We start from the raw sequence: 141,195 nt of genomic DNA, 5'->3' as shown, positions 1-141,195 counted from the left end.
GGTTTACGGGTCCGGTTCGATTGTAAACGGGTTTGATTGTACGTCGTCGTTTTCGGCTTTGCCGTTGCAGCCGGTTCCAAGAGGGGATAGCTCCGGGTTTTTCCTCTCCGGTCCGATCGAGCGTGGGGCGTTATCTGGGCCGCTTGATTCCGGGCCGGATACTGGGCGGGTCCCCTTCTCGGCCCCTCTTGGTGGGGCCTACAAGAAGAAGAAGAGGAAGAAGAGTTTGAAGAAGTTGTATAGAAGCTTCTCGGAGAAGAAGCGGCAATGGGTTGTGCCGGTAGTAGGGAGGAAGGAGAGTAGCGAAGAGGAGGTTGGAAGGAGGAGAGAGAAAGAGGTTGAAGATGATGTTGAGGGTAGTAATGTAAATGTACAGTGGGCGTTAGGGAAGGCGGGGGAGGATCGGGTACATGTGGTTGTATCGGAAGAACATGGGTGGTTGTTTGTTGGGATTTATGATGGGTTTAATGGCCCGGATGCTCCGGAGTTTCTAATGGGTCATTTGTATCGGGCCGTGTTTGGTGAGCTTAAAGGCTTGTTTTGGGATAGTGAGGAAGATGATGATGGTGTTGTTTTGGAGCAGAAAGTGGAGAATCATTCGGAAATTGAGGGGGAGATTGTGAATGTGGATAGTGGGGAGGGGGAAAATCGTGCCGGGGAGGAGCGTGGTGGTGGCGGGGCGGTCAAGAGGGTTACGTTTGAGGCGGGGTTGGATAAGAAGGAGATAATTAGGAGGAAATTATGGGAGTTTCTTGCGGAGGATGATGCTGAAGATGGGCTTGATCTTTCGGGGTCGGATAGGTTTGCATTTTCGGTTGATGATGCTGTTAGTGTTAGCAATGCAGGGTCTGCCGTGGGGAGGAGGTCGTTGCTATTGTCGAAATTGAAGCAAGGGTTAACTAGGAGTAAGGAAGGGCATAGTAGAGGGTTGTTTCAATGGAGGTTTGGGGTAGAAGAGAAGGATAAAGTAGATGATGTTGAGAATAGAGTTGAGGAGAGATCGTGTAGGAGTGGTCGTAGGAGAAAGACGGGTCCTGTGGATCATGACTTGGTTTTGAGGGCATTGTCCCGGGCATTGGAAAAGACAGAGCAAGCTTATTTGGATTTGACGGATAAAGTGCTTGATCGGTATCCAGAGCTTGCGTTAATGGGTTCGTGTTTGTTAGTTGTTTTGATGAGAGATGAGGATGTTTATGTGATGAATTTGGGGGATAGCCGTGCTATTGTTGCACAATTGGAACCTCAAGAGAGTTGTTCTAATGTGGGATTGAAGGAGAAGGCAGAATGTGGGTCTAGTACAGAAGGAATTGTTGAGGAATGCACAGCTAGTGGTGAAAAGTTGAGCAATGTGGATGATGAGTTTCCTTTGGAGGCCATGAAGCTGACTGCATTGCAGCTTACGATTGACCACAGCACCAGTGTTGAAGAAGTAAGACTCAAATCTTGTTGTTGATTAGCTAATTGAAATGCCTGTTTGAGATGCTGGTTGTTGATGTTTGATTTCTTTCAAGCTTATGCTGTTGTCTTTCCTGATCATGTTGCTTATCTCACCCTTTTCCTGCTTCCCGTCAAAGGCGTCTATATTGCAAGGTAGGGCGATATTGGCGGAACTTGATTGTTTGTTTAAATAGCTGTGCATAATTGTGGCTCTACCCAATAAAATTTATAATCTTTTTGCCTCTTCGGTGCCTTTATCAATACTATTGTTTCCGCCGCAGCTGCAATTTTCTTTCACATTGTTAAACTATGACTAATTATGTGAACTAAGTCTGACAATTGTCTGGAATTCTCGAGGCAGCTATATAGGAGTATAGGACCCAAGTACCCAACTAGCAAATCAATATATTAAGCCCATTAGTTTCTGCTTCACTTTGTTGGAGATTTAGCTGTAGATATGTCCAACCTATGCTTGTGGTAATTTGGGCATAGTTTTCTTCATGGCTTCCCATCCTCAACCCCCCCCCCTCCTCATAGATTGATGCATGCATATGCTGGTGCTCTTCTCTCAAAGCTAAAAATTCTATTCCCCAATAGACTGTGGTACTTATTTGTATGGCATTAACTATGGTCCAACTACACTTTCTGCATCCCCACCTCTACTTGCTAGTTGCTTGTAATTGTTTTATTAGTGTAATTTAAATCCTTGAAAGCCACATGTATCTACCTGAGTGTGTTTTAGTATATTAAATAGGAATATTTATTAAAAAAAATCTTTATTTGCCTTGTTTTGGAAGCAGTGTTTGCAAAATAGTGTTTTATCTGTCACCACTCTCATATTTCCCTTAATTTCTCAAGCATGTCTGATCATATATGATTTCTGTGATGTATCTCATTTACTTGTACAACAGTTGCTAGTTCTCTTTGCCCTTGTTCATTTTGGTGGTAGACTATACATGAATTAAGGTAAAAGCATGAAAGTATTATTTAAAGTTTGTTTATTTTTTTTCCTCTCTTGCCTTTAGAAAAATGGAGATTTCATTTCTATTTATGGCTATATTATTGATATGGGTTCAGTGTCATGTATACTATCTATGGCACTCATATTAGCTTCTCCTTTATTATAAGTTTCTATGTTTTTGGTCAAAAATGAAGTCTTCATTGTCCATGCCCATATTGATTTGTCAAGAATATGTCACAATACTTGTGGTAAAATGAATTATCTAGGTAACATTACATTAACAAATAATAAGATATTTAAACCTTGCACACCTTCTGGTAAAAACCTCTAATAATCTGTAGCAGTGTAGCTATTTAAGGGTGATGGTGCATGCCTATGGACCACCTCAGACTATATTGTAGTGGGATGAATACTCTGCTATGCTGTTGTACATTGAAAATATAGATAACTAAAGTCTCCTTTGCACTGTGCTTTGACTTTATGTGCTAGTGAACACATAATTGTGATCTTTATGGAAGGTTTGCTCCTACCAGTTTTCAATATGTTATATGGTGGTTCACTTGATCTAAAAAGGCTTGTGGTGTCAATCCTTTCTTGTTCCCGGGGGAGATTTTATGAGTTTTGTGCTTCTCTAGATGTTCAATGGACAGTGAAATTGCTTTCTGTTGAGAAATTGGACCAAAATTTAGAACAGGAGATACAAAGGTGCGGACTTTTCTAGATTTATTTTTATCTTTTTCCTGGATAATGTATTGCCAAATGATGAAGCTAATACTGTTTGCTCCAGGAGAGTTCCTTAGGATCCTATTATAGTACTCTTCCTGTGTAGAAGTATATGTGCTGGAGTGTTGTTTAAGATTATGAAGAAATTTTATGGTTTTCTGGGAATCAGGTTTTGTGGAATGACTTGTGCTGAAGCCCATTGTGGTCCTGCTTGTAGTATTAAGTGCCTATATCAGTAAAAGCCAAGCCTTGGTCCCATAATTAAAACAAGATTCTCTCTAAATATAGTAAATTTCTTTCCAAATTAAAATCATCCCTTTTGATATGAGATCTTGCCAGCTGCCAAGAATATGTCCATATTTCCTCTCATACCACTATTGTCTTCATTACGTCCATATTTTCCCTCGTACCACTATTGTCTTCATTACTTCTTATATTTTCTCCAGTTACAAATGTTCTTGCAAAATTGTGGTTATTGAAAAGGGAAACAGTAGTTTTGTAGCACGATATCTCTCATCTGTGTTTGCTGCTGTTTTCTGGAGAAGAATTATTAATGTTGAGAAAATTGACCGTCTCAAGGATCAATAAGTTCGTTATCTATAGTTAGAGGAAGAATTCAAATTGGAGAATGGAAGATAGATGACTGTGTGATGCCTAATGGCAGTAAGATGGCAATAATGTCATTGATTCATTGAAGTTGAAATTGGAGATTGCTGGTATGTTAAGTGGATTATATGAGCTGCAATTATATCAAAATATTCCTGTAGTGTATATATCTCTTGTGTCTGAACATTTTTGAGAGGGCCTTGATTACTGTGGGGGGGGGGGGGGGACCTAACCCACTCAAGTAGGAAGCAATTTTTGAGATTGGTTATGGGAAAGGAATTCCTATCTAGTTTTGTATTATTAGCCCAAAAATGTACCTCTAGCACATACCTATTTGCTTTTTCCAGGTCACAGTTTGCAGGGGCCCCACGGGGATTAGTGTATAATGCTGCTCCAACTGTATTGAGGCAAAATCAGCTGTCTTCAGTCTATATTGGAGATCAACATATGTTGATTTTGCCGCACATTACTTGATTTACTATTTGTGAACCTGTCCAAAGGAACATTGGATGGGTATTGGATGGTTTGTTATACAAGTATAATATTGTGATTCACTTGATATCTTCTTTCCAGTTTCTGTTTTTGTCAACCATATTCTGAGACAGTCCAGTACTTGAGATTTTTGGAGTTCTAATATGTTAATAATATTTTTGTTTTTGTGGGTTCTGTTGGGGCATGGGTCACTCATTTTATCAGTATTTATGAACATGCTATTAACTATGGAGTGATAAACATTATTGCTTGATAGTAAAAGTAACTGAAACAACTATGCATATTTGTTTTAGCTGTAGGAATTTATAGTTTTACTATGTTAGTATTGGTGCTATACCATTCCTTCTTAGAAGGTTTATCAGTTTTTCAAGGATATTGACCATAGAGATGATTGATTGGATATTATGTATATTGATGTTGAGGTGGAGATTATAAATATGTGATTTTATTGCCATAATTTTCTCTCTAAAGTAAGGCTTGGAAGCTCTGATGTTTGACTTTACAGATATGTACTGAATAATTTGGTTTTTGTGATAGTCCTAAGAAGTGTAAGAACAAAAATTCTGAAACGCTATGTGATGCTGCAAATTAAGATGGATGCAGTCCGCAATTTTCTGTCTGTGAGCTTGACATATCTGCTTCCTTCAGCTTAGTGCTTCTAATTTCTTATGTTTTGTCAATTCTGCAGGAAGTTCTAAGAATTAAGAGGGAACATCCAGATGATAAGCACTGCATTGTCAATGATAGAGTAAAAGGCCGTCTCAAGGTTACTCGAGCGTTTGGAGCTGGATTCCTCAAACAGGTTTGTCACCTGTACCATATTACTGTCGACTCTTACCCTTGGAATCTAGATGGAAACAATGTATAAGCTTTATTGTTCAAAATGGGTCTATTACAATCTTACCTATAAAAAATCTGTTGAGAGTTGGAGGCAATTATCCTCGCTGACATTTCAGTGGAATGCTACTTCCTTGTATCTGGTATTGCTATTGTAAAGAAACATACAATCATTGGCTTGCAGCTACAAACTGTGTTTTTATTTAGTAATTAATTTAGGGCCTAGTCACATATGCAGTTCTTTTTGAAAGAATTCTGGTTTACTTGTCAGCCTCTTTGGTTTCTTAATAGATGATGAGTTTAACTGAGCTTTAAATACTTCCACGTTTTCAATAAGCTTTTCATTTGGGCTTGATTCTATTTGGCAAAGTACTTTTTACATAGTCTTATGCTATTAGACATTTAGACAATCTTATCATTCTGGTAAGAGTGGATTTATTTATTTTTGCTCTCTTGTTTAGTGTGCTGCGGGTGAAGATGCTATAAACAAATGAATTTTATGAAAATTATGATGATTCCTAGCTATCTGGGGTGGGGTTTGTGGGCTGAGACAGCTTACACAGTCTTAAAACCTGAGTTAAGGGGTTGATGGCACAGGAAAAATAAATAAGTGTTCATTTTTTTTCTCACTTCTTTTCATCTTTGTGACAAGACTATTGAGCAACTATAGTGTGTCTGAAGTATATTTCTATTTGGGCTTGATTCTATTTGGCAAAGTACTTTTTACATAGTCTTATGCTATTAGACATTTAGACAATCTTATCATTCTGGTAAGAGTGGTTTTATTTATTTTTGCTCTCTTGTTTAGTGTGCTGCGGGTGAAGATGCTATAAACAAATGAATTTTATGAAAATTATGATGATTCCTAGCTATTTGGGGTGGGGTTTGTGGGCTGAGACAGCTTACAGTCTTAAAACCTGAGTTAAGGGGTTGATGGCACAGGAAAAATAAATAAGTGTTCATTTTTTTCTCACTTCTTTTCATCTTTGTGACAAGACTTTTGAGCAACTATAGTGTGTCTGAAGTATATTTCTATGCCTCTGGAAGCATAATTCCTGGGTAACAGATACATGCCTTCCCTAGTTTTACAGAGACAGAAATATATAGAGTATTTTTTAAGCCTTCACATGCATTCTGGATACCAAACACAGGAGAAATAAAATTTAAAAATTGAACCTGATGCAGCACTTTGCAAATAATTGAGGATTTTATTCTGATTGACCTGTGGTCCTGTTGCAGGCCAAGTTTAATGACTCGTTATTGGAGATGTTCAGAAATGAGTTCATTGGTAGTGCCCCTTATGTATCATGTATTCCTTCTCTTCGCCACCACAAACTTGGACGAAGAGACCAATTTTTGGTGCTCTCATCTGATGGGCTATACCAGTATTTCAGCAATCAGGATGTGGTTTCTTTTGTTGAGAATTTCTTGGAGAAATTTCCTGATGGAGATCCAGCACAACATCTAATAGAGGAGCTTCTAAACCGAGCTGCTAAAAAAGCAGGTAATTTCTACCTGTCTTTGTCATCATCTAGTTTTTTTCTCTAGGCAAACTTCATTTGCAATAGTCAAGTGCCTTGATTCTGGAGCTTCAAATACTTTATAGAGCACAGACTTGGATCTTTTGGCCACTGCATAAGAACAAGAAAATATAGTATCTGTCCATACATTTGTAGGCTAGAGGCGAGCAATTAGCTCTGTTTTGGAACTTTGTCCAAAGCAACATGTCTTTGATCTTGCTGCTATGTTTTGTCTTTGTGCTTGAATAATACCTCCACTAGGTTTTTTTTTTCCCTTCCTCTACATAAAACTCTTCGTTACTCTTTTCTATCGGAATGGAGATTGTTCTGTTAAATGTCCGGGTGGTGCATAAATTATGCTTCGTGCAAAGCTAATTTTAAATTGATGGATCATTTTTGCTTATAAAATGTTGCATCTACTAGTTAGTGGTTACTTTTGCATCATAATATTCAGAGTTTGATTAATCTGTTTATTTGATGCATACAGGTATGGATTTTCATGACTTGTTGGATATTCCCCAAGGTGATCGCCGAAAGTACCATGATGATGTCACTGTTATGGTGGTATCTCTTGAAGGGAGAATTTGGAAGTCTTCAGGAAAATACCCCTAAAAACATGTTCATATGAAAACTTAAAAAAATTATGGCTCTATCTGGAATTGCCAAAGCTGATATGGTTTCAATCAGAACCACCGCATAGACATTGATCTTAACAGCTGGGCAGGCGTCTTGATATGGTAACAGACCCAGTTCTCCTGGGTCCCAAAATTAGTTCTAGAAGTTGATAGGCATACTGTTTTAAGGGAGGAAACAATTGGAGAGGCTGTAAGAAAAGTTCCCCAGTTAAGAAGGTGCTGCCATAGTCGAGGATGGAGAAAGCTTGGGAACATATGGGTTGGGATTGTTGGGATTTTTTAGAGGAAAGGGTGTTTTACTCTTCTATTTTTCTTTTCTCCATTGGGGATTTTGCGTAGGTAGATTAGGTAGAGGCTCTTCAATTCATTTTTGTTTGTTTTTTTTTTTTTTTCTTTTCTTTTTTTTTTTAGAGCCGAAAAAGGGGGTATAAGGGTGAAAAAAAAGGAAAAGAAGTAGCGAAATTTGGTTGGGGGTAAAAAGGTTACAGAATCTGTAATTTCAGATTCCATCAATGCAGTTGACAGCCGAAATTTATACATGGATCTCGGTTTAGGGCGTACTTTTGTTCATGATTAGTTGCCTAATGCATTTTTGACCAGTTATCTTTCAGGTTAAAAGATGATACGCTTGAGAATAAATCCTTCCAAATGATGTGACAACAATTTAACAAAAATATTAATTCTGTTCTCGCTTAGATTATTGTCACATTACTTGGCTGGATGCGCTTGATGACACGGCACACGGGTAATTTGTTAAACTAACGACTAATTGAGTATAGTGAATGACAAATTCTTCAAAAATTTAACCATGAAAATTGAAAACACAATGTCAAATCTCCTATACAAAATAATAGTGGCATAGGATACCAATTAAACAAAACACATAATTCTGTTTATACCTCATCACAGTCGTGGACGATTCTCAAGTAAGATTGCCTTCAGCTGCATCAAAGTAGTGAATCTGCTTTCGCAGGCAATCTGCGAAAGAAGTTCACAGGTACTGATGGCTGCTTGCTCCTCAATTTCAAAGGCCTTAAAATGTAAACTATAAATAAGATAAATAACAATCGTACTGGAACGAAAATAAGAACAATCCCAGAAACCATACAGAAGCCCACAAACAAGGCAGTAGCTCTAGGATCCCTCCAGCTGAAAAGAGATAGTACTCTCTCCAGTTGAGTTGCTACGTCTCCAAGTAGTACCTGCACTTGCCCTGCAACTAATCTTAGTCTGTTATACCGATACTTTAGTGAATCATTGTTCTTGCAAGTCGTTGGAATTCTATCAAATTCCTCGTCCAAGTCCTCTTTACTAAGTCCGTGAACACTGGACAATTGAGGATCCATGTGTGGAGGATTTCTAGGACGGGACTGATACTTCATCATCCCAATCACACCAAAGTTGAAGCATATGGCAGGAAATATAAGTAGTGGGTAGAATACCAGGAAGATTAAAAGCAAATGCACCAAAACTGATAGGAAAGGCCTTTTCCAGCTGCTTACACTTTCCACATACTCGAATACATATCCTAGACTAAAAAGTGCAGCTTTAATCCTTTGACAGTTAGCTGCTGTTCTTCGCTGGCTCCAGTTACGTGAATCATAATCAAGCATATCCTCGACGATTTCTTTCCTTAATGGTGGCTCTGAACGGCCCAACCTCAATGAAACCAGCTTAGTAGCTTGGTGTCTCAGACATTCTTGCTGATATAAGGATAAAGGGTGACTGTAATGCATTTTGGGAAGGAAAGGCTGAGCATAACCTTGTAATAAGTTTATGTAGGATGAGCAATTAAACCTAATGGCTAACTGAAGCTCCCCCATTTTCTTCAATCCTTGAGGTTCCAAGACCAAAAGTGGATATGAGTAAGTATAGATCCTATCAACTTCAAGAGTAGATAATCGGATCCTAATCTTACCTATTCTTGAATCCCGAGATCCTTTAGCATTATCAGGACCTTGAAACTGACAGTTATCAAAAACTCCTATTGTGATTACAGTACAAGGATCATAAACCAACCAAGTGTACTGCTCGTTTCACTGGGGCGAAGAGCTATCTATGATTGTCCTTGTCCGAACCCATTTCTGCCCATATTTTGCCACACAATAAGCATCTGTTCTTCCCTGATGTCCGCTTCTCATCTTCATTTGTGGCAAGCCAGTTGCATTCAGAATTCCTAATTCCAACACCCCGATTTCCTGTTTCCATAGCTGTCTCACAGTTGGCCTCGTATCACTACTATGGCGAGCAGTCTCATCAAGCACATGATATCCACCATCCAGAGAAGCCCTCAACTGTATCTTGCAGTTTTCGCCTGGTCTCTCAAGACTGTACCACCTAGCATCAACCGGTTTACTACCTAGCCTCCTCTCCAACTTCCCTAAATGAATCACACACTTCCCAACAACTTCCTCATTATTCCCAACCTTGGTCACCACTGTCAAAACTAATAGATGCTCAAAAGGTTCAGCAGCAACAAACATCAGATCTTCATTCCACATTGGACTCAAAACATTCTTGCTGGTAGAAAATTTTGTCCTTGCCATTGCATCTCCAAATACAGCCTTAACAAAAACCTCTGCCTTCTTATTCTTATTCGCGATCTCTAAATTCTGAGCTTGAATCACATTCACCCGAAGATACCAAAGTTTAGGAGACATATACACCTTTGCCTTGGTATTCACAACATCCTCATAACTTACCCCTGCAGCATCCAAATTCCATGCTTCAGTAAATGCCTCATCAGCTTGAGTCCCCATCCAAACCGCCACCATCAACTCTTCCTTCACACACACCCCTCCCAAGTCCTCCAATATATACCATTGAGGGGCTAACGGGCTATCTGGTGGCACTCGCTTTGGGGCCTCATTCACATCAAAGATCAATCTACCCTTCACCCCTTCTCCCTCTTTATCTTTCTTCTTCATCAAAATTTCTATGAAAAAGGTGTGAATTCGTTCCTTAGAGAATGCAAACACCTGGTTCCACTCAGGGTTAGCAGTCTTCTCCACAGGTTTGGTGATTGCCCTGTAGTTTCCTATTCTCACTTCAACATATGTTTTAAATGTGTCGGTATCATTTTCAAGCTCACAAGGGTCCTTACCTTTCACTATTCTTATGTACAAGAACTCCATTGGCTCGACCAAGCTGAATGCACTTGCCATAGACTTCTTAGTCGACGGTATGTTTGGAGAAGTCTTCTTTGGAGATAATTCCTCCATTGGAGGTGGTGGATTTACTTGCTGATTGTGTTTATTGCTCATTGTTATAAGTTTAACTGCATGACAATTTCATAAAACTCATTCATCACTAACTTATGATTAACTTGGAAAATCAGCAGCTAAACTTGTACAAATTTCAATGAAATTATTTCATACATGAAAATTAATTAAGGGTCTCATCTAATTTTCAATTAGTTCATGACTTCGTTCATGTTTCTAATCAAGTCCTATATTAGTTAAACCCCTTCTCAAAAAAATTAATCAACATGCTTACTACAAGTTCCTTTTAATATGTTAGCTTAGGCCACCATCACGAGGGGAATGACTAATGCATCGAATTGAATAAGAGGGCTAAATTCAACATGGGAAATTCATTGATGCAGGACAAGTATATTATACTCCGTACTATATATACAATAAACAGGGGACCCCCCAATGATGAAACATACCCAGAATTAATCATCGTTAATAGAGGGCTAAATCATTGTATTAAGCTTCTAATCATTGAAAAACAAAGCCTAATCAAAATTCAAAAACCCTTTAATAATAATCATGATAAACAACATAATTGATCATCAATAATCCACTAAACTTGATTAGAAATAAAACTGATCGTCAATTTAACTATGTTAATTACAAGTATTTATAAAACACTAAAATAAATAGTAATGCATGAATTTGAACAGCAACATCTACAGAATTTGGCAATGTAATCAAATAAATTGAATACTAATAATTGAAAAAAAAAAAACCCCAGATGAAGAGTTAGAGGACAAACCTGTTAATCTTTAATGGAGTTGTGCAATTGTGGTTAGATAGGGCAGTGAAAATAGTTGAGGAAGAAGTAGAAGATGCTTTTTGCAACGGCCAACGAAGTTAAATTAGGAAATATGCATAATATATGCATGTAACAATGGCGACATTAAAAACATATTATAATTGGAAATATTAATATGAATAGGGTTTATTAGGAAACTAGAAATGTTTAAGTGATTTTCTAAATAAGTCACGTATTATTTCCTAATGTTAATATTAGGAAATAGAGTTATAGAGACACATATGATCATATGGATTCAGCGTATGAGTAATGGAAAATGTGATACATTATTAGAATCGTATGACATGTATATATATTATTTTTGGTGCAACATATGTGACAATGACCCCAATGTGACATTATGTATTTTTAAATAAGATGAAATATACACGAAGTATTATTCGGGTAAGTCGAAATTTTAATAAAATCTTAAGAGAGTTTTTCTCAATAAATTTTACAGATCAAAATAATAAAGGTGCTCAATTATAAAAATTGTTGAATGAAAAGCATCTATTATGAAAAATTTATTTATTTAATTTTTTTTTTTTGAAAGGCATTATGAAAAATTTATTATAAATGAATTAAAATAAAGATGTCCCAGAAATGATTGTTTCTAAAGAGAATTTGTGTCATTATAATGTTAAATGAAAACATTTTTCCCCATTTATATAGGTATTACTATATCTTATGGTTTACACTAGCTACGAGTGTTAATGACTTGAGCCAAGGCCGAGCTTGAACGGCTTTTGACGCTTAGATCCGAACTTTACTTAAGTCTCAACTTTTTCAAACTAAATTTTTTTAGTTCAACTTAACCTTAAAATTCAATTTGAATTCGAATATTTTACATTACTTTATTTTATATAACCATGTTTATGTTATGATTTTGATGTTGTCGACTAATTTGAAATTTTACCATTAAAATTAGGTCAATTTTACAATACGTAAACTAATCTAGTTATAAAGTACATAATACTCCCTCTCTGTCTCTCTCTCTCTCTCTCTTTTTTTTTTTTTTTTTTTTTTTTTTTAATTAAAATGTTCTACTCGTGTATTTCACTTATTTTTAAAAAAACACAAGTTTAGACAATTTTTTTTACTTCAAAGCTGTGTTCAGGATTAATCCGTTCATATAAGTTTAGATCGTGGCCAATAAGGGTCATTAAATTTGATTCATTGTTACAAGCGGTTATGAAATTAAAAATTCAAATAAATCAAAATAAGAAAAATTCGAGTGAAAACAATGTATTCTTGGATAGGTCAAGACAAATTTTAACAGATCCAAATATGCATATTACATAATCCATCTATATTCTTTCTATAATTTTAGAGTTTGTCAATTTTTAACTACAATTCTCCAAATTCTAAATCATCAATTTCTACGCAACTTATTTTTTATTTTTTTAAAAATAAAATCAACAATAACTGTCTTTATTTTTTTTTAGGAAATCAATAACTATCTATTTGGCTATATGCCACTAATTTTATTTTTTAAGAATCAAAATGTTTAAGATTGTTTTTTGTCGCAAGAATATATCTAGTGCGGATATGCTTACTTTGACTTTACTTTTTACAAATATATATAAAAATTATGTTGTCATGTAAAATATGTTTACATTAGTCTTTAGGTAAATTTTCGTTATATTAATCTTTTATATTTCTTAATAATATGTAATTGCAAATTTTAATGGTCAAAATCGTATATTGACATGTGTACCAGTAAAAATGTTACGATTATTCTCATCAACGAAAAATAAAAAATTTACCAATAATATAAAGCAAGGGAGTAGTACAATAAATTCCCGAGTTATAACACCGTATTGCATGTGCCAAAATATAACCTACTCGTAAAAAACAAATCATACAATCAACTCCGAAGTATATCAAGTATCCCAAAGGATATAGTGATAATTCTACAAATACCCCTTGATATTCACCAAGTTTAGCAATTGACAAAACCAAAATTGGTAATTTGAAAATGCGCAAATAAATGCTTGCTTCTTTTGAGGAGGAAAGAAAAAACAAGGGTTTATATTTTACAGTAGACCATTTTTCTGGATGAGCAATTTACCAAAAGACTGAATTTTTATCGGGCTTTGTAATAACGCTACAAAACCATTGTTAGATAGATAGTTTAGAGAGAGAGAAAAAAAACAAGGGTTTATATTTTACAGTAGACCATTTTTCTGGATGAGCAATTTACCAAAAGACTGAATTTTTATCGGGCTTTGTAATAACGCTACAAAACCATTGTTAGATAGATAGTTTAGAGAGAGAGAAAAAAAACAAGGGTTTATATTTTACAGTAGACCATTTTTCTGGATGAGCAATTTACCAAAAGACTGAATTTTTATCGGGCTTTGTAATAACGCTACAAAACCATTGTTAGATAGATAGTTTAGAGAGAGAGAGAAATCCCCCCTTTTTTCTGTATCTTCCCTCTATTTCAACAGGTACGCCACTCTTCTTCTTAACCCCCCTTTTATTTTTGTATATAAAAATCAAGATTATATTTTATTTGTTTGTTGGTCTATATATTTTAATTTCTTGTTGTTGGGCTTAATTTTATGATTATGGGGTTTTCTTGCTTTTTTAATTTATTGGGTATTTTTGATGATTTTGGGAATTGGTTTTTTTTGTTGTTGTTGTTTTATGATTATTATGGTAGGTTCCTATGCAGCTGTGATTTGTTGAGGGTAACATTTTAGTCTTAAAGTTTCCTAAAATGGAAAGTGATGGAAAGATGGTAAAAACAAGTAAAACCCTAGTTCAGTTTGATCAGTCAACAACAATTATAAGCTCTTCCTCAGTTGTTGAAAAGGAATCTTGTGGTTTGGATTTGACTAGTTCTGCTTTAATGGGTGCCCGGGTAACAAAAAGTCAAGCCAATGGTTCTGGGGTTATTGGGGAAGAAAGTGTCCATGATAATAATTCGATAGATGGAGGTGCCGCTGTTGGCGGTGCCGGTGACGGTGTTGGGGATAATTTGAGTGTTGCCAATGAATCGTTGACGACGGATGGTACTAGGGTTGGAATGATTGTGGATGGGGAGAATGGTGCTGATGGTTGTGTGATAGATAAGGGGATTGCAGAATGCAAAATTGATGAAAAGCTGGATGGTAGTGTGACAGGGAATGTTGCGTCTGGTGTTTCGAAGGAAGTGCGTGGGAAGGGTTTTGGTGCGAAATTTCAGGATGGGAGAAACAGTTCTGAGAGGAAGCCTTTTGATGATGTATCGAGTAGCATTGCGCAGAGGACGAGGAACAGGGCTGTGACTGGTAAAAAAGAGGACATTGGTGATGTGGATGATGGGCAAAAGGGGAGCGAGGTTGGTGATGTGGATGATGAAGAAAATGTTTTTCTTGTGGGGGATTTTGTTTGGGGAAAGGTTAAGAGTCATCCTTGGTGGCCTGGGAGGATTCATGATCCTTCAAATGCATCTGAGTTTGCGTTAAAATACAAGCACGAGGGGCGGATTCTGGTTGCATATTTTGGGGATAGGACTTTTGCTTGGTGTGATACTTCTCAGTTGAAATCTTTTGAGGAGAATTTTGAAGAAATGTCAAAGCAAAGCAGCTTGAAGACCTTTGTTACTGCTGTAGAGGAAGCTCAGAATGAATTTGGTAGACTTGTGAAGCTACAGATGACTTGTTCCTGTGCAAGAGAAAGCCAGAGTTCTCTGCCGTTTGTAGTGAATGCAGGTGTCAAAGAAGGGGTTCATGTTCCTGAGAATGGAATTGCCAAGTTTTCAGTTGCTCAGCTTGATATGTCAGCAATGCTTGCTGATATCAGACGTATGGCCATATTTGATTTGCTAGCTAATACACTTGAGCTACCAGTGTTAAAGAGCCGATTATTGGCTAAGTTCGGCTACTCGCTACCGATATATTGTGAGCCCATGGGCATTGAAGACCCTGTGAATGAGCAGGGTGTACCTAGGGAAACTTCATTTCGAGGTCCAGACGATGGGGACTGGTTTATAGGCTCTGAAGATCAGACGCTGGGACAAAATGACATGCAGACGCCACCACATGATATGTCACATAGAAGAAGGAAGACGAAGAGCATTGCTGACCTGTTGGGAATGGACACAAAAGATAAGTTGGAGAGTGACATGGATGGAATAGAAGAAAATTCACAGTTAGGAAAGTCGGTAGTGAAATCTGGGAAGAGGAAGAGGAAGGTTGCTGATGAGGATCAGTCATCTATGCCTGTGGCAAATGGCGATGATGGTTTTTCTAAAGATGAGGAGCTTTTAGGAAAGCAGTTTTCAATATCTAGTAGGAAAAGAAGGAAGACTGTTGATGAAACACAACGTGTAACAGATGATTCGATGATTACTCGATCAAGCTCAAGGAAAAAGAAAGAGGACTCTGTAAAATCCCGATCAAGCTCAAGGAAAGCGAAAGAGGACTCTGTAAAATCCCGATCAAGCTCAAGGAAAGCGAAAGAGGACTCTGTAAAATCCCGATCAAGCTCAAGGAAAACAAAAGAGGACTCTGTAAAATCTCGATCAAGCTCAAGGAAAACGAAAGAGGACTCTGTTAAATCCCGATCAAGTTCAAGGAAAACGAAAGAGGATTCTGTAAAATCCCGATCAAGCTCAAGGAATACGAAAGAGGACTCCGTAAAATCAACTACCTCTGACAAGAAAGCTTCAGGTGATGGTGGTGGTGAGGTAAAAAACAAGCAGAAAATGAACATTGTGCCTCAGGTGAGCACTAATGGTGGACCTACGGCTGAGGAGGGTTATGAGAGGATCTCTCCAAGAGAAAGGAAATTGAGCAAGTACTTGTCTCCTCCCTACACAAATTTGCTGCAGAGGCAAAGAAGTTCATGTTCACAAACAAGTTCAGAAGCAAGAGGTCTTGAGTTCTCTGATGTTGCAAATACCGGCGAAAGGATAGCCAAGACAGCTGGCAAGTTAGTGGGCTCTACTCCGTTAGTGAAATGCAGTGCTGAAACACTTCAGAAGCCTTCTAAGGTATCGGGTTCCAAGCATGAGAAAATTGATCATCCAGATCAGAACAGAAGCAAGCCAGATCTGATTTCTGAAGAAAATGGTCCCGAGAAAAGTATTGATTCTTTGAACGGTGTCCTTCGTGAAATTCACTCAGCTGCTCTTGATCCACTATGTACAAGGAGGGACCAGAACTTTGATTCAATCAAGGGATTTGTATCTTCATATAGGAGCTCAAACTACAGAAATGGACCAAATTATAAAATCTATAAGAAAGGATTGGCTGATGATCAACGGAGAAAGAGAAAGAGAAATTCGTCTGGTACCATGCATGGGTCAGACTCAGAGCATAAGGTTCTGAATGATGTTGATCAGCAGACCCTCAAGCGGAAACCTTCTAAAAGGAGTGCAACAAAGAGAGAGCAGAAGTCGGAGTCAAAGCCTGATAATGAAGTATCTTGTGAGCCTTCTTCATCATCAGCTACCCTTGTGATTACATTTCCGGCAGGTTTCTCCTTGCCAACAAAGGAAAATATCATAGGAATGTGCTGTAAGTTTGGTGACTTGGATGAGTCAAAAACTGAGGTGATCTCGGAGTTATTTACAGCAAAGATAGTTTTTGTACACAGGTCGTATGCTGAAGCTGCTGTGGACAGTATGCAGAAGAGTCTTCCTTTTGGAACTGCGGAAGTTAGCTATAAAATTCAATATCTAGCGTCTGTGTCTTCTAAGGGTAAGCAAGTGAATGTGCAGAACAAGAAGAAAATGAAATCTACTGAGTCAACAGTAGCCAAATCACCTGACAAACAGCCTTTTGTGTCTCCCAACTCACCTTCACCCGAAGGTGAACCTTTGGCGGTTATCTTTATAAAGCAGAAGCTCAAGGCAATGACGTCAATGTTGGGAGAGACTGATGGTAAGATGTCAGAGGAGATAAAATCTAATCTGGAAAATGAGGTGAAGGAGCTTTTAAAGAAGGTGAAGAAGATGACTGCTACTTCGTCCTAGTTTAATACAAGTAATACTTAGTAGTCTTTTATGATATATTTATGATATAGAGAGCTTTAGACTGTTTGTAAAGATTGCTATCTGTTTACTTTCTTCTCTGCATATAGTAGACCTTTTTCTTCTTCTTTTTGGAGTAGCACACTCAAATGCTGTGGCCAAATGGGTGTTCTTGTCAATGTTGCGGGACTTGAGATGTGAGAAATTACCTCTACTATCCTGTATTCATTTTCACATGCTTCATTTATATGGTTTTCAATTTTCGTGCATCTTACTTTTAAGCAGCAAATTTCATTAGCATGAATGTCTGCTGTGGGATTTATAATTTTAATTCAGTAATAGGTAACTTTCTGATTAGCTCTTGCTCATCAATCTTCGATTTGCAGTAATTATCTGCATCAAGTATCGTTTTTTATACGCAAAAGTAAAAATACTTCCATTAAAACAAGATCAAGGACTTCAGCAACAAAGGCAATAGTTAGCTGTAGCAAGCTTACAGTACAGACTAACAGTCAAGTATCTACAAGCAGACTAGCAGGTTGAAATTGCAAAACTTTATAAATTTACATAAAAATTTGTTGTATCACAGTTGGATTGGTATAATTCCTTGGTTCTAGAATGATATCAGATTTTTCATACTTCATTAATGAGCTGAGATGAGAGTATGAGACCCACATATTAAAAAATGCAGCAGCTAATAGTCAGTTGCTCATACTCCTTATTCAGTTGAACAAGAGCAGTAAGGCGCTTTTATTTATTTATTTATTTATTTATTTATTTATTTATTTTTTATTATTATTTTTTTTTTTCCTTTTTCGAATCAATGTCTATCTATGCCAACGTTCATTCACTTGTGGTTTGCTATACAATGTATAATCTGAGATGCATTTAAGATGATGGAAGCAATAGAGACAAGGGGTAAACCGAACCCGAAGAGGAGAGTATTTATAAGTTCATGAAGTCCATTGTGTGATGTGTGAATTGTATTTTGGAGATTGACAACAATGAAAAGTGAGATACATAATGCTCTTCCTAAGGCTTTCAAAGACGATAAAATTTCTGGCAGCCTACAGAAGGGCCAGTATATTACAAAACGTAAGGTAATATTAACAGCTTCTAGCTCTTAATTTAGGCTGTTAAAGCAGGAGAGGGGACCCTAGATTGTGCCCATGATACTATATCATCTCGAGTAGCAACAAAACAACCCACTCTATCATCACTAAGCCTAAATGGTGCGGCCAATTCTTCTATATGGGAAGCAAATGAGCTAGCTAGACCTTGAGAAAATTTGTGAGTTCCTGCACCAGTATAGGCAGAAAACAACTCTGGCAGTGCCTCTTCACGCTCTACAATATTCAATAGACTTATCATCCACTCTTCTAGAGCAGTGTGAGCTGCACCCACAGATAGTGACCGCACATTCAAACTCCACTCACCTGCGGTTTTCTTGTGTAAACCTGGGTACAATCCAAAAATAGTTCCTAAATACAAAAGCTCGTGAGCTCTCTCTTGCAAATTTCTTTTCCTGCAGATATCAATCAAGCAATTACAGAAGGGTCTTCTAGATTCAAGTTGTGCATCAGTAAGTATAGCTTTGAACTCTTCCTTCAACGTCTCGAATTTAGTTCCCTCTTCCATTAGCAAACTGATGAAGGCAACCAATTTCGGGTTAGCTCGTCCCAAACAACCAAGAACCAAGTCAGCATCTTCAGTGTTGTCACAGAATGACATAACGGAAAGTAGGCAACCACATAGTCTATCATCTGGCCTGATACCTCTTTTAATTGAGACCTCAAACACTCTAACCAAGTCATCAATTCTCTGACTCTTTCCTAAGCATTGGATCAGACAAGTACATCCCATGACATTAAGATCGACCCCCCTTTTCGACATTTCCTCAAACAACTCCATTGCCCTATCGACCTTCCTACCACTACCATACACATTAAGCATTGCAGTGTAGCTAAAGCTATCTGGTCTACAATGCTGGGACTGTTTCATATCTTCGAAGAGCCTCTCAGCCTCCTCTTCCAATCCAAGGTCTGCACACATACTCAGCAATGTGTTATACAGAATGAAGTCCATAGGCCATCCATTGGACCTCATTCGATCCCACAACTCCAAAGCATCCTTACTCCACCTTGCCTTACCATAGACTTTGACAAGTGCTGTTAGGGTTTTCTCATTTGGGGTAACACCCGATTCAACCATTTCCTCAAATAAACTCCGAGCCAAGCCAGGCTTTCCAGCCTTACCCATTGCCTCTAACAAAGTATTGTAAACTATCAGATTAGGCTGTACCTCCAGAGACTTCATCTCCTGCAATACAAACCTGATACCATCATAGTCCCCTGCCTCACCAAACATCTTACAAAGAACAGAAAAAGCTATATGATCGGGTTTCCACCCGCTCGCCCTCCCTCTTTCATACAAACTCATGACCTCCTCAACCTTCCCTATCTTGGCATACACATCTAGAACAGCTGAATAAGTAACCTCATCAGGCATCACACCAGTTTTATACATCCTCTCAAACCACTCCACAGCTTTATCAAACAGATTACACCTCTTAGCACAAGTAATAATCGTAGAATATGTAATGTTATCGAGCTCAATACCATTCTCAATCATCTCATTAGCAAGACCTTCAATAAGGCCAAACTGCCTACCAAACCTCAAAGACTTCATAGTAACATTGTAATAAATAGTTTCCATAGGAAACAAATTCTGGGTTTTCACCCAATTGAAGAAAAGCAAAGCTTTTTCCCACGGTTTCAGAGAATTAAGCATCAAAAGAGCGTTTTCTTTAGTAACTGGATGTGGGATTTCTTCCAGAATTGAAAAGAAAGCTTCATCAGAAGTATAATCAGAATCATTAAGCTTCTTGGCAAAAAGCTTAAGGTCCCTAATTTGGGGATTAAATGAATAAGGAGAGCGTTTTTGGCGTTGCAGAGAAAGAACAGAAGGCTTAGGTTTAGTGGGATTGACCCAAGTAGATTTGGGCGGTTTAATGAGAAGTTGAGCTTGTTCTTTAGCGTTTTCTGATAGAATTGTTTTAGAAAGAGGCTTAAGTTGGTCAGAAAGTGAAGAATTTTTCTGGGGTTCTTCCAAATTTGGAGGGGATTTAGAGGAATTGCAGAAAATCGTGGATTTTCGAATTGGGTATCTGGAAATTTTGGGGAAGAAATTGGGGTGTTTGGGTTCAGAAATATTTGAAATATTCATATTATAATGAAGATCCATAGACATGGTGAGAGGAGCAGCCATTAAAATTAACAAAGAGAAAAAGAGAGAGAAAAGGGTGTGTAAATGTAATACCTTATCTATTGAAGCAAGATTGATAAACCCTTCATTTTTGAGCCTTAAACCTTTGTATTCTGAGTGCAGATAAGGAGTGAGAATGTAAGAGAGAGACAGTAAGCAGTATTGGCTGTATAGCTGTATTGCCTGGGCTTAAATATGCAATTCATCCGTTTCTAAAAACTTGCTTCCTTTTTTTTTTTTTATGCGCGGAGTTTTTAAGAGAAATTAGAGAAATATAGAGGGAGTGGAGTTGGTGGAAGAATAAAAAATTATCAAAAACAAAAGTAGTGAAAATTGAAAGAGAGAGAATATGAAATTAATAAAATTTGATTTATGTTGAATCCTCTAGTTGAGAGAAATGAATTAAATATTATAAAAGCTTTTCAAATAAGGAAATGAAGCAAGTATTTAAAAATGGAGGGAGTAATAAGTTGGATAATTAGAGTATTAGACTAGTTTAAGGCTCGTGCACCGGTGCACACACTAAGTAGTTAAGGCCTTGTTTAGTTCAACTTATTTTACTTATTTCAGAAAAATAAGTTCAAATCAAATCATTGTTTTATGTACGGTTTTTTATCACTTAATATCTTTAATTACGTAATGAAAAAAATTATAAAAATTACATATTAATAAAATACACATTAATACAATTGTAACAAGACCCCACTCGATATATTTCTTCTTTATAAATTATCGTACACATAAGGTCAAAGTTGGTCAAATCAAACAATCAAATCAGATTAAATCATACCAAATCATATCCGAGCAGACTAGATTAGCAAAACTAAGGTGAACTAAACAAGCCCTAATTCACAAATTACGTACAAGTGATTATAGATAAGTCGTTAGAATTGTCTGGATATGTAGTTGTGGAATATGAAGAATCAACTTTATAAACTTTGTAAATACACAAATAGAGATCAATATTTTAAAAATTTACATAGTACGTTGTAAGCATAAAAAGGTAAAGTGTAAAAGACATAAAAGAAAAGGGTTTGAGGTGGTTTCCATGGACTCCATGAGATCTCAGGAGGTCACCTAGGTGGTTGGAACAATCCACTTTTTCTCTTAACTGTCAATTTAACCGATTATGAGCATGTCTTCCATCATTAACCCATTGCCACCACAAACCTTAATGTGTTCAAATAGTGGGCGTACATGATTCCAAACAACCTTTTTATGACTTTGAGTTGCATTCTTAGCCATCACTTTAGTTTTTAACATTGGGTCCTAAAATATGCAAAAATAATCTAAATCTATACTATATATCAAAAGGCGTTACTAATCAAGGATACACGCCACGTGTCACCCCTTTCTTCCATCAAGAAGATGTCACGTCACCAAGGAGAATTGGTACATCTATACTAATATATTAAAAGGCGTTTATAAAAACATCCATGTGCCACGTAGATCCTTTTAAATTACGCCACGTCACTTCACAAATACTTCTTGACGCCACATCACCTACCCAACATCTCTTTATACATCATCACTGAATTAACCTTAATCGTTATGCCACATCACCTAAGCAACCCACATTACTTCATATAAAAATATAAGGTTAAGGGGATTCAAACACCCAACCATTTATATTAAAGTTGGCTATTTAACCATCTTAGCTCATTATCAAGCATGTTATAAATATGAAAAAAATATGTACATAAGTGTAAACCACATGATTTAATAATTAAAAAAAATAAACACATTCAACAATGTTGATTTCAGATTTCAAAATCCTTAAAAAATACTCCAATTGCACGATTATAAAAGTAGCAACCCGAGGCAATGCCCGGGCTACTCACTAATGTCAATTAAAAAATGTTTATATCAAGAATTGAACTCGGGTCTATTAGAAAATAAATAAATAGTCGTACCATCTTTGCTATCTAATACTTTGTTTATTTATTCTTCTTAAATATAGTTAATGTATGGCATGAGGTTTTTTTTTTTTTTTTTTTTTGGTACAAATTATTTTCTTCAACTAAATCTATAATAAATATATTTAAGATTATTATAATACATGAAAACTATAAAACGGAGTAAAAAAATAGTTAACGTATAGACTCGAGGCATCGCCCGGGCTAAACACTAGTTTATGTATTATAGCCTTGATTTTTTAGAGAATATTCACTTTTCTTGGACCCTAAAAAGAAAAAGGCCGAAGTGCTTCCCACGGATCCTAAAAAGTGCCCAGGAAGTTAGAAGGTTGAAACCATCCATTCCCCCCCCCCCCTTCTCCTAATTGTCAATTTAGCCAATTATTGACACACTTCTCGTTGTTGACTTAAGGTCACCATGAGCATTTATATAGTTGTTTAGTGAACCTATATGGTTATGTATAATCTATTATAACCCTAGAATGATGCATTCCTCACCATCATTTGAGTTTTCCAGTCTTGAAAACTACAAAAATGGTTCAATTTTATGTATTATAGCCTTCAACTCTAACCTTCGAACAACATTTGTACTCCGACTAGCTATTTCATTGAGGTACTTCTCATGATTCTCAAAAGATTGTGGGAGGTTATATCTTCGTGCTCATGTCTTGGGTTCATGCATTTATAAGTTAAAACTTTTCAATGAGTTTCGGTTTCCCAATTGTTAATATATGCTTTGTTTGAGTGATCGAAAAATTGCTTTACAGGTTGTATTTGTTTAACTTTTCTTTCCAAAATTCTGAATTGTTGATTAATTTTTTTGAAAATTTACGTTGCAAACCAAATGAACTTCAAGGCATAATTAAAAAGGCAACTTATAATTAGGGATTTAGGGTCATAGGACTTCAAAAAAAAGTCCAAAAAAATTGGGTTATAAGATCCACCGAAGTGGGTAGCCTTAACCGGATGTGTATGTTTACAGGAAAGCCCGAAGGCCACTCCCGTCCCTGTCAGGGGAGATGCCAACCATCTCTCCTTTCTACGAACACAATCTATTTTAATCCTACCTATTCAATATAAACTCATATTCTATCTTGTAATCTTTCGATGTGGTACAAAACATCTGTTTTCTTAAATAAAAAAAAAAACCATCACTCTCCTTTCAACAAAATCTTAGCCCACCAAGTGTTCGACGAAATTCCCCAACCCACCAAATTAACCAGAGAAAAACCCTTCAAAAATCAGAGATGGGTAAACGAGGTAAAGGGAGAGAAAATGGCGCATCTTCTTCATCTGGGTTTCACACATCTCTCACTCTTCGAGAAGAAGCTAGTGGAAAGAAACAATCCCACAATTCTAAAGCAATCCTCAAACACAAACATTTACAGAGTTTGGCTCAATGGGCTGCTGGGTTAGGGCAAGGGAATGGTAAAGATGAACCTTCAGTTGGTTGTTTGGGTGCATTTTTTGGTCGTCGATTTGCTGAGTTTGGGGAGTCCTTGGGAATTGCCCCTGACCCTTCTTTCTTTTCTTGTCAAAGGTGATTCCTTTTATTCTGATTTTGTTTATTTGCTTTTTAAATTTAAAATTTTATGATTGTTGTGAATTGTGTTAGTGTTTTGTATAGCAATTTATGATATTGTTACGGCTGGTTTGGTAGTCGGTAATAGATGATGGTAATTGTAAATTTGTAATTGTATTGGACTTTTTGTGTGGTTTTGCTTGTTTCTTGCTTCAAGGAATCAATACTGGTTAACATTTTGGGTTACAAGAGTATGCTTATGAAGTTATAGTGTGTTGTTCTAGTGTGGGAAGAACAATAAACATGTTCTGGAATCTTTAGACTCCCATGAATATCATTAGGATTTGATTATTGGAACTGCTTTTTATACATGTGTATTCAGATTGTGTCTACAATATAACATAAACTTTCTAGCTAGGATGTTGAGTTTCTAGAATAGGTCATAGAACTGGTAGATTATGAGTTGCAAAAGGCCTTTCGCGCTTGGAAGCAGTGGCTATCTGTTGGCCAGGGAGCTTCTGTAAGCTATTAAGATTGTGTTAAAGTAGCCAACTAGCTATTTTCGAGGGAATAGAAGGTAGGCTTTTGTAGCAAAGGTGAGGGGAGGGAAAACTAATTTCCCATTTGGATAACACAAAACACGAGGGTAAGGAAATGCTAGTAAGGGAAGGGAATGAAGTGCTTGATGTGCTCGGATATGATTAAATTCTCGAAGCACGGGGAACTCAGGTTAAGGAAAGGATTGTGCAGCCAATGTCTTCCGTCTTAAATGCCTGATAAGAATAACTATTTCATTGTCTTGTTCATAAATCATATTAATGGAAAAGAGATGGTGATGGAGCTGTTGTGGCTTAATAGCCAACTTTGGAAGAACATGGGAGTCTAAATCCTTTCCCCAAGCCTCCCTGATAATCATCCTAATAAATCCCTCACTCTTCCTTTGTTCTAAATCCTCTCATACATACATAGTGTATGGTTTGCTTTGTTTAGTTTTTAACTTGTTACAGAGTTGGCTCACAGGAAAGCTGTAGGCTCAATTTAAGTTGAGGGAAACCCAAGTAGAATGGATTATTTACATTATTTAGCGGTTTGATTAGCTTGTCTTGGAGCATGTTTGACAAATAGGAATTAGAACCGAGATCTGGAAGGCTAGAAGTTTTGTTGTGTTAGGCTATCTCTTATGATCGTTGCTCCTATTTCCCGATGACCTATAATATGATGCATCAGGTATAGATGAATGGAATTTTAGGTGATGCTAATAAGCTAGTTATTATTAGGTCGGGGAGGAAGACAGCTAGGGAGTTTCTACATGAATGAGATCAGTTTGAGCCAAGGCATAAGAGAATTTTGATGAGTTTTATCACTTTTGTTGCAGTTTTTGTAAGAGTATATATAATACATCCCCATTGAAGTCTGGGATTGTTATCATTGTATGCCCAATTTGATGATTTGATTGCATCGTATTACAATCTACAATCATTTCTCCCCCAAATTCTCTTCTTCTCCCCTCATTTCTAATTATTTAATCTTGTACAAATTTGTCTGGCAGACTATAAACTATGTTTTAATCTTCATTTTTGAATCAGTAGCTAACAGACATGTTTTAGAAGAGCACGGTAGGTAAAAGCATGAAAGAGTCTAAGTTCATGACTGTTACAAACTTACAATGCTAATAACTAATACAGATAGGGGTCCATAGACATATAGCATCAATCTTCTTCTTTGTAGACAGTAGAAACACTGATCATCTTAAGGGGTTTGTTTCTGCTTCAATCCCAACATGGTAGTAACTGCAAAGCCATTAACATGTGCGAGGGAAATTTCTATTGCCTAATCGTAGGGTAATAAGGTTTCTTTGCAAAGGAAAAAGGGCCTGGAGTTAGTAGTTGGTACCATTGTACTGACAGGCTTATTGGCCTTTTAGCTTGCTTCTGTTTACAACTTGGCATTGTTTACTAGCGTAATTGGGTATACTTTTCCTCTGTTGTGAGAAGGTAGTTTTTTATTCTGTTTAATGAATTTTATTGCTATTTTTGCAGATGTGAGACGATTCTCCAACCTGGCTCCAATTGCACGATTCGAATTGAAAAAAATCGAGCCAAGAGTCAGAGGAGAAGCAAAACTAAGACACCCACACAGAATAACGTTGTTTACACATGCCACTTCTGCTTGCACCGGAATCTAAAGCGAGGAACCCCAAAAGGACATATGAAAGATCTAACCCCTTCAAAGCCCAGATCTTCAAAGCCTAAATCTGTAATCTCTGCAAAGAAAAGTAAAACTAATATTAGCAATGTCAAAATTGGCAAGGCAGAGATTAGCAAGGTCATAACTGCCAAGGTAAACGAGGAGAATTTAAACAAGGTCATAACTGACAAGGGGGACAAGGAGAATTTTAGCAAGGTCATAACTGACCAGGCAACTGAAGCACCTGCACCCGCAATAAGCAATGTTTGTTCTTTTCTTACAGATGCTCCAACAAGTTCATTGGCCGAGAGTGGTGCAAAATTATTGGATAGTAAGAGGAGGAAAAGGAAAAAACCAGGGCTGAAGAGATCAACAGAGGAGACTATGGTTGGTTCAGCCCCAGCAGAGATAGAAAAGGGTAGCGGCGCCTTGAAGAAAAGGAAGAAGTCCTGGACTACTCTGAAAGATATTGCAGAGAGTGAGAAGCATGACAGGAATCAGAGGTTTACTAATTTTTCAATTCCCTTCAACTTGTAATCGTGATTATGAATCACTGGATTTAACAATGAGCTCCTATAAGTTTCAAGAGAAGGGAAATATAATTTTGATGCTGCTTTGAGCGATAAGATTAGCTGATAAACTCAATTATGAAATCTTCAGCACAAATTATCTTGTCCGCTTGAATAGCTTAATGATACCAACGTGCCTTATACCAATTAGAAGTAATACTGTTGTAGATTCGTCTTGATTTGTAGTTTCAAAACACTCATTAATTTTCATAGTTCGATTATATGCATTGTAAATTAATGCTTATAAATGTAAGTAGAAAACCGTAACAGGCCAAATGGGATAAACATTATAAAATGGAATGACTCGAGGGTAAGTTACGAAAGTACCTTAAACAAGATATGTCTTACTTTTTAATTAGCAAAATTATTACAGACTTACAGAGTACCTATAATATCTTGCATGAAAAGAGATTTGTTGGTACAATGTAAAACTTGTGTATGTATCTCTGGCTCTCTTGTATGCACAGGTTATCCAAAATATTCATAAAATAATTGTTAAATTGTTTCCATTTTTCATTGATTGTAAGTTGTATACGACTATACGGAGTATGAAAGATAATTGCAAACATTTATTCCTTTTTTGGGTGAATTTTGTTAGAAGTTTGGTAATCTAAATGATTTTAGTGAAATTTGACATAGGTTGAGGCCCTTGAGGGATTATGGTTTTAGAGACCTTTTTATACTACTGTAGTCTGTAAGTAAGATAACCTTTTAATATATATATATATATATATATATATATTATTTTATGTATTTTGAAGGCATATACACTAATTAATTTTTTTCGTGCTCCTCTAATGCTTAATCTATATATTTAAGTTAATATACCACATTTAAATTTTAACTAGTACTTGTATTTAGCCCGCGCGATGCATGGGTTAATTTGTTGGCTAAATATATGTTTTTAATTAAAGAATTAACTATTGTGAATTTGGATTGTTCTTAATTTTTTTTTTAAATCAAAACATGTGTAAATATTAAATTGCATTTTATTAGTAAAATGAAATACTATGTAAGTAATGCAATATCCCTCTCATAAAAAAAAAAAAAAAAAAAAAAAGAACATTAAAAAAACACAAATACTTCTATTGAGATTACTGATCACATAAAATTAATCATTTGTATAAAACTAATCACATAAAACTCTTCTTAAATTATTACTATTGTAACCGGAAACAAAAGACGAAGCTAATAACGAAATTAAACAATTTTAAAACTTAATTAAAAAAATATGTTAATAAGTCGAGAAAATTTACCTTTGAATGCTCCCTTAAATTCAATAAATTATTTGAGCTTTAGAGTGTAGGAATCAAATGTTGATGATGATTGTGATTAGAATTGTTCACCTTTTATTCACCTTTGCATTATCATAAAAAAAAAAGTCTTAATAGAAGTATTAGTGTTTTTTTTTTTAATTTTTTTTTTTTAATGAGAGGGATATATTGCATTACTTTACCTAGTATTTCATTTTACTAATAAAACTATATGAAGCCTGTGCGATGCACGGTTTGTTTGTATTTTTCAAATAAAATATTTTACTATATATATATATATATTTATCTGGTAATTTGTGATTTTATACGCTTGTTTACTATTTGAATTTTTTATTATAAAATAAATTATTAATTTTGTTTCTCATACTTAAATAAAATTCCTAATATAAAAAATAATATTTTATTTCACAAAGTTTGCTGGCCACATCGTATGGTCGGGATTACTTGGTCAGAGGTTACTCGGTTGGTCAAGTGTTACTCGATCGATCAGGGGTTACTGGGACGGTCAGGGGTTACCCTATCAAAGTATTGGTGTGTCTCAGTCGTCCACACGATATGGCCAGCCACACAAAAAACCCGCTGATTTTATTTTTATAATTAATATATAATTTTAAATCTAAAATAAATTGCAATTCTTTTTTTATTGGCTAAAATATAATATTTTCCTATGTCACGCTCTGAAATATCTTGAAAAAACTCTCCTTTATGTAATTTTTGTAAAAATTTATCATAATGTTGGTTCCATTAATCAACCCAAATTAATCATTCAATGTTATTCATGATAATTTTTTAAAAATAATAATCTTATGTGTCGCTCTGATAATTTTTTATTTTTTATTATAATCCTATGTAGCACTTTGAAAAAACTTATCTTACATGGCATAGTTCTATCGTAGCGTTTTAAAAATATTAATCTTACGTGGGGCTCTAATAATTTTTTTAAAAATTAAAATCCTACGTGGCGCTCTAAAATCTCGGGAAAAAACTCCCCTTTATATATATACTAGTTTTGTGCCCGTTCGATGCCCGGGTTGTTTCAATATTTTAATTAAGATAAAACTTTTTATCTAAAATATATATGTCATTTGAATTTCTACACATAGATTAATAATCACTTGACAATTATACTTGTAAAATAAAATATATAGTACTACGAGCTCATAAAGATATGGATGGTTTTAGGAAAGAATTTGGGTTATCTGGTAGTTCTTGAAAGTGACGCAAGTAGCATGGTCATCATAATAATTTGAAAAAATTAATTTGGAGTTACACCTTTTTCATATTATTGGATGAAATTTCTAGAATAAGTTGGGATTTAACTATTACGTACTTTGAATTATACCAAAGTTTTTTGGATAAAAAGAAAAATGAAAAAAAAAAAGAAAAAGAGCAAATACATAGAAAGTTGAGTTTGACAGAAGTATAATGTTTGGGCTAGGAGTAATAATGTACAACTAAAAACAACGGTTTGTCTAAAGCTGTGACCCGCTCTTTTCATTTTCTCTGAACATCTACAGAAAAACTGGTTGCATTAACACTTAAGAGACCGGTTATATCGGTTTTTTTGGGGGGAGGGGAGAATGGGTACAATTGTACCTCTATATACCCTTTGGACCCGCCACTTATACATTCGGTTATATATAATAACAGGTCTATTTGATTATTTTTTTCTTTTTTGGGGCCGAGGGAGGAGAATGGGTACAATTGTATCTTTACATACATACCCCTTTGAATCCGCTACTTGCACATATAAAATATTAGTATTTTTATTGAAAATAAAATTCTAAATTAAAAGTTTTATCTTAAAAATAAATCTATATAAATCTAATATATATAAAAATAAAGTAGGCATTTTTGGAGAGCATTCGAAGTGCCACGTAAGAAATATACTTATTTCGACCAATAAGAAGAAAGATTTGTATTTTATTTTTGAATTAAAAAATTAAGTCGCCACCTAGATAAAAGTAACGAATTAGATGTGATATATCTAAAATTTTAATGCCACGTAGATTATAATCCACAAATTAAATTATTTTAAGAAAAAAAATAAAGTAAAAATATAGGAAAAGATAAATTTATTAATTCAATACTACGAGTATAAGAAATCCAAAAAAAATTACTAAACACAAATAAAATTTCGTATAAATTTTAATGCCACGTACATTATAATCCACGAATTAAATTATTTTAATGAAAAAAATAAAGTAAAAATATAGGAAAAGATAAATTTATTAATTCAATATACGAGTATAAGAAATCCAAATAAAATATAATAAACACAAATAAAATTACGTATCTATACAAAACCCCATGAAGCGAATTTTGTGTTAGTAATTTTGTATTATTTTTAGGTTATCAATGTCCGGGTAATTTTTAAAATTTTATGTTTAAATTTATATTTGTAATTATTAGTTATATTGTATTTATTTAGGATACTTAACGATTAATTGTTTATGTAATGGCATACGATTAGATGTTGTATAATTAATATATGAATGGCTTTGGTTATTTTTGGAGATGATGAAAAAATTCCAATGCATAGATTTGATTTTATATCGCAACAATTGTTCATTTATTGGTAAATATACTGATTTAGTTTATATAAATGTAAAGATTTAATTTATATCAATTTTAGTTTGGCTAACATTTCACAGTTCAATTTATCCATTGATGTAGTAGGTTGGTCGTGGACAAGGTTGGTGATTCTATCGAAATAAAAGATATGGTAAAACAATGAATAATGATTTAGGATTTAAATTATTAAAAATTTATTATTTCACATTAAAGATTTTATATAACGGAAAAAATATCATATTTACAATTTATTTATATTTAATAAATTCGTTATAAATTATAGTAAAAAAATAAAAATAAATATTAAACTTTTGTAATTTTGTCTGAAATTATTAAATACAATAAATCAAATAATTAAAAATCTTAAATGAAAAAACCGGGCATCGCACGAGCTTCCATTTAGTTTTATTGAAAATAAAACTCTTAAATAAATTTTTTATCCTACAAAATCTATCTAAATCTATCCAACTTTTTTTATCCTATTCTACAAAAAAAAAAAAATAAAAAATAAAAAATAAATAAATAAATCAAAAAAAATCATACATGTCATACTAATATTTAATTGTTCGCCGCCTATGTGGCGCGTCACTTGGCGAAAAGTTGGAACGTCAAGTGTCGCTGTCTTGTAGCCTAACTTAAAGTTTAGCTTTATATGATATTAGATTATAGATTTAGGGTGAAAAAGAGGAATGATAGAGAAAGAAGATAGAAAAAGAGTAAAAGTGAGAGAAGGAAGATAAACAATTAATTTTTTTTCTTGTGTAATTGAAGAATAATAAAATAAATTTAGAGGAACCAAGAGACAAATGAAAACTGAACATTTTAAAGGGATTGAAAGCATTTGGTATAAAGAAATTTTTTTATTTATTTTAATTTTTTTTTACACTTCATTTGAAAGCAAAACTAAAATAATATAATTAAAAATTCAGAAAAATAGGAAGAGGACAAGTGTCCTTTAAATTTCCTGTTTTAAAATAGAAGTATAGATTACACTTGCCGAAAAACCAATGATTTAAAAACTTTCATCAACAACCTTATTTTACAATATAAACTAGCATTATATGCACGCAATGCATGCAATAACTAATAAAAATTTTATATATTTTAATGATCTAATAAAAGTTTATCACATAAATTTGGAAATTTTTTTGTTAAAAATTACGAGAAAAGTATAAGATGAAAATAATGTATGAATTTGCAGATACGAAAAAAGTGAAGATGGGTACTTCCTCCGTTTTTTTAAAAATGTTACGCTTTCCTTTCGTGGCCTTTTTTTTAGTGTTTACAATTTTTTTTTCACAAACTACACCATTTAAATGTTATTTCTCTCTACTCTCATGGTCTCAACTTAATTAAATACACTACTACTTTTTTTTAACTACTCTATAGTATTATTTCTCTCTCTCTCATATACTTTATTTTTCAATAAAATATCAACTCTACTATCTTTTCTAATAATTTTTTAATACTCCATCTACCCCACTCACATCTTCTTATGTTAAAATCAATTAATTAACCAAAACTATGTGCAGGTCAAAAGTTAACACTTAAAAAAAAGGAGGTAGTAATTAAGCTTTATTAACCTCAACTAATTATGGTAGCAAGTGATTATGGTTTTCAATGTCTTTTTTATTTAGTGATTGAATTTCAAACAAAGGTAGTAGAATCGAATTTTGCGCCGATGTATGAATATCAATTCTTTTGTAAGCAGTATTAATTAGTTAAACATAATTTAATTGAGAATTTACAGGAAAATGACATCTTTATTTGTTTCTTTTATCAACTATTGCATTCAATTGGAGATGAGTTTTATGTATAAATTAATTGATTGATTGAAAATTATAATTTGTGCGTTAATTAAATAACTGAACTAATTGACATGAATAAAATAACATAGATTGTTTATTTTTAGACATAATTTCAAGTAATTAGTCTTTTTTTTTTTTTTTGTTAATTAATTATCTTCGTTTTTTTTTTATGTTTGCTAATTGATTGAATTTTTCAATTATCTTAGATTTATATTTAAAGGGATAAGGGTATTTTAGTCTTCATAGGGGGACACCACAACCCCTACCTTGGCTTATGTAATAGAGATACATATTACGAGATACAAGCACATTCATCAATGTCATATACAAAGTATTTCACACTATACAGTCACAAATGCAACGGATCATGACCATGCCTTAATTATCTTTCAACAACGATGAATTATTAATTTGAGTTAGACCAATAACTTTAAAGAAGACAAAATCATTAGATAATTATTTAAAAATTTAATGGATCTAACACAAAAATTTAAAATTAATCTTACATAAATTGCCGTTTTCGGATATTTTACAATGACTTAAGGGATTGTTGTTAAGTGAACTCATATTAGGAGCTATGAAACCAAACTCGTGCTTTACTTACTAATGCATGCATTCATCAAGAGAAAGACGATTTTACCCGTACATATATCTCAATTCCCATTGCTGGCTCTAGTTATGTCGTCGCTCATGGTCACTTAACGTCGCCACCAACCCTAGATCGCTGCCAAATGCCAACAACCCCGGGAATTTTGTTTTGTTTGTTTGTTTGTTTTTTTTTTTTTTTTTTTTTTTTTTACACTATTTATCAAGCGTCCCTAATGTTCTTAGGGCCACTAGTGATTATCGCTCGGTTTTCTCATTGCTTCCATGTGGCTAGGGTTATTAACCATTCCAAGACTGGGCTAGACCGACCAACTGGGTCAAAGATCTGAAATTTGAATTTCAAGAACAAAAAATCAAAACGATTAAGCTAGGACAAAACTTAGATTTGATTGGAAAAATTGATCCAAAACCCAAATTGGACCCACTTTAGAATAATTTTAGAGGAAAATACAAAAAAAATATAATAAAATTCTGAAAAACTCAGAAGAAATAAAGGGAAAACAAATTTTAATGTCTTTTCTTATAGGTCCATTACATAAAAAATAAAAAAAAATAAAAAAAAAAGCTCATAGATTGAAGTTTTTCTAACTTAAAGAATATCTTAATCGTCTTTAAAGAATTTATGCATAATTTTAAGGAAAATCGGTTTGGTCTGCCCAAGACTGATTATTAAAGGGTTTCTGACTAGACTAGGGGGGATCAAAGATTAAGAAAAAAAAAAAAAAAAAAAAAAAAAAGAGAAGTTATTTTCTTAACCCAAATATTAGACTACTAGTTGATTTGGTTCGGTCCATTATTCTAGTCCGGATCAGATTTTGAGCACTTCTACTTGTGACGCCCAAGAACATCAGGCATATGCATTTCCATTACAAATAATCAAGGGGTTGGCATTGTTTAGCACGCCCCTTGATTTATTGTAATTACGTTATGACGAACTTTCCTTAATCAATAAGATTTCAACATTAACACATACATGGCCAAATTAACGGTCTTAAGTAAAGTTTTAATATAAAAATCATTTAGAACAATCCTCATTCGGATAGTATTTATCCTTTTTATTTTTTATGTGAGAACGCAATCTTATAATATCTTTCATTTAAGGAAAGCATTGACCATATAATTTAGGAGTACTGAAATAATATCCTTTATATATATAATACATTTTTTCTTATTCCCTTAAACCTAAACATAAGCATTGTGTCGCCGCTACTCTCCAAATCAATCGCGTCGCTCTCAATACAATTGGTTTTAGGTTGCAAACCTTTTCAGCATACCATGCAATGAGGGGGTGGTTTTTGGGCATTGCGGAAATGAGGGGGTGGTTTTTATGCGGTGGGGGAATGTGAGGGGTGGTTTTTGGGCATTGCGGAAATGAGGGGGTGGTTTTTAGACGGTGGGGGAATGTGAGGGGTGGTTTACGAAGGTGGGGAAAGGAGGGGCTTGTTTTTGGTGGTTGGGTCCAGTGGTTTTCGGGGGTGGTCGCGGTGGAAGGAGAGGTGGTCGACTATGAAAGGAGGATGGTCATCGTGTTTAAGTGGAGGGGAAGGTGGTCAACTATGGGCCGAAGGGGTTGTGTTTTTGTTAAAAAAAATAGTAATAATAAAAAAACTAGTCAATTTGGCATTGATACAAGTTTCGTAACCCGCTAGGCCTAAAGAAAGCATACCCTTTAAAGTTCGGAATATTGAAAAATTATCGATAATTGTGATCATTAAAGCGAATGACCTAAAGTTAAGATTATAGACTTGATCAAATCAAGCATGGACCGATTTTCCCAAAGAAAACCCAGTAATCCGTTTTTAATTAAATTTTTGGTCCTACTCGATTTTGGCCCGAAAAACCGCTATATGTTATTGGCTTGAAATAGCGGGTTTGGGCATGACTTTTTTGGCCGCATGCTTGGCCCAAAATGGGCTGTTTTTTGGGCAAAGCCTGACCTGGATTTTGATCACCTCTATTCACATACCTTTTTTTTTTTGTTTTTTTTTTTGGAATAACTATTCACATACTTCGGATAAGTATAATAATAAATAACATGTAATCATTATTAATCAAATAAAATTATAACCTTTGAAAGTGTAAATTTTATTCTTATATAAGTATAAGAAAAACTAACATACCAATATATAATAATTAGTATGAGTAATTGATATCTATCTGATATGTGTTGCTCTCCCTCATTTATGAAATCAATCGTAAATAATATTGAATATAATTTATCCATTATGTATAGGATCATCAAAATAAATATTTTAAGATTTGTTTCGACATTAATTTGAAAATGTTAAAATTTGTGATCAAATACATAATTAAAGATATATGTATGTTATATATTTTAAATACAAACTTTTATTGATTACTGATCAATAGTATACATCTCTAATGCAATCTTGATATGTTTAGGGATATTGCAATTTGTGGCTTCTGCTTTAATATATGTATATGTACAGTATTTACTTCTAACATGTGCAACTTTTGTTATAAAAAATTCTAGCCATCAAAACAACAAAACACTTCTTTCTTACAACTTCCTATTAATCCACTCTTTTCTTATCAAAACTGAATCACAGCAGCAAATCCAGACAGGAAGAGAAGGCATAGTGATGGACCTAAGGGAAGAGATTTCATGGAATCCAAGAAGCTTGCCGAAGAAATCGCAGGGCCAAAAGAGGAAGAAAACACAGAAAGATGTGGTGACTGGTAGTAAGGAGGCAAGGTCCAAGAAAACTCAGCACAAAAACAAGGAACACATGTCGGTCAGGCCCATTGTGCTGGGACTTGAAGCTAAAAAGGAAGAGGAACAACAGCAGGGCCAAAAAGTGAAGGTTAACAAAGGCAATAGCTCCAGAAAAGGTCGGGTTCAAGCAAGTGCAGGAAAAAGCACCAGAAAAGGTCAAGTGCAGGAAAAATCCCCCGAAAAGGTCAAGAACAAGCTGGTGAAGGCAGAAGCTCTGGAAAAGGTGAGATTCAAGCTAGTGAAGGCAGAAGCTCCGGAAATGGTCAGAAACAAGCTAGTGAAGGCATTAAGATTTTTGGTGCGCTTGTATTGCCAAAATGGTAAGGGGGCATCCTTTTCAAAGCCCTCCAGTTGGCCATGAATTAGGATTCATCTTGGAATGGTAGGGGACTTAGGAACTTTAATAATGCAGACAATCCTATAGTTTCATTTCTAAAATGTTTGTCCGTTTAATCTCTAAAACAGTTTTTGTTTATGTTTAAGACCATTCAGTCTCTGGAGTACTTAGATTGCCTTCTACACAGTTCTTTTTTTTTTTAATTTTTTTTCCTTGATGGCACAGATGGGGTGGTTTGGAGTAGGCACCTAGCAATATCGCAAAGTACAATGTTAGAATATGTATTATATGTGTTGTCTTTGTTTATGGAGCTCAGGACGTTAAGTCCAGAACCCAAGTTTCAAAATGGGTAGACAGGTAATGACAAGCAGGGAGGTTCTACTACTATCTAAGGGTGGGATGACTTCATATCCCGGAAGATGTCCAGTTAGCTTGTTGATGTCCTATAAGGGGGTGTCAATTCACACGATGGAATGGGAGGGAATAAGGCACCATTCGTATTCAAATCCTATTAACTTCCCTACCATGCTATCTGACCATGCTCCTATTACATTCTAGATTGGTGCATGGAACATAATCTATTTAAGGAGATTCTTTCTTAGGTTTGGAATGGGAGGTACAGTGGAACAATAATGTCTATGCAGATGGATAGGTGAAGCCAAATCAGGAATGTTCATATGGTGCACGAATTCTGCCCTTCAGAGGCAGTAATGCTGGTAGCCCGGTATAGATAAGGTATGGGCATAGTTTAAAAAATAAAGGGTAAGGGTATTATCAGACCCTGGACATTGCATTCCCTAGGTAACAGATATTAGAGGGGACTGTCATGCCCCCAGTAGAAATTATTGAGCACCTAGGTTTCAGGCCGGAAAGTTTATGGTCTGTTAGTTACCAAGGTTCATACTCTCTAGTAATTAATGCTAGAGGGTACAGGTAGGTGTACCCTTATTCTGTTTTTTACTTCTATTATCATCTCCGTTCTGTGACTGCCAAATAAAACATATAGAGAACCACATATATTTTTAAAAACAGGCACTATAATACAACAGCATATTTTGCTCATATGTGAAACTTACAAAAGTGTACACCATATGGAGAAACTATACTTTCATCATATGAAGCAGTTGATTTACCTATCCTTTTACAAAAATAAGGAGGGAATTGAATTCAGGAATATAAACACTGTCAAAATTAGAATGATGCGGAAAACTTTTTTTGCGTCTGTTTATGGCTTCATCAAGCAATAGATTTTACTGTGGGAACAAGTAACTCGGCGATATGACTCTTCGCCTTTTCCCTCACATAAGCAAAAGGAATGCGATCAATTACCTCAGCCCCAAAAGAGTAAATAAGCGCCTTTCTAGCAGTCTCCAAGTCAATACCCCGAGCCTGGAAATAAAAGAGCTGATCCTCTTCTAGGTCACTTATAGCAGCTCCATGAGAGCACTTGACATCATCTGCAATTATCTGGAGATTGGGTTTCACATTTACTGTTGCCTGAGGAACAAGGAGTAAACTCCTTGTCAGTTGGCCAGCATCTGTTTGCTGAGCATATCTGCAGGGAGAAAAAGAGTTGTAAGCAAAAGAACCAAGTATAATCTGTATAGACTACTACTCAGAGATAAACTAAGATATATTATTGCAAGTAATTGATGATAGAGTAGCATGACTAGCATCTCAAGGGCTTGAAAAGCAACGAGTGATTACTCTGAAGTTGTCAGAAATCATCTATAATTTGGGCATTAGTTGGTGGATATATACACTGATGCATGGAACGATGATAATTGATAATAATGAAAAAGAAAATAGGAAAAATGATAGAGCAAGGGAAAACGGGTTGGCTTAGCTCTTTAAAAGTCTCTTTTAAAGGATTAAAATAATGGTAAGAAAGGTAGATCATTTGATTTCCCACAGTTTGAACTATTCTGAATAATGCGTTAGCTCGTAATCCACAAATTCATCACACATCAATCTAAGCATATACGAAACACTAGAAGTTTGATAAGTTGAATATCATTCATCCACACTCAGCACAAGAAATGCAATTCTCAGCAAGAATGGACTATCAAAGTTAAATCTCCGAGAATATACATAATTCTACTTGAACAGCCATGGTCAATATCAACTATCTTCATTAGACTCACAAATCTTATTCGTTGATGATCTAACATTTGACGGGTGGGGTGGGATGGGGGGGGGGAGGTACTGTTCCAGCAGCTCCTTTTAGACTTTCAGGGCAGAGGGTGGACCCTCTAAATCCCATGATGACAGATTCCAAGTTTCTAAGGTCATGCTTTTCAGAATAAAAACAGCAATGGAATCAAAGAAGGAATCCAATGACTTAGAACTAATAGAAAGCACATACTCTCAAGTAGAAACCAATAGCGAGAACAGATTGGCAAGACTTCTTCGTACAAAATACCTCAAAAAAAGAGATTTGACATACAAGTCACATTAAATTCAAGGAAAAAAAGGAGATATTAAATAGCTTTTTCCTTAGTGCAAAAAAGTATAGAAAGATATTCCTACAACAATTCTTTTAGAGACTTATACAAAGTCAAAGTATATGACAGTTTTTCTTCTTTTTTGACAGGAGAGATTACAGTAAACAATTAACAATTACAACAATAAACTTTTCTCAGGAATTGTTGCAAAAGGGTAAAGGTTGATTATTTATGATCCGTGGGAGCTCGACAATTAGCTTAGCTTCACATTTTAATTCAAAATTATTTTACCAATGATAGTATACCAACATTACTTCTTTTTTTTTTTTTTTCTCATCTTGTTCAGTAGCACAGGAACATTATCTGAGAGAAGATATTCTGAAAAGGTGAAAAGCTAACTCAACGCGTTGCTGGTCAATATGTTCGCAATATTTACTTTGATATTTCTTAAATAAAGGAAAAGGTTTTGTATTCAGGTAAAGTATGATATACATGCTACACATATTAAAGATTATCATCATACGAGAAGTGTAAATCATGGATGACCAGCATCAAGGATGTGAAACTCAGTATGCCAAGAAACATGGATAATATCTAACCCATTATCTGATAATTTCGGTTTCTATGACAAGCATGAAGGAGAGAGATTGATGAAAGAAAAAGAAACAAGATATGACAGCTAGAATTCCTACGTAAGCCAGAAAAGAATAGCAAGTAAACTTACCTATTAACTCTTACGTTCCCATCAAATACAGCTTGTCCCCGTGGATGACCCACAATGCACTTGTGAAGTTGGTTAGTGTAACCGCGTGGATGGTCCAAAATCAGACTGCTGTGCAAATCCTGCGTCTGATCATTGATAGATAGATGCAGTGTTGACAATTCTGTAACTGTATCTGGGCCAACTTGCTGAACATGGAGATTGTGTCGGCTCAGTTTCCCACCAGAGCTAAATTCTACAAGCTTATAGGTGCTAGCTGATTCCTGTGGAGGCAAGTACCAAATTTAACTTAAAGAACCCAACATTCAATTCCTCTTCCAAAAAAAATATTTTTAAAATATAATGAGTAGGGAAAAACTATACTCATAACAGTTGGAGCAGAGTATTCACACATTTAATATACTGAGATTTATAAGTTGTTAAATTGGGTCTTGAGACATAGTCAATTAGCAATAAATTGTGATGGAAATGCAAATTCCTAGGATACTCTTTCTAACCTACGAAACACAGACACACCACCCAATCACCATACCTACACCAGACAGACGGACATGGTGTCTAGCACCGACGAACGCGAGACAAACCTATAGCGTCAGACGCATGAAAAAATCATGTCCTTTTTTTTGGGGAGACTTGGGACACAAATTATGTCATATACCTTGACACGATTTGTATTACTATTAAATATGTCACATCAACATTTCAGGGGATTTTTTTCCTATTTATATCTTCCGTTCTTTTTTACTTGACGTGTATTCCTTTCTGGAAAGTTTCTTTTTACTTGACCAGTTTCTTTTTTTTTGGCAAATCTTACACTACACTTTTCCTTTTTTACCCTCACTTTTTTAACATATACATAAAAAAAAAAAAAAAAAATAAATAAATAAATAACCCGTTTTTACCCATTTCTCACCCCCTCTCACCTCAGTTCTCAATTACAATTCACAACCCACTTCTTTCTCCCTCCTCGCATTTCACCATGGAAGCCACCATAACCAATTAACCATGACACACCACCATCAACAACACCTTATTTTCTCCTCTCCACTACTCTTTCCTCCTCCCCTCAAGACCCATCTTACAATCCTCATAAGCAGATTTTAGCCATCTTATGCAGTTGACTCTTCTAATCAACATTCAGCCCCTATTTCACAAAAAATTCTGTAAGCTTATAGGTGTCCTGTGGAGATAGGAAACAAATTAACATTAAAACACAAGATTATATCCCTCTTCCAAAACAAAATGTAATTATACATAATTAGTAGGGTAAATTATAGGCTTATATAAGTTAATGGTGCAGAGCAACTTTTAACATATCGAGACCTGGAAGTTGTTTGATTGGATCTTAGGGAAAGTCAATTTACAATGAATTGAGTTGAGCATGCAGAATCTCGTGTTTCTAAAGGTTGCTTTCCTAACTACCTAATGCTCATAGGATCTGCCCAAAGACAGACACACAGGCTTTAGCCCAAGCAAATTCCTCAGAATCAACGGGTAGCCCCTTTAACTACTTGAAGCTCATAGGATCTTTCCAAAGAGAGAGACACAGAGGCTTTAGCCAAGGAGAAAAAATAAAGATAATGAATCTCCACAAAACATCTCAATCTTCATGGAGCAGCCAATGAATCTTTCATTCTTTCTTGCTTGCTCACCTTCCAATCCTTATTGGGAGATTTCAGCCATCTTAAGCAAATGAATCTCCTTATAAACAGTCTAACTCTAAGTATTCAAAACAAAAATTGCTCTTTGGTGACAAACTTATACTAGTTCTTAACTCCATTACTATTACACCACTATAATGAGACCTCTTTACGGCAAAAACTTTCATCCCAGAATGAGATAATTTATGATGTATTAATCCTGCATGTGATGAAGAGATAGTTTGAACCAAGAAATTATACAGGATTCTACATGACCTGCCAGTGTAAATATCAACTGTTTTTCTTTGATTCACAAGTTTTAATTATAAATGCTTTAAACTCTGAAATAAGCTGGACACAAAAATTACCACAGCATCTTTAGACATTTACTGCGTATAAAGCTTGCTTCCTACTTCATAGGGATGTATTATCATAATCGGGCTTCAAGCTACTTTCAGCCATCTATGAGCAAATCTCCCTGAATATAGAAAAAATATATTCTTCTAAATGTTTGATTCATCACTACCCAACGCTTGCTTCTTTATACAAGAATACTACCAAAGAGGATTCTTTCTGCAGCACATTTTATTCTAGAATTAATCCTTTACTATCAAAACACTTAGTCATAATAAAGAAAGCAGCCTTTATAAACAAATTCAATCTTTATAGGAGCGCAAATGAATCTTTCTTGCCTTCTAACATAAAGTTTTCACAAAAAAGTTTCAACTCACCTGGTTCACAATTTCCTAGACAAGCAGCCTCCTCCTACATCTCCCTTACAAATGTCCCTATTCATTTGACAACTTCCTTACTATTGCAACATCATACAGAAATAACACAGAAACATTATCAATGACTAATGAGGAATCTTTGCCACAATATTTTCATTCTAGGATCAGACTCTCGATCCTCACAACACTTCCAAGTTGAACAATGCAGTATTGTTGTATCTTAGACAGTGCCCAACAACATATTTCAAAAGAACATACAAATTCAATCCAGAATTCAGTCAAAACTGATGCAACTATTCATGTACTTAATCAGTTCTCAGGATGTGCTATGCTCTATATCCTTATCCGCCAGTTCAGGTAGAGTTTCCTATAACTCCATAATATTTCATAAATCAGTAGAACCTATTCTTCTCAGTATTCAATTGTTCTTAGTTTTGGTTTTACCTAACAGTGACAATAAAGGTGCAATATCCATTTCAGAACCAGTTAAATTAAGGCTATCATACCACCAATACGGCAAAAAGCATCACACTGAGCGCACTTAATTCCTAAATGCTAGTGCACTAACAAGAATATAAGTAAAGACAATTACATAATAATGCACTTAATTCCAAAATGCTAATGCACTAACAAGAACAGAAGCAAAGGCAATTACATAGTAATGCACTTAATTCTGAAATGCTATTGCACTTACAAGATTATAAGTAAAGGAAACCACATAATATAAGTGTTGCACATATTAACACTTAGATCAACAAAAACGTAATATAAGCAGAACCAAATATACCTGCCTAATGGAAGTCCACTTAATATGGGCAGCTCCCAAAGATTGTGTTTGTACATAAGAATGGCTAAATGTTGCTCCTTCACCAATGATCACTTCAAGAACAGAATTAGTCCAATAACACTTATTACCATCTCCACCTACAAACTCCTCAACTATACCCACCTCTCCTCCCTTCTCTACCAACATCAATACTCTCGGGTTCGAAACCGGCAACGTATTCGATCCGACATCACTCCCTTTCACGGAGCAATACCTTAAATTCAAAGGGGCATTAACTCGGCACCCTTCAGGCACATAAACAACAATCAAATCAGGAGCTCCAACCCCATTTAAAGACCAAAACAAATCCCCTTCAACATTTGACACAAATTCAGATAACCTTTTCAGAATTCCCTCAGAAGATAGCTTTGACAAGCTACCCACATACACACCTTCGGGTAAACCCGACAACCCGGATAGAGTTTCCACCAAATACCCATCAATTATTGTGATATTGGGCAAATGGGTATCCTCAGAAACGCTGGAAAAGTCAGATTCTTGAGGTGGGTTAGTAATAGGTTGAATTTCAGAGGATTTAATGTAGGAAGTATCAGTAAATCGATAGGGTTCATCTTTTCGAGTAGGCCATGAGAGAGAAAGGAGGGTTTCAGAAGAAGAATCCCTTAGTTTTTGCAAAGGTAAGGGTGCTGAAGAAGAAGAAGAAGAAGAGGAGAGAGAATCTTCAAAGGTTTCTGCAATTTGGAGCACAAAAGGGTCAGAAAGAGCTGCATATGGGGTTAGAATTGAAGGTGATTTTGATGAAATTGGGTGTTTTGATTTGCGATTGAATAGAATTCGAGAAGTTGAGGGTGTTTGATGATGAGAAAGAGAGTGAAATTGAGTGGAGATGGTTTGAAGAAGATTGGGAGTCAAGGTAGAAGAAGACATTGGTTATGGTGGTGTAGCTCGTCCAGAAACCAGCATCAGATTGAGGCCACGCACAGCAGCAAAGAGGGAAATATTTCTTGTTCTTTGGCTTCACTGTTTGTGGAGGCCAAATAAGTCATTTCCATTAGGAAATTTGTTAAATTCATTTGAAAGTAAATTTTCAAAGGATCTTGCTAATGACCGTCTTCGAGCGTTAGATTTCAAAGGATCTATGCGTAAATAAATGTCAAAATTACGCATAAATCAGTGTATTTAATGTTTAATCTAATATTAAAACTTATGAAAAAAAGTGCACAAAACATAGCTAATATTTGTATGTTAAAGCAGTTAAAATTGTTACATGACACATTTTTATTGACACTTAATTAGGCCTATATTGCCCAATTTATCTTGGCTTAAGTAATGCAGAGTAGTTATTTTAACAAAATACTTCCTCTGTCCCAAAATAATTGATACAATCAATTTTGCACCATGCTGATGCACTAGTTTGACTTTACTTTATATAATTAAATATTAATGGAAATTATTTTAAGAATTATATTATGAAACTTTATATAAATACATATCTAACAACATATTTTATGATAAAATATATTTTTTATTATGTTAGTAAAATTTATGGTCAAAACTAGGATTTGTTAAACATCGCCCACAAATCTCTACATAAAGCCCACAATTATTTTTACTTCGACTCTTTTGCCCTTTTTCTAATTTTTGCCGAAATCGTAATTCACTTTCACGAAGAATGTAGAGCTGGAGTGGATCACCGAGGGACACCGAAGAGCCGTCATCGTCGCCGGAAAGCGAGATAATCCGGGAAAAAATTACGAAAAGTAGGGGTGGCGTCTGGCCGGAACGCCACTACCGTGGCGGTGGCGTCTAGCCGGGACGCCGCAACCGTGGTAGTGGCGCCTGGCCAAGACGCCGCCACCATGGCTGTGGCGTCCTGGCCAGACGCCACTCCTACTTTTTGTAATTTTTTTTTAATTTTGTTTTTTTTTTTTGTAATTTTATTTTAACTTTTTGTAATTTTTTTTTTCTGTTTTTTTGGTAATTTTATTTAAACTTTTTTAAAAGTTTTTTTTTTGATGGTTTTTTAATTTTGATAAATTTGAAATTAAATATGCGTTAATAAGTTCAAAAAAAATAATTGTTTTAATCTGAAATTATGTTTTAAATATTTTGAATTTTATATGAAGAGGCGGTTGGCGTCTAAAATTTCAAAAACAAAATATATTACACATAAAAACTTGACACATAAAAAAATTAACACAACAAAGTAACACATAAAACAAAAAATTTAAACATTAACACAAAAAAATTATGTTATTCAACAAATAAATATATTACACATAATGTAAAAAATTTAAACACTATTTATTAACACAAAAAATTACCACATACAAAAAAAATTAACACAAAAAATTTCTGATTTTCAAAAAAAAAATATATATTAGAAATAAAAACATTAACACATAAAATTAATTAACACATTAAACAAATTAACACATAAAACAAAAATATTAAACATTAACAAAAGAATTTTGATTTTCCAAAAAAATAAATATATTAGACAAAAAAAAGAAAAAAAAAATTCGGAAGTGGTGGGGCGCCTGGCCAGGACGCCCATCCCCTGGTGGTGGCGTCTGCTCCGGCCACCGGAACCAGGGGGCTGGCGTCTGGCCTGGACGCCCAGCCATGGCGGTGGCGCCTCTGGAAAACGCCACAACCGTGGCTAGGCGTCCAGGTCAGACGCCAGCCCCCTGGTTCCGGCGGCCGGAGCAGACGCCACCACCAGGGGCTGGGCGTCCTGGCCAGGCGCCCCACCACTTCTGTTTTTTTTTTAATTTTTTTTTAAAACAAAACCTTGCCACCGTGAGCCGTCCTTCCCTCCGCTGCTGTGGGCGTTAAGTCTTTGCCTTGCCGCCTCGACATTGTCGTATTTTTGGGTGATTAGAGTGTGGGTATGGGTTAGATTTTTTTTTTAGGTCTAGGGCAATAAAGTAAATTCAATATAGATTTGTGGGCTTTATGTGGAGATTTGCGGGCGATGTTTAGCAATCCACCAAAACTGATACATGGATGTGAAAAAAGTCTAACGTCCGAGTTGTTGTGGGACGAAGGGAGTAACAAATAAGTTTGGATTTTTCTTTTATCCCAAATTACTTGTTCAATAGCCTTTTGCATGCATGAGATTTTATCTTCCACAAATGGAAGTTGCGTTGTTGTTTGGACTCTATGGATCGATAATCAGTTAGCTCCTTCTCCTTCATATGCTAATCCGCGGACCATTCGGGTTTCCTGGTCTCCTCCTCATCTTGGTGTTGTTAAGATAAATTTTGATGATTATGTGCGTGGTGGCTTAGATGCTGCAAATGTGGTTATTAAAGACCACTTAGGAAATCATATTTGCAGTCGTTCTTATATTGGTACAAGTACGCCTCTTATTTCCGAGGCTATCACCCTTCGTAATGGCCTTCTTCTTGCTCGGTCCCATAGTTTTTCTCGTATTTTTATTGAAGGGGATAACTTACTTATAATTAATATTTTGCAGGGTAAAGCTCAGTGCTCATAGAGGATTCGATTACTACATACTAGAAGATATCAGGGAGCTCCTTCGTCTTTTCTCCTCCGTTGAGTCCAGGCATATCTATAGAGAGCTGAGGGCAATAGAGTAGTAGATTATGTTGCTTCTTTAGGTCATTGTATGCAAACACACCAAGATTTTGATCCTTTTTTAGATAGTAAATTTTCCTTTTTTTTTTTATTAATTCAGACTAGTTGGGTTGTAATGCACGAGGTTTTATGCAAGTAAAAAGATTGAGAAAACAATTAGGTAGTTGAATGTGAAACTCACCGATCCGAAGAGGAAAAAAAGTAGATAATTCTTTTTTTAAAAAAATGATGCAAGTAAAACGAAACATCCCAAATAGAAAAATTGGACAAGTAATTTAAAATAAATGAGTAATGGCAAAGTAAGATCTCTCGCCTCTCCTCTCCTCTTTCTACCTCCTCTCTTCTAGGGTTTCTCCAAAATCTTGGACGTTTAGGCCGGAAGCAGTCTAATTTCTTCAGAAATTAGACTATTTCTAACCCTTTTTCTTTAATTTTCTTTAGTTTTGCAATTTAGGTTTCAATAAATCTACACGAGTAGTGTAGATGTTTGTCCGTCTCCCTATGGTGGAGTGTCTCCATATGGTGGAGTCGTTCGTTTTTGTTAGTTTAGTTGTTTGTTTATGTTTAGGGTTTGTTTGTGTGTTAGGGTTTATTAAAAAAGTAATCATCTTTTCCCTATTGTCAGTTCGTTGGTAAAGATTTGTTCGGGACCGCAACGGTTGTTAAGTTTTCAAATTTGTTCAAGCGAATCAGATGAAAATCATCCTTACGGCTACAACAAATCGTTAGACCGTCTCTCCGGAAAGGCTGTATATGCCAGCGATGTGTGCGAGAGATGTACCACGGTGCAAGATCTTTTCAACAATTGTAGCTTTGATGAAGGAAACCCTAATTTGATTCAATTTTATGTATTTCTTACTTAGATTTCATTTGTAGATGACGGATGACTTTTTATTAATGAATTGATTTGTTTCAAGAAAATTTTTTTTTTGAGAAATGGCAAAGTAAGTTTGGTAGAATAGAACATGTTGCATTATTGCTTGTATAATCTCTATCTCACTAAGGATTGTACGTACTCTCTTCTGAGGTTTATTAAACAACATAAAATTTCAAATACTTCGTAATTTATATAATTTCATTTGAAGAAATGGTGACACTTACTTTTTTTTTTTTTTTTTTTTTTTTTTTTTGTTTTTTTGATGAATTTTCACAAACTTATTTCTTATTTGACATTAATAAATTTATTCATATTACATTGACCTAAAAAATATGTGACTATACGGAGTACAATGTTCTCTCCTCTCTCCTCTATTCTCTCTTAAAAAAAACCCTAGCCTTCATTCTTGATTTTTGAAAGGGATTTTATCGGTTTTAACCGATGGAAAGCCCCAACCTTTGTTTCTTTACACTTTTTTGCTTGTCTTTTTGGTTTATAATAATGATTTCTCCCTCGAAAGAAAGGATTTTCGATCTCCTTCGAAAGACAAGATATTTTCGATCTCCTCCAAAAGACAAGGTTTTCGATCTCCTTCGAAAGACAAGCAGATTTTTCGATCTCCTTCGAAAGACAAGGTTTTTCTCCTCTTTTCGAGGGGGAATTTTTTTAGCTTAAAATCTGGGATAATAGATCTGATGGATTGCCGTGAAATTATTTCGTTGGTGAAAAATTATGTGGGGTCGCAAAGGTTTTCAATTTTTCGAATACGGTCAGATGAATTCGATGGAAATCATCCTCACTATTACAAGGGATCGTTAGATTGTCTCTCCAATAAGGCCGCGCTGTATTTTCCAGCGATAAAAGCGGGAGATGTTCCACATTGCAAGATCTGCTTGACGATCGTAGTTTTTATGAAGGAAATTTTTATTTGATACAAATTATGTATATGTTAAATTCGATTATCGTTGTAGATGTCGTGTGACTTTTTATTAATGGATTAATTTTACTATTTAAAAAAAAAAAAAAAAAAGATGTGCCTTATTTTTTTATGAATATGTTTGGATTATAGGTCCATGGCAAATTAGTTAATTTTATGCTCCCGGCATACCTAGGATGATGCTCCCTTTTATTGAGGCTCTTCAGATTTTCAATGAATCTACATATCGAGTTTAATAAATAATAATAAACTTTAAATTGATTATAAACAATTGATAATTGACACTATATTGATTTAGATTAGTAAATTGTAAGGGCGTAAGGCTACTTTAATATAATGTTTTGGGATTTGGTAAGTAATTCAGGATTACATTATATTTTAACCAAAATTAATGTTCCAAATAAAGATATGATAAGTTATATTATATTTTGGGATTTGGTAAGTAATTCAGGATTACATTTTATATATATATATATATATATATATATATATATATATATATATATATATATATATATATATATATATATTTACAAAGATTCACTCAAAAGAAAGCAACAAACTAGAAAAAGCAATAATGTTGTCATTTAGGGATCCATAACTTACACGTTCACGACAAGGATGCAATATAGAGTCCTAAAAATAAACCTATAATAATGTATCAGATTACATGAAAATATATAATCATCAACTTATACTACTATACTACTACTTCATATTATATCATATAGCATGTCCTACTTATTAATATGCGGCGAAAGGTAGTTTCACATATAAATATAGTCCAAATACCATGCATGCTAGTTTGATAATGGTGGCCAAAAGTTTTCCAAAAATTATCCATTAACAACACACAAAATTTGACCGAAATTTTGTGTTTTGTGTTTGGATTAATCTATACAGTACGGAGTATATCAATAACATATTAACATACTTCTAATTAATTAATATGATCGAATATGGCTTCACATTATTTATTTGTCCACATGCGACTACAATTTGACACTGTGGAGTGTGGACCTATAAATAAGCAAATGTGCATGATATTCATGCACATTAACTAGTCTATAACTTATTAATTTATTATTAATCAGGTTAAATTATTTTCCATTATAAAGCAAATCCAAATCCAAAAAATTCTACGTTAATTCCTTCATATATTATAGGAATTAAATTGGTAGATTAGTGACATGATTCAATAGTCAACATTTTTTTTTTTCAATTGAAAGACTGTGCTTTTATTTTAGTTTAACGTGAGATATTAAATGAACTTGTGATAATACATAGAATTAGAACACTCGTACTTGGAAATTCATAAGATTTCTTTGTGCTATGTTGTATTTCGATTTGATGATCATTAATAGATCAGACTAAGCAGAATCCACAGTATTTAATTACCCGATTTGAAAATTAAACTCTACTCAAACTTTCAATTTACCTTTTTTTCAATTACTTCCCCTATTCTTTTTTACTTGACCTGCTTCTTTTATCACGCTTGTCAATGCAAAACTTTAACGATCAATAACTTTAATTCTCCATTAGTAAAAATTATAAAAGTTATATATTATGATAGTACTTATTGAGACGAATTCAAAAAGATCTTAATGAATATGTTTTTTATTACATAAAATTCACAAAAGACGGTCAAAGGAGGGGTCATGAATAATATAAAAGTCAAAGCGGGTCAAATAAAAAAGAACGAAGGAAGTATTAAATTAAGCATATTCAAACCCATCCCAAAATGATCAACTCGAACAAATCTTACTCGAAGATGACCCAATCCAAAACATGATTCAAACTACCCTATTACTACCTCTAAATAATTCATCATTAATAATAAGGTCGGTGTGTCTGATATTACTAAATTAAAAATTATCAGAAAAGTACTTGTATACGTATATGAATGAAGCATTGCTTTAATTGAGAATGTCTTCTTAATTACTTGTAGTTTGTAAAAAAAGCTTAGAATTGACCCTATATTTGAAGTTGAATCTACGCTACTTTAATTGGATTTATCTAGCACACCCAAGGGGGGAAAAACAAGCATTGCTTTGTGGTCTTTTAGGGCATCTTTCTCAACAGAAACATTGTGTCCAATTAGATCAGATACTGCCAAAAATAATGTAATCAACATGAAATTAAAGTGGTTTAATCTCTTTCTTTTTGTCTTTCCACATCATGCTAGTAACTATTTAAGAACAGTTTCAACCCTAAAAAATTGTTCATGTTCAGTGTAAAAGTTTGCGCTCTTCCAAGATACTTCCTTAGCATGTTTCTTTTTGGACATTAATGGAGAGCCAAATGATAGCTTCATTCTCATATGTTTTCTTCATCTCTTAAATAATTGGTAACTTTCAAACCAATATGTATGAAATTATTAAAAGTGGCAAACACAATGACCATAGTTCGTTGTTATTTATCTTACTTGTAGTACGGCTCTTTCCGTCTCATTTTAGTTGATTGTTACTTTGTTACATTTATTTTGATTTTCCTAATATGTCTTCAAGATATATTTTTGATCATTTAATGATTAATTCATTAGATTATATAATATTCCGTAATAGAATTACTAAAACTCGATAATTATTTTGAATGTATATACTAGCTTATAGAATGCCTGTAGTTTTGATTGTACATATCTATTTACCCCATACATTTGTTTCTTTAAGTTGATTTTTATAATTTTTTATAATATGTATCTAAATTATTAATGTTCAAATATAATGTATGTACTAAAGGGAATATTAATTACGACCATATAATTAATAAGGTTGTTTGCGAAGTTAGACATATAGATTAAATTAAAGTGGGGGGAGAGTATGAAGACGATTTTGGCATAATAATAATGTTGCTAGCTTAAGCCTACAACATAAAACTTGATACAAGTTTTTAGTATTTATATGAAATTCATATTGCAAAATATAAGCATAATCAACTAAGGATCTATTAGATTAATTGATATGAGTATTATTTTTCAAACTTAACTTCATTTTTAATTTGCTTCAAAAGGGTACATATATATTCATCGTTTATACTGGTGTTGCAAATCTAAAACTTGTATATTAAAAATAATAGGATGAATTGAAGAGTTAATTGTTCCAGGTTCAATAATCTTGTTCGAAATCATCACACGTAAACAAGGTTTATTTATTTTTATAAAAAAAAGTATGTACATCATACATTATAAAACCAACTATTGTCTTTTATACAAGTACAAATTTTATAAAAAGGAGAAAAAAAAAATGCGCTAAACCGCCAATTAATCTTTCATGATCCGTTTAAAGCATCATTAACCCCTTTTGCAAGCACATAAAACTAGAAATACATTAAAGTCCTTAAAGAGAACAACAATGATCCCCTTCAAACCAAATAAACTACCACCTTCAACAACCAACTTAAGACTAACGAATCAACAAAATAATATTATAATCACACTTTATTTATACACAAAGACAAAGTGGTAACTTATAATTATAACGCATAAAAGTTAATTAAGTTTATGTTTAGCATAAATAGTGGAAGTAAGAATGTTGATTTATAGGCTAAGTTGAGCTAATTAGACTTCCATGTCATCAAAGGAACAAAAGGGGCCGAAAGCATATTAATGAATAGGGACATGATAAGTATGGTGGTCCTTCAACTTTGTAGTTTTTCACTTATAACTATAAAGCCAACCTTTAAATTCTTAATTTTTTTAATTTCATTTTATTTGCATAAATTTCATCATTTTCACACCTTGTCTTTTGAGCTATACCTTATACTTAAATTTAGGACGTCCATTATAATTGCTTCATACAATACACACAATTTTATGATAGTTGATAAACCCTCTTTTACATTCTTTTCCTCTTATGTTGTCCATTGTTCAAACACTCTTGGCATATTTGTCCCTTAAGCCATGAACCAAGATGGAAAAGGCAAAAAAAAAAAAAAAAAAAAAGGAATTTTGAATGCTTTCCTGTTTTGCTATACATGTTGATCTATTCTAGCTTTGTACTGTGTTTTTGACGATGATTAAAAAATAAAAATATACAAGTAATTGTTAAGGAAAAAAAAAATAATAACATGAAACACATTTTGCTGGTAGAGTGGTAAATATTTAAAGTAAAATGCTAAAGGTTTAAGGTTTAGACGATAAAAAGTGTATCAACTTAAAGTAAAATGTTAAAGGTTTAAGGTATGAGAAATTTTTTGCTTTCTTCCATGCATGTTGATATTGTAATTACATTGTTTCTTTAAAGGGTATCTTATTTACCACGGTTATATATAAACTAACTAAGGATTAAAAAACAAAAAGGTTTACAATGACATAATAAACTATGGAGTATTAAGGTAAATTGAAAATATGGGAGGTATCTAGGTACCTTCACCTATTGGTTTTTTCAATTCAAGCCCCATAAACTTAGCAGTAGCAGTAATTAATTAATGTAAAATATCCCTTAATAAATTAGATTACTCTAAACTCATAGTTTTATAAAAAGAAAAAATTCTCTGACTCCCAAGTACCTTTTTTTGCAATGTAAAGGAGACAAAACCAACACATAACCCACTTTTGCCATGTAATTGGATCATCAGCAAACTTTGTAGTAATGATGATTTTGCCTAAAACAGCATTTTAAAGAGATTCAATTCAATCAATTATTCACAAGTTCACATACAAACATGATTATAACAAACCTTACACTTGAAAAGATTATTTCTAGTATCTTCAAATCAGTGCAAATGCATGCAACCCTTTACTTTTGCACATTCTCCAAATCTAAATTACAATTGGCCGCATAAAATGTATTGTAAGGTTCTACACTACTTCTATTGTCATTTTTTTATTTAGTAAACTACTCGTTTATATGTTAAAGTAGTAACCTCTAATAATAATAATAATAATAATGTAACTTGATTAGTAAAACCTAAAAAATTATTTCTGTTCAGCAAGGTCATGATCTCTCCACCTCAGTAAAGTACGGAGTAATCTTTAGCGAAAATCAATTTTGATAAGCAGTCATATTTAGTTTTAGCCAATATATATAACCAGTAACTTGAATTTCACATTACATAAAATACTACTCCGTAGTAAGCTAGTATAAAACTAGTTTAGATAGCAAAAATAAGTTGCAATTACGTAAATATCAAATTTAATCTATAAAATATACCTAGTTTAATTAGTAACAATAATTTCAATTTACTAAAATTTAGGTGAAACGAACAAAGCTTTGACTCTTTTGTATTCCTTTCTCAACCTCTAACAATCAACTAAATAATGTATTTAATATCAAGGATAATCATTTTTGCAACACGAATAGACGAGTAATACTTAATAATTGAGGTAGTAATAGCTTTCGATGAACCCTATACCCAAATTAAAGTAGATAAGTAGATAAAGCATTAAGTCACTTGTAAAGTAATGTTATATTAGCAAACTTTTCCTACTTTGTTAATCTTAATAGGAAGAAGATATTAATGTGCTTTTCGCTATTATGTTACCCTAACTTTAATCCGTGTAATTAGCAGTATTTTTAAGGAAACTTTCTAATTAAACAAGTTTTAATTAGTTTATACGAAAATTAAGAATTAGCAAAAACGAGTAAGAAGCAAATCTTTTTGTGTTTCTCATGTGAACTTAAAAAAAGTGTAGTTATTTGGCGTGCTTTTATAAGTCTTGAAAAGGTCATTTTTTAAAAATGGTGTTTACACACTTTGAGTTTTATGGCCATTATTATTTTGGGCCTGGGCCCAATGACGCTAGCACTTTAAAACCAAAGGCAAAGAAAGTGGTTTTGTCCTACTCATGATGACGTGGAAGGTACTTGGACTTCCATGACTTGACCAAGAAAACCACTTATTCCCTCCATTAGTGCATCCAAAGCTTCAAACTTGTATTCTACTAACGAGTTCTACCTTTTTACAGCAATTGTACTTCGTAGATGATTTAGTTGGTATGTCAATTTGTAGAAAGATTTGAGTATACCAAAGCTTTTATTAGTCCTATGTGTTAAAAAGTAATCAGGTTGATCCGCTAATACGAGTGACATTTTATTACGTGAATGATTTCAATCAACAAAAATATATTATTCAAGTAAAATTAGCTCTAATGAAAAATTATGTGAAAGACAATGCATATTTCATATTAGTAAGACATGAGTTGTCATCCTAAGTCATACTTCCTCTGTTCCACAAATATTGCAACAAGGATGAAATTACGCATCCCAAAACACATTTTATATGTTAAATATCTATAATTATATAAGAGTAAATATTATAAAGAGTTGATATTATGAAAGTATTTTACGAAACGAATCTAACAAGACCCCACATGACTATATTTTATTTTACGTATAAATCATAATTTGTGGTCAAACAATCATGATGAATAATGCAAAAATCCAGTTGTTGCAATATTACTAGAATGGAGGAAGTATAATACAAACGCAATGGCGGATGACAAGGAATAATTACATACTCCATTCGCATTAGATTCAATAAGATGAACTACACCTACAAATTTTATGACATGCATAATTACTTAATTAGTTTCATAAATTACTATGGACATGTTTATTGGAGAAATAAGGGGGATAAGAAAACAAATTCTTAATATCTTGAATAGTAACACCATGTCTAAAGGAGTTGATTCCACGACCAAATTGATAAGGTGGTACCTATCAATTATTACATTCACTCTCCAGTGAAATGAATGGAAACAATTTACTTATAGAGCATTTTAGTTACCATAACCAATTTGTTTATTATTTGTAGGTATTCACTTAAGTCTTTCCTATGTTATTTTCATCAAAAGAAAATATAAGACATTTTTTATAAGGGGGTAATAAAATTTACCAATTTCACTCAACCTAAGTTTTTACCTTGTGTTTTTATGGTCTTATTGGTCAAAATAGTGCGGTTTATAGCTATTTCAGCCTTTGACCCATTTTCTAGCGACAACTCACTCCTAGCCCAAACCGAGTTACAATTATGACTTATAACTCGATTGGCTCATGATCAACTCTATAGCTCTACCACACATAAACATTTTTATTACTTGTACCTTTATTGAAAAAAAAAACAATAATGTGAACAGGGTAAGTGATGCTTATGAGAGCAAGGGTCCCACAAGGTTGGAATTTTAGAGGAGCACTCCAGACAAGCAAACTCTTCATTCTTTCGGTGTTGCAAAATTGGACTGCCTGTCCCCCTTCTCCATCACCTATATATACCTTCTTCCTCCCTCTCTTTCTTCTCCTCTTACACTCATCTTTTTCCCTCTTCTTTCCCGCCTTTCTTCATCTTCGTTTTTCTTACCCTGTAACCGCAATTCTGCACTTTCAGCCGCCAAATTTGGTAAAAAAAACACTAACTTGAACATTTTTAGCTTCTGGGTACTTCAAAAGTTTGCAACTTTGGTAAATTTAGCTAAGTTTTCATAGTTTATAGCTGAATTAAACTTGTGGGTTTCGCTTAAACTTTAGATTTTTTTAGTAATTTGAAGAGGTTTTTTGTTTTTAATTGGTTATAATTGGGGAATTTAGTGGGGGGATTATTTCTTGACCCACTAAGATTAAATTGAAGGACTTTGCCAGAAAATGATATTGTTGTATAAAGGATGCATTTTATGGGAATTATTTACAGTTTTTGAGGCCAAATATTGTATTGGGAAGAGTTTCTATTTTTGGATTTTTAAGATTGTAAACAGGTGTAACATGGGCACTTAGCTATAGATTTAGACACCCACCAACTGTTTGTGGAATTGCTTCTTTGAGTGAGTGTACTGTTGTGTTTTCTTTCCCCTTTGATAGAGGTTGACTTGATAGTAGTTAGAGCGTTTTTTAGAAGGAGTGACATAATGGAAGGTGCGACATTACCACCCGGTTTTCGTTTTCATCCTACTGATGAGGAGTTGGTTGATTACTACTTGAAAAGGAAGGTTGAAGGGCTAGAAATCGAGCTCGAAGTGATTCCTGTGATCGATTTTTATAAGTTTGATCCTTGGGAATTACCAGGTAATATAGCACAGTACCATTCATTTTTCAAAAAGTTGATGCTGAGAGTTGAATATTTTATGTCATCTTGCCAGAAAGATTTTGTCAATTGCATATCTATTATGTTTCAGATTTCAAATGAAGCCTGCTTAACTACTAAAAAGCATGTTTTCTCCCTGAATTTATATGATATATTTTTTTCCTTATTAACTTTAGATTACTCATTACATACTAGATTATTTTTAGGTGGGGTATCAAACTTTCTACTCCTAAAGCCAATTGAATCGGCTTTGTTTTATTCTTCACTTGCTTTGCATATGATTATGAAATATTTTTTAATCATAAAAAGAGAAGGTTCTTTGATCCCTTTTCACATTTTGATATGCATGATCTGTAGACAAATCATTTCTTCCCAAACGCGATATGGAGTGGTTCTTTTTCTACCCAAGAGATAAGAAGTATCCAAATGGCTCACGTTCAAATAGAGCCACCAGGGCTGGCTACTGGAAAGCCACTGGAAAAGACCGGAAAGTGGTATGTGAATCCTCTGTGACTGGCTACCGGAAGACCCTTGTTTTCTATCAAGGGCGTGCTCCTTTAGGAAGTAGAACTGATTGGGTGATGCATGAGTATCGCCTGTGTGATGAAATGACACCATATACTAAAGTAAGAAACTCAGAACAGTTGGTATCTCCTAATTCTAACAGAGTTGATCAGCTGATGAACCATATATTAATATCAATCCTTTGTGTGAAATTCCTTCTCCCAGGGAGCTTTTGCCTTGTGTCGTGTGGTTAAAAAGAGCGGTTTTAATGAAGAGGTGAAATCTAAAAGGGCTGGAAGCAGTTCAAGCAATAGAGAGTACATGCCTACTGAAGTTTCAAATGAGCTCTTGAGTGGCTCCAGTGACAATCAGTACAACAGCAGCAACTATTCCACCCCTATTTCTTCTCCTTACATCACACCAAGGGCAGATTTTGAAACAACTGCATCATTGAGCTCGCAGTCTCCAAGCATGTGGGTCTCACCTGATTTGATTCTTGATTCCTCCAAGGTAAAATATTTGGTTTCTTTCGTAAGAGTGCTTCCTGCATGTACTTTTTTTCTTGGTTGATAGGATATTGAAACTTGTTCCTTTGGTGTTGTATGGCTTAATACAGGACTTCTCTCAAGGACAAAATATGGCAACTGATTACATCCCACAATGTGACTTTCAGAATCCAATGTCTACATGGCAGCCTCACCAAGGTATTTCTCCAAGTTCATCATATGCAACTTTCACCGAGATTGAACATGTTGATGATCTTAATCAAATTGGCTGCATGTCACCCTACTCTGCTAACATGGATTGCATGGGATATGATGGAAATATGGGTATGCTTTATGATGGATATGACACAATCAATGCCCTAACCTATCAAAATCCCTTCTGAAACCAATAGGAACCATCACAACTTGTGTTTTCTGTCTTCCAAATGAGAGAGGTTTGGAATATTGCTGGATCATTACTCGGTCTGTGTGGTTCAAGAGCATGACCTAAACAAGGATGCCTGACTCAGTTTTATCTTTTACTGCTATGTAATATGAAAATCATCCAAGACAACGCCTTTTTTGTGTGTTCTTGGTTTGTCATAATCGGAGCTTGAACCTACAGTATGCATGTAACTATGTAAGGTTACATCAGTTTAAGTACTTTATTATGTGTTCAAATCACTTGGAAATTTGTCTTGTGACAATCACTTTTACAAATCGCCTTTAGAGATAATTAGTGGTCCTTGTATGTCTTGACTTAACTTTCCTTTGGCTACTATTTATAAGCTTCATTAACAGAAGCAGCTTATGTACATTTTTCAGTTTTCTGAATTATTGTGTATCAAATTTTCTAGTTATTCTAAAGTGTTATTGTTACTCATTATTTTCTAGGGCAACAACCCTGATTTGTCAACAAGCATGTCTGGCTGTCTGCTTTAACTTAACCTTTTGCATTCTAATAAGACAAATTATTCCTTCAGTCAGAAACCTATTTTACGATATTTTCAATTTTACAATGAATAGTCAGGCAGTACTATTGCAGATCCTCAAAAGTTATCTTCAATATGCATACACTAGTACACCACGCAACCTAGGTGTAACTCGAATTAGGTACACCCACAAGCAAGATTTAGATCTTCAGCGGGTGTATGTAAGAAATTGTAATGCCATCATAGGTTGATGGTGAACTAGACTGTATGGGTGAACAAAGTCTTATATGAGTTGGTCTCACAATAGCATAGTGATACTAGAGTGACTTCATCTATTTCAAGGGATGACTAACTTTTTTAAGGATAACCTTTAGCGTCTCACAATAAGTTAGTGTGGATGTGAGACTGTCCCACCCAAGAGTTGCTTGTCTGAGTGAACTAGTTTCCCTAAAATTTTCTCTTCTGTAGATTTTTGCTGATAAACATTAGTTATTTTTAACTTTGATTGTTGAAAAAGAACTGACCTTTCTATAGCTGTAACTTATTATAGCACTGACATATATTTTCCTGACTACTTATAATTTTGGAGAATTTATATAGACCATAACCAATCATCAGCAAGCGAATTGACAAATGTTGTTTCTCATGGGTGGATGGCTTTAGCCCTTCAAAACTTTTCTCCGTAATAATGCCCTCATATCATGGAATATGGAAGCCTATGCCTATGTTTGCACACCCTGTCTCAATCATTGAATGATAATTATGCAGCACTTTACTCAAAAAAGCAACATTTTGGTTGAGGCTGCTGCACTTAACTTTTTTCTTTGTTACTCGGACTTGAAGTTGAGGTCGGATACTATGTATGAATGCAGCTTGAAAGAAAAGAACTCTGTAAATGAACTGTCCTTCAGCTTTTCATGTTCTTTTACTTTCCTCACAGTTTTTAACATATTATGACAAGATTTAGCATTAATATGCTTTATCTCTTCCTTTCTTTTTTGTCCATATCCTTTTACAGTTTAGTTTACATGTTTTTCATAGTAAAAATCAAACATGTAAGCCCCATCTCCCCAATCCCCTTTATTTTTTCCGGGTTTCTTTTCTTCTTTCTTCTTGTCTTGTCTCCTTTTATCTTTTCAATGTTGGAGATATAGCAAGATTACACTTTTTACCCTTCATAACGACTATTTTAGTTGTGTTAATAATTCATTATGGCATGAAATTGAGATGAAGCTTTTCACAGAACTTTGGTGTGTTACTGTAATACTGTTAGTCTGTTACTGCAGTCTGCAGACATTGTTTCAGTAAGGGCCAGCTGAGAAATCTCTATATATCTTCTGTATAATTAATTACTACATTAACATTTTAGGCATAATTCCTACACTTTCATCTTAAGTATTGATACTTATGTATCTTGTGTTAATTGAACTCTGGCACTATTGTCAGGCACATGTATATTTGTCAAGTGCCCATACCCATGGACTGAAGTGCCAAGGATCGGACATGAGTGCTTGAGGTGATATGAATAGTCCGAGTAACATAAGAATCAACACCCTAAAACCAGGGGTCCTCTAGTCATAATCAGGCAACATCATCACCATGATGCTGCTTCTATTGTAACAAATTATATTGCATCAACAAACACTGATTTGCTTGTGAAGTACTGATAAAAATGAATAGAAACGAGCCAACGTATGCATGCATAATAAAATTTTGGCCCTGCCTTTTCTAGGTGATTGCCATCCTCAGAGTCACTGCAGGGGGCAAATATAATACTGAACCATCAGTCCAGCTGCAGTAGTAGTGCATCAAATTAAAAGGTGACATTTTTGTTAAAGCTACTGCTTTCACCTTTTGCATTGTGACTTAACACTAAGTAGCACCACTTAGCGATCAATGTATGAATGCAGGCTTCAGGAAAGCACCGAGGCTGTCATTTTCAAGTACTCCAGTCCCTTTCTTACTTCCTTTTTCTTTTTTTATCTTTATTTTGCCCCACAAAACCTCATAAGGAAAAATTAATTTTGTTTTAGTAAGATTTATTATTGCTTTATCAATGTTAATATTTGTGCTTAGTTAATTTAAGTAACCATGACTTGCTAGTCAGAAAAAAAACAGGAAATGCAGCATAATATGATTTTTAAAAAATGGTTTAAGTTAAACTTGTTTTGCTGTTGAAATATTTTTCAAATTTCTACATATTTAAAGGTGTGAACACAATGTTTTCTATTTAGGATTTCAAACTTGATGTCAAAGACCCATTTTTTAGTGGAAGAGAAAAAGGCGATGCAGCAACTCGTTTGTGTCATGAAAAAGCTCTGCTGGCCCTTGGATCACTCAGGCAAGTTATGTCATATTCTCTATAAATTGAAGTTTCCTCATTATTCCACTTCCCCCTTCTTTTGAACTCTCCTTTTAGCAAGAATCTGATTAAAGAATTTGCAAGTAATGGACTTTAATTAAAAGCACTGCAAAAGGGCTACATCACTTAACTCTCTTCTTCTAAACCCTCTTAAGATTCTTCAAAATTGGATTCGCCGGCCTCTAAGAACTCTTTCCACAAGACCTATTCATCCTACTGCTAAAAGTCATGGAATAAGTTTGGAAACCTCTTTTGCCACATCCTTCATACCAATTTTGTTGTTTGATGGAGGCGGGGTGATGTCCTTTTCGTGGAATTTGTTTAATCTTCTGATATAATATAAAGTGAAATCTGGTATCAGACTAATTATCCTATCTTTTTGGACAATGTTAGAACTCTGAATTAATTTAAGTAATGCTGTTGATGCTTCTGCTATTATTAGTTAATCCACGAAAGTAAAGTGAAGTCTAGGGAAGTTGGCCACCCATCTAGAAAGCTATTGAAAACTGTTAGTGCAAAGAAATAAAAAGCTCTAAAATGTCTTCATCCATTGATTATTTATCTTGCTGTACAAGGAAGATAATAAACAATACATACGTATAATCTTGCAATGTCTGGACTGCAGAAGACTTGGACCTCTTCAAGGTTTCGTTGAATTCATCCCCGAAGATAGACTCCTTTCCATCAGGTCTCTTAGCATAGGATAACCCCAGCCTAGACTTTGCTTGCCTGAGATCACCTGCACCTGAACTCGGATCAGGTCCTGTAAACACACCCATGACAGGAGTTAGGGGTGGGCCGATGAGCAGTCCATCGGAGCCAAATTGTGGCCCCCCACGGGCATAATCGAAAAGGGCAGCTCCACTGCCCCCAACTTTGGGTAGTATTATTGGATCAGGATTCCCATCCTCTTGCCAGTAAAAGAGGAATGCCTCAAATGTGTCATAGTAATCATCTGTGCTTCTGTAACCTTCTGGATTGAAAGCTCCAAACTTTAAGGGCTTGTTGTTTGTGTAACCTATTATAACACAAGGGCCCTTAAAGTCACAGAATTTGTGGAAGTCGATTGCATTAAATCCATCAATGCTTGCTCTGTAACAGCATTTCAGTTCTCTTCCTGCCAGTCAATATTATTCCCAACAAAATATATTATTAACAGGAATAAGACCAAATTATGTATCTGAATTGCTAGTTTAATACTTCCAACAAAACGATACCGAGATATGACACTAGTGTGGCTCCAGATTTACAGATGTCTAGAAGTATTCAATGTTATCCTTAATCAGTCTATACAGATTATGATAATACGAAGTATGCATAATACATACGGGTTCAAATTTAATCATATGGAATGGGAAATTTAAAAGTTTACTTCTTGAAATATAATATTAAATTGTAGTATATTTTTTGAAATAAATATCATGCATTTTGATGATATAAAGATAGAGAAAAAAGAGGAAACAGTACCATTTAGAAATGTTTTGGAGACCAGAGAAGGTGAGAAAGGAAGATCAATGTCATGGTACTTATGCTGTGGTTTCTCATCAACTTTTGATTTTCCCGTGTTCCATCCAAATAAGTTCCTTGGACTTCCTCTCCACCTGTAAAATACAGTATTTGAGACACAAGCCATTAGTTTTTCCAGATAGATAACTGACCACCCATTTTTATACTAAATAGGATGTATAACAAAAATATCTTATCTTCATGTGTTTGTTGTTTATTTTGTCATTGTTCTTCTCTCTTGTATGATTTGATGTTGTAAATATGTAACAAAACGTTGGTCTTTTGGTCCTTACTATTTTTGAACTTGGACTCTTGGTTGATTGTCCTGTGTTTGGATTGACTGTTTACAGTTTTCAAAATATATTTTGGTAATTTATTTTTTTAGATGTTTATGTTTTAAATAAATACATAAATATCATGTTCTATGCTTATACAGTAGTTATACATCTTAATATCTTGTTGCTGTTCTATGTTGGAATAGGTAGCCAATAGCCATGTAGATTGAGTTATGTCCACACGACCGTGCCATGACGCCATTAAGTTCAGATCAGACTTGGAGCCTAGGAGGTAGAGCTGTCAATTCGGATAAACGGGTTGGGTTTGGGTCGGGTTAGTGTGGGTCGGGTCAGCTCGGGTTGGGTCGTATCGGGTTAACGCGTAACCTATGCAGGTCGGGTTCGGGTTGGGTCATGCTTGAGTCGGGTCACGTTGAGTCGTACATCTTGTCAGGTTTGGGTCGGGTCAATAAAAGGTCGGGTTACATTCGGGTCGGGTCAATAAAAGGTCGGGTTACATTCGGGTCGGGTGAATAATAGGTCGAGTTTAATTCGGGTTTTCACGGGTTAAAACGAGTTAGGGTCATTCTCGAGTTCGAGACAGGTTCGGTTCAAGTCAATAATTTGCGGGTTATAATCAGGTCAGGTCATTCTCGAGTTCGAGTCGGGTTCAGTACAAGTCAATAATTTGTGGGTTATAATCAAGTTGGGTTATTCTCGGGTGCGAGTCGGGTTCGATTCAAATCAATAATTTGCGGGTTATAATCAGGTCGGGTCATTTTCAAGTTGGGTCATTCTCGGGTTCAAGTCAGGTTCGGTTCAAGTCAATAATTTGCGGGTTATAGTTAGGTCGGGTCATTCTCGGGTTCGGGTCATTTTCGGGTTCAAGTCGGCAAGTCAATAATTTGCGGGTTATAATCAGGTCGAGTCACTTCCAAGTCGGGTCATGTTCGGGTTCGGGTATCAAATATTGGGTTAATCTGGGTTTAAGGTTGATTTTAGGTCCGGTCATATCGGGTTCGGGTATATTTTTTGAGTCGGTTAGTTAATAGTTTATGTAATGACGTTCACATTTAATCATTATCAATTTCTTCATTTATTGTAAGAGAAATAATTTCGGAGAAGTTTAAATTCGAGCTAATAAGTTCATGTACGTTTAGATAAGATATATATACATTATAAGTTCATATTATTTCCAGTAAGATAGGTTTATTTTAGATTTTTAAAAGATAAGTTCAACCCCTATTCTGATCTATTAACATTTTTTCCACTCATTTTAGGGATAACAATTTCAAATAAGTTCATGTTCGATATGACATGTTCAAATAAGTTTGGATAAAACACAATAATTATAAGTTCATATAAATTCGGATAAAATAGGTTTAGTTTGGATAAGTTAAAATAGATTCGGTCTGTATTCACAATGCTTCTACTCATTTTAGGGAAAACAATTTAAATAAGTTCATAATTGAGTTTATAAGTTCAAACGGATTTAGATAAGACAAAACAAATTCCAACTTAAATAAGATATCCGAGGTACTTTATTTGAAATTATCTAAACTTTTTTTTTCTTTCTAAACTTATTTATTTGAAATCATCTAAATTTTTTATTTTTTATAAGTTCATATCCGAGTTAACGTTTTTTTTAATGGCATTATTTTTTTTTTTTTTGAAACATTTGAATGGCATGATTTAAAATGTTTAAATAAGATTAAATAGGCAAGTGAATTATAAAATTAGAAAAAAAAAGGAACCAATAAAAGGAGCTTAAATAGTTATATGGTAGTTTCTTAAAAAAAAAAAATAGTTATATGGAAGTTGAAGATAAATTTAGGAAAACAAAAAAAAAACAATATGAGTTGAATTTGGGTCGAGTCAATAACAAGTCGTGTTGATTTCAGGTCGGGTTAGTAACAAATCGGGTTGAATTTTGGGTCGGGTTAGTAATAGGTCGGGTAAAATTCGGGTCAGGTTAGTAATAGGTCGAGTTAAATTCGGGTCGATTTAGTAATAGGTCGGGTTAAATTCGGGTCGAGTTAGTAACTGGTCGGGTTAAATTCGGGTCGGGTTAAATTCGTGTTTTGACGGGTTAAAACGGGTTTAGGTCAATCTCGGGCCAGGTCGGGTTCGGTTTAGGTCAATTATTTACGGGTTGGTTCATGTTCGGGTTCGAGTCTCAAATACTCGGGTTAACTCGGGTCTAAGGTTGGTTTCAGGTTGGGTCATATCTGGTTTGGGTCACCATTTTTCTGGGTTCAAACGGATCGGTTAGTAATCGAGTTCGAATCGATAATTTAGATTAGGTCAGCTTTTGACAGCTCTACTAGGAGGTAGAAACTTACTAGTTACTACTCTCCTTTTTGCTTTATTATTCCTCTCTTTTCTTATATATATAGCCCTACACATAATTTATCATAAGACATGATAGGTTTGATTTAGTAAGGAGTCCACCACCTTACCTTCTTGAAAAAAAAAAATAAAATACTCCGTGTTATTTCATTTCATAATAAATTAATACTGTATAATATTAATATGAAAGTTTGATATACGGTCTATTGTAAAATAAATTAAAGTTAAATTACATATGCAAGATGTTAGTTTGAAAGTTTCTACTAATATATGGTAAATCGAATAGTCATGTTAAATAAATATTTTTCTTTGAACTATACAACAATGGGTCCATAGCTCAGTGGTAGAGCAATTGACTGCAGATCAATAGGTCACCGGTTCGAACCCGGTTGGGCCCTTCTGGCAGATTTTTTCTTTTTTTTGGGCAGAATTTTATCCTTTGACAGTTTTAACATATTAAGTACAATCAATTAGATATCATTCTGAAATCCATTAATTAAAAGTTCAAAACCAAGGGAATGCAGATGATTATGGTAACCATTACTAAAATACTAATTGGTTTATCATCACACTTAAGAATAATGTCATCCCCTGCCTTAAACTCCTTAAACTAAGCTCTCCTACCAAGCTCTTCTACCTCCTCAATGATCCAATCCAACCTAGCAACCGTCTCCATTGTTGGCAGAATTGAAGCTGCTTAGGCAAAAAGTTGGGTGGAGCGGGGTGGTGGGTATCGAGGGTGGGATCAGGAAAGAGGTGAGGTTGAGATTTTAAGGCAGTACCAAGGTCTTTACAGGGTTAAATGTCAGCAAAGAGTTCACCAACCCATAATCATAATTCTTTTTTATGTATGGGAAGAATCTAATATATGTAGCTGATCTGCTGATGTTCCTGCCATGGCAAAATTAAACTATCAGTCAGCTTATATAATAGAACTATAGAAGAAAGTGCTCATAGGATTGAATAGTCGAATATAGCCTGGCCTACAAATAAAATAAACCGCAAATGCAATGAAGATAGCGCGTAAGTGATGATTAGATTTATTGGCAACAAACTCAATGAAAAACGGCAATGATCCAGCCAAAATTGTCCCAAGTCCTCTGTTTGATCCCTTGCATAATGTTGCACCTACACCAACCATTTCATCAAGTACATAAGAAAATAAATAATCAAAGCACCTACCTACAATTTTTGACATTTAAGGTATGTATCAAGCAAGCAAAAAATAAACTGAAGTATTTACATATTCTCAGTAAAACAACTATTTTCATTTAACAAAATATTTACCAACGATCAAAGCAAATATTTCCATTTACCAAAACATTCACCTACTTTCAAAATAAATATTCTCATATTACATACTCCCAAGGTCTTTTCTTAACACCCATGTAAAAACCAAATGTAACAATATAAAAGTGACAGAGGAAATATGAATTATTGAGTCTCAACTCTCAAGTCATCGTTAGATATCAAGTATGGAGTTCAAAGTTAGTCTTGATTAGTCAATAGTATTACACTGAACGATTCTGTACTAGCTTCACTGATTGAGTTATTACAGATGGTCTACATTATATCATCTTCAAGTCCTTGAACTTTCTTCACAATCATCACTTGAATCACCAAAAAATAAAATCTGATAATCTTGCATAATGTTGCCCCTACATTACCATTTCACTAAGTAAATAATACAGCCAGAAATCATCTAAGCACTTGCATACAGTTTTGTTTTAAAGTCTTGAGGTTTGTTAGTTATTAGCTTTTGTTGTCAGTTTTCAAAAGGAACACGAGTAGCAATATGACTTCCGAGTTCCGACTAGTATCAAGTTCACCTCAATACGTCACACCGGTTTGAACCCGATTGGGCCCTTGACAAGTTCATTTTTAAAAAATTACTCGTACTCACTAATTATGTTGAATTTTATTGAATATCAAGTCATTGCGGTAGGTATCCACAAAAATTTCCATTCAACATATCACATGATCAATTTGGATCATTCATAAAAATTCCAAGAAAAAGACAGTCTTCAAACTCGAGGTCGGGACCACTTGCCCTTGCATTGAGTTGATTAGTCTATAGTACACTCAAATAGACTTTAGTACTCCGCCAACTCCTTAGAGTCCTTACTAACTTCACTGATTGAATTAACGTAGATGGCCTACATTATCATCTTCTAATCCTTGATCTTTCTTCACAACCATTCACTTGAATCACCAAAAACTCTGATAATGGCTGAAGTAGTAGTGTTTGGCATTGCAGAGGAAGTCCTGAAGAGTCTGGGATCAAAGGCCCTTGCTGAGATTGCCTCAGCTTGGGGCTTCAAGGCTCGGCTCGAGAAGCTCAAGGATACCATCAACACTATCAAAGGGAAGCTGTTGGATGCTGAAGAGAGGCAATCTGACGATGCTGTTCGTGGTTGGCTTGAGAGGCTTACCACTGTTGTCTATGCTGCCGATGACTTGTTTGATGAGTTTGCTACTATTGCTGCACGAAAACAATTCATGGGCGGAAATAAGAAGGTGCAAACATTCTTCTCCCGCGACAATCAGATAGCCTTTGCCTTCCGTGTTTCCCGAAAGATCAAAAAAATTCGGGAAAAGCTTGCTGACATAGTCAGTGATGGTACACAGTTTAACTTTGTACCCTGCTCTCATGAGGAAAGGAGAGTAATGAAGAGGTCTATGAGAGATCAGACTTATTCTTTTGTTGATGCTGAGGAAGTTATTGGCAGAGATGATGATAAGACAGTCATCTTGGACATGCTTCTTGCTTCTTCTTCCACTGACGGCGAGCACGAGCAGAGGGACAAGATGCTCCCTGTCATCACAATTGTGGGAATGGGTGGCATGGGGAAGACAACATTAGCTAAATTCATATTCAATGATCTTGAGGTTGAGGAATGCTTTGAAATGAGATTATGGGTCTGTGTTTCAGATGTCTTTGATATCAAGGATATCACTGAGAAGATCCTCAAGTCTGCAACCAACAAAGAGATACCCAAGTTAGAGATGGAACAGCTGCAAGGTCAATTGCGGAAAGAAATCAGTGATAAGAAATACTTGCTTGTTCTAGATGACATGTGGAATGAAAATCGTGAGAAATGGCTCGAGTTGAGGGATCTTTTGAAGGTTGGTAGAAAGGGGAGCAAAATCGTGGTAACTACTCGATCAAGTGAGGTGGCCAAAATAATGGGCACTTTTTTTCCTTACGAATTACAAGGTCTATCAGAAGAAAGGTCCTGGGAATTATTTAAAAAGATGGCATTCAATGAAGAAGCTCAACAAAATCCATGCTTAGTGGAGGTAGGCAAGGAGATTGTTAAGAAGTGTGGGAAACTTCCTTTGGCCATAAGAACCGTAGGCAGTCTGCTTTATGGTAAGGAGGAGAGAAAGTGGTTGTCAATCAAGGAAACAAGTCTAGCAAAAATACCTGAGAGCCAAAGTGATATTATGAGCATTCTTAGGCTCAGCTATCATCACCTGTGGTCGCCATTGAAAAATTGTTTTGCATATTGCTCTTTGTTTCCGAAAGACACTGAATTAGACAAAGAATTGTTGAAAGAGCTTTGGATGGCAGAGGGTTTCATTATTCCAGAAACCAATGAAAACCAAAGCCTAGATGAGGCTGCGGAGGACTATTTTCAAACTTTGCTGCAAAGGGGCTTTTTCCAGGATATAATAAAAAATGGTTGGGGTGCTATTACGGGTTGTAAAATGCACGACTTGATGCATGATCTTGCTCAAGAAGTGGCGGGAGTCAAGTGCAAGCTTGCAAAGTTTGCAGAAAGAAACTTTGATGATCGAATCCTCCACTTGTCCTTTTCTTATCGTTTGACTTCGTTGTGGAAAATTCCAAATGGCATGTTTAATCTGAAGCTGATGCGTACGTTTCTTGTGCCAGAGCAAATATATGATGGGTCTACATTTAGTGAATCAGTTTGCCAACAGTTAATAAGAAGATTTAGCTGCTTGCGGGTGTTGGATCTACATCACCTCAGCCTCAAGAGTTTGCCCAGTTCAATAGGTAAGCTGATTCACCTGAGATTCCTCAATTTATCTAGAACAGATATTGAAGAACTCCCTGATTCAATCACAGATCTTCAGAATTTGCAAACACTAAATCTACGTTGGTGTTCACACCTTAGAACTCTACCAGAAAATATTAGAAAACTCGCTAGTTTGAGGAGCCTTGATGTTAGAAATTGTGCTTTGACTCACATGCCATCGGGGTTAGCAGGATTGATTTCGCTGAATAGGCTGCCTAAATTTAAAGTAATTTATGAGCATTCAGCAGGGTTAACAAACAAGCCCAACAGTAGTGCTAAATTGAATGATCTAAAGGAACTCAATAACTTAAGAGGTGACCTGCATATAATGATCTTCGGAGATTTTGAAAAGAACATGCTAGAAGAAGAAGTAGAAGCAAACCTGACCAAGAAACAGGGGCTGACCGAATTGACAATAGACTTTCAAAATACAGATGTTAATGACAGTAGCCATTATGAAGCTGTGCTGGAGGGCCTCAAACCGCATTCTAATTTAAGGAAACTTAAGATTAAATGGTATAAGGGTCAGAAGCTCCCAAGTTGGGCAAGGAGGGGTGATTTGTGTATTACACTCCCATATTTGGTTAAAATTCACCTTTACAGTTGCAGTTGTCAACAAGTCCCTGTGTTTAGTCAACTACGTTTCTTGAAGCATCTTTCGATTATGTGTATGCATAGTGTGGAATATATGGAGAATGGTGTATGTGAAACTTCCTCGTCATCATCAAAATCGCAAGGGATGCAAACTCTATTCTTCCCATCTCTTGAAGTACTTGTATTGCGGGAAATGAAAAAACTAGAAGGATGGTGGAAAAGGGTAGAAGCAATTAAGAGTACAAATGATTCAGAAAGTACATCGTCATCTGAATTAGTTGAGGCGGGCCAACAATATGATCAGCATCAACTATCCATGCAATTTTGTAATCTCTTGAAATTAGTTATATGCAAATGTCCAGAGTTGAAATTCCTGCCACTTTGTCCAAAAGTGGAGGTGTTGAGACTAACTGAGACCAATGAGAGGCTTTCAGTAGTGAAGATTGTTACAACTCTATCAACAACCACCGCATCTTGTTCTGGTTCGACAAGGGGTGATTTGAAGTTGAAGGAGCTGGCAATGGATAGTGTGGAAGACCAACTTATGTCCCTTCCTAAACAATATCTGCACCAGCTTTCTTCGCTAATTGTCGAATTAGATGATGAGCTAGTGAACACTAAAAGTCTAGGAGAAGCGTTTGCAACTCTATCTTATTCTCTCCGACGTTTGAAATTCTATAGATGTAATAAGTTGAGAAGCATATCTCAAGGCCTGGAACGTCTGACTGCATTGGAGAAGTTGACCTTTTGGAGTTGTGCAGTGCTTGATGTATCAGTAAATGAACAACCAACGGCAAGTGGAGAGGGAGATGAAATGATGCCTTGGAAAGCCTTCAAAACTAATCTTCGCTCTTTGCAATTTGTAATACTTCCTAAAATGGTGGGTCTTCCGAGTGGCCTTCAACATTTGACGAACCTCCATTATCTGCAACTAAAACAAAATGAAGAGTTGAGGGAAATACCGGAATGGATAAGTTGTTTGTCCTCTCTTGAAGATCTGGAATTGATCGATTGTCCCAAATTGACATATCTACCAGAAGGCCTTAGCAAGCTCACCTCCCTAAATAAACTCACTATCATAGAATGTCCAGAATTGACAGAAAGATGTCGACGCCCAAATGGTCTCGACTGCCCCAAGTTTCACCATGTCCCTCTCGCTATTGTTAAAGACAAATTGGATTTTTTTTAATTTTTATAATTTCACTATTCAAATGTATTTTCATTTGATTTTGTGCCGGAGAACTTTGTAATGCATTTAAAGGTTTATTATTTATTTTTTATTTTTATTTTTATTTTTATTTATTTATTTATTTTTATTTATTATTATTATTATTATTATTATTATTATTATTATAAATCGAAAACAGACAAAGTCATGCAATCTACAAAAAAAAAATCAGTGGGAAGCTAAGATACAATTTAGGCCCCCACTCCTCTAGCTATAGCAAAACATATATCCTAGTGAAAATATGAGTAGCAGTACGCATGCACCCCAATATCCTGAGTCATCGATAATTTCTGAACCCGCTTCAGCAACGCAACAACCTCCTTCTCTAATTCCCCAGGTGAAGAAAGAAAGGAAAAAGAAAAGGAAATCATATCCAATTTTCCGACAACCAGATTCATATTTGACCCGCTTTCGATGAGTTGGATCAGCCACAACCCGTCCAGAACACGTACTCCCTCCACTTCAAAATAATCTTCTCAATTTTGATTTTGTGTGTTTTAAAACAATCTTCCCACTTTCTATTTTAACTCCTCACTTATTCTCATTATTCATATTATTTTCATTTTAATGAACCTAATCCAAAAAAAAAAAAAAAAAAAAAAAAAAAAAAAAAATTGGTCCCAATGTACTTTATTCCAAAAAATGATGGTTTCATTGTATTTTAAAGGTCTAAATGTACTTTATTTCAAATTATTTCCTTACCTTAATTTATGACACAAAATATTCTAAAAGAATATCATTTTGAAACGAATGGAATATCATAGAATACTATAATTCCTAATTGTTTTTATTCCCTCATTATTGTTGAAACAAAAATAAATTCCATTTATACATCAATTTAAAAACAAATTCCCAAAATACCGTCCATGTAGGATTGTTATTTGATTTGGCTTAAAACTGCTAATGTCGTCAACGGTTTTATGTTAAAACCACTAACAATATTAGCGGTTTTGTTTTTTTTTTTTTCTTTTAAAAAAAAAAGGCAAAGAGACCCGTTATTATTGAAATCTGGTATCTTTGAACTTAGCAATATTAATGTTGGCGGCTTAGGTTGTTAGGGAAGGAAGCTGTGAATTAAGTAAGGAGGAAAATAGACCGCCTTTTACTATTAACAGCACTAGCTCTTTTCCTTCGTACTTACCTTACACAAAGTAACGAGGAAAACTGGAAAAGTTTGTTAAAAAAAAAAAGTAAGGAGGAAAAGAGAGCTATTAATAGTAAAAGGCAATCTCTTTCTTGAACCGCTAAATGTATTAGCGGTTTTAAAGCTACAACCACTATTGCCATTAGCGGTTTAAGCTGAACCAAATCAAAAAAAATTTGACACCCAACACCGATCCTTATTGGATGTTACTTGGGGAATTTTTTTTAAAAATCGACGCATAAAGGAAATTTATTTTTGTTTTAACAATATTGTGGGAAATCGCTCACTCCATCCTACATTTTTTTTACGGAATAAATAATATAATTAGTAATGAGTTATACAACATCTAATACGATTATAAAACTTGAATTTTAAATCAGCACAATTTTTATAATCATAACTGCGATTATTATTTTAAGCATACTCAAACACAACTTCATCCCTACCGCTTCAAACTTGACACGAGCATTGATTTTCGATGCCTTTGTATCTAGAGTCCTCCACGTTAATTAAGATTTCGTGTTATAATTGTTCTAATCGAAAAATTGATGAAAAATCATAAACCCTTTTGAAACCAGACCATCTTCCCTATGAATAACAACGAACCTAATAATGATCTGATAGCAAAATAAATAAATCTCCCAAGAGGAGAAAAAAAAAAACCATGTTTTTTGAGAGAGAAATATCCACGTAATAAAAAAAAGACTTATTAGTAGGAATGGTAACAAATTGGATTTGGGGTCAGATGGGGATAAATCCGAATTCAAATCCGATCCACTTAATAATCGAACCATGGACTCGAATCTGAATCCGAATCCATTTTGAATCAAGTCCGATCCGACTCATATTTTTAGCATCCGAACCCGATCCATTTATTTGGACATCCGATAAAAACCGCCCCATTTGTGTGATACATTAATAATTGCTAGTATTTTCTCTCAATAATTTCATTATTTACATCATTTTGGTCGGATCGAGACTCGGAGTCGGACTTTGCGAAAGGTCCAAGTTTGATCCGCCTCCTATTCGGATTATTTTCTAACTCTAGGCTTGTGATGGCAATCTTGCTCGGTGTTGGCCTTGACATTTTTCTGTCTCCTCCACCTTCTTTCTCTTTAGGAGTTAGAGCCTTAGTAGGCGTAGCAGTCTTCTGATCTCGCTTATTCTTCCACTCAAGTAGGGCAGAAGAATCGGTCTTAAAACTTGGTATGGCAAAAGTTGCTAATGTAAGAAAGTTGGGTGGAGCAGGGTGGTGGGTATCGAGGGTGGGATTAAAAAAGGTCTTGCAACACTTCATGGAGGTGGTCTGAGAGGATTGATGGAGAGCAATGACGCCTGTTTTTTTATGCTACTTGCTAGTTCTCTAACGGGGGTGTTTGGCAAATGGGAATGGGAATGGGAATTTGGGGAATATAGGGTGGGAGTGGGAATGGGAATTAATAGGTGGGAATTTATGAAATAATCTCAATCCCTTGTTTGACATATTTTGGAAATAAGATTGAGAAATTTTAAATCCTATATTTGATATGTGGGAATAATAGAGGGGTTAAAAACATAATTTACAAGATTACCCTTTACATATTAAAAAAGTGTAAATATATGTCACAAAAGAGGGGGTAGTATTGTCTTTTTAACAATTCAGTGAATTCCCCCCAAAATATTACCTGCCCCTCCAAGTAATAAAATGTAGGGAATACAAGCTAATTATTCCCAAGCCCATTCCCATTTTATATCATAATTTCCACCAACCAAACATGGGGTTTATAAAGATTAGGGATTATTATTCCCATTCCCAACCATAATCCCACTTACCAAACAGCCCGTTAGAACTTTTGACACATCTGCCGCAAACCGGAAGCAGGGGTCGAACAATACGCGAACTGATCTTGAAGTCTACAAGATTAAGGAACTGTAAAAAATAATTGAGGCTACATAGAAAAACTTAACATAGATAAGCATAGAAAGGTTTCTCTAGGGGTTATTCAGAACTGTAGCTGCAGTACCTGAATTTTGGTCTGCAAACATCCGTGCAAGGCAACAACAGTATAGCCAAAATGTCGAAGAACTGCTCCTACCTTAACCTACTGCTTCCATGGAAATAGGAAGTAGTACCTTGACGCCCGAGGCTCTAGTATTTGGCAAATTCTCATCTTAAAAATAATAAAATGTACGAGAACAGTAAGCTGTTGTTCTATATACTAACTACTGTCCAAGATAAGTTGAAGCATAATATGGACCCTTACAAAGCCTCGTCTGCAGATTTTGAATCTAAAATTTCCTTATAGATCATCAGACAAATTATCTTCTTCAGCTTTTGATTTCGAGTCACTGAAGTATTGTTGGACACATGCTGCATCAAAAACAATAACAAGGTACTTAATGTAACAACTGATTAAGCTGATTGACAGAGCGCCTCAAAACTTGACTTTCATTCACATATCATGTGAACATATACTATTTCCCTAAGTAAGACCATGTTATTTTTCATTACATGCTTTCGAGTACAAAGGGAGTAAGACCATGTTATCTTCTACCTCATAATCATAACTCTTCTTTATATATGGGAAGAATCTAATGTCTGTAGCTGACGTTCCTGCCAAGAGAGTTAAAGTGAACTTTCAGTCAGCAATCAAAAAAACTGCAAATGCAATGAAGATTTATTATTGGCAACAAACTCAAGGAAAAATGCCAATGATCCAGCCATAATTGTCCCAAGTCCTCTGTTCAGTACCTTGCATAATGTTGCCCTTACATACAAGAAAGCTAGAAATTATCTAAGCACTTGCATACAATTTTGTTTTCTGAAAATGAAAATCAGGCCTTGTTCATTTCCTCTGTGAGATTTAAAGTATTGAGGTTTGTGAGTTATTAGTTTTGTTGTCAGTGTTGATGCTATTGGTAATTGGAGTACTGTGATGCAGGGGAACAAGGTTAAGATTCAGAAAATTTACCAAGCTATCACTGTTTCTGCTCCTAAAGTGTGCTGGAGAAGGATAATCTGTAACAATTCTGCTTCTCCAAAGAGCCTATTTATCACTTGGCTAGCAATCTAGAATAGGCTTGTTACCAAAGACAGATTGCAAAAATGGAGCATTCAATGTGATCCTGTATGTTTCTTATGTACTCAGGCTTTGGAAACTACTCAGCACCTGTTTTTTTTACTGTTCTTATAGTAAAAAAGTGTGGCTGCAAGTTCTCAGGCACTTTGGATATCAGAGATCTATTAGCTGTCTTGACTACGAGCTGCAATGGATCTTGAAGATTTGCCAAAAGTCTAGAGCTAAAAATAGATTGATGGGAATGTGTTTTGCTGAAACTATATATCATGTATGGCTGCAAAGGAATGCTCTAATTTTTACAGGAAAATTGAAGCCTGCTGAAGTTATTTTTAGGGACATTCTGTTTTCTGTAGCCTGTAGATGCTTTGCTAGTGACAGGAAGCTGCTTATTATGTAATTCTTTTTATGTTTTGTTCCTGTCTGTTGTCTTTGTAAGGACCTTTGTTCTGTCTGTCTGGTTGCTCTCTCTTTTGGTGAACCCTTCCTAGAAGGTGGCACTAATTGAGGGTTGACCCTGGTCTGTTTTGGGAAAGAACCTCTCAGGAACCCTTCCTAGAAGGTGGCCTGATGTTACCTTTCCTGTTTTAGTTGGCTGTTTTAGCCTGTTTTGTGTAAGGGGCTGGTTCTGGTCCTCTTGTTCTTTTTGCTTTTTTGTTGGTTTCAACTTAGCTCTTTGTAAGTTGTAATCTTTTCCCTTTGGTAATGAAATTCTTTATTTACCAAAAAAAAGTTTTGTTGTCAGTTTTCAAAACGAATACGACTACACGAGTAGCATAAGTATGACTTCCGACTAGTATCAAGTTCACCGCTTTGAATCTGGTTAAGCCCTTAAAAGTTCATTTTAAGAAAATTACTCACTATGTTGAATTTTATTGAATCTCAAGTCAACTGTAGGTATCCACAAAAACTTCCATTCAACATATCACGTCATCAATTTGAATTATTCATCAATATCCTAAGAAAATGTTACACACTTAGACCGTAGTCTTCACACTCTCAAGACCCGGACCACTTGACCATGCATGGAATTGATTAGTCATCAATTTGAATTATTCATCAAAATCCTTACTATTTTACTAATACAGATGCCCAACATTATCATCTTCAAGTCCTTGATCTTTCTTCACAACAATTCACTTAAATCACCAAAAAAATCTGATTTCTAGACCGAGAGAGAGAGAGAAGCAAATGGCTGAAGCAGTACTGTTTGGCATTGCAGAGGAAGTCCTAAAGAATCTGGGATCAACTGCTGTTAATGAGATTGCCTCGGCATGGGGCTTCAAGGCTCGGCTCGAGAAGCTCAAGGACACCATCAACACTATCAAAGGGAAGCTGTTGGATGCTGAAGAGAGGCACGCTGATAATCACCCTGAAAGCCATGCTGTTCGTGGTTGGCTACAGAGGCTTACCACTGTTGTCTACGATGCCGATGACTTGTTTGATGAGTTCGTTACCATTGCCTCACGACAACGGCTCATTGACGGAAACAAAATGTGTAAGAAGGTACAAACATTCTTCTCCCGCAACAATCAGATAGCCTTTGCCTTCCGTGTTTCCCGAAGGATTAAAAAAATTCGGAAAAAGGTTGCTGACATTGTCAGTGATGGTACACAATTTAACTTTGTACCCTGCTCTAACAAGGTAATGGGTAGGCCGATGAGAGATCAGACTGATTCTTTTGTTCATGTTGAGGAAGTTATTGGTAGAGAAGATGATAAGAAAGTCATCATAGGCATGCTGCTTGCTTCTTCTTCAACTGACGACGAGCACGAGCAGAGAGACAAGATGCCCTCTGTCATCACAATTGTGGGAATGGGTGGTATGGGGAAGACCACTTTAGCTCAACTCATATATAACGATCATCAAGTTAAGGAGTGCTTTGAGATGAGATTATGGGTCTGTGTTTCAGAGAACTTTGATATTGAGGACATCACTAAAAAGATCCTCAGATCTGCAACCAACACAGAGATTCCAGAGTTTGATATGGAACAGCTACAAGGTCGATTGCGGGAAGAGTTGGGTGATAAAAAATACCTTCTTATCCTAGATGATGTTTGGAATAATAATCGTCAGAAATGGTTCAAGTTAAGAGCTTATTTAAAGGTTGGTAGAAAAGGAAGTAAAATCGTGGTAACTACTCGATCAAGAGAGGTGGCCGAAATAATGGGAACTTTTCCTCCTCATGAGTTACTCGGTCTATCAGAGGAGAAGTCCTGGGAATTATTTAAAAAGATGGCATTCAATGAAGAAGCTCAACAAAATCCATGCTTAGTGGAGGTAGGCAAGGAGATTGTTAAGAAGTGTGGGAAACTTCCTTTGGCCATAAGACACGTAGGCAGTCTGCTTTATGGTAAGGAGGAGAGAAAGTGGTCGTCAATCAAGGAAACAAGTCTAGCAAAAATACCTGAGAGCCAAAGTGATATTATGAGCATTCTTAGGCTCAGCTATCATCACCTGTGGTCGCCATTGAAAAATTGTTTTGCATATTGCTCTTTGTTTCCGAAAGACACTGAATTAGACAAAGAATTGTTGAAAGAGCTTTGGATGGCAGAGGGTTTCATTATTCCAGAAATCAATGAAAACTAAAGCCTAGATGAGGCTGCGGAGGACTATTTTCAAACTTTGTTGCAAAGGGGCTTTTTCCAGGATATAATAAAAAACGAATGGGGTGCTATTACAGGTTGCAAAATGCACGACCTGATGCATGATCTTGCTCAAGAAGTGGCTGGAGTCAAGTGCAAGGTTGCAAAGTCTACAGAAAGTGATTTTGATGACAAAATCCTCCACTTGTCTTTTGCTTATCATTTGACCTCCTTACGGGAAATCCCAAATGACATGCTTAATTTGAAGCTACTGCGTACCTTTATTTTGCCGGAGCAAATAAATGATGGGTCTACCTTCAGCAAATTCATATGCCAACAGTTAACAACGAGGTTTAGCTGCTTGCGGGTGTTGGATCTACATAATCTCAGCCTCAAGAGTTTGCCCAGTTCAGTTGGTAAGCTTATTCACTTGAGATTCCTTGATTTATCAAATACACATATTGAAGAACTCCCTGATTCAATCACAGATCTTCAGAATTTGCAAACACTAAATCTATATGGGTGTTTACAGCTTAGAACACTAACAGAAAATATTAGAAAACTTGTTAATTTGAAGAGGCTTGATGTTAAAGATTGTTATAAATTAACTCACATGCCATCGGGATTAGCAGAATTGACTTCGTTGAATAAGCTGCCTAAATTTATAGTAAATTATAAGCATTCTGCAGAATTAAGGTACAAGCCCAACAGTACTGCTAAATTGAGTGATTTAAAGGAACTCGATAAATTGAGAGGTTACCTGCGTATAGATATCTACAGAGATTTTGAAAAGGATATGGTAGGAGAAGCAATGGAAGCAAACTTGACCAAGAAACAAGGGCTGACTAAATTGATAATAGCCTTTTTCTTAGCTGATAATGACTGTAACCATGATGAAGCTGTGCTGGAGGGCCTCAAACCGCATTCTAATTTAAGGAAACTTTGGATTCAAGGGTACAAGGGTCAGAAGCTTCCAAGTTGGGCAAGGAGGGGTGATTTGTGTATTACTCTTCCAAATTTGGTTGTGATTAGACTTAACAATTGTAGTTGTCAACAAGTCCCTATGTTTAGTCAACTACGTTTCTTGAAGCGTCTTGAGATTATGTCTATGGAAAGTGTGGAATATATGGAGAATGGTGTATGTGGCACTTCCTTGCCATCATCAAAATTGCAAGGGATGCAATCTTTATTCTTCCCATCTCTTGAAGTACTTGAGTTGAGGTGTATGAAAATCCTAAAAGGATGGTGGAAAGAAGTAGAAGCAATTGAAAGTACAGATGATTCAGAAAGTACATTGTCACCGGAATTAGTTGGGGCAGGCCAAGAGTATGATCATAATCAATTATCCATGCAATTTTGTAATCTCTCAGAATTGGTTATACAATATTGTCCGGAGTTGAAATTCCTGCCATTTTGTCCAAAAGTGGAGGTTTTGACACTAACAGGCACCAATGAGAGGCTCTCAGTATTGAAGATGGCAACAACTCTATCAACAACAACCGCATCTTGTTCTGGTTCGGGAAAGGTTGATTTGAAGTTGAAGGAGCTGACAGTGGATAATGTGGAAGATCAACTTATGTCCCTCCCTAAACAATGTCTGCACCAGCTTTTTTCATTAACTGTTCACTGGGATCGCAAGCTGGTGAACACTAAAAGTCTAAGAGAAGCGTTTGCAACTCGATCTAATTCTCTCCGGCGATTGGAATTCTTTAGCTGCAATAGCTTGAGAAGCATATCTCAAGGCCTGGAACATTTGACTGAATTGGAGAAATTGACCTTTTGGAATTGTCCAGAGCTTGATGTATCGGTAAATGAACAACCAACGCCAAGTAGAGAGGGAGATGAAGATGGCAGAAATATGATGCCATGGAAAGCCTTCAAAACTAATCTTCGCTCTTTGGTTTTTGAAGGACTTAATAAAATGGTTGGTCTTCCGAGTAGGCTTCAACATTTGACGAACCTCCGTTATCTGAATCTATCAGGAAATAAAGAATTGAGGGAAATACCAGAATGGATAAGTTGTTTATCCTCTCTTGAAGATCTGTATTTGCGGTGTTGTCCCAAATTGACATATCTACCGGAAGCCCTTAGCAAGCTCACCTCCCTAAATAAACTCAGTATCATAGAATGTCGAGGATTGACAGAAAGATGTCGATGCCCAAATGGTCTAGACTGCCCCAAATTTCAGCACGTCCCTCTTGTTACTGTAATAGATTAGATTATATTAGTACTGTTGTCTGTTGGTACTTGATACTCTCCTACTCTGTATGGTATATTGTAGGAGTGTAGGCTAATAAATGTATTTTCCCTTGAATCTGATTTCATACCTGAGAACTTTGTAATGCATCTATACTCTTGCCCTTAACTAATTAAGGTCACCTTTGTACTTGGTTAGGGTCACTTTTTCTCTTGAGTAAGATCACTTTTGTCTTTGGTTAGGGTTACTTCTGCCTTTGAGTAGGTTACTTTTGTCCTTGAGTAGGGTCACTTTGTCCTTAATTAAGATATTAATCAGGGTCAATTTGATCATCTATACTTTTGCCCTTTAGTAGGGTCACTTTTTTTATTAATCAAGGTCACCTAGCTTTATCCTTAGTTATGCACTTTACTGCTTTTGGTATGGGTCAAACTTGTCTTGGATTGGGGTCACTTTTATCCAAGGTTAAGATCACTTTTACTATTTGGTTGCTAACAATTGTTTTTAACAACACAAGAGCACTTAGACATCTTCCAAGCTACAACCTTAACCAAAATACATCATACCATTAACTATAAGCAAGCACTACTTATAGTCTACATAAGCTATGTAGGACTTGAACCCACACCATGTACAACTATTGCACATTGCTCTATCATTTGAGCTAATAGCCTTGAAATCAAACACTTGTACAAGCATTCAAAGACCAACTACATACAACCATTTTTATTCAAGGTAGCTCACAAAAATTAGCTAGAGGGAGGGGATATTGAGTAATAAGAGTATGTGTTAGAAGTATGTCGGGGATAATTTTCTTGTAGTATCAAGTATTACTAGCAATACTAGGCAGTTTAAGGTGAGGGATGTGCAATTTGGAGCTGCTATATGATTTACATAATACCTAAATCAAGCAAATAATAGCTTGTCCACCTCTTGTACTCATATTCTTATGACTTGAACCTTATTGGATAAAATTATGAAATTTGACTAGACACTAGCACTTTATTTATGATCATATAAGTTTTAGCCAGAAAACCCAGACGCACAAATACAACTCATGTCGAATAATTTTTAGTGACATATAACTACATAAGTTTATCTCCCATGTATATGATTGAAAACCCACATGCAAAAATTTAGAAAATGACACACTTACAGAAGTTCATAAAACAATTTTCTTATGCTCATCCCAAAACCTTTGCCCCTTCTTCTCCAATTGGCAATGAAAAATTGAAAATCACCAAGTCTGCCATAACCACAAATTGATAATAAATTAAAATCAACGAGTCTACCCAGTCTCAAACACGCGTAATAACAAGAATGCATCACAAAGATGAAACAAAATAATAATGATCACATTCATATGAAGCAATGAATATTTTATAGCAAGACATCTTCTGAATCCCTGAACTTGCAATTTTTTGTGTAATTTAAGTGAAAGCCAAAGTCTCAATAAAAAGGGCAACTCTAAACACTATAATTAAACAATAAAATCGATAATTTACGCAAATTAGACTTTGTCACCGTAGTTTTGTTATCGAATCAATATAGCTGGAAACATATCTTTCAATATTTGAAGTAATTAAGGGTAAGTTTAACAAACACAAAGCAGTAACAACTTTATCATAGGAAAATTTGGTTGAAATTGCAACTTGTGAGAAATTCAATCAAAATAAAATCAACCAAATGCATGTCAACAAAATTTTCACTCTCGTAACATTCAATTATAAATTTGTTTAATGAGAGAAAAACCCTGAGACTAATGACAGGTAACTTCATATAAAAATACAATTCAAAAGTCTAATAACAATCAAATCATAAATACCGAGAAATAGATTCTGAAACTGAAAATTCAATTTATAGATAAATTACCTCAATTTTGATCGAAAGTTAAGTCATCAATTAGAAAAAAATTCTTTATAATTTCCAGATCTATTATCATAGGAGGTTGAATTTCTTTCTGCCTTTAAAAAAATTGAAGTAGACCTTGATTTTTTTTTTTTTTTTTTTTTTTTTTTTTTAAGAAAGACCTTGAATAAAGGTTTGATATTTGGAGAAATCGCATTTAATGCAATTGTTGATTTATGTAGAGACGTTGTATCGATTGTTGGTTGAAGACTGCAGATTCGAGCGCATAAATTTGTCGCCGCAAATTTTCTCCCTACACGCTGGGTTTGTAATGCACTGTAATTGTTTTTTTTTTTTTGTTTTTTATTATTTTTTTTACGGTTTTTTCATCAAATTTCCCTGAATTTTCGCTTTATTTACTATAAATCAATCAAAATTTTCAAATTCACCGTGTGCCTTTTGAGTTTAACCAAAATGTCACCACATACTCTTTTTCTTACGTTTGTCATTAAAAGTTAGTTATGTCACATGGCAGCCTCTACTTGGCTCTTATTTAAACTAATTAATTAATTAATTAAAACAAACTTTTACAAAAATAATTGAAAAAAAAAGCCACCACCAACTGCCAGCCACCTCCCCGCTCCCACAACCGCCAGCTAGCTCATCCCCCCGCCGCCCACTCCCAGATCGTTCTCACCACCGCACCAGCGTCGCCCCTCCCCCAGCCCTGTGTCAGTGCCTGCGTCCCTCCCTTGAACCACCATACCCAACCCAAATTCCCCTTCCCTCCCCGCCTAAAACGCCTCCTCACTAGCCCTTCCACCTTAGCCAAAACCACCATGCCGAAACCCCAACGCCGGTGGCCTAGTTCCCCCCCCCCCCCTCCAACGTAGTTGTCACCCGATTTAGCTAAATCAACCAACCCAAAATCCCAAAATCCAAAATCAAAACTTTAGTTTTTGATTTTGGAGTTTTTGGGTTTCTGGGTGGTGGTTCAGAAGGGGGAAAAGGGTGAAGTTGGTAGGGGGAGGGGTGACTTGGGTTCGCCGGCGCAGGGGAGGTGGGTTTGGGCGCCAGCGAGTAGAGAGAGAGGGTTTTTCAAGTTTTAGGGTGGGAGGATGGTGGTTTAGGGGAAAAGGATAGGCGATTTCGGGGGGTCAGGGGTCATGATGGCGCCGGCGCAGGGGTTCAATGGGAATTGCATGCCGACGGGGGTGGAGACAAGGTGGCGCCGGTTGGGGTAGGGAGGGTGGTTGGTAGTGTGGTGGACTAATGGGTGGTTTTATCATTTTTTTTTTTTTTTTAATAATCAATTAAATAATTATTTTAGAGTTAAATTAATTTAAAAAATAATCAATCCTATGATGCCACGTGGCATAATTAACCTTAATGACTAATGGAGTTAACGTTTGTTGGTCATTTAGGCATTTGGTGATATTTTTGTTGAATACTGAGGTTATATGGCGAATTTGAAAATTTTGACAGGTATATGGTGAATAAAGTAAAAAGTTATGGGTATATGATGAAAAAATCGTTTTTTTTTTTTTAATTAAGCTTACAGACGGAGTATTTCTTATACATTCTTCTTCTTGATTATTGATTCATGTCTTTAGGCACAAACATGAATAATAGGATTTCTTTAAAAAAAAAAAAAAAAAAAAAAAAATGAATAATAGGATGCATTAATTTAGGAGGTGTTTGGTTGGGGGTATTTAACAAAAGGAAAAGCAATTAGTTACCATGAATTTAGGGTAGGCCATGGCCACCCCTTGATTTTATATAAAAAAAAAATTGTGTGATGTTGTTGAACAATGTATGGTGGGTGGATCAACTGGTCAAACTTGCAAACAAGATGTGTGACAATGGTTTGATTTTATTATTATTATTATTATTATTATTTTGAGGGAACAATGGTTTGATTCTTGTTGCACTCAATTTTTTAACTTCTTAATTCTTTGTTGTTTTTTGCTAGCTATTGGGCTTAACGAATGCTCACTTTTTATTCTTTTATTAATTTATTTTCTCCTAAATTTTTTTCAAAACCTTCTTGTCAAACACCTATTGTTTGTAGTGGGTCAAAATTTTAAATTTTCTTATTAGAAATTTAAAAACAATTAAGAGATATGTCAGACTAAACAAAGATTTAATGTAGAGATTAAAATAAGTATAATTGGTCTTGGCCCCTCCGATGTATAATTTCTGGTTCCACCATTGCATGATGAATTCCTTTGTTGTTGTTTGATAAGCAAAATAGTCATTGGCCAGGGCGATGCCCCGTATCACTATAAATTTGTAAGTTTGATCAAAATTAAATTTAAAAGGTTAGTATCCAACAATATATATAAGTGAACTAAAATATAATAATACATTTAAGATTAATGAGTGCTAGTTTTATTCATTTTACTATACATAATAAAATAATAACTCATGTTATTCAAAATAAAAAGTAGCTTATGTAAAAATTATTGTACTTTGTATAATTGCTTGACTGATATTGAATCTAGTAAATCAGCATCCAAGAAATCAATAACCATTAGTGTGTAATGTCTTATAAAATTGTAGATTATTGTGCAATAATTTAGGAGTTACATTCTATGAGAAAATTAAATACGAAGGTTATACACATATGAAGAGTTTTAGGGTGATAAGTGATGACATATAAGGTCACAAATAACGCTCATGTGACGTAAAATCATATGGAAAAAATGGTGACACATGGAACTATCATGTTGTCCCTTTGAGTTTTAATCATATTATAGACTCAATCATTTCCTTTACCCCTACTATTACCCCACTTTCCTCTATTTTCACTCCCCACCTCCTCCCCCCCTCCCCCAAAGGGAATCACTCTAACCCCCAAACTCTTTTTCACCACCTTTGAAAATACCAACCGACAAACTAAAACTGTTGGCAAGCCACCAGAGCCGCCGCCTAGAAACCATAAACACCATCCTGCCAGCGAAACACCGCCTAGCCGCCATCAGAACTACACCCGCCCAAATTCACTTTATATCCACCCGAAAAAACCCCACCCATACCCAAAACCACCATTTCCTACCGAAATCACCCAAACCCACTCGGAAAAAAACCCATACTCCTTGAAACCGCCCAACTCCACTCGAAAATAGCCCTATACCCACCAAACCATCACCCCTCAAAACCACAACACCCACCATGAAAACCACCCAAAAAAACTCTAACCGTCTATGCAAACACCACTAACCACCCTATAAACAACTCCTAAAAAGCCAAACAAAACCCCTAACGCCCTAAAAACAACCAAGTAACCAAATCTACAAGTTTACTAGAGAGAGAGAAAGACAGACAGACAGACACACACACACACACACAGAGAGAGAGAGAGAGAGAGAGAGAGAGAGAGAGAAGCACGACAGCAGTAGTGGTGGCGTTGGCATCGGTGTACGTGGCAGTGAATTGAAGGAGGGAGGGGCGGCGGTGTTGGAGCCATATGGAATGACAATGGTGGTGGTAATAGTGGTGGTTGTGGATGAAGGGGTAGACTTGAAACTTGATCCCTCTTTTTTAATACTACATAAAAATGTAAAATAAACAATGCAACCTAGGAGTTGCTTCCCCTTCTCTCTCATTCCCTTTCTTGATGTCATTCCCTTTCCCCTCTACCAACTAAACGCCCCCTTATTATTGAAGTGCATATTGTAATTTTAATAAGTGGGTATTCTTAATGTCATTCTCTTTCCTCTCTGATAGGCGGTCGCACACCTTACAAAAATAACCTAACTAATCCTCCTAACTATGTAGTAGGGTAAGTCAGGGTCGATCCCACAGAGACTATGGTTCACCTATAATTATCTAGACTCAAGTTGTTACTAAGCAAAAATTAAATAGTGGTGAAATAACTATAAGCTAAAGTATAGAAAACTAGAATAAATCAAACGAATATAATAAATCAATAAGCTAAAACATCCAAGATCAAGTATCACCACAATTACGATCGATGCAATTATATATCTACCCCTAACATACAATTCCAATTAACACGGGGAAAAGTAAACCCTAATCAATACCAAGGACCTCTCTCGAGTATCAATGGCTTCCCTAACATACAATCAAGCCTATTCTCATGGTATCATGCAAATTAGAGACATTAAAAACATTACTCTAACTTCCCAATTATCAACCCAACTATTCTCATGTTGAATCTCAAACCCTAAATTGATCTACTCAAATCCGTTTAAACCCAACTCTCGCTGTGATAGAAACAATGGAATAAAAACAATACTAATTATCTCTAATCTAGTATTGGCATAATCACAATCAATTTAGCATAAGCAATTGCAAAAGTTATTAGAGAATTTAAAGAATTAATTCATGCATCAATCATAATTGGGCTACCCTAGATCTTGGAATAAGGAATCTACTCACTCATAATGAAATAAACAATAACAAAATTAATTAAAGAAAACATAATTAAGAAATAAAAGATGAAAAGAAAATACCGAATCTTGAATTAAATGGAGAATTGAAAGTACAAAAGCTAAAGCAAAATAATGGAGAGTACTAGGTTTTTAACAATGTAAAACTAGACTAATAAAAACTTAATCCCCAAATAAAACTTTACTTAGTGTATTTATACTCCTAGAAAAACAAGAAAACAATTAAAATACTTGGCGCACAATCTTCCCAGGAGGCACGGACGTGCCTCCTCATAGGCACGGACGTGCCTCTGAGCGAGTGAAAACTTCTTCGGCTTCTGACTTCCAGGCACGGACGTGCCTGTGCTGGGCACGGACGTGCCTCTTGACGAGTGTAATTCTGCAGTCATGGGCACGGACGTGCCCCTGCTAGGCACGGACGTGCCTAATGTCGAAGCTCATAGCTGTGTAAACCGACTTGGAGGCACGGACATGCCTCTGCTAGGCACGGCCGTGCCTAGCTCCAAAAAGCCCTAAATCGTTCGTTCTTCAATCATCAAGCTTCGCGAAGGTTCGTGGGCCTCGGTTTTAGCTTCGTGACTTCGTAAAACATCCAAATTAGCTCCGTTAAGCCTGAAATATATCAAAAACAACGAAACTACCCATAAAAGCATCGAATCATCGAAACTAAACCAAATTGCACCAAATTAGACTAAAACACTCAACTAAGCTAATGAAATCAACTAAAAATAAGCTAATAAATATGCACAAAACACGACTTATCACTCTCTACCAACCAAACACCCCTTTATGTAAAATAATTGCTTGACCGATATTGAATTTAGAAATTTGCATCTAATGAATCAACAACCATTTGTGTTATTTAATGTCGTATAAATTAAATTGTAGAATATTGTGCAATTACTTAGGAGTTACGGAGTACATTCTATAGGAAAATTAAATACGAAATTTAAAGTTACATATATGAAGAGTTTTAGGGTGATGTGTAATTGAGTAGTGATGACACATAAAGTGACATATAGCGTTCATGTGACGCCAAATCATATTACTAGAAAGATGACACATGGCGGTAGCATGTTGTCACTTGTCCCTTTGAATTTTAATCTCTGTCCTTTAAAAAAGTATGAGAAAACTCTTATTAATAGTGTCTAGACAATATAATTATATTATAACCTCTAAAATGTTTATTTACTTAATTGTCCCCATTTAATGTTAATTAGCCATTTTTTTATAAACTCTTAAGAATAGTGTGCTGACATTTAAACTTCTAAAAATATTTGTTTACATATTTTCCTTCATTAATGCTACTAACAAATAATGTTGTGTCGTAAAGTAACACCGAAAGAGCTTCTCGAATATTGCTAGATATAGCGCGCACATTGTGCGTGGCGTTAGCTACCCTAATAATGCTATAAAGAAAAATTTGTCAAAAAGGTACTTAATGTTTTTTTTTTTTTTTTTTTTTTGCAAAGAACTTTATATGTTCAAAGTGGTGAAAAAGGTCCTTATAAGTCACTTTTGTCGTGAGGAGGGACCTTGACGTCGGAATATGACCGTTGAATTTACTTTCCCGGCGTTTAACCATCTCGCACGTGGTGTTTTAAAAAGGTCATTTTGTTCTTTTTTGTCCCACGTTTTCACTCTCTCTCTTTATATCTCCAAAAATTTTCTCAAAATTCCTTCTCTTTCCTCAAAATCATGGGAAAAAAAGAAGGAAAGACATTTTTTTATACATCACGTGCATATCACATGATAGTTTACACCGAAAAAGTGAAGCCAACGGCCATATTATGATGTCAAGGTCCCTCACAATAAAAGTGACTTATAAATACCTTTATCACCACTTTGAACCTATAAAGTCGTTCTTTACCCAAAAAAAAAAAAAAAAAAAAATACATTTTTTTTTTTTTTTTTGAAAGGGAGGACCAACCAACTTTGAACCCGGGTAAATGTATTCAAGACTCGAGAGGGGATTGTTACGTGGGCAAATTCTTACAGTGACCCGGTCCGGCTACCTCTAGCTTGTCCTGGTCCAAATTGTTAGGCTTTTCTGAGTTTTCTTTCTTCTTCCTCCTATTCTCAGTTCTCATTGTTTATTTTTCATCTCAACTCCAACTCTCGCTTCTCGACCTCCATGCCTCCTTCAAAATATCTCAAATACTATTTTCCTGCAATATTATCTCTCATCAAAATTAATTTGAAACTAGATGAATTTCAATACCTACATGCAAATTAAATCAAAACTCAGATTTTTTTTTTAGCATAAAAGAGGAAAAAGAAATTCAACCCGAAAACCTCTTTCAAATTCGATTGAATTAGGCAATATGTTTATTGATTATGGTTAATTGGATGTTCTTCATCCAATTTGGGGCTGCTTGTTTGCAATTAGGTATAAGGTTTTTCCCCAATCTTCCTCGTATTATTAGTAATTTTACTGCAACTTTTATATTTTAAGTTTTCTGCATTTTTTCTTTTTGGTAGTTATTTGATTCCTAATCAATGTTGTTACAGATGGATAGACATGGAGGTTGTCTGAGAGGATGATGGAGAACAATGACGCCTGTTTCTTATGCTGCCAACACCAAATCATTAAGGTAAACTATCAATCACCTTGATTTTTAAAATTGGTTAAGTTAAACCTGTTTTGTTGTTGAAATATTGTAATTTGTTTAATCTTATGATATTATACAAAAGTGAAATCTGGTATCAGACTAATTTGAGTGATATCCTATCTTTTTGGACGATGTTAGAACTCTGAATTAGTTTTAGTAATGCTGCAAATGCTTCTGCTATTATTAGTTAATCCGCGAAAGTAGAGTTAAGTCTAGGGAACTTGGCCACCCATCCAGAAAGCTATCGGAAATGGGAAATTGTTAATACAAAGACATAAAAAGCGCTAAAAATGTCTTCATCCCATTATATAATTATGTTGCTGTACAAGCAAGATTATAAACAATACATAAGTATAATTTTGTTATGTCTGGACTGCAGAAGACTTGGACCTCCTCAAGGGTTGCGTTGGATTCATCCCCAAAGATAGAATCCTTTCCATCAGGTCTCTTAGCATAGGATAACCTTAGTCTAGACTTTGCTTGCCTGAGATCACCTGCACCTGAACTTGGATCAGGTCCTGTAAACACACCCATGACAGGAGTTAGGGGTGGGCCGATGAGCAGTCCATCGAAGCCAAATTGTGGCCCCCTACGCCCTACGGGCATAATCGAAAAAGGCAGCTCCACTGCCCCCAACTTTGGGTAGTATTGTCGGATCAGTATTCCCATCCTCTTGCCAGTAAAAGAGGAATGCATCAAATGTGTCATAGTAATCATCTGTGCTTCTGTAACCTTCTGGATTGAATGCTCCAAACTTAAAGGGCTTGTTGTTTGTGTAACCTATTATAACACAAGGGCCCTTAAAGTCACAGAATTTGTGGAAGTCAATTGCATTAAATCCATCAATGCTTGCTCTGTAACAGCATTTCAGTTCTCTTCCTGTCAGTCAATATTTTCCCAACAAAATATATTATTAACAGGAATAAGGCCAAATTAAGTATCTGAAATGCTAGTTTAATACTTCCATCAAGACGACACCGAAATATTACACTAGTGTGACTCCGGATTAACAAAGGTCTAGACGTATGCAATGTTATCCTTAATCAGTCTATATAGATGATAGATAATACGAAGGTTCAAATTCAATCTTATGAAATAGGAAAATTAAAAGTTTACTTCTTGAAATATACTAATATTAATCTATTTTTAAAAAAAAAATTGAAATAAATATCATGCATGTTGATGAAAAAAAGATAGAGAAAAAAGAGGAAACAGTACCATTTAGAAATGTTTTGGAAACAAAAAGGTGGGAAAGGAAGATCAATGTCATAGTACTTAGGCTGTGGTTTCTCATCAACTTTTGATTTTCCAGTGTTCCATGCAAATAAGTTCCTTGGGCTTCCTCTCCACCTGTAAAATACAGTGTTTGAGACACAACAAGCCATTTATTTTTCCAGATAGATAACTGACCACCCATTTTTTTTATAACTTAGATGTATAACAAAAACATCTTATCTTCATGTGTTTGTTGTTTATTCTGTCATTGTTCTCCTCTCTTGTATGACTTGATGTTGTAAATTTGTAACAAAACGTTGGTAGCTTGGTCATTACTATCTCTGAACTTGGACTCTTGGTTGATTGGTGTTCAAAAAGAGATTGTTGGATTGGCTTTTTACAGTTTTTAAAATACATTTTTTTGGTAATATTTTTTAAAAATGTTTATGATTTAAACAAAACATAAAAATGTTAGTTTAAACCTCTTATTGTTGTTTTATGTTGCAATAGGTAGCCATGAGCCTTGTAGGAATATATTGAGTTGATGTCCACACAACCAAGCCACGAGTCCACGACGCCATTAATTAAGTTCAGATCGTACTTGGAGCCTAGGAGATATATGTGGGAAACTTACTACTCTCCTTTATACTTTATTATTCCTCTCTTTTCTTAATTTATCATAGAACAAGATAGGTTTGGCTATTAAGGAATCCACCACCTTACATTCTTGGTAAAAAAAGTAAAATTCATGGTTTGTGTTATTTCATTTGAATTATTTCATAATAAATTACGAAATTACTGTAATATTATTATGAAAGTTTAATGTATTACCTATTATAAAGTAAAATTAAAGTTAATTTGCATTTGCAAGGTGTTAGTTTGAAAGTTTCTATTAGTAAAAGGTAAATCGCATAGCCATATTAAATAAATATGTTTCTGTGAATTAAACAACAATGGGTCCATAGCTCAGTGGTAGAGCAATTGACTGCAGATCAATAGGTCACCGGTTCGAACCCAGTTGGGCCCTTTAAGGTAAATTTATTTTAACTCTAAGGACTATTAACCTCTTCATTTGCAGATGATTATGATAACCATTACTAATTGGCTTATCATCACACTTAACAACAATGTCATCCCCTGCCTTAAACTCCTTATACTAAACTACCTCCTCAATGATCTGATCCAATCTAGCAACCGTCTCCACTAGCAATGATAGAAAGGCCGCAAAAAGTAATGCCTCAGCAAACTCTAGGTTTATGACGACAATCTTTGCTCAATGTTGGCCTCAACATTTTTCTGTCTCCTTTATCTTCCTTTTCTTTTGGTGGAAGACCCTCAATCAGTAGCTTTAAAAACTCCTCCACCATAATCTGAGGATTCTCAACAATTTTGCCACACTAAGGTTTAAGACACTCTGCCCTACTTGAGTGGATGAAAAAGCAAGATCAGAAAATAATTTTCATTTACCAAAATTTTTACTTTTTTTTTTTTTTTTTTTTTTTTTGAAAGACCAAAATATTTACTTACTATCAATAAAGCAAATATTTTCATTTACTAAAATATTTACCTACTCTCAAAATAAATGTTCTCATTTTACACCCCAAGGCCCAAGGTCTTTTTTAACACCCATAAAAACCAAATGTAACCGTATAAAAGTGATGAAGGGAATACGGATTATTGAGTGTAAGGCCTTGTTTAGTTCAACTTATTTTTACTTATTTCAGAAAAAATAAGTTCGATCAGATCAGATCAGAAAAAATAAGTTCAGATCAGAACATCGTTTTATGTGCGGTTTTTTATCGCTAAATATTCTTAATTTCGTAATCAAAATAATTGTGAAAATTACATATTAATAAACTACACATTATTACGAATCTAACAAGATCCCACTTGATATATTTTTTCCTTATAGATTATCGTACACTTAAGGTCAAAGGTTGGTCAAATCAGACAATCAGATCAGACCAGACCAGATCAGATCATATCAGATCAGACCAGATCAGTATAAAAAAAGTGAACCAAACAAGGCTTTCTCAAGTCATTATTAGTTATCAAGTCATTATTAGTTTGCAACTCTATCTTATTCTCTCCGACGTTTGAAATTCTATAGATGTAATAAGTTGAGAAGCATATCTCAAGGCCTGGAACATCTGACTGCATTGGAGAAGTTGACCTTTTGGAGTTGTGAAGTGCTTGATGTATCAGTAAATGAACAACCAACGGCAAGTGGAGAGGGAGATGAAATGATGCCTTGGAAAGCCTTCAAAACTAATCTTCGCTCTTTGCAATTTGTAATACTTCCTAAAATGGTGGGTCTTCCGAGTGGCCTTCAACATTTGACGAACCTCCGTTATCTGCAACTAAAACAAAATGAAGAGTTGAGGGAAATACCGGAATGGATAAGTTGTTTGTCCTCTCTTGAAGATCTGGAATTGATCGATTGTCCCAAATTGACATATCTACCAGAAGTACATTAATAAAAGTGAAAAGTACAATTATAAATAAAGGTTAGAGAGAGAAAGTGGAAAAAAGTACAAAGCATGTGCAACAATCAAGGGTAATTTAGGAAGTACAATAAATAAAGTTAAAAATGTGAGGATATATTGGTCTTTACGTACTATCTAAAAATAGAAATAGGAACAACATTTTGGATTTTCAAAAGGAAAACAAGAACTATATTATAGGACGGAGGGAGTAGAAGATTTTCCCTTTTTTGTTTGTATTAATTTTATTTATGTATCTTAGGATATTACGGAGTATAATTTTTTAAATACCAAATACTCTCTTTAAGAAAATACTCATTCCATGCTACATTTATTTTTACTGGGTATAAATATTATTAATAAATTAGTCATACAACATCTATAACAATTATTAAAACAATTAATTTTAAGCATACTCAAACACAATACTATTTCCACCACTTCAAACCTGTAGCAAATAGTGTTTTTTGATGTCTTTGCATCTTTCAAGTGGAGGCTTTCACATTTTTTATTACGTGTTATAATTGTTTGGTTTGAAAAATTGATGTCATGACATATGTTGGGCCTTATATCCATCAATAACAACAGACACAATTTCAATAAATTGCATAATCAAGTTCAAATTAATACATACTAAGTACAATCAGTTTAGAAATTATTCTTAAATCAATTAATCAAAACCATGGGAAGGCAGATGGTTATTATGATAACCATTACCAATTGGCTTATCATCACACTTAACAACAATGTCATCCCCTGCCTTAAACTCCTTAAACTGTGCTATCCTACCAAGCTCTTCTACCTCCTCAATGACGCGATCCAATCTAGCAACTGTCTCCACTAGCAATGATGCAAAGGCCGCGAATGGTAATGCTTCAGCAAACTCTAGGCTTGTGATGGCAATCTTGCTCAATGTTGGCCTTAACATTTTTCTGTCTCCTCCACCTTCCTTCTCTTTAGGTGTTAGAGCCTCAGTAGCTGTAGCAGTCTTCTGATCTCGCTTATTCTTCCACTCAAGTAGGGCAGAAGAGTCAGTCTTAAAACTTGGTATGGCAAAATTTGTTGAAACTGTGGTAGGGGAGTTTTTAAAGCCATTGTTGGCAGAAGTTGCTAAGGTAAGAAAGTTGGGTGGAGCAGGGTGGTGGTTATCGAGGGTGGGATTAAGAAAGAGCCGAGGTTGAGATTTTAAGGCAGTATCAAGGTCTTGCAACGCTTCATGGAGGTGGTCTGAGAGGATTGATGGAGAGCAATGACGTCGGTTTTTAATGCTCCTTGCTAGTTCTCTTAGAACTTTCGAGACTTCTGCTGCAAGCCGGAAGCAGGGGTCCTTGAACAATGCGCGAACTGCTTTTGGAGTCTACAAAGGTAAAAAATCATTGAGGCTACATAGAAAAACTTCACATATATTAGCGTAGAAAGGTTACTCTAGTGATTAATCAGAAATGTAACTGCAGTACCTGTATTTCGGTCTGCAAACATCCGTGCAAAGCAACAACAGTATAGCCAAAATGCCGAAGAACTGCTCCTACCTTAACATACTGCTTCCATGGGAACCGATAGCAATACCTTGATGCCCGAGGCTCCCAGCTTGCATATAATGCCTGAAACAACCAGAATTTGACTAACTGCTCATCTCAAAAGTAAATATATGTACAGAGAACAGAACTGTAAGCTGTTGTTCATGAATAAACTACTGTCGTATGTAAGTTCAAGCATAATATGCATCCTTACCAGGGCCTCATCTGCAGATTTTGAATCTAAAATTTCATTATAGATTGGATCGTCAGACAAATTATCTTCTTCAGCTTCTGATTTTGAGTCACTGAAGTATTGTTGGACACATGCTGCATCAAAAACAATAGGAAGGCACTTAATGAAACTACTGATCATGCTGATCGAAACACTGCCTCAAAACTTGACTGTCATTCACATATATCATGTGAGCATTCACCATTTCCTTAAGTAAGACCATGTTCACTACTTTTACAAAACAAGTATACAATAGAAGTTAGTCTTAATCAGTATGTTAATGTTATATTAGTACTTACTTCAGTTTAATGAACATCAACTGAAGAGTATAGGAGCCAAGTCATATTATGTCACTTTCGTAAGTCTGTAAAGTGACTTGAAATCTTGGGTCGCTTTTACAAGCCGTGAAGTTATCAAAGAGACAAAGACTTGGCTCGGATACTACCTCAAGTGATTCCGTTTATGTTACACCACTAGAAGTTAATTATAGCTCACATGAAAGGATGAACACAGATGTTGAATATATTCAGTTATTTATACCAGCTTATGTAGTACTAGTTGCACATATTCAAGTCTAAGTTTACTCTTTTACCTTCAATAGAGTTAGCAAGGCCTTCAAGTTTGGAGACAGTAGAATTGTGTAGATCTTCCCCTGACCAATGTGGAAAAACCAAGAGACTCATTAAGAGGCAGATCCCACAGCCGATGGCAATGGTATAGAGCCGCTGTTGTGCTATGTGCAGAACATCATTGACGCGATAGCTAGACACCGTGATCAAGTTAAATGTTAACAAAAATATCACCACACCATAGTCATAATTCTTCTTTATATATGGAAAGAATCTTATATATGTAGCTGATGTTCCTGCCAAATCCAAACCATTAAGGTAAATCATCAACCCAACCACTTTATAAAATACAAGAAAGTTTTAACAGGATTGGATAGATGATCATAACCTACCAATTAAAAAAACTGCAAATGCAATGAAGATAGCGCGAAAGAGATGGTCAGATTTATTGGCAACAAACTCAATGAAAAACGCCAATGATCCAGCCATAATTGTCCCAAGTCCTCTGTTCAATCCCTTGCATAATGTTGCACCTACATCAACCATTTTGATGTCAGTTTTCAAAATTAACACGAGTAACCAGTACCAAGTGCATTATCAACGAACAGACCCTATAATGATGCTATCAAGTATCAAACAAGCAAAAGAACTAACCTGCAGTAAACTCGAGAACAACAACAACAGTCATAACAGCCCATATAGCATTTTGTCCAACACTGTTGAACAAAGGCTCCAATAGATACAACAATGACACCAGTGTCAATGACAAACCGACTTTGAAAGCATGGATCACGCGTCTAGGGTCCTCTCTACCAACATCCAAGAATGTTCTGTATACCAAACCTGCAAACCTCCTTAACCTCTCTTCATAAAATCCCGTCTTACCCTTCTCATCATTCCATTCTTTTGATGAACTCGAAACCGGACCTCCTGCTTTAGCATCCATGCTGTCAATCCCCATTCTCAAGTTCACAAAGGAGCATACTTTGCTCCTTAGAGGCTAAGATACTAACAAGAATATAATCAAAGTGACTAATAATGCTCAACTTTGATCTTAAGTATTGTATAAAAATGAATATGGTAAAAATATATAATATAAGGTGTAACTATATAGGTTTGGTGGCAGATTATAGTAGTTTGGAGAGTTTTTGGAAGTTCTAGAGTTTTGATGAGTGTCACAAAATATAGCTAGATACAATAGAAGGGGTGGTGTAACTTTATGTGAACAATAGAGGGTGATATAAATTAAAATGCTTCTTTTCTTATATATTCACATGCATTCTATTAAAAGTATGGTTTGATATGAAAGGATGCTTAAGGTACGGTGGTTGTTTTCATTAGATAGTTACTTATAGGAAAGTCAAAGGGCATGAGAAAGCAATATTTACCACAATTGCTAAAAGGATACTACTTCATTCGATTCATGTTTGATTCAAGTCAAGTCTAGTTATCTTCATTTATTGGGTATATATTTGTTAAATATACAATTAGTTTAAATCAGTTTAATCTTTGAGTCAGATTGGATTAACTACTTTGTGGGACGGAAGAAGTAGTTAACAAGATTTGGAAGTCAAGATGTTGACCGTACGTGATGATAAGGAAAATGATTATATGGATGTTAGAACGTATGTGATGACGAGGAAAATGATTATATTGCTCATAGTAAGTGATAGAGGTCAGCTGTTTATGAAAATTGTACACGGATCTCGTTTAAATTATTTGTCTTTTATAGCTCTCTCTACATCAACCAAGCAAGCCTAATCAATTAATCATTCCTTTATGGCCATATGCATTAATATTGCAGCTATCTATAGTGGTGAAAGTTTCTCCAGTAACAGATATTGACCTCACCTAACACTGCTCAAAGTTCAAACTTACTATGAAACAAAGGTGTGAAATCTTTATTTTCTTTTGCTCTTTTTTCTTTCATTTCTACGCAAAATGGGAATCCTTTTTTTTTCACTGACATTATTTGGGATTTTGAGGTGCGTTTTATACTTTTATTTACTTAATATGTACTTATTTGAATTGGAATTTATCTTTTCTTATTATAACTAATTTGAAATTATCTTAACTTATTCAAACTTATTAAAAATAATCTTAGTTCTAAATCAAAATTGATAATCCTTATTAAAACTTAATTCTATATTTGAGCTTATTATTCCTACAATAAGTGGAAATAAACTAAACAAAATAAGCCCTTAGCATTTCAGTTATCATTACTCCATATTTAACAAGGAGTTTGATTTCATTTTGTTGTAGGTTAAAAAAAAACAACCATACTTCTAATTTGCTTGGGACCTTTTATTAAAGCGATGTATATAAACCGTTTACAAGCAAACATACACTTAACTTCATGTAAATTCTTAAAATATAATTGATTTATTCGTAATTATATACTCCGTACTTCGTATATCAATAATGGAACACAAATGTACGACGTGGAGTAGCAAATATCATCTAGCATGACCGATGAAATCAATAAACTCATCTTGATACCGAATTTCATTTACATCGTTATCCTTCATGACTCCTTCAGAACATCCCCCAATTAAGTAAATATAGCACGTTGCTCCTGAAAACTTGGACCCAGCAAGGCAGCAATACATCAAATTGACCTAGCCTAATCAAATTCACTGATAACTGGGTTTCCTAATTCCTATAAGACTCAGGCTGAATGGCTAACATTTAGCAGCCATCTAATACTCAATAATAGTTTAGCGAACTCTTTCTCAAACCTAAACAATCTCCAACATCTGTTTCTGGGTTATACTTCCTGCTAATATTACTTACAGAGTTCAGCAATTATCATCACAAACAGTACTCCATAATAAAGAACATCAACAAACATCACTGCAAATATATCGGAAAATTTCAAGGCCGAAGAATAATAGCAATCATAAGCATGAAAAAGAACAGTAAATTTTACCACAATTTTGTCCACCAGAGGCTACAACAATTTACCATCAAAGTATTAGCTTTCCCTTATTAACAAGGTTATGTAATATATACCATCTGTGAAGTTTTAAGTATAGTCAAACATCAGGTAACCATGTCAAATCACCTTCCTGGTGACTTATTTTATAGCATTTCATGCTTCGATAGTTTGAAAACAGAAGCACATAACACGATTTTTCTGCTCCCCACCCCCTCTTATTTATATACATTGTTTCCTGCAGAGTGCACTCACCTGTAGAAGTCCGTGCAGTAAAAATATTTCAGCCACAAACTGAGTGTCTATGAGCTAGCACCAAAAACGCGGATCTTCTGTTCAATGGGACAACTGCAACAGGGACAAATCGCTTTACCCTTCTTCCCATAATCCTCGCCACAGTTAGCACACATTACTTGATGTGCACAAGGGAGGAACACAACGGAAACTTCCTCTTTCATACAAATCAAGCATTCTCTCTCTGACCCTTCCTTTTCAGGTTCATCCAATTCCCGGAGAAGCCTTGCAATAGTCCCCCCTTGATTTTTTGCTGCTTCAGGGCGTCCTGTAGGAAAAACATCTGAAGAATCACGATGTGGCTCAATGAGATGCGCACTTGCTTTCAGACGGGACAGTTCCTGCTCAAGCCTTTGGAGATCATCCTTGTGACGCTGGAAGTCTATATCTATCCTCATGCGCAAGGCTTCAAGCTTTCTCTTGTTGTTTCCCTCTGTCGCTTCCTTGGAACGTCTTTCTTCCTCCACCTGAGTCATTGCATGCTCCTTTTTCTTCACTTCCTTCTTCCACTTCGACTGTCATTATATACTTGATTTAGTAAATAGATAATTTGAGCTAACTTCAGCTGGAATTATAAGCAGCCAACTAGAAGAGAATGGCATCACCCTTTAAAATATTGTGTACTAGCAATAAACAACTCAGACACCAGAATAAGATTTTAAAATAAGCTACTAATTTGCCACATTTTCTTCCCCTTCGTTTCAAAATCTCTTTCTTCTTTCTTTTTTGGGGCTGAGGGGAAGATAATGGACAAAAAATACCAAAAATATCAAGAAATTAACCAAAACAAGGACAAACAGGTACAGAAAAACAGAAAATAAAGCGCAGCTACACATAGTAATGTACCTGCAAGTGCATTACAGCTGTTAACTAAAAGCCACCTTCAAACAAATGCTTGGTTCAGAATTAAATCCAATGAAAAAAGTACTCCGTATCACTTAAGACTTGATAAACAAGCAAATTTACATATGATCACAAGACCAAGTACAGATACAAGGCATTAACCTCAATATAATCATATACAAATAATATGGCAAGGAAGAGTGTATTTGCTTTATTGATTCATCTATAAAGATAACAGTGCATTCTACGGGAGAAATTACCACAGAAATACAGTCCTTATATTGTCTAACAATTCCATTCAGTCAGTAAACGGGAAATATTTTTAAGTAGCTAATGTCAACATTCACCAAAGACCAATGCATGTACATCTGTATCAACTGTAAATTAGAGAAGCAAAAGACCAGGAAATTGCAGAACCACATTAGTTGAATAATCACAAAAATATACAGAGCAAGAGAAAAAATACGTATGTGGGAAAATAGGAAGATAACTGATAAAATAGAGTGAAAGATTTTTGCAGAAAAATCAGACATCTTCCCTCTTTCCTCTTAAGTCGATAAGAGCTAGTCAGGAATATGTTTCATAAAGTACAATTCAAGTTTTAGTACACAACATGAATAATAGATTAAATTCTTAGAAGCATTCACACAACAGAGCAAACCCTTCCTCTCATTTCTGAAGCATGCAGGATTATATTATCCCACAATAATTAACCAATACTCTACACCATAAGCAGCAAAAGTGGTTGTATAAGTTATTCAAGGCCAGATTATTCATGTTTTGACCTACTTTACATGTAAATTAAGCAGCTTATACTTTTGCATCAGGTCAATTAATGGAATCTAAGTAACATTAACAGTACAATTTATCCATTCTTTTTAATTACAATGTTTAGACTTTAGCACTATTCATATACTAAGTTTGACCATATTATTTACAAACATATAAAAACAAATGTAATTATGTAATATGTTACTTTTTATAATATTTTTTATGAAAGGTATTTTTCACCATTTTTTACTAATACAAAGTACATAATTAAATATACAAATTAATGGTCAAGGTTTTGCATTAACAAGCGTGATAGAAAAAGTGTTGCGATTAAACAGAGGAAGTACATGACAATAGAATATCCTATATTACAGAACTTTTTTATTGTCCCTTTTCTATTATTAGAAAAGATGTATACACATAGTGTGAGATGCACTAAAGAGAAGAAGATAAGACATCATCTTGGCAAGTACAATCTCCTTTTGTTTGGCCATCAGTATCCTAACATGCAGTGGAAATCAGTGTCATCTGAGCAATTGATATAAGAAGCTATTTCATGAAAGAGTCCCTAAATGATAGTATGAAATCTCACATGACATAAATATTCCATATCCAAAATTCAGCTAAGCATTTCACATCAGCAAAATTCATCCTCCCAAAAAAATGAAATGCCGGATAATAAACACCAGATATATTCAATGGTAAGTCAACAAAAGCAAAAACAGCCAGGATTTTTAGGACCAAAGATCTTTCCGCAAGATGGTAAAGAAGGGCTTTCACCCTTGCTCAGTTCCAACTTCTAGCGGAATTCTGGAGGGTGCCACCCATTAAAGATGGCACTAAAATCCTTTCTTACTTATGTTCATTTCAAACTAATCTCTAGATCTGTATATAATTTCAATTTTTTCATGATTTCATGAACAAACATAGAAATCTGAGGGGGATCGAGCCATCGATAAAGGAAGAATTCTGATCTGAGGGACAGATCACCCTCCCAACTAACCTCACATTCCAAAAGCATACCCTGTATTAGATTGAGGCAATGCACACAACAAAGTATCATAGCTCAAAACCCTGGATACATGCTTGCTAATTCCTGATGGAGGATTAATAATTTCCTTGCTTAAAAGAACCAGCATACCCAAAAAAAAAAAAAAAAAAAAAAAACATACAGAATACTAAGAACATTTATGAAATTTCCATGTGTAGGATGACCTCCAAATATTATACAGGCCATGATGTAGGGCAAAAGGGTTATAAATTTGGCTTCATAAAGCTAAACAGTTACTAAAAGAGTAATCCTTCCTATGAGACATGTTTCTTCAACCATGACAAATGTATATAAACTAGCAAAGAAGGATATATAGTATCAAGTTAGCTCAATTTTTAAGTAGTATGGAGAAAAAAAAGGTTTAAAAAGAACTACATCCAAGCAAATTACGCCATCAACTTACTGATAGTTTCCTACTCTTAAACCGAGCAGTGACGTAGGATGGGACATTTCATTGCATGAATATGCGCCATTATGAGACCCATGTCAAACAGATAAGTCCTAGACTCCTAGTTACCTTAGGAAGATCGTCAAGAGAGTTTAAGTATGGAAAAAAATTCATCACAGCAACAGCATTTCACTGATAAGAGAGTAATTGCAGCAAAAAATGACAGGGAAATAAGCGTGCACATAGAAACAGCGCATAACAAAAATTAAGCAATTATTACACGTTTACACACCTCAGCTTCCTTCTGATCCGCAAGAATCTGCAGAAATTGCTGTTGCAAGTCGGCAATCTTCTGTTTTTCAGCAGCAATTTCTTCTTGCATCTTCATTTTCTGTTTCTCCCATGCCAAAAGTCTCTTCAAACACTTCTTCTCTCTCTTTGCAACCTCTAAACAGGTTGTGACTGACTCAGATGCACTCAGCTTAGAAGCCTCCATCTCTGCTCGAATTTCAGCATTCTCGACCTCAAGCTGTCTAACAGCTGCATTGGCACGATCAACCTCACTGCTAGCCTTCCTTAGAGAATTCTCCATTTCAGATAACCTCTTCATGGTTGAATCTTCCAGGGTCTGCTTACCCTTTTTTAACCTCTGAGTCTCCTCTCTCTCAGTTCTCAATATCTTAAGTTCTGTCAGATCACTGCTAAGTTTTCTAGCAGCTTGCATTGCCTTCTGATGAGCCCATTCCTTACGTTCATTTACCTGCTTCTCTAAATCCTTTACTTGATGCAACAAAGTCAAGATTATCTCATCCTTCTGATCCTCTGTAACACACTCTAAATTCTCATCAAGATTCAAATCTTGAAATTTACTCAACAAAGAGTTCACAATGTCTTGGTTATTATCATTAGACTCCACACCAGGCTCACTTGGCACATCAACAGTGGCGGGTGCAGTTTCTTTTGTTGAATCACCACTAACCACAGAGCTGGTGCAAGGTTGAGATTGCATTTGTAGCTTCTGTTTGGAGCGGAACCCAGCAGCAAAGGCTGCAACATTCCTCTTCAACAGGGACTTCATCGAAGGACTGAGATTAAACCTCTTAGCACAATCAATCTCTCTCTGAATGCTAGCTTCTGAATACGGGAAAAAGCCACCAAAATCATTACTAGGAAGCTCTGAATTGGGCCCATTTCCAAAACCCCAACCCCCATGGAACTTACACAACCCAGGGGGGACACTAACTCCAGAACCAGAGGAGTTGGTACCAACACTTTCCACATTGCTCACTGCATTACTAGGTGAGGAAAGCATAGGAATGTCAATAGTACTCGCCCGACCCACATGAAGATCACTCATAAGGAGGCACCACATTGCATCCCCTCGACTCAAATTGGGACGAACTTGCTGCAACAGACAAACCATACCCGCAAGAGAATACTCTTCCAAATGCCTCAAATCCGTAAAAATAAGCTCGGACTCCTCATGACCCCCATCATTTCCACAACACCCACTATTCAAAAAAGCCAATGAATTATGCAAGATATTAGTCAACACATCCATACCCCCATAGCAATGTCCATTCTTCAACACTGCTTTCAATGCAACCTCCTCATCATATCCTAGAGAAACAAGCTTCGACAACGCCTCATTATACAAAAACTCCAATTGCTTCAACAAAATCTCCTCTAATTGTTCCTCAGTACAATACCCCCATCCACAATCATCAAAACTAGGGTTCTGGGCATTACTAGAATTTGGGTTATTATTAGGGTTTGAAACAGCATTTTGCATAGAATCATTAAAACCCATGTTATACGCCCATGGTTTAAACCCAGATTCAAGCATAGACTTAGCCAGTGCAGAAGTTCTATCATTAAATAGAGTTTGATGGTGATGATGAAGATTATCAACATCTGTGTTTGTGGGTTTCATTGATCTTGATCTTCTACTTGTTCTAATGTGTTTTTCCCTCACAGTACAACCCATTTTGAAAAACAAAATTTATGTTTCAAAACCCAGTAAATTAACTGCGCTTATAAAGATTCAATCGGAAAGAAATAAGAAAGATACAATTTTTGTTGTAATCTGCTCTAATTTGATGCAAGATTGAATGAAATTAAAGGGAAATTTTCAATTAAATAAAGGGGAAATTGAGAAATTAACTTAAGGGGACATTCAATCGAAAGGGGAATGAATGAATGAATGACTGAACGAACTCACAGATGAGAGGATTGAAGATCGTAACGTCAATTAAATTTGTGTGGTCCGATGTTGTATGCCGTAGCTGCGCCTGGACAGAACCCGCAGTAGTGTGCCTGTGTCTGTGTATGTGAGGGTAACAATTAGAGGAAATGTTTATATATTACTTCTTCCGTCCTTATTTTTTGGTCTAAATTTGGGTTAAACTTTAACGGATAATTCCCGTTACTCCGTATTTTACAAAAAAAGAATATTTTCATGTGCAATCTTGTTTGATTCGTTTATTATATAGTTTATTAATGTCAGTTTATAATTTTTACACGTATATAAATGAAAACATAAACTTTAACAAGAATCTATGAGTCCGTAAAAAGTCAGATGAGACAAAAGTTAAGGACAGGGGGAATATAAGGGTTCACAATAAGCTCTAATAAGGGATGTATTACCAACCAGACAACCATGTTTGGTGGAGATAGCGAGGTACTCACTTTCTAATTTTGAGGTCACACGTTCAAATGTTGATCTATTAAATTAAGAGGCAATGTTCAATAAGGTGATTCTCCAATGTTTAACTCACAAATATTTGACTCTGAATTGAGAAATAAACTGCAATCTTAATGTTGATGTATTAAATTGAGGGACAACGTTCAATAAGGTAATTCTCCAATGGTTAACTCACAAATATTTTACTCTGAATTGAGAAATAAACTGCAACCTTAATGTTGATGTATTAAATTGAGGGGCAACCTTCAATAAGGTAATTCTCCAATGGTTAACTCACAAATATTTTACTCTGAATTGAGAAATAAACTACAACCTTGAGCCGACAATTGATGAGAACTTGACAATCAAATTAGAACAAAATCTTCATATCCTGTAGCTTATCGCAAGCTTCAGCGTCAATAGGAGCCCCCCCTTTTCCTACAATTTTTGTGCCAACAAGCTCTAATCCTTGAAGTGGCAACAAACAAGACTTCACCATTATGATTTCGAGCCACAACAACCATGCAACATGTCACACATTGTACCACTCCTATCTACCAGCAACCTCCCACACCCTCCCTCTTCCCACAGCTACTGCACACACATGCAGTTAAAGATAGCGTGATTACACAAATTGTTGGCCAAATCACACCAAGGGCAGCTTGCATTTTCTGTCAGGGGTTAGAGTTTTCAGAAGCGCTTTAGTGGGCATTGTGTCAATACACAATCTCCAAAAGAAGTGTTGCACCTTTGTAGAAGCCTCCATGTTCCATATTTCAATCGCTTGGAGAGTGAGGGATAGTTCAAGTGATTAAAACTTCTCTCACAATTTCAGAAAATCCCGTAATTGATTTTAATCACTCACTCTTATGTCTCATAGATATACCTTTTTTTCCATGGGATCTCCCATCTCGAGATCCCATAACCATTATCCTCATATTCATTCTCCACCATTCATTCTCACTTCATGGAAGACACCTCTCAACAATTTCTTCAAACTAAACTTCGACGGTTCGGTTCGCAACAACTTAACAGCAGCAGGAATCATCATCTGAGATAGCAGCGGAGCCCCCATCAAGGCATCTACTTTCAACCTCGGCAATACCAAAGTATTTATAGCAGAAGCTACAACTCTTCATAGAGGAGTCCAACTAGCTCTTCGATATGGCATTCAGAACATTCAGATTGAAGGTGATAATATATTAGTCATCAACTCAGTGAAAGGCATTTGGGCAATCCCTTGACTGATCGAGCATATTATAAAAGATATTCGGTCTCTCCTCACTCAGTTTCATAATTGGAGTATTCAACACATTTACCGAGAGACAAATCGAGCAGCAGATTGGATCGCTAATGTAGGCCATTTAGTGTCTGAAAAGATGGATATTGATGTTTATAATAGCTCTAGTCTATTCCTTATTCTTTCTTCTGATACGTTAGGAATTTTCTTCGTGAGGAGGGCTTCCTAATGTTATTTTCCTTACCTTTAAAAAAAACAAAAAAAAAAAAACAAATGCTTGGGCACCCCAATTAATTTAGACCATAAAGGGGGAAAAAGAAAATTAGCAGATTTTTGTCCTCAAAAGTTGGAAAATAGACATTAAAAAAAAACTAAAAAAAAAAAAAAAAAAACCTTAAGAAAACCTTTTTACATGTCAACTTGAGTCAATAAGTCGGGTTCTGATTAAATTTCGGATTGTTTGGTTCGAGTAGTTTGGGTCATTACAAAATATGATAAATGGGTCAAATTGGGTCAATTTTGAGTTGAATTTTCTGATTTTCTCTCAATACTCGGGTTTGGAATTGGGTTGACATGTGACTATGTGAGAGACATAATAGTAGAAACAATAACAAAAAGTGAAAATTACTGTTGTGAGCTTCCATACTTTTTTTTTGTTTGGAGTGAAAATGGCGACGACGGGAGGAAGAGGACGAACCAGTAGAGAAGGGACAGCGAAAGCAACCGTGGCTGATCAGATTTCACAGTCAATCCAATCCACCTCCAATCTTCTCCAACTTATGCAGAATTCTTCTCCTTCTCAGGCATTTCTCTCTCTTCATTTCCACCCCTTCTATCTTATATACTTCCTTTTTATATTATTTTTCTGGAAATTTCAGTTATTTCATGAATCTGACAAATTCATTCTATCGTTCATTGTTAGGAGAGTAATTTATCATGTATCATATTTCCCCAATTTTGATTTTCTAGGGTTTTGGAGCTGAAAATTTTAATCAAATTTTGACTCCTTTTAGGATTGATCATGCTATATACATTGCTCTTGATTGTAGCTAAGTTTGTGGATTTTCTTCTAATAATTTGGAAGGCGGAGACCCAGGTGTAGCTAGGTGATCAAAGCTTTTTTTTTTTTTTTTTTTTTTTTTTTTTTTTTTTTTAAGCTCTTCGTTTTATCCTAAGCAAATTATCAAAGCGATTATATATTTTTGAATGTTAGGTGATATATAATGGTATTTTAGCCTTGCTATTTTTCATGTGTCAATTGATTATATGGATGAACGCACCTGATGACTAGTAGACAGTAGTGATCGGGAATAAACCGGAATTAGATTATTGGACAGAGAAATGTTACAAAAAAAGGTCCAATTTAGGCCAAGAAATTGATAACATGAGTGGGATATCAGTGAATTATGAAGTTAAAAAAAAACCTACTCCTACTTAATTGCGTGGGAAAGTTGGTTTTTTGCAGTTTTGCTTGTTAGAAGCCTATATTGGTATGTTCGTTCATTTGTTTGTTATTCAAACCGTATTGTGCATAGCTAATACCCTAACTGGATTGTGTTATTCGTTTTGGTAAATGAACCTAATAGTTTAGCCTTTAGGGCACCTACAGATTTAGCCATTAGCCCATTACCGTATATACGAACACTTGCCGAATCATGAGAATGGAGTCAATGAAGAACAATACTGTAGTTCTATTGCATTGATTCGGTGGATTGTAGCAATAATGGACGATTGGACGCAATGTGGAAGGATGATATGAGATAGTACTTGTGATTAAACGAGTAAGTTGAAGTAAGGATATTAATAAATCAAGTTGAATTATTTTTTGAGAAAGTATAGTTAGCCTGAAAGTAGCATTATAACTTTTTAAAACCTAGGTAGAGAAAGGAAAGGGATGTTCCCCTAGTTTATGAGGTAAAGGAAGCATTTACATACAGTTTGTTGGGGATTTATGCTGGAAAAGCACCAGCGGTGGTGCACCTAGTTAAGTCATGTGGCATTTAATCATACTAGTGAAATTGAGAAACCTTAACGTAATTTTTGTCAATTCTAGCATATATGTTGATTTTTTTCATGTGTAGGTTCACCTGGCGAAGCTTCCCAAGAACCTTTTGGCAAAGACAGATACCATAAAAAATACAGGACAAGTATGTTGTTTCATCTACTACGTATAAGACTCATGTAAGCAGAAGTGCCTAAGCTCAAATTTCATTCTTAGTCACTTAAGAAATGATGCAGGTGTTGCAGCAGCTGCCACTAGTGATTTCCTCACTTGATGCATATATGGAAAATGGTTTGCAGAGGTTTTGTATCTTATAATTTCGCCTCTTTTTTTTTTTTCAAGGAATTGGACCTTTTGTATCTATCAATTGATCATTGGGCATCCTCTCTGTGTTTCCTCATCTTGTTGGTTTACATGTATGCAGTATTCCTCATTTAAATACTGTAACTCAGCTGCTTACAAACATGGAAAGCTCCCAACTCAAGTCTTCCTCTCAACCCTCTGAACAGGTAAGTCAAGTCATCTCACCTCCGCTTCCCCCTGCCACCCACTTTAAATTGGTTTCTTAAATTATGCTTTTGTGATGAAGTTCACGGGGTCATTTTTTAGAATTTAATTGTAATATCTGGATTGAACTTATGCTACTGGGTTTGGCTTAGATTTCCATACATGTCTGGATGTCCCTTATCCAAAGAGTTGGATTTGGCTGTTCTTACAGATGAGTTTATCACTTTATCACCCTGTAAACTTCTAGAGTATTGATGGCTTTTCTCATTGCAGTCTCAAGAGGAGGCAGCAAACCAATCGTCAGGGGAGCCTTAAACTGCCTGGCTAGAGTGGTAAGAGGAGTTAATCAGTGGAGGGGTATTCTGCAGAGACGAGAAAACCTCTTCAACAAGGTTTTCCAGCCGCTCCAAAGTGTCCTTTTAACATTGAAGTGATATACGAAGTATATCACACTCCATTCTGATGTACATGGCTCTATTTTTTCTATAGAGGTAGGGTGGTGTGAGAGTGAGGGGTAAAGATGAAGAAAATGAGAATTCAAGCCATAGCCTGCATTCGTATACTGTAGAAAGGCATAGCATTTGTGTTATTCCAGCTTACTATTCAAAATTGTGTTGCATTCTACTGACTGGCATTCGATTTTTTCCTACTGAAGTGATCATCTCAAAAAATGGATGAGAATTTTCAATATCCAAGAGGCTTAGTTTTTCTCCTAAAACAAAAGACTTCTTGACAAAATTATATTTGATTGGACTGCTAAATTTCCAAACCAGAGCTCAACGCGTTTGTTGTGATATCATATGAAGCTAATAAGCCGTCAATCAAGTAGGAGATTGTGTGAATGTAATGATCATTCTATGTAGTAAGCAGCTCATAGTACTACACCTATTGTGACACACCAAAGGGGCTAAAGCTCAATATAGATGCCTAAACGGCTAAACTTAAATCGCCAAGATGCCAAATAGACAACAGTAATACGGAGTGCAACCTATACAAGGGTGGAGAACATTGTCCTTAAATCATGATAGTGCATTTTTCATTTTTCTTTGTTTGGCTTCTAAGGCGACAATTTTTATTTGGAATAATCATTGGAAACCTTCGTAGAAGAACTCACAAATGACGATGTATCAAAACAAGTCTACATAACTCAAGTGGCTAGCAATAATTGTCAATGTACGAGTATGCAGTTCAATTGTTGAAGAACTTAACAACGAAATAAACACAAATGACAATTTGATATTCATGAGTCATGACACACAAAATCATTTCTTATGGTATAATTCTTCCAAAACCTGTTTTAAACGTTTTTAGACTTTTGTTAGTCTTGTGATTGTGAGTAGCTTTCAAAATTTTACTTAGTTTAATGTTGATATAAACTGTTCCTTTTTTTTTTTTTTTTTGGTTGATAAGTACTGAACCTTTTGTGCAACAATACTTAATCCTATCAAGAGAAATACTTATTAAATTGAACAGTCGTAGCATTAAAATTGGATGTAACTTTAGTTGCATGCATAAGTAAGAACGTTTTTTTGATACTGATGGGCTTAGAGATGACTAGGTGCATTGTCATCAATTGCACGAAATTTCATGGTTTGGGGGTAAGAATATATGATACGTGACAAATAAATTAACAAATTTGGCATTTTGGCTGATTAGGTCTTTAATCTTATCTCAAGTGGATAATGTCATAACTCATAATGATTATGTTAGATCAAGATAAGTACAATGACGATATATGTACGATGCATCCATCAATGTTTAAGGTTGGATCAAGTTCTGTCGAAGTCGTGTCATGAAATATATATTTGATTATACAATAATAACACTTAAAAGAGTATTAAATAATTACATCGATCTGACAAATATATATAAATCAGATTTAAATTATTACATCACACGATCAAGCATGATCGGTGGAGATTTACGCATGTCAAATGATTGCATACCATCCATTCAAGACCAAAATCCAATCATGGAATAAAAAACCATGAAGCTAAGAATTGTACAAAGAACTAATTCCATTTGAGTAAAGAAGGATAAATTTGTTAAGAGAATATCACAAAGAAGATGACAATGCTTTCTCATTTCCATGTAATTGATGTAATCTTAGAGCACTTGGCAAACTACCAAGAAAATAAAAGAAAGAGTAGCATGACATGACCCCACCACCGAATTATATTCGGGTTGCCACTCACAAGTCCAAGTCCAAGTCCAAGTGGGGAATTCATGGTTGGTCTACGTGTGTGTTTTGTGTTTTGCCATAGAAATTCTCGTGTCTCTTTGAAAAGTGTACTTTCATGGTTTAAAACACACCCCTTTCGATCCAAATATGTAGCACGAGTTATAAGCTTACACGAGTTAAAGACTAGGATATGCGTTTTCTTTTTTTAACAAACTAAAGGATGGATGCTTACGTTTTCATCTCATCTTCTAGATTGATGTATGGTATGCTCGTAATCAACAATGTATCTACTCCGTAGTACTTCAACTATTTGTTTTTTTGTAGCTAGAGAAAGGGATAACTATCCTACTATCATCTAATTCATTAAAAGGTGTGCGAGTTAACGATATTCACTATTTTGTATGGAGTAACGATGTTGAATAGTTGATGTCAACTTCTTTAGTTAGAATTTGGATATAACACAATACTCAATGCTAAATTTATAATTTGAAAAGAGAAGAGTGGATGTGATGTGAATCTGTTACTTTCTTGCCGCGATAGCTCTTGAGACAATATATTGAATACGAAGTACATGACTTCTTGTCGCACCAAGTTGATGAGTAAAGTTGGATGATTCTATGTCAGTCGTCCTTAAAATGACTACCATTATATTAATTTTTTATTGGCTGATTTTTTAATTTAATTTTAATGTCAAAATTAAATATAAATCATTTATCTAATTTTTCATATTTATTTATTGATTTTTAAATAAATAAATAAATAAATATAAGCCATGTGGTTAGTTTTACACTCTACGCATGGTTGATATTTTTTGGGTCCTACTGGGCCAGAACCTCTCACAGGTCCTCTCGACTCGGGTTAGCAGGCTAGACACTTTGGAAGTGGGGCCGCCGGGGGGGGGGGATGGATAAGGAAATCCCCACCCTAAAGTGCCTCTAGTGGCAAGATTTGCATTTCACAACCATCCAAGCTATGCTTGGTCATAAGGTTGATAATTATACTCTATTAATAATACAAAGTAATTTTTTAAGGAAACTTTACATTTATATGACAATCAATAAAATAAAAGTATAAATTTGAATAATGATAGTAACAAGTCATTGTTTATAAATTGCATGCATCATGCATTACAATAAGGTGTGCATCTTTTATGAATTTGATGATTCTTATTAGGCCCCATTCACTTCACCTTAATTTTGCTGAAGTGAAATTATTTTTACTGAATTGAAATTATTTTTACTGATTTAAACTGAATTTTACTGATTAAAACTGAATTTTACTGAACTTATTTTTCCTGAACTGAAATTATTTTTACTGAACTGAAATTATTTTTACTGAACTGAACTTATTTTTACTGAACTGAACTTATTTTACTGAACTGAAGTTATTTTTACTAAACTGAAATTATTTTTACTGAAATGAACTTATTTTTACTGATTTAGATATTATTTTTACTGATTTAATATATATATATATATATTAGGTAAAATAATCTATTTTTGTAATTTATATAGTTGGTATATATAACGATATTTATTATGCCAACCATTTAAATTTACATAATATCGTACATAAAAATGGTTGGCCTATATATTATGGGAATATGTATTTGATATACTTGTATATGATATTAGGTTTAGGGATACTGCCTTTAATTTCATTGCCTAACTTTACAACCAAACATACCAAAACAATAAAACTAATAATAATAAGAATAAAATCATAACTTTATTATAATCATAAATTATTACAAGGATTGCTTCTTATTGCATATGACTATTTAAGTTTATTATTCAACGTCCATATGATGATCTTCTTCCTCGATGTTCCTAACTGATTGCCAAATATGTTCTGCTATCTGATTTTGTACTATATCCATCTGAGCTTTCCTACCTTCATCAAATATGGAGTATTCCGCTCTAGGCTCAACATTTGCACATCTTTCTGAAATTGGTATCCCTAAAGTGTACAATCGGATAAAATTATGAAGAGTAAACATTGATAAGATGATTGATAATTGATATGTTTGAGACATTTGTGGCATGTTTTTCAAAATTTTCCATTGCCCCTTAACGTTGCCAAAACACCTTTCAATTGTAGTACGCAATGAAAAATGACGATAATTGTAATGTTCTAGCATTCCTCGAGGTGGAGGACCATTGTGAAATTCCGGCATATGATACCTTGTCTGCTTGTCTTTAATTGGACTCAAATAACTGAGTGTGTTAGGATAACCAGAATCCACTAAATAATATTTTCCTGATAAGAAAATAAAATTTTTATTAGAATAAATTATCATGCTAAAAGAAAATAATATTAAAGAATTACCTACCTAGAGGAGGGTGTGGAAATTCGAATTTAGGATCAGTTAAGCAATTTTTCCACACCGTTATATCATGAGCACTTGACAAAATATAGTACTTATATTTACCAAATATCACCGACTACAATATTATCAATAAGACATAATATTTTATACTTGACAAAAAAAAAATATATTATATTTTATAACTATACAATATGTGATAAAAGTATAGACAAAAGTGACGCATAAAAAAAATATATGTGAATTATTAAAAAATCTTGTACGACAATATTTTGCAATATATGGAAAAAATAATTTACAAAAAAAATCCTAGTAAAAAAAAGCATCAAAGTACATGAACTTAAATTAATTTTGCTGAAATTATTATTGCTGAGCTTAAATTATTTTTATAGAACTGAAATTATTTTTGTTGAACTGAAATTATTTTTACTGAACTTATTTTTACTGAACTTAAATTATTTTTACTGATTAAAACTGATTTTTACTGAACTGAAATTATTTTTACTTAATATTATTTTTTTAAGGTGAAGTGAACAGGGCCTTATTAACCGTAGTTGGACTTTTCATTCCTTACTATTCCATAACCATTGTTTGATTGAGAATATCTACAAGTATTTTGAAGGGTTTATTACAATAAGCATTACCGAATTGGTTTTTTTTTTCATGTAAATGTCTAAATGAAGTCAATTTTTTATTTTTTTTAATTATTAATTTTTTAACAGTAATTTAAAGAAAATGTGGCTTAACTATTATGAAAATTTAGGCTTCTTAATCCAATCTGATTTGATTGTCTTATTAGATTGGTACTCTGTATTAATGTGCATTTTTGTAACATGTGATTTTCATTTTTTTTTTGAAGGAAAACACGTGATTTTCATGAGTAATAAATTGATATGATTATTGATTTATTGGGGATAAAATTTAGAACTATTGTAACTCTTTAGTCCCTTTTTTTTAAAAAAAAAATGATTCTAGTATCTGGCCCTTTTTTCTGAAAAATGATCTTTAATATCAAAGGTATGAGATGAGGTATTCGAAATATTATTGTTAATTTTTATAATGTTATCTCCGCGTCTAGATAAAATTAACTCCATGAACCAATAATTTTTATTTAAGATCTACACCATGCTTTACCAAGTCCTCATTTTGGGTGTTTCACACTTTCACATCACAATAGTATACCAGCTACCCCGACCTCATATGGTTCAAATCGTTTGAATAGATCAGTTACGACAATACAACCTAAACCGAAAAAAGTTACTCCGTAGTTAAGTGGTCAAATAAAATGTAACGCCGTAGCTCACCCAAACCCTGTCCACATACAATATAATAGTAGTAGTTGTCTCTCTCCTCTCCTAGTAGGCAAAGAGGGGCCAAGTCCTAGAAAAGCAAGTTGCGCAAAGTTACGACATCACAAGGAGGAATACATACACCCCGACTCTCCGCAGAAAGCCAAAGCTCAGCAATTGTAAGAGAGAGAGTGCTACCGCCATTCAAATTCCTCTTTCTTTCTCTCTCCTCTTTTTTGATTTTCCCTCCGTGAATGTCAAAGGTCGCTCTACTCTAACCCTAATTCTTCGATATTCCTTCGATTTTCATTAATGGCGTCAATGGCTCTTCGCTGTTTGTCATCTTCTTCTTCTTCCTCTTCTTCTACTTCCTTTTGCCCTACTTTTGCCCCGCCTCCTCGCTCGCCGCCTTGTCGCATCTCTCTTCCTTTTTCCGTTGTAAGTCTTTTTTTTTATTTGTTAATTTAATTTTTTTTATGTTATTTTTTATATTTTCATTTTATTTAGTTTATTTGTTGCGATTTAGATGAATGTATCAACTATGAAATCCAGAAGTGGTGTTTCTGATTTCTGATGATTTTTTCTTTCTGTTTAGGTGTCAGTTTGGTATAATGCATGGTATTGCTTTTTTTTTTGAAGTATGTTATAATTCATAATTCAACTTTATAATTTTCATGAAGTTTGTGCAATAAATTGATGATTAATTGAAGAATATTATAATTCAACTTTATAAAAATTGCAGTTATGGAAGCTGATTGAATTATATTTTTGTAATGTATTTTTTTATAATTTATTTTTAAGTCTTCAATTAATGATAACACTTGCTCTTGAATTTTAATTTTTAATGCTCTTATTTATTTCGGAGTTAATAGTGACATATACTGTATTATTTTTAACCATTTGGAAAAAAAAATGTCACTTTTCATAAACTAGTATCGGATTAAAACTGTTTTTTGTTTTTATAATTGGTTGTATAAGATGAGTGATGTGAAGTAAAGGCTCGAAATCTCGAATCGAGCAATCCGGTTATAATCAACAATCTTTACTTTAAATTGTGTTTTAAGCTTAGTTATGAGGAAGCAGGACAGGTTTAATCAGTTAATTCCGGTTGAATTCATGATTTGCTTTTGTGATATGTTGTAAATGTGTAACACTGCCTTGTATCTCTTGTAGAAATGTAATGGTTCGGAGCCGTTGAAGACGGTTAATGGACGACCATCAGTCCCAATCCTGGACGAGCAGTCGCTGCCAAAATTCCTGCACTCGAGACGCTTGGAGAATTCTGTAAATAGGAGTAATACAAGGCTGAAACTGTTTTCAGGGTTGGCAAATCCTGCTCTGGCTAAGGTCAGTTCATAGTTAATATCATTGTCATTTTAATTTTCATGTTTCTGGTTGAAAGGTATGCTTAGGTTGGTGTCTATAATCCCTATATTTGTTGTCTTACTTTTGTGTAATCAGTGTACTTTGTCGGTTTTATCATTTTGATACTGGTTGTGGTAGGAAATTGCTTGGTATATGGGTCTGGAGTTTGGAAAGGTGAAGATAAAACGGTTTGCAGATGGCGAGATTTATGTGCAGCTAGAAGAGAGTGTCAGAGGGTGTGATGTATTTATCATTCAACCAACAAGCCCTCCGGCAAATGAAAATCTAATGGAGCTTTTAATTATGATAGATGCTTGTCGTAGAGCATCAGCCAAAAATATCACCGCAGTGATTCCATATTTTGGATATGCTAGAGCAGATAGGAAGGCAAGTAATTCTTTATTTTTCGACAATGAACTCCCTTGTTTATTTCATCTATTGGTATTCTTGGTATATTTATTGGGATTTAAAACCAAAATCAAGAGATTTTTGTGATTTGAGTCGACTATTGGTGTGAATCTGGTTCAGTTGATGTGCTTTGCAGGTTGGATTTACCAGTGTCAAGTTATTTATTTACCTGACTTACTATGTGTCATTTTGTCTATGTCACATCCTTTTGAGGTTCATGCCTCAAAATTTATGATGTCTCCTGTTGGGTACTTCCTGTGATTGAAGAATAGAAAACCATATTGTCTGAGTCTACCTGTTTATTTCAGACTCAGGGCCGTGAATCCATTGCTGCCAAACTAGTTGCAAATCTCATTACAGAGGCAGGTGCTAACAGGGTGCTGGCATGTGATCTCCATTCTGGGCAATCGATGGGATACTTTGATATTCCTGTAGATCATGTATACTGTCAGGTAACGATTGATGATTTTGAGTACATGCATTGATGAATGTTGGTGACATCTAGAGATGATCATTTGCAACTTCTGATGCTTTTATTAATATGCATGCAGCCCGTGATACTTGATTATCTAGCCAGCAAGGGTATCGCTTCAAGTGACTTGGTTGTAGTTTCCCCTGATGTTGGAGGGGTTGCAAGGGCCCGTGCATTTGCCAAAAAGCTGTCTGATGCACCTTTAGCTATTGTGGATAAAAGACGGCATGCACACAATGTAGCTGAGGTGATTTTTATTTTTAAATAGTTCTGTTTGGAATTTGAATGATCCAGCATATCAGTAAAGTATTTTTTTTTTTTTTATATTTGTCTTTGTATTACTAGTATTGTTTTTTTTGGAAGTTGGAAGACCTTTGGCTGATAAGTGATAGAGTAGTGAGCTTTCCTTTTGTTATTGTCAAGTGCTTAATATTCTAGCTGTTATGGGCAAACACTATTATTCCAAGGCTTTAGATGATTGAGTCATCTTCAAATATCAGAATCTGTGCCTCCTTCATAGGTTTCATCCACTACATGCTATTAAAAAATTATGACTTCATACTTGGTTCATCCTTGTGCATATCACAATCCACATATATGTTGACTGCTTGTGATTATAATTTTTATGTGTCTACTCATATATTTATCTTGTTGGATATTCATTAAGGTAAAGTAACATACGGCGCTTTTACCTGAATTAATGTGGTGCAGGTGATGAATCTTATTGGTGATGTGAAAGGGAAAGTTGCTGTTATGTTGGATGACATGATTGACACTGCTGGTAAGTTGTTCTGTAAAAGGATATATTTAGCGACTTACATTGTTTTATTCACGGCTTGAAGTAGTTTACATGATAAATTTCAGTTTTTACTGTTGTTGTGACAAGTTATCCTTTGCTGCATAATAAGTTAAAAGTCTCGCAAATCTCGACTTATTTTTTCTTGAAACTCAGAAGTGCTCAAAGGAATTCAATGCTCATTTTCTGCTTAGATGTTTTTATATAGAGGGCTTTGTTTCCGTGTTTGTTTATGATTTTTATTAAATCCACCTAATATAATACGGACTAGTAATTTGTCTATAATAGCATGTTTCGTTAGTAAATGTCTGTACCATTGCTCATTGCCCATGCCATGGGTCGGGGGATCTGTATGAGCAGTTGACAATGCTATACAATATTTGGTCTAACTTACTATTTTATGGCCAGACTTTTTGTCTTTGTTGAAATAATAGCACCACTTAAAGGTTTTGGGACAGCTGGTTAATCTTTTGATTTTGGGTCTTTGAGTGCTAAATAATTTTGGCATTTCTTAAAATTTGGTGTGAAAGTATTGTTTATGTAATTGATATGAGAACTAATGAAAAATTTGACTGTAGGTACCATTACAAAAGGTGCAGAATTGCTGCATGAAGAGGGGGCTAGAGAAGTCTATGCTTGTTGCACTCATGCTGTTTTTAGGTAAGAATTTTTTATATTTAAAATTTAAGTTTCTGTATTGTGAAGAGGTTTTAAACTTTTTAGTGTGAGTTGTAAAACAACCTCACCACTATTAGCTAGTCCCTGAAAAGGCCTGTTTCATTAAGAAATTTGGATTCTCTTAAGGCTGCATACAACTGATCACTCCTTTGGAGATGCAAGTTTTAACATTGATGTGTTGTTATTCTGTAAAGAGGTTCACTGAATTGCCTTTTCTCTTCTGAGTTTGTTCTTTAACTCTGTGAACCTTGGTTAGTATTATCCTATGACTCGTAATCAAGTACTAGATGATGTATGCGAAGTTGCGAACTCTGTAATTAACACCTTTTATTAGTCACGACTCACTAGAGTTGCTTGACGACTCCATTGTCTCTCCTTCGTTGTTTTCTTGACAAGTCGTCCATTTTTAAGGCTTTACATTCATCAGAAAACTTGTGCCAAGAGTTCCTTTAAATGTGTTTGTTCCAGTACTGGGCATTTGAGTTGCAAAATGATTACGTTCGATGCTTTGAAAACTCTCATGGTCTTACAAGTTTGGTCCATCATAGTAAATCACATGATATATGCATCACCACTTAAGCAGTTGCTAATCTGATCTATTGATGTTTGTTTTGCAGTCCACCAGCAATTGAGAGATTGTCCAGTGGTTGTTTCCAGGAAGTGATCATAACAAACACACTTCCAGTGGCAGAACAGAACTTCTTCCGTCAGCTGACTGTTCTTTCGACAGCAAACCTTTTGGGGGAAACCATTTGGAGGGTTCATGACGACTGCTCCGTTAGCAGTATATTTCAGTGAAATTAGTCAGTTCTTTCGACAGCTAACCTTTTGGGGGAAACCACTTGGAGGGTTCATGACGACTGCTCCGTTAGCAGTATATTTCAGTGAAATTAGTCAGTCCACCAACATAGTAGCGTATCCTATAGAGCCAAATCTTTTGTAGGTGCCATCTGTTTCTTTGGTGTCCTCATTAGTTTCTTGCCTTCATAAAAATACAGGGTCGATGTAAGCTAGTTATTATTCGATGTAGTACAAAGAGTAGCATAAATATTGTCGGATCAAGTTCCCCACTTCCCCTTGGGTGGTAACAGGCATTCCTAATTATTTAGGATTGCATTTGTATATTTTTAGTGTCGCTTACAGTTAAATTCTAGATTTGAGTTCAAGCCCAAGGTTTATTTTTTGTTGCATTTTGAATGATTTGTGACGCTGAGATCAATTTTATATTTTTCGAAAATAGAGCTAAATAAAACTGAATGATAATTACTCGGCAGCAAAAGATTTCTAATGTGTCTCTACAATATTCAATACAGTATTGATTACGTATGGCCTATATCTGGCCCAATGACAAGCTATCTAAGCTGAAACTAAATCAAGTGATCCATCAGCCCAAATATGACCTAATTCAAATGATTCCGTTGCTACAAATATTTTTAATTCGAAGTTGAATGGGATATCAACTAGATTCAGTTGGTTTTTGGTCTTGGAGAAGTCAGCTAATTCACAGTGAGGCCACACCAATTAGTCTTCCAGAGTCCTAAATTGAATTTTGTTAGGATGTGATTATGTGATTCTACTTGCTTATTTTCCACCTTAGCGAGTCAACTCTACACACTAGTACACTACGCTTGTGGAAACTTTTGACGACAATGCGCCATTATAACTCCTAAATTTATGACATAACATTATATATCATATATCACTAATAAATAAAGTCGGTCTCGCAGTCAGGTCATGAGACAACGACACTTGACATTCTAGTTTTTCGCCAAGTAAGCGATTTTTGGATAGATTTTTTAAGATAACATTCTAATATTTCATATATGCAAAATTAATCCTAACTTTTAATAAATATCTTATAACTCAATTCTATTTCTATCATCAAATTCGTTTTAAAAAGTTCTTTAAATTAAGATCCATTTATAATATATTTAATCATAAGCTTTTATACGTAGTTGGCCAAACCGTGTCACCAATTATTACAAGAGTTACTTCGTTAGTGCTATAGGGGTTACTCGGTTAGTGTTAAAGTGGTTACTCAATTAGTGTTATAGATAGGGGTTACTTAGTCAGTGTTAGAGGTTATTCAGTTAGTATTAAAGGGATTACTCGGTCAGTTTTATAGGGGTTACTTTGGTATGGCTATCCGCATACAAAATGCATTGTTATTTAATTTATTTTAAAAAATATTAGAGAATCAGTAAAAATAAATTGTAATCAGTAAAATAATTTTAATTTGGTAAAAATACTTTCAATTCAGTGAAAATAATTTAAGTTCAATAAAAATAATTTCAAGTCAATAATAACATAGATATCTATTTACAAACAAAAACTATAAAAAATACAATCCATATGATATCATATGTTTAAATATCCTACCTTATCAGAACGAATTATTTAACCGTATTTAACATTCAAGTAAAAATGTTATCATAAAATTTTATCAACTATCTGGGCATCGCCCGGGTACAAAACTAGATAAATATTATTGTGACACATATGATGCTAGATAAGCGAATTCTAGATAGATTTTGTAAGATAAAAATATCGTATAGAGTTTTATTGTCGATATACTTCTAATATTTCGTATATACAAAATTAATCATAACTTTTAATAAATATCTTATAATTCAAATCTATTTCCATCATAAAATTCGTTTTAAAAAGTTCTTTAAAATAAGATCCATTTATAATATATTTAATTTATTTAAAAAATAATAGAGAATTAGTGAAAATAAATTTTAATCATAAAAAATAATTTTTGCTTTGGTAAAAATAATTTCAGTTCAATAAAATATATTTCAATTCGGTATGTCTAAATATCCTACATTATTAAAAGAGATTATATGATCGTATCTAACATTCAATCCAAAAAGTTAATTCTAAACTTTTATCAACCATTTGGGCATTGCTCGGGCACAAAACTAGTAAATATATATAGGTTAGATGAAGGGCCCTATCGAGCCGGAATCCCTCACGGATCAACCCAACCCGAGTTAGTGGGTTAGACAATTTGGGAGAGTAGGAGGTAAGGGAATCATATCCCCCAAATTGTCATTACAGGGGATTGAACCTCCAACCTTATAGTTGAAAGGTACTCTCCTTTCCATTAGACCAAACTTAGCTTGATAAGTCCTGATATAACATTGCCTTGATAACGGAGTAATTCATATTATTAGGATTTTTCCTAGGTATTGTTAAGTGGTCACATTGTCATAATTCACAAAATCACTATTTACGAGAAGAGTAAGAACATATATTCTTAATCTGGAATAAAGTTTTTTTTTAATATGAATATAAGTTATAATATGGTGTTATGTAATTATATAGTCTTATTTGATCAAATTGATTTCCTAATTTAACTGAACTTTGATCATATACTACTACTAATAATAACAATTGATATCTTGTTAGACCTATATAAGTATATTTTAAAAAATCAAATAATCATATATTACGTATATAATTTTATAATACAAGTAATGAGGCCTTGTTCACTTCACCTTATTTTTGTTGAACTGAAATTAATATTATTAAAATTAAATTATTTTTACCGAATTTAAATTATTCTTAATGAAATTAAATAAATTTATTTTTTGCTAATTGATTTTTGTTGAATTAAATTATTTTTACTAATTCTCTATCATTCTACAAAAAAGTAGGGTGAAGGCAAACAAATCTCACATTCTCACCCATAAATTTTAACCAAGTTTAGCTTAATGGGCCAACATTCAAGGGATCAACAATACAGGCCGGACCCAAAACCCAACATAAACCTCGAATCAGGGTTTCCACTTCACTCTATTTAGGGTTTTAGGGTTTATAAATAAATCGTCTTCCTCAGTTTCAATCAAACAATCAACTGAATCTCCATTTGTAAAACTCAATTTTCTCTCTCTTCAACAACCTGGTTCGTATCTCACATTTTCTGAACTATTCGATATTTAATTTCTGTTTATTGTTTAAAATTTCGCAGCAATGAGGAAAAACTTCGTGTCCAGAGTTGGTCTTCTACTGAATTCCTTCTATGACGGTAAACACAACCTCTAAGAAGTTCTGAGCTCAATTTCATCGATTTAACTTTCAGTTTTCTCTTCCAATTTCATTTCAAACCTTTTGATTTATTTGTCGAAATCTAGGGTTTCAAATTTCCCAATTCAATTGGGAAAAAAAACAGACGAGATGACGATATATATTCATAGTCTGTCAATCCCCTGATTCCAGTTTACTGGGTTTGATGACACAATGAATCCCGACAGGTTCTGATCGTCTTTCAATTTCTCTTAAAATTTCAATTATTTTTTTCTCTTCAATTTAATCGTCGCTTTTAAAATGTTGGGGTATATGATGAATCCCATTTATCTAATGGGTATTTTGCGTCTGAAATTCTGTGATGCTTTTTCACCTTGGAGAACTGATCCCCTTTTCTTAAACTATCTTTTCATTTTTCAGTAAAAATCGTATCCTTTTGTTTTATAAAAACTAAAAATTTTGATGGGTGAATTAATTTGATTGATCTTTAATTGTATAAACTGGGCAATTGATGAATCTATATCGTTCAAATGGGTAATTTGCGTCTGAATTTTATTGATGCTAACCATGAAAAGCTGATGCCTTTAAATTTTTTTAATTCAAGATTTCGTTTTTGTTACTTAGGATTTGAAATGCATATTTATGGGTCAATGATGTCTTTTTAGTACTGAAAATTCTGAAATATTTAATGTTGATAAATTTCAAAATGCTGAGATCCCATCAAATTCTCTCATTTTAAATTAATTGTTTTTGATAAAAGTAAATTTATCGTTGATTAAAGATTGCAATGAGGATAACAAGCTCCCTCTTCCGAGTTAAAGCTGAAGACAATTGCTGGCAGAATCGAACCAATAATATCAGCCACTACTGAGCAATCTCAATTTAATACTGTATTGAAATCTTAATTTTTATAATACAAACTATAATGTTGTAAGTGAAGCATCATGTGATGAGATTGGAAAATATCTTAGGACACCTTCCAACACAGCCTAATTTGGCTGTGAATGAGAAAGAAAATCCTTTCTGATGATGCTCTTCACTTTTTAGTTTTTACCATTGACAATGTGGGTAGTTGTTTGTTGTATCTGGTCATTGTTTGCAAATAAATGTGGGTATGGATACTATACATTTTGATATCGCGTTCGAAACCGAGTGATGAAGAATATAAATTAGGACATTGCTATTGTGGTCTGTATATCAATCACATTTCGAACTTTAAAGTCAAATGAATTTGGCAATGAGGATGAATTAGCACAGCTTTAATGCCAGTTCTGCTTCAGAAAATTTTTGATTGAAAAGCTGTTTCATTTCCTGAGCTAAATGAACTTCAAATTTAAATATGGGATTTTGTTTTTATATAGCACTTAAGTTGTTCTTTGAACATCTTTACGGAATAACATCAGGTTTATTAAAGGATGTAAAGAGATTACAATGAGGATAACAAGCTCCCTCTTCTGAGTTAAAGTTGAGGACAATCGCTGGCAGAATCGAACCATTAATACTAGCCACTACTGAGCGATCTCTTGTTGCATCTACATTCTTTAGAAAATCTTTTAAACTTGTTTTGTAACTAATAGTTGAGCTTCATGTGAAGAGTTTGGAATATTATCTTAGGACACCTTCCAACACAGACCTTTTAGGCTGTGGATGAGAAAGAAAATCCGTTCTGATGATGCTTTTTACAATTGTTGTAATTGATTTGTATAAACTGTGTGACATAGTGTATGCTGTGGATACCTACATTTCGTTTTGTTATAATAAGATTATTGTCGTAAAGAGTCATCTCGATCTTTTTTAAGTGATATGTTGAAATAATACGGTATAGCAGTTGATTGTACTACTTCGTCTCTTATTTACAATGGCCATTTCTTCGCAGTTGCACTCTTAAGTTGCAACTTGCAAGTAACCACTGTGTAATCTGCATGTTGCAACCCGGGCTTCTCTGAATAATAGAAGTGACGAATGCCAAGCCCCAATGCTTGTGCCCATATCGCCCTTCAGGTTGCAGTTCAGCTGCCTCTTAATGGCTGTTTTGTGTCTATTCAATGGCTAAATCATTCTCTTTAACTTGATAGAATCAAAATTAATCTAGTTTTCATTTTGAAGAATTTTAAGGCCATGATTACATATTTATCCGCGCTTTTGAGATTTACACGATGAGGTACAGGATTAAATTTGGTTGAATTTCTTGATATGAGCCTATGAATCCTTCACATTATACCATTCCAATAAGCTTTAATTCACTACGTCTATATTCAACAACTCGTATTTTGCAATGAAGATTTATTTGGCAGTTTTGAATGGCAGCTCTGCACTTTCTGCTTCAGAAGATAGAAAAATTGTTTCATGGACTTTTTAAGTATTGAGTATATTGTATTCAAGCATTCACAAATCTACAATTCTTCCTAATTTCACCCTTTTCCCCTGTTAACACATTAATATTGCCCATCTTAATCATTGAACTAGCAAAAGAATCAAAGAAAAACTCTCTGTTAGAGGCGTATGCCCAAACTCTCTGTTGTATATCTCCACCTTCGTCTTCAAGGACTAGCACATTATCTGAGTGTAACAGTCCCTTTGATTCAGCCAAGTTTTCGTAGTAATGGTTATCGAAAAATGTTGGTGTACTATAATCAAGGGGTGTTAGCACATTATCATTCCCTGATCTTGGGCATATTGAACTCAGGGTTTCCTGGAAGCTTGAAAACCTTTCGTAGATGTTTTCTTGAAAACCAGCGTCATAGATCCTTTGCCTGAAACTTACACATCTTGCCACCCCCATAGTATGGCTTCCTGTCGCGAAAAGTTGCTTGATTGTTATTAGATTGACATACACTATATTGAATTATACTAAATCCTCAAATGGCTTAAGCAAATGGATTACCTGATAACGCGACCAAGTCTTTGGTGTCCAAACCTTGTTGCTTAAAATTGGCAATGAGAGCATCTAGTGATAAGTTTGGAGTTGGGATGAACTTGTTTGCACCATCAAAGCTAGCTGTTAAGGAGTCTCTTCTGCCAAGCCAAACTTCCCACGATGGCCCTCCTCTCTTCAAAGAACCAAAACATTATGAAATTATAAACTTGTACTTGTTGAGCTCCAAGTGAAGCAGGGATATCTACTATTGTGTCGAATTTAGAGGTGGCTAACGGGTCATTTAGATTGAGTAAAACGAGCTTGTCTTAGCTTGTCAGTTTGGATCTATTGAATCTTTTGTCAGTGTTATTATGATACTCCGTATTGTATAATTTTATCACTTAAAATTCTATGCTATTATTGTTGGTCATATAATTTCTAGAGTAGCTTGGAACCGGATCTGGTGATCATGTATGTGATGAAAATATTAAGAGGGGTTAGAGGATGTACCAGAACAACAGAATCACGAGCAGCAATGGCAACAATATCAGCACAAGAGACTGTCCATGGACACGCTTTTTCTACTGCAGACTTAATATCATCAATGACCTCAAAACCTCTGAGTGAATCCTTGTTTGGTTTTGCTCCCTTTTCGCTAACAATCCCACCATTGCTGTCCAACAATACCGATCCATCACATCCCTTAAACAAATTTAATAGGGTGCAAAAGAAAGACACCCATAATGATTAGCGATAACTCAATCTTCAATAATAATACTTGGAAGTTATTAGGTGGAGTTTATCACCTGAAGTTACCTGCACAAAACAATCATGGAAATGCAGCCTCAGTAATTGAGCCGCTACTCGAGGCTCCCTTAGCACTTTAGTCTTCACAACGTACCTCACAATCTCTTCCAATAAAGGGCAGGATTCCTTGTAATAGTCAAGCAGAAGATTTTGGCTCGAGATTTCGATGCAATTCATTACAATCAAAATTACCAAAAGTAGTTTCATGAAGGCCATTACAGTTTAAAAAATGGTAAGAAGTTAATTGGAATTTCAATGTTAAGATCTTTATGCTATGTATATAACTAATATAAGTAATTACCAATTGACATATTTTAGAAGAAAGTAATTATGTTTTGTAATGTTTTACATGTCTTATATGTATGAATTCAAACCAAACTCCATTGTTGATGGGATTTGCTTTGGTTCTTGGTTCTTGGGCTTGAGATTGAGTATAGTATAATATTTCTGTGCTGTATTTTTTGTCTGCATTTTGCTACTCTGACCTGCATATATAGTAATATTTCTGGAATCAAAGTTTGATGTAGCTAACTTTACCAAACGTTTGAGTCAAAGTAATATAATGTGTGCTCAATTTGCTCTTAACGTCTTTTTGTAACCAATCTTTGTTTAAACAATCTCTCTAACATAGCTTCACACGCACTCATATGCTCACTAAAACACTATGAGCGGGTTCAATTGATGTTACATTTTGATTTTTACTACAGTACTTTAATCATGTTCGGCCATTAATTTTTTGGCGGAAAATATACACACTCATAATTTACTAAGTATAATAAAAAACTTACGGAGAACAATGATGGGTACTCAAAATAAAATTCGTATCATCATTAATTCGAGTATGATGTACTAATTAAATTGCAAACCAACATTATAGACTTAGTTGTTGTGAAGTTGTTGATCTTCAAACACAAACTACTTGAGTTAATGCAGTTAACAACTTCCACTTGCATAGTTGTATTTAATCACAATAGTAAGGTGACCACATCTAACCACCCTAGCATTTTCTAGTGGGAGCTTCATTGAAAGCCACACAGTAAGTAATCTAATAATAACCAACTGATATAGTGATATGTATGCAACAGTGCTAAAATGCTCACTTCCTTTATCCGCCTCTCCAAGAATCGAAGAGCTAAGTTGTAAACGAAAGCGATGGAAATTAAACTCGAACCAAGAACGAACAAACGATATATATATAATACAAGCTCACAAGTAGTACAGATTTTACAAAACTGGTGCACCTGCATACTACTCCAAGTACATTATTTACGTTACTTTCTGTTTCGGTTGAAAACAATGGGACCTTGCCGAAGGTCCGTTGAAATGGAGAAGACTGGATTCGATCCAAGTTGTGTTGGGCCGAAGGTTTCCTGCACAGTGAACACACGTAAACTAGCCTCGGGGGTGTTTCCGAGGAAGGCCCCTCCGATGCTAAAGTCAGTATAATGTGTAAAAGGAAGACACTATGCAAGAGAGTTTGTAGCTTGAGGCTTTTGTGGGATATTTCTGAATGCAAGAATGAGCATACGAATTGGAATATCAATGATCATATGTCATAATGTATCTGATCTCCCCTTGAATGTGTTAATATGAGGGCTTTTATACCTCATCATACTTGGAGAGGTTGGGCTTTAGCCCAATTGGCTTACTTTGTGGGCTGACTTTTGACTTTTGAGCAATTGGAGAGTTGAACCTTGACCTTGGGCTTTTAATTGGATCATTTAGTGCTCAGGCCCAATTTTGACTAAATTGGACCCAAACAACTTGCCCCCCAAACCCGATTTGGAAGAATGACGGGTCGGGTTTGATTTAACTCAGAAAAGGAGGGAAGTAAATGATTTAATTGATCCAAAAATTTGAATTTAAACCGTAATTAATGAGATAACAACGGTTAATGATTTGCGGAAGTTGGACGGATAATGGGCGGTTTAATCACAAGACATGTGTTTAATGGTTACTTAGTGGGTACTTAAGAGAAATTAAAGCACAGACTCTTCGTATCCCGTACCTGGAGATATAAACAGAGGCGCGTCATTCTCCTCACTTATTCACCAACACAAACCCAGAATTCTTCGAGAGAGAAACCAAGAACCCGCATCAAAACTTCGCAAATTCCCCCGAGCATTGAGCTTAGAAACTGAGACTTGCCACTACGAACTCGTAAATCGGCAACTTTCGCTTCAGATTAAGGTAAATTCCTTTGATTTCAGTTTATTTTTCTTCGAATTCGAACTCCTTCCCCTTTTCTTTCGACTTTTCTCTTCGAAATAATCCATGGCAAGAGGAGTTAGAGGTAGAGCCCGTGCTCCAAGAAGAGCAAGGCCGATTCCCGATCCTAGGAATAGGATTGGGACCTGGAATGGTCAAAGGCCGGAGTCTGACCCTGCTGAAGGGATTAGGGCGACTCCCCTTTCCTCGGCTCCTCCTCAAAGAACGGATGAGCCGAGTGCTTCTGGACTGGACGATGAAATTCCCGCTGTCCTTTGGGATATCCTCCCTGGGTTTTCAGAGTGGGAGAATGCCGAAGTCGCTTCGGCCATGATAAAGAACCGCCCCTACTCATGGTGGGTAGAGAACGCCGATCAATATCGATTTGCTGAGCAAATTGAGTTGCACTACGGCATTTTTGAAGCTGATGGATATTGGTGCCGAATGCCCTCAGCATCCGATAGAATCCATCGTCCACCCCCGGGGTATGTGGGGGTGTACACGAGACAGCTTCAGTATGGGCTGAGGTTCCCTTTGGACGTTTTCGTCCGAGACTTGCTGATCCATTACAACATTTCCCTATGTCAGCTAACCCCCACCAGCATCCGAAGGGTGATGACATACTTATGGGTCTGCAAGTTCTTCAAATACGTGCCGAACCTGCACTGCTTCAGAAAGCTCCATCGGCTAGTGCCAAATATTCAGAGTGGGCACGGAAGCCATGGTTCTGGGTGGTATCGGATTGAGTCCCGGCCCCAATACTTGACCATGTGGCCAAATGACTCTTCAGACAAGGACTGGAGAGGTCAATGGATTTGGGTTAGGGCACCCATAGATCCGGGCCACCCTTGCGTCTTCAGCGCTCCCCGGTACTTAGCTGAGCCTGATCCCGAAATGGGAAGTCTAGGTCCCCCGCAGATAACGGGGCGGATCCGAACCTGGATCAGCAACATATCTTCGGCAAGCTGCCGAACCCGGGGGGGAGTGGTCGAATGTAGCATATCCCGGAGACTTGGCTCCCCGATACGCATTACGTTTTCCAAGAGAATATGCTAGCAGCTGTTGGCCTCAGCCGAAAGTTTAAGGATGGTAAGCTTCTTCGGCTGGGGCCGAGGCTTTTAACTACCTCTTTTTCTTCTCTCGCTTTGCTTTTTTATGCTGTGCCAACATATCTGAGCTAAACTTTTTCCCTTTCCTTTTTTCAGAGCGGGACGAGACCAACGTTGGTATTAACTACGCTCGTCTTGGTGTTAACCGAGAGCGAGTTGTAACTGAACGGGCCCCGTCTATCACTGAGCCGAGGCATAGGGAAGTTCATCTGGACTCTTCCCACTTCCAAATTGAGGCTGTTGCTCTGTATCAGAGGCAGAAGCCTTGGTGGAAGAAGAGAGACCCTTGGTTTCAGCTGCTGAACGAAGAAGCTGAAGCTGCCCGCACAGCCGAAGAGGTTGCACGGGTACTTGAGGCTTGTGAAGGAGGAGAAGGGTCCTCCAGAGCTGCTGAAGCCGAAGCTGCAGCTGAAGAAGACGAGGCTTTGCTGAAAACCTCGGTGAGTTTTCAGACAACTTTTTTTTTTTTTTTTTTTTTTTTTTTTTTTTTCTTTACTCACACTCTTCTTCCCCCCTGTCTGTTACAGTCTGAAGAGAGTAACAGACACAGAGAAGGCAAAGCTCCTGTTCGTCCCGAAGATCAAATACAAGAGTCTTCAGACTCAGATATGGACGAGCAGCCCCTTCTGAAAAGGCGCCGAAGGATGGCCATCATCGGCCCTCATGATTTTCAGCAGAGGCCGATGACCATCGGCGTCGCAATAAGGGAACCTGAGGAAGGCAATGGATCGCCGAGGGTTCCCCAGCCAACACCCCAATCTCCTCAAAAGACCCCTCCGCCACCTCCTGAGATGGAGGTGGATCAGAGAACTCCCGAACCTAAGGGAGGGGTCCAAGAAGAAATCAAGAAGAGTGCTGCTGAGCACGAAAATAAAGATGCCGTGATGTCCAGTGCTGAGGGCTTCACGGCAGATATCGCCAGAGAGGTTGAGGCTTTCGTCCTCACCCCTGAAGAAGAGGAGGTCATAGTACTTGACTCCTCTGAGAAGGATGATGCTGAGACAACCAAAGCTAATCAAGCTCCATCGTCGTCCTTCCCTTCTTTCCAGACTCTGCATTCTGGAGAAATGGGTTTCTCGGCCCCCCGAATTCCAATCCCAGATCACATCTGGGACCTCATATGGGGTCAAAACCGAGAAGGAGCTGAAGCCTACTTCGGCAGTTTTGCTGGCATGTCCGAAGTAGACAGGGCAAGGATCTGGTCGCTGAAGGCCACTGCTGGGATGGGCGAATCCAGTAGATCAGTTCCTGACCCAGCCAGGTCTAACCAACTGCTGATGATGCAGGTAATTTTCCTTCATTTCCTCCGAAATTCAGCTCTATTTTTTTCTTATTACTTATTTTTTTTTTGTCTTCCTGTTTTCAGTTCGTGCACAATCAGACTCTCACTGTAGAGCTGATTGATACCCTACAAGATAGGGTAGACGCTGCTGTGCACGAAAGGAAGGTGGCTGAAGAGGAAGTTAAGCTTGCTAAGCTGAAGCAAGCAGCAGCTGAAGAGAAGCAGCAGGAGGTTGAGGAGTACGGTAAAAAAGCTGCCGAAGCTCTGAAAACCTTCTGCGATGCTATGGAGATGGAGGTTTTTCCCCCACTGATGGAAGGGGAAAAATTCCTCCAGGAGCATATGGGAGTGGACGTCTCCAAATTCAAGGCTGCTATTGAGAGCCGAATTCAAGAAGGAACTGCTGCACAAGCTGAAGTACAGCAGCGTCTAGAGGCTCTTGAAGCCAGCCGAATGGCTGCTGAAGAGTTGCTCCTGGCCAAAGACGTCCAACTCTCAGAGGCTGCTGCTGCTGCTGGAGCTCAAAGAGCTAAGTTCCAAAAGGCTGAGGATCAACTGCTGATCCAGAAAGTTGAAGTGGCCCAGGCTCAGACAAAGGCTTCCCAAATTCAGCAAGAGCTGAATGAGCTGAAAGGCTCCTCCTCCCAAGTCGCTGATGAGCTGAAGAAATCCAAGGAAGACTTGGAGGAGACCCAGAAGAAGCTGGCTGATGCTGAGGCTTTACTCAAAGTCCGTGTCTATACCCAAGAGGAATATGAGATGGGTTTCAGAAACGGATTCCGAGTATGCCGAAGAGTCTGCCTTCATGCTGAGCCGAAGCTGGACTGGTCTAAATGTGCTGAGTGGGTCCAGAATCCCGAAGACCCTCACATGAAGTTTGCAACTCCAGCTGAAGCTGAAATTCTTAAGGCTGAGGAAGCCGAAGAGGAAGCTGAAAGACTGGAGTTGGAAGCTGAGCAGAGGGAAAGGGAGGCTCGGCAAAGTGCAAAGCCCGCCTCTTCTGCTGCTGGGGCTGAGGCCACCATGGGACTCAACGCTGATCAGTCTGATCCGCCGGCTGAAGCATAGGAACTCGGGCAGTCGTCTTCAGAATCTTGCGGTTCATCATGTGCTTAACTTTAGACTTGCCGCTTTCTGAGTTTTTTGCCTTGTTTTTTGCTTCAGCTTGCCTTGTCGTACAGCAGTTTTATTTTTTTGCTTATGTACGTATTTCGGCAGCTGTTATTTTCCGCTTGTGGGCGGCTGCCGATACTGAATTATTGAACTTGTAGCTCAATTTTTTTCTTCAGTTGCTTTATTTTTGAATGCTTTACTGTTTCTTTTCTTCAACTCTGCCGAACATAGCTGCACTGCGTGCTTCTTGCCCCCACAGAAATTGAAGTATGACTTTAGTTGAATAAGCAATTTCTGAACTTCTTCAAAATGGATATCCGAAACACAGGGCCAACTGAAGGCAATGCTTCTGGGATACAAGTCTTACTGAAGATTGACTGTCTGAAAGTTGGATATCCGAAACACAGGGCCAACTGAAGGCAATGCTTGGGATATTAGCTTTCTGGGACTAACCTCTTTAGAACAAGTCTTACTGAAATTTGACTTCAGCTGAAAGACCAGCGTTCTTAAAGAAGACGCATATCCGAAACACAGGGCCAACTTGAGGCAATGTTTCGGATAATGGCTCTCTGGGATACAAGGCTCAGTTAAGGCAATATCCCAGAATTGTCCATGGACTCATGTCTTTGGAGAACAGGTCTTACTGATGTTTGATTTCAGCTGAAAGACCAGTGTTCTTTAAAAAGACTGAGTTTTGTAAGCCATCTGAAACCCAGTTACCCGAAGGCGAAGGTTTCAGACGAGGCTGATTTAAAAAGGCTGTTATCCTTGATTTTCTGTCTATCTTTGAAAAATGGATACCCGAAACACAGGGCCAACTTAAGGCAATGTTTCGGATAATGGCTCTCTGGGATACAAGGCTCAGTTAAGGCAATATCCCAGAATTGTCCATGGACTCATGTCTTTGGAGAACAAGTCTTACTGAAGTTTGACTTCAGCTGAAAGACCAGTGTTCTTTAAAAAGACTGAGTTTTGTAAGCCATCTGAAACCCAGTTACCCGAAGGCGAAGGTTTCAGACGAGGCTGATTTAAAAATTTTCAACTGTTGCTGTTATCCTTGATTTTCTGTCTATCTTTGAAAAATGGATACCCGAAACACAGGGCCAACTTAAGGCAATGTTTCGGATAATGGCTCTCTGGGATACAAGGCTCAGTTAAGGCAATATCCCAGAATTGTCCATGGACTCATGTCTTTGGAGAACAAGTCTTACTGAAGTTTGACTTCAGCTGAAAGACCGGTGTTCTTTAAAAAGACAGGTTTTGTCAGCAATCTGAAACCCAGTTACCCGAAGGCGAAGGCTTCAGACGAGGCTGAATAAAAAACCCTCAAAGAGTAGATAGAACAAAGAAAATTTTGAAAGGATAAAAAGTTGTAAATTTTATATAAATGGCGGCTCCAAGGCCTGTCATTAGTTCAAAATGTACTTACAAAGATTGTTCTGCCCCGAAGGGTTTACACATGGTATTTTTTCAGTACATCAGCATTCCAGTGATTCTTCAACTCAGTTCCATCCAACTGCCGAAGTCGGTATGTCCCTGGCTGAAGCTCATCATAAATTTCATAAGGTCCCTCCCATGTAGCTGAGAGCTTCCCATGGATTCGGCCTTTCTGAACTGCAGCAGCATTCCGAAGGACAAGATCCCCAATTTTGAGAGGCCTTGCATGGACCCTTCGGTTATGGGAGATGAGGTCTGAACTTATCCCGGGCATATCAGCTGCCGAGAAAGCAAACACATCTCTGTTATCCCGCAGGAGCTGAATAAGTTCACAACGGGTGTTAGGATCAAGGTCCATCCCGATTGTTACACATTTCTCAGCATCTCCTTCGGCCAACTCTGCTGTTTCAGTCTGTTGGTCCATGTCCATTGCCGATGGACTGGACTCTTCAGAATCTGGTCTGCTGCCAATGTCAGCAGGTGTCCCAGTCTTTGTGTTCTTCGGCTGGCTCTCTGAGTCTTTCGGCTCAGATGAAGAGTCAACCTTTTCCCTTTCGGGACCTTTTTCTCTGGGCACTGATCCTTGGGCCGAAGCACTTAGGCCTTTCGGCTTTTTTGTGCTTGGCTCTCTTTCTTTTTCTTTCTCCTCCTCATCCTTGTCGTTATCTGGGCGACTACTGGATGGCTTGAGGTAGTTGCACCTTCGGGCGTCCTTCTGGTTGCCCTGTATCCTTTCGGGGAAGCCGGCGTCTGAGACATAAATCATCAGCTGATGATAAGTTGAGACGACCCCTTGGATCTCGTGAATTATGGGTCTCCCCAAAATCACGTTGTACACTGAAGGAGCGTCGATGACCAAAAACTCAATCATGACGTTCCGGGCTGCCTCATCGCAACCGATGGTGACAGGAAGTGTCACCTTCCCATCTGGATAAGTTGAAGCCCCATTGAACCCGGATACCGGATAGGGTACCGGCGTAAGGTGCTTGGGCTTCAGCTTAATTTGGTTGTAGGCCTTTCGGAACAGAATGTTTGCTCCGCTGCCACCGTCAACAAGGACCTTACTGACGTCGTGGTTGGCCACCGTGGCGATGATCACCAACGGATCCTCGTGAGGAAACGTAATCCCCCGGCAGTCGGCGGCTGTGAACGTCATGTTCGGCACCGGCGACTGGGGAGATTGAATGTCAGCGTTGTTCACCTGGTGAGTCAAAGCTCTAAGGTGACGCTTGTGCTCCCTCCGAGAGTATATTCCTCCCGAGATAACATTGATCGGAGGGAATTTCCCCTCCGGTTTTTTACTGTTTTTCCGAGGGAAATCAAGGTCCTGCCGAGGGTCCTTTGCTAACCTTTCGGATTCTTTTTTCTCGCGGTGATCCGCGATGTATTTTTTCAAGTATCCCTTCCGGACCATGTCTTCTATCTGGTCCTTCAGCTGGATACACTCCTCAGTGTTGTGGCCCGAAGAATCGTGGAACTCACACCACTGATTTTTATTTTTTCGCTGATACCACTCTGGGAGTGGTCTCGGCTTTCGGTAACTCTGCTCCTCCTTCGTCACACTGTAAATTTTGGCGCGTGGAAGAGAGAGCGGAGTGTAGGACTCATATCTGCCTGTGTATGAGGCAAACCTGTCCTTCTTTAGGTCGCTGGCCGAAGATGGCTCCGAGGCCTTTGATTTTCCCTTTGCCTTATGGCCTTGGCCTTCAGACAAGGGTATTTGCCTCTGTTTCCCTCCCCCGGATTGAGGTTGGGTTTTTGCTTTATTCCATTCTTCGGCTCGGATGAACTTATCCGAAGCACTAAGAGCTTTCTCCAAGGTCTGCGGGGTATGCATGACCATAAAGTCTAGGAATTTTCCTGGCTGAAGGCCATTCTGCATTGCAAAAACAGCTAGCCCCTGGTCCAGCTGGGAGACGCTTGATGACTCGTTACTGAAACGGGTCAGGTAGTCTCGGAGGCTTTCAGTTTCCCCCTGTTGCAGACCCATGAGCTCTGCGGTAGTCTTCTCTCGGCGGTTTGCCGTGGAAAACTTGCTCCTGAACTTGGAGGACAGATCATCCCAACCTGTTATGGAGCCTTGCCTTACTCCCTTGGAGATCCACGCTTGCGCGACCCCCTTGAGAGTGGTTGGGGCAAAGATGCATATGAGTCTCATACGAGGCCACGTGGTCCTTCGGATCCGTGGTCCCGTCATATGTGATATGCGACGGTATTTTAACCGTGGGTACGCGCTCTTCCAGTATCCATTGCTCGAATGGTGAACTAGCGGGAAGCATAATGGCCTTGCCCTTGTTCCTGGCCGAAGGGACCGCGCTCCGCCCTCTTAGAGAGGTAGGAGTGGTTTTCGTCCCTGGCTGGGAAGTCTGGGCCTCGGCTGCAGGGAACGAGAGGCGACTACGCACGCTCGGTTCCTGGCCGCCGAGTCGGTCAAGGACGCTTCTGCGAGCAGTCTCGGGTTCCCGGCGAGTAGATTCTGGCCGAGAAGCTGAGCTGCTGCTCTTATGCGCTGCTGGTCTTGAGGATGAGGATCCTTTAAATAATTGAGAGTTCTTCTTCCTCTGTTTTTCATTTTTCCAAGAATCCTCCTCCCACTCTTCCAGTTCCCGGAAGGAAGGAAGCTTCCCACCGTCATGGTCTAACTTCCTCCGCTGATGCCGGGTATGCGGAGGAGTTCGATCACGAGGCGGTGGCATATTCTGTGCCCTCATTGCCTCCATGAGTACTGCCAGCGCTCTTGCCACCTCTTCCGAACTGGGCCCCGTCAAAGGGGTCCCCGGCCGAGTGTGGGCATGAGGCCGTGCAGCCGATGGTTGGCTTCGGGACACTGAATATGTCCTATGATCAGACTGACCCCTGCTAGACCGAGAGTGGTCCGGCCTATATTGAGAGTCATGCATTATAGGAGATAGGGAATCCTCCTTGTGTGATCCTCCCCCCGAGCCGGCACCCTTGGGAGAGTTCCGGTCCGGCGTGGGCGATGGTGTAGGGGTTTTAGGCTTTTCGCCCGCTCCTTGACGGAGGCTTTTGCTCTTGCGGTTCTTAGCCATGGCTGCTAAGATAATTGCAAGATGATCTTGGTTAGGAATTTGGCTTAAAGATTTTTGAAAGTCTTCCCCACAGACGGCGCCAAATTGTTTCGGTTGAAAACAATGGGACCTTGCCGAAGGTCCGTTGAAATGGAGAAGACTGGATTCGATCCAAGTTGTGTTGGGCCGAAGGTTTCCTGCACAGTGAACACACGTAAACTAGCCTCGGGGGTGTTTCCGAGGAAGGCCCCTCCGATGCTAAAGTCAGTATAATGTGTAAAAGGAAGACACTATGCAAGAGAGTTTGTAGCTTGAGGCTTTTGTGGGATATTTCTGAATGCAAGAATGAGCATACGAATTGGAATATCAATGATCATATGTCATAATGTATCTGATCTCCCCTTGAATGTGTTAATATGAGGGCTTTTATACCTCATCATACTTGGAGAGGTTGGGCTTTAGCCCAATTGGCTTACTTTGTGGGCTGACTTTTGACTTTTGAGCAATTGGAGAGTTGAACCTTGACCTTGGGCTTTTAATTGGATCATTTAGTGCTCAGGCCCAATTTTGACTAAATTGGACCCAAACACTTTCTAAAACAAAAGAATTTCTATAACTTTTTCCTGTACAATTTTTGATTGCTTTAAACGAAACTGCTAATGATGTGAGAACTGCGCGCTATATAAGTATGTATAATCACACATTACACAACGTACCTCACAATTCACACCTTTGTTTATATGATTTTCTTTTTTCTTTTATGTCCTCAACAACGATCACACACCCAAAGCAACAGATTTCAACTATGAATCCAGGAGAATGTCGAAAATCTCAAGTCAGATGACTGATCACTGATCCGAACTCTCCCATTTACAGTATATCATTACATAATTAGTCTTCTAAACAATGTTCACCCTGCAAGCATATAGGAACATCGTTGTCAGAATTTCCTTCTATCTCTTAAGCACGCAATAACAGTTAGAAATGGACTGGAATTTTCGTGTACTCAGTTAAACAAGCTGATGCATTTACCTGTTATTTCCGAACACTAAAAGATCTCATCCTCATCCGGAAAAACCTCTGGATGTATTGCTGCAGTATTGTAATGAAGAGTTCTTTGAAGTTTTCTCGGGTCTAAAACTTCAACTTCAATTGAGAATGAGGAACTAACAGGACGGTGATCTGATATCTTTATTTCTGCTCTTCTGTAGAAATGCTGTTTTATGCCCTTTCCTGACCACAGTATCCTGTCACACCTGCACAACAGCAATAAACACCTGTTATTATCAAGCTCCTTTTGATCTTTAAGAACGTATTAATAGAATCAATCTGATCTAATCTAATCTAACCTGATGTTATCTGATATAAAGATTATAAACACTAAACTACTCAAGTTCTGAAATATGTTAATTGACAGCTTTTTATCAAACTGACAGCATGTTTACTTACCATGCTGGTGATCTCCTCTTCTCCCCTTCTTTTGGGTTTTCGCCAACATATCTATCCGAGTTGATGCCATACTTGTATGTAGGCGGGAAAGTTATTGGTCCCTCCTTCCATCCATCAAAAACATGCCCACTGCGAAGCTCTGTGCTTAGCTGTAAAAAATATTGTAACTGTTAATATATATTCAGAGTATATTACAGTGCAGTTATATTAGATGGTGTATGTTATTTGGTTCTGTTTTGCTAATCACGGTGTAAATTTCAGTCAGAAATCTTACCTGATCACTGTTAATGAGCTCATTCCACTCTTTGTTAGCAACACGCTTTCTTATTTCATGGTCTGACATATTGAGACGGTAATTCAAATCACCGAACCAGAATATTTGGCTGTTAACAGTAAAATCCATATTAGAAATCTCATAACGTATACAGTAACCTCAGATTGACAACACCAACTTGACAGCTTGAAAAAAAAATGCTTACTCATGAGATGGAATGTTATGTGGCTGGTTATCTTCAACGATTGATGTGAACCGAGTACGTTTAATGATCTCATATACATTATCATTGCGCCTATTTTGATCTCCATCCTTGTGACCAGATGTTAGATGAGAGCAAACAAAGCACATGCGCGACTGATACAGAGACATGCTAACAGATATTGATCCCTGCACACATAAAATCACATTATTATTCGTCTATTTACATTATTTATCAATGTAATATTACTTGTCAGTTTTAAATACGAATATGTAGCCTTAAAAGTCACAAGTTAAATTACCTTGTTTCCCATGTAACCCATAAACCCAACACCAACAGGAAAGACCTTCAAGTTGCTAATGTGTCTTCTCAACTTCTTGCGAACCCAAACTGAAACATATATACCAACCATCTGCTTGCTGACAATTCGAACATACTTACGATGAGTATTACCATTTGAGAAACTAGGTGGACTATCCTCTGGTAAACCAAATAAAGAATCATCTTCTTCTGCAGAAAATTCACCAGAAGCATCTGATGCAGAATCATGAGAATCTTCAGACCTCTCAGGCTGTTCCTCAATCAGCAAATTCGCGAGACTAGGATGTATCCTTTTCAATCCTCCATTATTAGGTATCAAGTTAGGATCAAAACTTAAAGGATTTCCCATCCATGAAACTCCTGACATTCCTGAACTGCTCAGAACTCGGCGTAACTTCAGAGTTGAAGTTGAAGACAGATTTGAAGGCACTGTGACTAATGAATGTCCAGGCCAATCTATCCTTCTGTCACTGTCAATTCCATAAATCCTTTTTATTAAGGCCTTTGTTTCCTCACTGTACTTTCCTGTAAGTTCATGTCTACCTAAGTCAAGATCATGGTTCGGTTTCTTTAAGGATTCCTCGTTAGCTAGACCGAGTGAAGGGACATCAACCTCGATTGCAAGACCGTCTAGTGTAGAGGATGCCCTTAAGATTGGAGAAGGGGGTGCACTGTAACTTTTGTAGTCGATTTCAGGTTCAGATGTTTTGTTCAGGGTTTTTCGGATGAATGACTCCCATTTCGAAATTGGCCTGTTATCCTCTGCTCCTAGAACATTTCCTGGATTCAGGGGGATCACCTCCTGAAAACTGCAAATTACCATACAAAAAAATGCACCCAAATTAGTTCTTTGCCCCTTAGATTTAAGACACGTCCAGGACATAAATATTTTGCTCGTTTCCATTCACTAATCATTTTTATGCCACGAAACTTCATACAAGGATGAAAACTACAAAATATAACGAAGAAAATCATACACGGATTTTGTTATGTTACCACAACAAGACCTGTTGATTGTAAATTTATTGTTATTTATTATAGCGTACCAAAAAACTAATCTCCACTAAAATAATTATTGTAACATGTATGTGATAAGCGTTACACGAAAAAAAAATCTAGTCTATATAAATCGTATACCACTACTAGTTCAATTGAAGAGTTGTTGATTACAAACATTGATAAAATCATGAGTTGTCATACCCAAAGAAGAAGAACAAATTAAAGTATAGCATGCCATTAATTAATAAATTGAATTAGTGGGACAAACTAGTGTTTAATTGTCAATTATAATACGTGGTTGATTACAATTACGGAGTAACTACCAATTCAAGTGCTTGCCAACAACAAGGAAGGGAAAGTGGCATCCCGCCCTCCACTTGTAAGTTGTAACACAAACATTAAGAGAAGGTACAAAGATATGAATGTCATGAATTTATCCACACAAATCTACTTTTGGGCGGCAAAAAGTTGATGATATAAAATAGAATGGTCTAAATACGGTGAAACACCTAACATAACTACACAAGAAAGTTTCCTACAAATGGATAATTATGGGTAGTTTTTAACCTTTTTTATGTTATCTCTCGATCGTGTGGCTTACCTAGTCTCTCTAAGGTCAACAAAACTTACGAAAGTAGATATTTTGATTTCCAACCAGAAGATAATGCTTTGGAGTTAAACCTTTACAGATGTTGAAACTTTCTACAAAGATAACCCCTAATTATTAATTTATTCTATAAATTGTATAATACTAGTAGATGTAATAAATATAAGGAATGAAAGTATGAAGAATGGCCGGATGAGGAAAAAAAAGTGTTGATGTAAGGAAAATGAAATACAGAAATCAGTATCGTGAAAAACTTTCATATGATTTGAAGTGACTAAACTCTGTATTCATTATTTAATACATCAGTTGTATTTAAAAATTGTGATTTATTCTATCAAGTCTCAGCAAGACAAATGGCTATTTTTAATCTATTTGTTCACCGCCGAATACATGCTTTATTATTTATGAAAATTTAGCCTCAAAGCTAGCTAAATGCTTTGACACATAATTTATTAAAGCCCAATTGACATTAGGCATCAATATGATTCTTCCAAATTCAACGCGGAACTTGGTAATATTATAGTGAATGGATGTATCATTTTTTTAAAGCTTGATGCTATAGTACACATGCATAATTAATTAATTAAAAATTTAAAATGAACAAATAAGATGAATAGACGAATCAACAACTGTACGAGCCGCACATTGTCAATATAGATACGTATAATCTTATGTGTTTGTTTAGTAGACATATATTGTACGGTCGGTTAACTATTACTGGTTCGGGATAAGATGTTTAACACACTTATCCTGCTACACAAGTCTAAATCTTCCTAGAATAGAGCACCTCCGATAAGAGAAACACAAATATCTGCTCATGTCCTACCAAACGACCACTAAACTTGAAGCACCAAACACACGAGATGAAGACACAACATGAAGTCCCCTTTGTTCTCAACAAGAGATGTGAACAGTTATAATTCATGATATATACGCTTGCAGATATAAGGATTATAAATTTTAGATTACGGGGACCACATGTATAACCGGACCACTATTTCATTATCTCATAGTTCAAAGTAAATAATTAATAACAGACTAAATAGTAGTATAATTAAAAAAAAAGTCATAAAATTACCCAATAATATAGATATCTGCTGGTTCTTCCATGCAAAGCCAGTCATCTATGTCAAGACCATCAGATGGAGATCTACCCGCTACATTCCATGTCCCTATTGTCACTCTGCATAACATATCAATTGGTTATTAGGGAGCGACGCGTAAGATTATATAATAACTCCTCTAACTTATAAGATGATTATCTGATAACACTTTTTCTCTAACACGGGACGGCTAATGTTTGCATAAAGATGTTATGAAAAAAAATCGAAATGACAGTATGTGTCTAGCTATCTTTTGGACATGAAATTAACATGAGCAAACTTACGACGATGATCTAACCTCACATCTTTAGTTTTCATGTATTCAACTCGAAGCGTTTCGGAAATTCCTCTTCTGTGTCTTAATTGAGTACCACGTTCACTAGGTAATTTGTCTGAACAGAAATGGAAACAAACAAATAATCAGAACATGTACAAATTCACATTTTTAGTGAAACTTCCTTTTTTTAGATATATATGGATCATAAACCTCAAAGAAAAAAAATAAAATAAAAATTTCCTGTCTCCTATAATAGACACTAGCTTCATTTAGCTCATAAACTTATTAACTTACACCAAGACTAATTCAATCAAACAGCTAGCCAATCAACTTATTTGAATGGCGGGCTTCGGGTATGAACACGACGTGTTGTTCATACCCGAAACATTGTGAAGATTTCAAAATTTCATCAAATTGGAACAAAATTAAAAATAAAATCCAATTATTATTACCTGAAATTTGGTCTGTACCCATGGATTGCGATGGAGTTCTTTCAGGTCCATGAAAAAGGTCTTTAGCATCCTTGAGGTTGGATTCCTTGTAAGTAAATGCTGAAAATTTTCCCAAAAAAATAAAATAAATAAACACCAACTTAGAAGAGAGAGACACCGCAAAAATAACTAGTAACTGTGTAAAATCACACCATCACGATCATCTTCGCTTTCAGTCTCAGTATCGAAATCATCCTCGCTAAATTCATACTCCTTAGGCTTAATATTAAGCCATTTCTTCATAACCAGGGAAGGCCAAAATGCCTAAAAAAAACCAAACAAAAGTCTCGTTATGTTATGTTATACTATCAACTGACTGAAACAAATTACATTAAAATTATTTATCGACCATGAAACAAATAACAACATATCCATCCCTTGATAGAAAGCTAAGGTCGGACATACCTGATCTGACCGCCTTCCCCGTCGAGTCCTCATATTATTTCTCGACCACACGAATGTGTGAGCTCTCAAGAGCCACTAATAAAAAGGAGGAGGAAATTAAAGGAGCTTAACACGACGACGACGTAGTGAACAGAAGAAAAATTATGGGACGATAATATATATCACCCGTATATATGTAACACCAACCAGCAAACGTACTGTTTTGGGTCGTTTTCGTGTCGAATTATTTTTTTAATATATATAAACGAAAAGTAGGAAGATCAATAATAAATGGTTAAAACCGTTAACATAACCAAGGGATTACATGCAATAACTTCGAGGAAGATACTCGCAAAATAACAAGTATGAAACGACGACATAGTTTAAAGGCATTATAACTAGCTAAATGGTGCGGGACAGACAGTACACTTCATGGTTTCAACTTGCACCTTATTATTAGTATTTATATTACAACCCTAAGTTTTTATAAAATAAATTTATGGTCCTTACCTTTCTTCTACGTTTGAATAATGACCAAACATAAATATATAAAAGCTTGGTTTTTTTGTTGAAAAACCAATCAAATTTGTCACATATAATACAGAGTATATAATTATTTGTATAACAAATTTGTTATGTCATTTTCAATGAACTAAGACTTCAACAGTCCTAGATCAGTAGGCACACATATTTTGCAACCATTGCTTTCAATGAATTGGTGGGTTTATTGGTTGGACACTACCCTTTGTCACACATACACAATATCACATAATTTTAAGTCTTTTTATATTCAGTATTATATATACAAGTCTCGTATATTGCTGATTCAAGATGACGCGTAAATCTGTGATTTTTGAGAGAGCCAACTCATAAGATGAGGAAATCTCAGATTGATCTAATGGTTACAAATATTTGGAAAAAAAAGTTAGGATCGGACTTAAATTAGGAGGATTAAGTTCGTCCATTGAGATCCCACATGATACTCGAGAATACATTAAAATACAAAAAAAAAAAAAAAAAAAAAAATTATAATCCATACTAGTTGGAAATAAACTTGTAGCCATATATTAAA

The 141,195-nt window shown here is 35.7% G+C and overlaps 15 protein-coding genes, 2 long non-coding RNA genes, 2 other non-coding genes and 4 pseudogenes across 23 annotated transcripts in view; 13 read left to right on the top strand and 10 right to left on the bottom strand.

Annotated features, from left to right (window-relative positions):
* LOC110732507 (protein phosphatase 2C 29-like) overlaps window positions 1–7,771 on the top strand; it is an 8,925-nt gene extending 1,154 nt beyond the window's left edge. Inside the window, exons 1-4 of the mRNA XM_021912457.1 lie at window positions 1–1,429; window positions 4,908–5,021; window positions 6,296–6,560; window positions 7,064–7,771. The exon at window positions 1–1,429 is cut by the window's left edge and continues 1,154 nt beyond it. Coding sequence (XP_021768149.1) covers window positions 1–1,429; window positions 4,908–5,021; window positions 6,296–6,560; window positions 7,064–7,188 — 1,933 coding nt within the window. The 3' untranslated portion in view covers window positions 7,189–7,771. The remainder of the gene's footprint in view (window positions 1,430–4,907; window positions 5,022–6,295; window positions 6,561–7,063) is intronic.
* A 113-nt stretch (window positions 7,772–7,884) lies between these two features.
* LOC110732848 lies at window positions 7,885–10,474 on the bottom strand (annotated as a pseudogene).
* Window positions 10,475–13,099: 2,625 nt separating this feature from the next.
* LOC110732506 lies at window positions 13,100–17,483 on the top strand. 2 transcript variants are annotated; one of them, XM_021912456.1, is made up of 3 exons: window positions 13,100–13,702; window positions 13,918–15,618; window positions 15,661–17,483. In XM_021912456.1, exons 2-3 carry the CDS (start codon window positions 13,975–13,977, stop codon window positions 17,215–17,217), a joined length of 3,201 nt encoding a protein of 1,066 aa, XP_021768148.1. In that variant the 5' UTR covers window positions 13,100–13,702; window positions 13,918–13,974; the 3' UTR covers window positions 17,218–17,483. The 2 variants fall into 2 exon arrangements, with proteins under 2 accessions (XP_021768148.1, XP_021768147.1); XM_021912455.1 differs by having other exon boundaries at window positions 13,101–13,702; window positions 13,918–17,483.
* Window positions 17,484–18,133: 650 nt separating this feature from the next.
* LOC110732505 (pentatricopeptide repeat-containing protein At5g46580, chloroplastic-like) lies at window positions 18,134–20,832 on the bottom strand. Its single transcript, XM_021912454.1, has one exon. It carries the CDS (start codon window positions 20,479–20,481, stop codon window positions 18,343–18,345), a length of 2,139 nt encoding a protein of 712 aa, XP_021768146.1. The 5' UTR covers window positions 20,482–20,832; the 3' UTR covers window positions 18,134–18,342.
* Window positions 20,833–23,264: 2,432 nt separating this feature from the next.
* Window positions 23,265–27,119, top strand: LOC110732504. 2 transcript variants are annotated; one of them, XM_021912453.1, is made up of 3 exons: window positions 23,265–23,934; window positions 25,956–26,256; window positions 26,387–26,602. In XM_021912453.1, exons 1-3 carry the CDS (start codon window positions 23,642–23,644, stop codon window positions 26,465–26,467), a joined length of 675 nt encoding a protein of 224 aa, XP_021768145.1. In that variant the 5' UTR covers window positions 23,265–23,641; the 3' UTR covers window positions 26,468–26,602. The 2 variants fall into 2 exon arrangements, with proteins under 2 accessions (XP_021768145.1, XP_021768144.1); XM_021912452.1 differs by having other exon boundaries at window positions 23,266–23,934; window positions 25,956–27,119.
* A 9,908-nt stretch (window positions 27,120–37,027) lies between these two features.
* LOC110732503 (protein ABCI7, chloroplastic-like) lies at window positions 37,028–43,384 on the bottom strand. Its single transcript, XM_021912451.1, has 3 exons — window positions 42,332–43,384; window positions 39,177–39,436; window positions 37,028–37,563 (listed from the first exon to the last, which is right to left on the bottom strand). The coding sequence occupies exons 1-3, from the start codon at window positions 43,256–43,258 to the stop codon at window positions 37,245–37,247; spliced, it is 1,506 nt and encodes a 501-aa protein (XP_021768143.1). The 5' UTR covers window positions 43,259–43,384; the 3' UTR covers window positions 37,028–37,244.
* Window positions 43,385–54,665: 11,281 nt separating this feature from the next.
* On the top strand, window positions 54,666–57,599 carry LOC110732502 (NAC domain-containing protein 71-like). The gene is made up of 4 exons (XM_021912449.1): window positions 54,666–55,742; window positions 56,119–56,387; window positions 56,491–56,775; window positions 56,882–57,599. The coding sequence occupies exons 1-4, from the start codon at window positions 55,586–55,588 to the stop codon at window positions 57,152–57,154; spliced, it is 984 nt and encodes a 327-aa protein (XP_021768141.1). The 5' UTR covers window positions 54,666–55,585; the 3' UTR covers window positions 57,155–57,599.
* A 2,970-nt stretch (window positions 57,600–60,569) lies between these two features.
* Window positions 60,570–61,762, bottom strand: LOC110732233 (annotated as a pseudogene).
* Window positions 61,763–64,500: 2,738 nt separating this feature from the next.
* TRNAC-GCA lies at window positions 64,501–64,572 on the top strand. Its single transcript has one exon. It is a non-coding gene; the product is annotated as a tRNA-Cys (tRNA).
* A 1,828-nt stretch (window positions 64,573–66,400) lies between these two features.
* On the top strand, window positions 66,401–70,000 carry LOC110732847 (putative disease resistance protein RGA1). The gene has a single exon (XM_021912847.1). It carries the CDS (start codon window positions 66,401–66,403, stop codon window positions 69,998–70,000), a length of 3,600 nt encoding a protein of 1,199 aa, XP_021768539.1.
* Window positions 70,001–72,108: 2,108 nt separating this feature from the next.
* On the bottom strand, window positions 72,109–73,921 carry LOC110732846 (annotated as a pseudogene).
* Window positions 73,922–75,113: 1,192 nt separating this feature from the next.
* LOC110732501 (disease resistance protein RGA2-like) lies at window positions 75,114–76,929 on the top strand. Its single transcript, XM_021912448.1, has one exon. It carries the CDS (start codon window positions 75,431–75,433, stop codon window positions 76,826–76,828), a length of 1,398 nt encoding a protein of 465 aa, XP_021768140.1. The 5' UTR covers window positions 75,114–75,430; the 3' UTR covers window positions 76,829–76,929.
* LOC110732500 (putative disease resistance protein RGA1) lies at window positions 76,906–79,563 on the top strand. Its single transcript, XM_021912447.1, has one exon. The coding sequence runs from the start codon at window positions 76,931–76,933 to the stop codon at window positions 79,040–79,042; it is 2,112 nt and encodes a 703-aa protein (XP_021768139.1). The 5' UTR covers window positions 76,906–76,930; the 3' UTR covers window positions 79,043–79,563.
* Window positions 79,564–87,208: 7,645 nt separating this feature from the next.
* Window positions 87,209–89,974, top strand: LOC110732498. Its single transcript, XR_002513496.1, has 3 exons — window positions 87,209–87,673; window positions 87,796–87,878; window positions 89,622–89,974. It is a non-coding gene; the product is annotated as an uncharacterized LOC110732498 (long non-coding RNA).
* Window positions 87,888–89,605, bottom strand: LOC110732497 (annotated as a pseudogene).
* A 92-nt stretch (window positions 89,975–90,066) lies between the features above and the next one.
* TRNAC-GCA lies at window positions 90,067–90,138 on the top strand. Its single transcript has one exon. It is a non-coding gene; the product is annotated as a tRNA-Cys (tRNA).
* Window positions 90,139–92,165: 2,027 nt separating this feature from the next.
* LOC110732496 (aluminum-activated malate transporter 12-like) lies at window positions 92,166–95,908 on the bottom strand. The gene is made up of 6 exons (XM_021912445.1): window positions 94,567–95,908; window positions 94,305–94,445; window positions 93,936–94,208; window positions 93,326–93,438; window positions 93,052–93,195; window positions 92,166–92,951 (listed from the first exon to the last, which is right to left on the bottom strand). The coding sequence occupies exons 1-6, from the start codon at window positions 94,871–94,873 to the stop codon at window positions 92,265–92,267; spliced, it is 1,665 nt and encodes a 554-aa protein (XP_021768137.1). The 5' UTR covers window positions 94,874–95,908; the 3' UTR covers window positions 92,166–92,264.
* Window positions 95,909–96,812: 904 nt separating this feature from the next.
* Window positions 96,813–102,543, bottom strand: LOC110732495 (MND1-interacting protein 1-like). The gene is made up of 2 exons (XM_021912444.1): window positions 100,487–102,543; window positions 96,813–97,656 (listed from the first exon to the last, which is right to left on the bottom strand). Exons 1-2 carry the CDS (start codon window positions 102,179–102,181, stop codon window positions 97,150–97,152), a joined length of 2,202 nt encoding a protein of 733 aa, XP_021768136.1. The 5' UTR covers window positions 102,182–102,543; the 3' UTR covers window positions 96,813–97,149.
* A 1,551-nt stretch (window positions 102,544–104,094) lies between these two features.
* On the top strand, window positions 104,095–107,314 carry LOC110732494 (tobamovirus multiplication protein 2B-like). The gene is made up of 5 exons (XM_021912443.1): window positions 104,095–104,920; window positions 106,199–106,264; window positions 106,356–106,420; window positions 106,544–106,628; window positions 106,900–107,314. Exons 1-5 carry the CDS (start codon window positions 104,786–104,788, stop codon window positions 106,939–106,941), a joined length of 393 nt encoding a protein of 130 aa, XP_021768135.1. The 5' UTR covers window positions 104,095–104,785; the 3' UTR covers window positions 106,942–107,314.
* Window positions 107,315–112,322: 5,008 nt separating this feature from the next.
* LOC110732493 (ribose-phosphate pyrophosphokinase 2, chloroplastic) lies at window positions 112,323–117,339 on the top strand. 2 transcript variants are annotated; one of them, XM_021912442.1, is made up of 9 exons: window positions 112,323–112,861; window positions 113,597–113,770; window positions 113,927–114,175; window positions 114,505–114,648; window positions 114,748–114,915; window positions 115,380–115,449; window positions 116,043–116,124; window positions 116,760–116,901; window positions 116,992–117,339. In XM_021912442.1, the coding sequence occupies exons 1-9, from the start codon at window positions 112,736–112,738 to the stop codon at window positions 117,028–117,030; spliced, it is 1,194 nt and encodes a 397-aa protein (XP_021768134.1). In that variant the 5' UTR covers window positions 112,323–112,735; the 3' UTR covers window positions 117,031–117,339. The 2 variants fall into 2 exon arrangements, with proteins under 2 accessions (XP_021768134.1, XP_021768133.1); XM_021912441.1 differs by having other exon boundaries at window positions 112,325–112,861; window positions 116,760–117,339.
* Window positions 117,340–119,967: 2,628 nt separating this feature from the next.
* LOC110732492 lies at window positions 119,968–121,950 on the top strand. The gene is made up of 2 exons (XR_002513495.1): window positions 119,968–120,175; window positions 120,282–121,950. It is a non-coding gene; the product is annotated as an uncharacterized LOC110732492 (long non-coding RNA).
* A 546-nt stretch (window positions 121,951–122,496) lies between these two features.
* On the bottom strand, window positions 122,497–125,194 carry LOC110732491 (peroxidase 20-like). 2 transcript variants are annotated; one of them, XM_021912439.1, is made up of 4 exons: window positions 123,848–125,194; window positions 123,542–123,733; window positions 123,059–123,224; window positions 122,497–122,967 (listed from the first exon to the last, which is right to left on the bottom strand). In XM_021912439.1, the coding sequence occupies exons 1-4, from the start codon at window positions 124,052–124,054 to the stop codon at window positions 122,552–122,554; spliced, it is 981 nt and encodes a 326-aa protein (XP_021768131.1). In that variant the 5' UTR covers window positions 124,055–125,194; the 3' UTR covers window positions 122,497–122,551. The 2 variants fall into 2 exon arrangements, with proteins under 2 accessions (XP_021768131.1, XP_021768132.1); XM_021912440.1 differs by having other exon boundaries at window positions 123,542–123,704; window positions 123,848–123,979.
* A 9,535-nt stretch (window positions 125,195–134,729) lies between these two features.
* On the bottom strand, window positions 134,730–140,571 carry LOC110732490 (type I inositol polyphosphate 5-phosphatase 2-like). Its single transcript, XM_021912438.1, has 11 exons — window positions 140,145–140,571; window positions 139,892–140,003; window positions 139,701–139,799; window positions 139,270–139,363; window positions 138,947–139,051; window positions 136,243–137,071; window positions 135,945–136,129; window positions 135,740–135,848; window positions 135,466–135,614; window positions 135,049–135,272; window positions 134,730–134,931 (listed from the first exon to the last, which is right to left on the bottom strand). Exons 1-10 carry the CDS (start codon window positions 140,175–140,177, stop codon window positions 135,065–135,067), a joined length of 1,923 nt encoding a protein of 640 aa, XP_021768130.1. The 5' UTR covers window positions 140,178–140,571; the 3' UTR covers window positions 134,730–134,931; window positions 135,049–135,064.
* Between the last annotated feature and the right edge of the window lie 624 nt (window positions 140,572–141,195).

Source organism: Chenopodium quinoa, unplaced genomic scaffold, assembly GCF_001683475.1.
Source record: "Chenopodium quinoa cultivar QQ74 unplaced genomic scaffold, ASM168347v1, whole genome shotgun sequence".
NCBI classification, from domain to species: domain Eukaryota; kingdom Viridiplantae; phylum Streptophyta; class Magnoliopsida; order Caryophyllales; family Amaranthaceae; genus Chenopodium; species Chenopodium quinoa.
This window is presented reverse-complemented; position numbering and strand designations above follow the sequence as displayed.

What these genes read in the sequence shown, in the direction of transcription:
- LOC110732506 (XM_021912455.1), top strand. Translation starts at nt 13,975, where the DNA reads ATGGAAAGTGATGGAAAGATGGTAAAAACAAGTAAAACCCTAGTTCAG.
- LOC110732505 (XM_021912454.1), bottom strand. Translation starts at nt 20,481, where the DNA reads ATGGCTGCTCCTCTCACCATGTCTATGGATCTTCATTATAATATGAAT.
- LOC110732504 (XM_021912452.1), top strand. Translation starts at nt 23,642, where the DNA reads ATGGGTAAACGAGGTAAAGGGAGAGAAAATGGCGCATCTTCTTCATCT. An exon ending in TCTTTCTTTTCTTGTCAAAG is followed by an intron (nt 23,935 to 25,955) that starts GTGATTCCTTTT and finishes CTATTTTTGCAG; the next exon opens with ATGTGAGACGATTCTCCAAC.
- LOC110732503 (XM_021912451.1), bottom strand. Translation starts at nt 43,258, where the DNA reads ATGTCTTCTTCTACCTTGACTCCCAATCTTCTTCAAACCATCTCCACT. An exon ending in AGTGGACTTCCATTAGGCAG is followed by an intron (nt 39,437 to 42,331) that starts GTATATTTGGTT and finishes TTGCCTCCACAG; the next exon opens with GAATCAGCTAGCACCTATAA. An exon ending in GGGAACGTAAGAGTTAATAG is followed by an intron (nt 37,564 to 39,176) that starts GTAAGTTTACTT and finishes TTCTCCCTGCAG; the next exon opens with ATATGCTCAGCAAACAGATG.
- LOC110732502 (XM_021912449.1), top strand. Translation starts at nt 55,586, where the DNA reads ATGGAAGGTGCGACATTACCACCCGGTTTTCGTTTTCATCCTACTGAT. An exon ending in AAATGACACCATATACTAAA is followed by an intron (nt 56,388 to 56,490) that starts GTAAGAAACTCA and finishes TCCTTCTCCCAG; the next exon opens with GGAGCTTTTGCCTTGTGTCG. An exon ending in TGATTCTTGATTCCTCCAAG is followed by an intron (nt 56,776 to 56,881) that starts GTAAAATATTTG and finishes GGCTTAATACAG; the next exon opens with GACTTCTCTCAAGGACAAAA.
- LOC110732847 (XM_021912847.1), top strand. Translation starts at nt 66,401, where the DNA reads ATGGCTGAAGTAGTAGTGTTTGGCATTGCAGAGGAAGTCCTGAAGAGT.
- LOC110732501 (XM_021912448.1), top strand. Translation starts at nt 75,431, where the DNA reads ATGGCTGAAGCAGTACTGTTTGGCATTGCAGAGGAAGTCCTAAAGAAT.
- LOC110732500 (XM_021912447.1), top strand. Translation starts at nt 76,931, where the DNA reads ATGCACGACCTGATGCATGATCTTGCTCAAGAAGTGGCTGGAGTCAAG.
- LOC110732496 (XM_021912445.1), bottom strand. Translation starts at nt 94,873, where the DNA reads ATGGGGATTGACAGCATGGATGCTAAAGCAGGAGGTCCGGTTTCGAGT. An exon ending in TGTTCTCGAGTTTACTGCAG is followed by an intron (nt 94,446 to 94,566) that starts GTTAGTTCTTTT and finishes TGGTTGATGTAG; the next exon opens with GTGCAACATTATGCAAGGGA. An exon ending in ATTTGCAGTTTTTTTAATTG is followed by an intron (nt 94,209 to 94,304) that starts GTAGGTTATGAT and finishes TGGATTTGGCAG; the next exon opens with GAACATCAGCTACATATATA.
- LOC110732495 (XM_021912444.1), bottom strand. Translation starts at nt 102,181, where the DNA reads ATGGGTTGTACTGTGAGGGAAAAACACATTAGAACAAGTAGAAGATCA. An exon ending in CGGATCAGAAGGAAGCTGAG is followed by an intron (nt 97,657 to 100,486) that starts GTGTGTAAACGT and finishes ATATAATGACAG; the next exon opens with TCGAAGTGGAAGAAGGAAGT.
- LOC110732494 (XM_021912443.1), top strand. Translation starts at nt 104,786, where the DNA reads ATGGCGACGACGGGAGGAAGAGGACGAACCAGTAGAGAAGGGACAGCG. An exon ending in ATGGAAAATGGTTTGCAGAG is followed by an intron (nt 106,421 to 106,543) that starts GTTTTGTATCTT and finishes ACATGTATGCAG; the next exon opens with TATTCCTCATTTAAATACTG. An exon ending in CCTCTCAACCCTCTGAACAG is followed by an intron (nt 106,629 to 106,899) that starts GTAAGTCAAGTC and finishes TTCTCATTGCAG; the next exon opens with TCTCAAGAGGAGGCAGCAAA.
- LOC110732493 (XM_021912442.1), top strand. Translation starts at nt 112,736, where the DNA reads ATGGCGTCAATGGCTCTTCGCTGTTTGTCATCTTCTTCTTCTTCCTCT. An exon ending in TGACATGATTGACACTGCTG is followed by an intron (nt 115,450 to 116,042) that starts GTAAGTTGTTCT and finishes ATTTGACTGTAG; the next exon opens with GTACCATTACAAAAGGTGCA. An exon ending in TGCACTCATGCTGTTTTTAG is followed by an intron (nt 116,125 to 116,759) that starts GTAAGAATTTTT and finishes TTTGTTTTGCAG; the next exon opens with TCCACCAGCAATTGAGAGAT.
- LOC110732491 (XM_021912439.1), bottom strand. Translation starts at nt 124,054, where the DNA reads ATGGCCTTCATGAAACTACTTTTGGTAATTTTGATTGTAATGAATTGC. An exon ending in CTCGTGATTCTGTTGTTCTG is followed by an intron (nt 123,225 to 123,541) that starts GTACATCCTCTA and finishes GGTTCTTTGAAG; the next exon opens with AGAGGAGGGCCATCGTGGGA. An exon ending in AGACTTGGTCGCGTTATCAG is followed by an intron (nt 122,968 to 123,058) that starts GTAATCCATTTG and finishes TTTTCGCGACAG; the next exon opens with GAAGCCATACTATGGGGGTG.
- LOC110732490 (XM_021912438.1), bottom strand. Translation starts at nt 140,177, where the DNA reads ATGAGGACTCGACGGGGAAGGCGGTCAGATCAG. An exon ending in GGGGAAGGCGGTCAGATCAG is followed by an intron (nt 140,004 to 140,144) that starts GTATGTCCGACC and finishes GGTTTTTTTTAG; the next exon opens with GCATTTTGGCCTTCCCTGGT. An exon ending in ATGAAAACTAAAGATGTGAG is followed by an intron (nt 139,052 to 139,269) that starts GTTAGATCATCG and finishes TATGTTATGCAG; the next exon opens with AGTGACAATAGGGACATGGA.